This window comes from Malaya genurostris, chromosome 2 (assembly GCF_030247185.1).
Source record: "Malaya genurostris strain Urasoe2022 chromosome 2, Malgen_1.1, whole genome shotgun sequence".
Taxonomy (NCBI): domain Eukaryota; kingdom Metazoa; phylum Arthropoda; class Insecta; order Diptera; family Culicidae; genus Malaya; species Malaya genurostris.
Window position 1 is genome coordinate 58,419,631 of NC_080571.1, and position 144,179 is coordinate 58,563,809.

General features: G+C 38.1%; 2 protein-coding genes and 9 non-coding genes across 11 annotated transcripts; 5 read left to right on the forward strand and 6 right to left on the reverse strand.

Moving 5' to 3' along the window:
• Positions 1-21,381: 21,381 nt before the first annotated feature.
• LOC131428513 (N-glycosylase/DNA lyase) lies at positions 21,382-22,796 on the reverse strand. Its single transcript, XM_058592505.1, has 3 exons — positions 22,617-22,796; positions 22,086-22,547; positions 21,382-22,031 (listed from the first exon to the last, which is right to left on the reverse strand). The coding sequence occupies exons 1-3, from the start codon at positions 22,700-22,702 to the stop codon at positions 21,434-21,436; spliced, it is 1,146 nt and encodes a 381-aa protein (XP_058448488.1). The 5' UTR covers positions 22,703-22,796; the 3' UTR covers positions 21,382-21,433.
• A 19,050-nt stretch (positions 22,797-41,846) lies between these two features.
• On the forward strand, positions 41,847-41,926 carry Trnal-uag (transfer RNA leucine (anticodon UAG)). Its single transcript has one exon. It is a non-coding gene; the product is annotated as a tRNA-Leu (tRNA).
• Positions 41,927-45,520: 3,594 nt separating this feature from the next.
• LOC131428635 (uncharacterized) lies at positions 45,521-46,900 on the reverse strand. The gene has a single exon (XM_058592681.1). It carries the CDS (start codon positions 46,898-46,900, stop codon positions 45,521-45,523), a length of 1,380 nt encoding a protein of 459 aa, XP_058448664.1.
• Positions 46,901-53,136: 6,236 nt separating this feature from the next.
• Trnaa-ugc (transfer RNA alanine (anticodon UGC)) lies at positions 53,137-53,208 on the reverse strand. The gene has a single exon. It is a non-coding gene; the product is annotated as a tRNA-Ala (tRNA).
• Positions 53,209-55,078: 1,870 nt separating this feature from the next.
• On the forward strand, positions 55,079-55,150 carry Trnaa-ugc (transfer RNA alanine (anticodon UGC)). Its single transcript has one exon. It is a non-coding gene; the product is annotated as a tRNA-Ala (tRNA).
• Positions 55,151-55,594: 444 nt separating this feature from the next.
• Trnae-uuc (transfer RNA glutamic acid (anticodon UUC)) lies at positions 55,595-55,666 on the forward strand. The gene has a single exon. It is a non-coding gene; the product is annotated as a tRNA-Glu (tRNA).
• A 531-nt stretch (positions 55,667-56,197) lies between these two features.
• Positions 56,198-56,270, forward strand: Trnar-acg (transfer RNA arginine (anticodon ACG)). The gene has a single exon. It is a non-coding gene; the product is annotated as a tRNA-Arg (tRNA).
• Positions 56,271-60,436: 4,166 nt separating this feature from the next.
• On the reverse strand, positions 60,437-60,510 carry Trnat-agu (transfer RNA threonine (anticodon AGU)). The gene has a single exon. It is a non-coding gene; the product is annotated as a tRNA-Thr (tRNA).
• Positions 60,511-61,768: 1,258 nt separating this feature from the next.
• On the forward strand, positions 61,769-61,842 carry Trnat-agu (transfer RNA threonine (anticodon AGU)). The gene has a single exon. It is a non-coding gene; the product is annotated as a tRNA-Thr (tRNA).
• Positions 61,843-68,807: 6,965 nt separating this feature from the next.
• On the reverse strand, positions 68,808-68,881 carry Trnat-agu (transfer RNA threonine (anticodon AGU)). Its single transcript has one exon. It is a non-coding gene; the product is annotated as a tRNA-Thr (tRNA).
• Positions 68,882-69,660: 779 nt separating this feature from the next.
• Positions 69,661-69,742, reverse strand: Trnas-uga (transfer RNA serine (anticodon UGA)). Its single transcript has one exon. It is a non-coding gene; the product is annotated as a tRNA-Ser (tRNA).
• Between the last annotated feature and the right edge of the window lie 74,437 nt (positions 69,743-144,179).

Below are 144,179 nucleotides of genomic sequence, written 5' to 3' on the forward strand. Positions count from 1 at the left end.
TGGTTAAACAAGACAGTTCTATGTTTCGCATATAACCTCAAATAATAATTCACAGATAGTGTTCATGATCGCATGCTACGTGCTACATCGTTTTACCCCAATTTTCCCACTAATATAATTTTATGTTGAATTCAGATTTAAAATTCCGAAGCAGATCTAATATGACCTACCAATATTGGTTCATATTACGTGCAAAACATCTGTAATACAATTAACCACAATGGGAATGACTGTACTAGCCTGTTTAACCCGTTTTACCCCAATTTATTTCATAAGTCGTATTTCTGGTTAAACTATCTTTCGCATACCGAAAGCAGGCTGATTGCGGTTGATGTAAATCGATTGATATTACGAAGAAAGACCTGAAAATAGGATTACAAATGAATTCAATGACCGCACGAATCTTGTTGTACCGTTTTACCCCAATTTATCCTCTAACTGACTCTTAAGATTTTGCTCCACATTTGAAAAATAATTCGAATGTGACTCATAATAAAACTAAACTGCTATGCTGTCTATTTGATCGGTAGCAGGATATGGTTTCTATGGTTCTTATTTTTATTAAACCCATAGCCTCCTTTATATTTGGAGATTTGTTTTTAATACAATTTTTTTAATTAATTGTCAAACGCGTTGAAGGTGAATTGATTTGCAATGTTGTTAAATCGAGAAATCTCTGAAATTTTTTTTAAAGAAACGGGAAAAACAAAATGTTTTTGAGTTATTCAGTCAAAACTCAAAAATGTTCAAAGAGTTCGTTGAAAGAAATGTGAAATGGTGGATAGTTTCATTCCATTCTCGTTGGAGAAAACACGGGAGCATGAAACGATTTTTTGAGAGAGAGTTTGAGTGGCTCGATAAGGAATTCAAGGTAATATAAAAACGTATGAATATGGACATATTGTAGAGTCGTCGTGCTATTTTGCTGAATATTCGATTTTCAATTAACGAATTGTGATAAAATCGAAAACAACATATTTGCTTCTGCTCTAAGAATCAATACCATTGAAAAATAGATAGAAAATTGTGTAATGCTGCTGTTAATAGCAATGCGAAAACTCGAAATGCTTATACTTTCATCCTACTCTTAAAATCCATTTATGCAACAGGGTCAGTTTTCATATATGAGATGACAACTGGAGCTGAGATTAAAGAGGGTATCGTTACCCTAACTAATTTAAATTTGACTCTGAATCCCCGTTTTATAAATTGTTCTTGCCTATAAATTGAAAAATTGAAAGCGAATTAATATTATAACAATTCACAAAGCTATGCAAAATTGATTAATATATCTCTACTCGAAAATTTGTTTTGATATTTCTAATTATTTTTTTGCATATAGCTGTTGACTCCAGTGGACTGCTTAAGAAACCAAAAATCTATTTCTAAATCTATATCTAAACCTACCAACTATGAAACACTTAGTGAGCAGACGAAGGAGAAACGTGGACAATCATTAGCCAGGATGCACTGCCTAAATGAGCTACTGAGAGCAGCTCAAACATCTGCACTCAAGGCTGCTCGTCCTTGGACGAAACGGCTTCTAAGAATGCTAAGATTGGGTGGATAAGATTGGTCTAAAGCTACGGTTGGTGCTGTATCAAGTTCAAAGTTCAGATATGAGCCATCAGCTGAATTTTCTCTGATGATGAAAACAAGACTTGGTAAAAAAAACCTTATATCAAAACAACTATTCCATTTAAATCAATTAGTTCTGATTCTTATTCAAGGTTTGTCTAAATATAAATATAACGCCATAGCTTCGTTTATGCGAAAAGAAATAGGGCAGAAAATATTTGTCCCTTATAAAGATATGATAACATACCGCAATACTATAATTCCTCAGTTTGAATCACCAAATTATGAGATGGGCTATCTCCGTTGTATAGTAACAGTCCGTGAATTAGTAAAAAATGATATCAGTCGCCTCATGGATTTACCTGAAATTAGAAATAAGCTACCGTCGAGTGGTTCAGTGGATTGCATCATGTACGTAGCAGCTGGTCTGGACTCGGCAACAGGCTTTAGCCATTATAACACTGCAAAGTTTCTCGGGAAAGACGACTCATTGTTGACCGAACACTACATGTGCTTGAAAGTTACCAACAATGATCAAGATATATATATATATATATATATATATATATATATATATATATATATATATATATATATATATATATATATATATATATATATATATATATATATATATATATATATATATATATATATATATATATATATATATATATATATATATATATATATATATATATATATATATATTAACCCAAATCCTCAATCTGATACATTTTGTCGAGTTCGCAGTATGTCGTGGGTCAATGAAACAGATAGTATCACACTGCAGTTTTACCGAAATTTCTTCAATGAAATTGAAGAAATTAATAATTCTCCAGTTGTTTTTAAAAGTGTGAATTTGGAAATAAGATTAAAGGTTGAGGCATCATACACTTTAATCGATGGTAAAGCAGCAAATGCTATTGTCGGTAATAGAAATACCAAGGCATGTCCGTTATGTTTCGACAAATCGAATCTCAAAATTGGACCATCGTTCTTCCACTCTCGTTTGAACGCGGTAGAATGGTTAATAAAGCATGGTGCTTAAAAGGCTGTACCAGGCAATTTACCATTCAGTCACCCTTTGGTAAAAAAAGAAGCACGTAAAATGGCTGATGAACTGGAGAATTTTTTCGGAATTAACATTAATCGGCCCAAAATTGGTGGAATTGGTAGTACGAATAATGGTAACATGGCAAGACGTCTGCTAGCGAATCCCATGAAGTTCGCAGAGATTATAGGCGTTGACGTCACATTAGTGACTAGCCTTCGATTAATTAGTAGTTTGGCATTGTCGTTGAAAATTTTGAATGCTGACAAAGTTCAGCAATTGTATTCAACAATGAAAAAGCAAATTCTAGACGAATTTCCGACAGTGAAGGATCTTCCTCCTTGCTTGCATAAATACGAGCACCTTCCAGATCTAATCAAACGATTGGTAAGCAATGTGTAAGTTTTTAATAAGAAATTATATTATTGAGATTTAAGCCGTATACATTGAATTTTGTTGATGAACAACCTGGAGAAAGTTCCCATAAACGCCACAAATTTTCACGGCTTGGTTTGGCACGGAAAACTTCGGCAGAGGACAATTTAACGGACATGATGAAAGCTGCTCTAGTATGGTCGGATCCAAAACTGTCATATTTGGCATTCAAAGCAAACGGCAGGAAGAAAACAAGAAAAATAGATACCGAGTTTGAAGAACAGTTAAAATTTTTTTATCAATCACTGTCAGCAGAAGACACTGACGATACTGATCAGTGCTGATGAGAAAATAGAGATGGTGATGAGCAAATTTATTGCGAAAATGTTCAAAGAGTTGCTTAAGCCACTGTGTATTTCCAACAAGATGTTAGTATAATATAACCAATATGTTTTACCAATAATCGATTCGACCAGACTCCTTTTAGATTTCAGAAAAATTTTACCACAAAACTGTTATAAAACCTTCAATTACAGTTATAAACCATAAAATGTATTCGGATCGCTGAAATTTTTTACGTAATATAAACCAATATTGATAATTTGTATTGGATCTGCTTCCGAATTGTAGATCAAAAGGCTCAATCAAAAAAATTTGAGGCCCACTTAAAAAAAATTGAGGTAAAACGGTACAACAAGATTCGTGCGGTCATTGAATTCATTTGTAATCCTATTTTCAGGTCTTTCTTCGTAATATCAATCGATTTTCATCAACCGCAATCAGCCTGCTTTCGGTATGCGAAAGAAAGTTTAACCAGAAATACGACTTATGAAATAAATTGGGGTAAAACGGGTTAAACAGGCTAGTACTGTCATTCCCATTGTGTTTAATTGGATCACAGATGTTTTGCACGTGATATGAATCAATATTGATAGATCATATTGGATCTGCTTTTGGATTGTAGATCATATATCACTTGAATATTATAGCTAGAAAAGGAATGGGGTAAAACGGTGCAACGAGTTTTCTGCTGTCAATAAAACTATATGCAATCGATTTGTTAGACTTTTTTACATCAAAAACACTCTATTCACTCTTCTGCAAGTTCTTCGGTTCCATGTTATATAGTTAAGCTTGAATACAATGCAGTATCAAAAGGGAACTTGGGGTAAAATGAACATGATAGCGTTTCGTGCGGTCCTTCTAAATACATGGAATCGATTTTACTGACCATTTTACACTAAAAAAGTGCTTTGTGGTCATGCCTCCAAAAAAATCGTCGCGTTTTTAGTCCATTTTTCCCCACTGTGCATTGGTCCGATGAATGTCTAAAAAATCGTCCAAGCCGATTCGGGCCTTTCGTTTGCCGATTTTGAAACAGATCATTGAACCGGGTGCCTTCTTTTTTGGGTTCAACAAACCCGACAGACAGAGGTTCATTTTTGAGCCACCTTCTATTGTTCTATTGTAGCAGTTTGAATGTTTCTAACCTATTCTAATTTATTGTTTCAACTGAACACTGATTACCTGTAGAATACTTCTGCTTCGCGTAGAATAACAACACAATTTCTTTTGTCGTGAAAACGACTTACTTTACTATGGGGCGCCTTTTCAAGAGAGTGATAAGTTTTTGATCGTGAATATCCTTCGTTGTATCTAACGAATCAACATAATTCTTACTACATGCCATCGGAAATATGATCACAATTTTATAATAAAATTTTCAGTTGTGTGACATAATCTCAAATAGTTCAAAATTAAACTTTTCTGAAATGTTTGGTATAAACGAGTATCAAAGAGGATAATTCATAAGGCGCGTTTGCCTTTCTCGTCCTTTTAAAGCTCATAGCTCAGTGATCTGTGGAAGGATTTATATAATCTAACTACCAATATAATCGAAAATTTTCCACTTGAACGTGTATTGCAACAACATTGAAGTATTTCAATAGTACACTATTAAAAAACCTGTTTGTTTTAACCCATGACAGCACCAGCCAATCAGAACGCGAGACGTCTGCTTCTGTACAAGAGCATCCATATAAAAGTTGAGTGGTTCATTTTTCCTACCATTTGCTGAGCAACTGTTCCCGAAACAAGAAACACAAGAGCAACATCGAGGACCTGTCGTCTCACCGTTTCCAGTTCTGCGAACAGGAAAAGGAATTTTGGAAAAGGGGCTGTCCGTACACCGTTGCCAGTAGCAGGTATAAAATGAAATGTGATGTGAGAAATAGCGTCATTTAAGTTAAAGCAGCTACTTTGAACGAACGAGACACCGTCAGCACGATGGCACCGAAAACCGGTAGAAAGGCAGCCAAAAAGTCCAGCAAGGCCCATTCAAAGCACTTTTCAGACAATTCAAAGCACTTTTCAGTGCTCAAGATCATCATAAAGAACTAGTTGGATTTTGTCGCTTTCCTACCATTTTCTGAGCAACTGTTGCCGAAACAAGACACACACGAGAATCATCTCAGAATTAAATGCAGATCTCGTTGATTGTGACAATTCAAGGCACTTTTTAGTGCCACAGAAAATCATTAAGAGTGAATTAAACTTTCAATATTTCCTACTAAAAGATTCTTCAAGATGAAAATTAAAATAATTTGTACCGTCACTAACACATTCAATTACGAACGGCAATGCGAAAGCGAAAGTGATGATGGTTGTGTGAAAATATGCCATGCGAAACAGGGTTGCCATGTTTAATCTGAAACACAAAATCAAAACTGGTGCAATGAACGCAAGTAAACATGTTGTTTTGGACGTCGTCGGTGGTAATATTATTACATAATATTTTAATTGTTAATGATTTAGATTAAAAGAAATTCATCGTACTTTTCGCTGTTTTGCTATTCAAATGTACATCATTTGATATTTGATGTTGATACTTCATATTTGAAATCTTCTTATATTTTATCTGAAGTTATACCACAGACTAACAGTCAGGACAGTATGAGTAAATTCTTATAAAAATAAATTTTCGTGATTCACTAGTTCCACCTTAATTGTACTGCGCGAACTATTTACTATTGATACACCCCTTGTGTTACGTAAAAGTTTTTTCACTAGCTGGTTCCCCCTCGTTTGTCAACATCGATCAGATGCTTGCAGGGATGCCTGATTTCATCATAATATTTGAAAATGTTTCGTCACAATAAATTATTGGATTACGTTGATAATATATTTAACTTTTTTGGCGATGTTGTTTATTTTTCTCAACATTGTTCATCTAGACTATTTTAGATTTTGTTGGCAATTTTCACTCGAAATTAAGTGGCAGCAGGCCATAAGCAAGTAAATATTGTAACAAAACAGGTTCGATTTTGTATTGCGTTGGAGGATGAGAAGTAAGCACAATTCTGTATATAATTTTGGCAATATGTATTACATCTGTATCCTGCATGAAATTCGCAAGGATATATACAAATCAATACATTACAGGTAATTCTGTATGAATGGCAACTATGTTGGTAAATGGAAAAAAATACAGTCTAGATGACAGACAGGATGTTTTTTATAGGGTAACGTGGCGCCATCATGACATATGCGAGTACTGTCCCAACTAAAGGAATATTCGAAATGACCGCTAGAATGATTGAAGTATCCAATTTGAGTGTCTTGTCTGTTAGTCTGTGGTTATACCCAACAACGTCAAGTGCGTTACGCTAAAATTTCAGCGAAATCAATTCAAATGGATCATGATCAGAGAACCTTTTACCATGGTGTATTATCATGACATGAAAATATACTGTTTTCTCCAAATCATGACTAGTTTTGCTCATTTCTAGAATCGGAATTCTGCCCGTGCTTAGTTGAGTTATCCGGAATTTTAATCGGAATTTTCACTTCTATCTAAATGTAGATCCTGTTTGTCGTGACAATTCTAGGCACTTTTTATTCTCACAGATCCTCATTAGGAATTAATTGAATTTTTTCCATTTGCTACCAAGAGCATTATTATTTAAAAGATATTTTTACTCAGGCCTATTTGCGTACAAGTCACTCTTTTTCTAGGAGGAGAGGAGTTTCCATTTTCCACCTGCGAGGATTGAGGGGCAGTTTGTTCGTGGTGTGGTTCGTGTGTTGATTTCCGTCTTGAGTTCGTTTCTAATTGCTGTAGATGCGCCTTGTTGTACATTGGTTGCAGTTGCTGGTTGGTTGGAGGGTAAGTTGTTAACTGCAGCTGGTGTACTTTGTTCTAAAGGGGATGATGATGGATTCTCGTCATTTGGGGGTTTGGTACCTCGTGGGTAGCCAGTTTGTGCAGAGTGCACATGACTTACTTCTAGTTTTTACGTTTCGTCTTCGACTCATCAGTGCATCAGCAGATTATGTTGAACTTGTTTCGTTCTTTCGGCACGTCAGGTTAGACATAGCGCTTCGGCGCAAACAAGTATTTTGCAAAATGCATTAACTTTACGTCTGCTCAGCGGATTATGTTGGTCCGGGGGTTTTGCATCAGCAGTTCAACATAATCTGCTGATGCACTGATGAGTCGAAGACGAAACGTAAAAACTAGATGATGGATTCGTTGAAGGAGATGCTTCATTGTTGTTGGTGGCTGTCACAGGTGTACAGGGGTTGCTTGGGGTTGGTGTGAGGGAAGCACCGTTGTCCTTTGGTGTAGTTGTCTCCTTGTCCAGTTTATCACATGGCTTACCGTAGTGAACAGCTTTTTGGCAATATTGACATGTGGCCATCTGATTGTCATAAGTAACAAGTGATTTACGAGGGATTCTTGTATCCTGACCGAAAGTCACATAAGAAGGTATAGGCCCCTTCAAGCGCATGCGTAACAAACGTACGCCATTTAGAATACCGGGAAAAAAGTTCTTCCACTTTTCTTCATGATAGAGAGATTCTCTCCGTATTGGACCATAGTTTTGTGAATGTTAGGATCGATGACGCTTGAGGGAAGGTCATGCACACGCACTTCTATAGCACTATCTTCCATATAACATATACTGGAATGTTGTACTTAATGTTTTCGTGCTCCACATAGTGCACATTGTTATTGTCTTTTGCGAATTGAATGGCATCCAACTATTTTCAAAACTAAATGTAAATAACATTATTTGTCTTATTGCATTGAAGTAAATGCACACGTTTAATGTCAAGATTCATTTGCTCCTTAAGCAAACCTTCAAGTTCTCGTATCAAAGGTCGAATTTTGCACTGCCTGAAGTCAACAATAATTGTATTCTTTCGTGTCGGCGGTAGCTTTTGTTGGTTTGGTCACTCATTTCGAGATCATTCTATTGTTCACTACACAATGCTGTACTTAGTTTCTTCCGTCCCGAACGTAAGCGGTTTTGTTTTATCGACTGACTTGGATGAGATGTGAAAGTTTCGTTTCGAAATATGTCGTGCGAAACAGAGTTTCCACATTTACAGATTGATCTGTATTTTAGTTCTCTTGAAAAATAGGAAGGAAAGAAATTCCTAACACCGCTACAAATCCAATTTTTTTTATAAATATATTCCATATTTCTCTGCGGATTAGGAAATCAAGTAAGCCCCATTTAAATATTCTCGTAAAATTGCTAGAAATATCAATGTAGAAATCTGTACATATTTTTCATACTTTTCATGTCATAGGCCTTTTGTATCATTGATCAACCCAGCGGTTTAATGTTTTTTTCATTAGAAAATTATAATCGGATGTGAACGCTATACCTACGTCAACCATATCAGCATCTCATCCACGGACAACAGCTCAGCTTGGAAATAGATGACGGAGTTCAGTGGCATCCATCGAAATTCGAATTCAACGCTCCACTCAAAAAATCTCCAACACGAACGCCTTCATAAAAGGTTCTTTTCAGAACCACCATTATTTTATTATAAAGAACTAAAAAATTACTTCGTAATATTTAATTATGGATTGTGATGATTTATATAACTTATCCGTACTTTGGTGTAGGTGCATTGTTTCTAATTATAGTAGTGAGAAAGGGGAATGTTTGCACAATTTACACAATCGATCAACTAACTGGTATTCGGAAGTATGAAGGAAGCGTGCCAGTTTTATTATTTCTCTGCCATGACCCACCTATCTTTTTTCTCCTTTAAAGCCTCTTGCTCTCATGTATGTTGTGCTCAATGAATTTATGTCCAGTCCGGTTCGGCCTTCAGTCCAATGTATATTTTCCTCACGATCTCAAAGTTACGTGTACCGACTTTCGCTTTTCGAATCATACCTTTCAAAGCGATATTAAACAAGAGACAAGAAAGTCCATCACCTTGCCGTGGCACTCTCCAAAAATCGAAGGGATTCAAGAGCCTTTCTTTAATCGTCTACAAGTTGATGCGCGTATTCTTTGGCAGTTTGTACGTTACCTAGCTGTTCGAGCCTTAATCTCGGCGTTCGTGTACCGTCGATAGTTTTGAGGTGTACTAACCGCAGGAATCAGGAATCAGAACAAATTAGCTCAAATGGCACGTTCCCCTTGATATTTGGAGATTTGTGCCTTGCCATCAATTTGTTTTTAGCATAATTTTCCCGATATATAAGATGGAAGGATTGAAAGGAAATGGTAAGGGTTGGACTAGGAGGATGGGAAAAAATGACGACACAAAAACACATAAAAGGAGAAGTAAATTCTGCACCCCTAAGGGATGCCGAACAATCTGCTGGGGATCACATCTGGTGGAAGCAGAAGTAAATTCTGAACCTCTAAGAGGTCCCGAACAGTCTGCTATTAATAAAACCTCCAACCCCCGAGAGGATTTAGAGATCTTACAAAAGCGACACCATTTTGCACTCCCGGAAGAATGCAGAACGATTCGCAGTATGTACGAGCAGAAGTAAATTCGGTACCCCCTAAAGGATGCCAAACAATCTGCTAAACCCTATTTAAGGTGAATACAGAAAGGATTCATTCACTCCATGAAGAACGATGAACCCTTCTGACTATAGCTAACGAGAGAATATCCTTCAATTTTAGCTCCGCATACACAGACTCAACCATGTATGGAGAACCAAAAACCCGGATACGAAGCTGCGTCAATGCGGGGCAGTTACATATCAGATGATATGAAGTACCGTAATCGCATTTACACAAATCACACGAATAATACTCAGCACGTTGAATAGTAGCCATGTGATAATTGAGTTTGCAATGTCCAGTCAGAGCTCTGACCAGAATACTGCAATGATGCTTGGAGAAATGCAGTAGACACTGACATTTTCAGATTTAAATCTGGTAGAAATGCTTTTGTCTGAGCGCAAGTTTGCAAGCTGCGCCAGTAGCTGGCATGTTTGGATGCAGCCCAAGAACGAATCTTGTGCTTTATCCAACTAGTTGAAAGTGGTAAAGCTGGTTCAGGACCAACGAAATCATTCGTTGCACCAGCTCTAGCCAACTCATCAGCCCATTCATTTTCAGTAATACCAGAATGGCCGGGTACCCATAAGAAGTAAACAGCATTTGAAATACTGAGGTCCTCGATTTAAGTTCGACATGCGATCACTAGATTAGACCGTGAGTCATTCGAACTGAGTGCTTTTAAGGCTACCTGACTGTCGGAACAAAAATAAATTCGTTTACCACAGATCCTCTGCTGAAGTGCCGATTGTACTCCACACAGAATCGCGTAGATTTCTGCTTGGAACACAGTACAGTATCTATCAAGTGAATGAGACTGCTCCAGCCTCATTTCACGACAGTAGACACCAGCACCAGCACGACCATTCAACAGAGAACCGTCCGTATAACAAACTATGTGTTCATCAAGTTGTCGTTCCAGACAACCAGACAACCATTCCTCACGAAGAGGATAGCTCACATTGAATGTTTTGAAAGGAAAACTGCATGTGAGAGTTAGGTCACTAGGAGCGAGTAAATACTCATCCCACGTAACCATTTGAGACCACAAGCGAGTGTGGCTGGTAGCATAATCTAATGGGTTACTGTTCCAAAGCCCTGTAACCCTAAGACGATATGCACAAGATAATGCTTCTTGTTTTAGGAACACATGTAGTGGTTTAATACAAAGTAGCGCTTCTAGAGCAGCAGTAGGAGTTGTCGTGAATGCTCCTGTCATCGCCATTAGGACCATCCTTTGGAGATGAGCTTTGACTGAACTGTCGCGACTTCTCCTTTCTGCCACCATGCAAGACATCCATATGCTAAAATTGGTCTAACAATAGTTGTGTAGATCCAATGAATATATCTGGGTTTGAGTCCCCATGATTTTCCAAAAGCTCGTCTGCATTGGCCGAAAGCCATGCAAGCTCTTTTAATCCTGAAGTCAATGTGAGCAGACCAATTCAGTTTTGAGTCAAGAATAACCCCGACGTATTTAACTTGATCGACCACAGTGACCTCTGAACCAAAGAACTGCAACGGACGAGCTCCTGTAATTATCCTACGATGAGTGAAAAGCACCATTGATGTTTTGCCCGGATTTACAGATAATCCAACCTGACAACACCATTGTTCAACAGATCGCAGGGCTTGTTGCATTAAATCAAAGAGAGTGTTAATGCTTATACCGGTCATCAATATATGATAATCGTCGGCAAAACCATAAGTCGGAAATCCAAGGTTATTAAGTTTCCTTAACAAACCATCAGCGACTAGGTTCCATAAAAGTGGGGATAGTACACCACCTTGAGGACACCCACAGACACTCAGCTTTCTAATCTCTGCTTGCCGAAGCGATGAACAAAGAAGTCGATTGCTAAGCATTGCGTGTATCCAATTTGTGATACTTGAAGGTATGCCATGACCACGGGCTGCTTCCAGAATTGAATTGAAAGACACGTTATCAAAGGCACCTTCAATATCTAGGAAAACTCCCAAGCAAGATTGCTTTTGTGAGAAAGTTTATTCAATGTTGTACACAACATCATGTAACAGGGTTGTAGTGGACTTTCCACGCTGGTAAGCATGTTGCATTCCATGTAAAGGTTGCACGCCCAGACTAACATTCCTGATATAGTGATCGACTATGCGTTCCACTGTTTTAAGAAGAAATGAGCTAAGACTGATAGGCCTGAAACTCTTCGCTTCCTCATAAGTGTCGCGACCGCCTTTGGGAATAAATTTGACAATTATTTCCTGCCAGGCTCTTGGAATATATCCTGTCGCAAGACTAAAAGTAAGTATTTTCTTCAAAACATGTTTGAAATGTTCATACCCTTTCTGCAGTAACACTGGGAAAACTCCATCCTTTCCAGGAGATTTGTACGGAGCAAAACTCTCAACTGCCCATTTGACCGATTCAATCGTCACAACGCTTCGAGCAAGGGCCCAAGAATCGTAACTACCTGAAAAAGTCTCGGGAAGAGCTGTCGGTGATGGATCCATACATCCTGGAAAGTGAGTGTTAAAAAGGCAGTGAAGTACATCACTTTCATCAGACAAGTGTTCACCATCTGAAGTTCTTAAGAAACTGACATTAAAGTCCTTAGACTTCGAAAGTAACTTATTTAATCTGCTAGCCTCGTTGAGACTAGAGACATTTGTGCAGAGGCTTTTCCAACCGCTTTGCTCAGACGATCGAAGAGCATTTTTGTAAGCCCTTCGAGCCAACACGAATGCCTCCGACCCATTTCTGCGTCGGTGGTTCCAAGCTCTTCTGCATAGTTTCCTTAGTCTAGCAAGTTCAGCATTCCACCAAGGAGTTCCTCTAGTAGCTCGCACAATCCGAAGTGGACAAGCCTCTTCATATGCTGCAACTATGAGTGAGTTTGTCTCGTCGACAACATTTTCCAAATCAATTGGGGTTTCAATTGTTGGTTGGTACCCGTAAAATCTAGTCGCCAAGCCCTCTTCATAGAGGTCCCAGTTTGTAGATTTGGGATTACGATATGTGATAATATCAAATTTAACGTTTGAATGATCAAAGAATATGTACTTATGATCAGACAACGAAGGTTCGAGCTCATCGGAGACGAGCCAATTCACCAACTCATGCGCAATTCTATCAGAGCAGAGAGTTACGTCCAAAACCTCCTCTCTTCCAGATCTCGCAAAAGTTGGACGGTTTCCTGCATTGACTATGTGCAGGTTTGTACTGCTCACAAATTCCATCATATCAGAGCCCCTCGAATTTATATCTGTGCTGCCCCAAATGATATGGTGAGCATTTATGTCACTGCCGATTACAAGCGGTAAATCACTCTTGCAGCAGTATGATACAACCTTTTTGAAGTCATCGCTTGGCGAAGGTTGGTTATGCGGTAAATATGCCGAACAATAGACATATTTCCTGTCTATGCCATCAACAGTCATACCAACTGTGACAGCACAAATATCCCGAGTTGTGAGCTCCGATATGAGAGAAACATCGAGAGCACTATTTGCAAGTATGCATGCTCGAGGCATTTCACGTGGATTAGTCATACCGCTCTTGTTGAAGGCAACAAAGACTGGGTTTAACAATTTTCCAACGTAGAAGTTCCCCTTTTGGAAATATGGTTCTTGAACCAAAGCTATAGAAGCTTTACCTTCTTGCAGAAGTCTGGATAGATTCATAGTTGCTGTACGTTTATGCTGAAGATTGATTTGTGCCACTCTAACCATTATAAATTAGAGTAACGAACATTCCACCTCCAGCACTTATCGTACAACAACTACAAGAAACCAAATATATTGGCTTATAATCGCCTATAGCGAACCATGTAAGGATTTTTTTAAATGTTTTAATCATTTAAATCCCACGAGTTGCGAAGAAAGAAGTCGTCCACTGTGCCAGAGCTTCGCTTAACACAGTAAGGGAAAATCCCAAGATATTCCGTTCACGACTGCATTGTTTAACCTCCTGCAGCCATTCAGCCATCGGCACGGAAATACACCTTGACTTAGGAGTTCCTATTTTTGTGGCCTTTTACGACATGGAACAGGAAACCAGTGGATCAATTCTTGGTAAAAAATAATTCCGCCGGATGCCACACGGCTTACCTGTTTGGTGGACTTATACCACCGGTACAGGTGGACCGTAGCGTTATTCTTAGCCAGTTTGGGAAACCGCTACCGACACTACACGGCTATCTAGGCTGCTCAGAGAGGGAAGTTGACATTGATGGTCAACTTCCATGGATGGCCGAGCAGCCGTAGCTGTTCGAGCCTTAATCTCGGCGTTCGTGTACCGTCGATAGTTTTGAGGCGTACAAACCGCAACAAGGTAGTGGTCCGAATCAATGTTGTCGTTTGATGCCACAGGCATTCTCTCAGGCTTGTACATTGCTTCCCGACCTATTTGAGTGTTCATGCAACAGATGACGAGTTTTACATCTTGCCTGAGGCATTTGTCGTAAGATCGTTCTAGCTTCACGTACAATGCTTCGTTCCCTTCATCAGGTCTCGGTTCTTATGAGCAGTGCACGTTGATACATCGGTTTTCACACAATCACACGCTGTTGCATATTGCCATCTACCTTTAAACCTCGTTCACAACACGCATCTCACAACTCTGATTGAAGATAGTCGCTCGATGCCCGCTTCTCCACATCTTCAGTCCCGCCCAACACAGTTCCTGCTGTACTACGGTATTGAAGCTGCTAGTTTGAAGATCGTTCGATCTTATCCTGGGAAGCCAAGCGAATTGCAGTTCTGTCCCCAGTTTTCAATCGTAATCCGATTACATTGTTTTCCGTACGGCTTGTTAGTATTGGTTTTTTTTTTGGTTTTATACTATAAAAATAAAATACTTCGTGAGTAACATTTATTCGACCGCGTTTTATAAAGTACAGTTACGTAATGACTAACATAAGAGAGTAACAAAAGAACGTGTGTCCTCACAGTGGTGCCAGTAAGTTTGGAAAGCTAAACTTTCACACTCCTCCTCTTTCCAAACCCAACAGTCCTCGTAGTCTCTCATATCCTGGTCGAGCTAAAGGTTTGATTAAGATATCTTTGGTCCTTTTTTGATACGTAACGGAGTTCTACACTTTGGTCGCACACCTTTTCCCGAACATAGTGGAACATAATGTCGATGTGTTTTGTTCTTTTCGATTCTGGATTCCTGGACATAAAGATGCAACCCTGGTTGTCTTCGAATATCGGAATAGGAGTGGTTAACGGATAGCCGATATCTTTGAAAAGCTTTTTAAACCATACTGCCTCAGAAACCGCTTGCGCTGCCGCAACATACTCTGCCTCAGCTGTAGACAAAGCAACAACCTGTTGTTTCTTGGTTTACCATGAGACCAAATTTCCGAAAACCTGGTACAAAAAACCAGATGTGGAATGACGATCACTTGTGTCGTTAGCCCAGTCCGAATCAACGTAGCCCACTAGTTCATTAGCTTCATCATTCTTCTTGTATACAAGCTGCATCGACACAGTGCCTTTCAAATACCTCAGCACTCTTTTTAATAACATCCAATGGTTCTATGATGACCAGACTTGATAACGACTAAACAGATTTACTGGTACATAAGACTACCAATTAACTGACGGTAGTCCGATTGCTTGTCTCCAGGCTTTCCTTCGGCTAGAAGTGTTTGCAGAGCGCATTTTATCACGTTTTAAAATGAAATCATGTAATTCAGTCACGACGCCAGTTGAGCAAGGTATAAAAACCTTGCTCAACTGGCGTCGTGACTGAATTACATGATTTCATTTTAAAACGTGATAAAATGCGCTCTGCAAACACTTCTTGATCAATTGTAATCTTTCCATTTTTCTGATCAATACCGATACGCATTCCCATAAAATGTTCTACTTGACCAAGATCTTTCATTCTAAACTCAGCAGATAATTGTAGTTTCAAGCTATCGATTTGATTCCAATCGGTACCACAAATTAGAAGATCGTCTACGCATAATAGAATGTAGAGCATTGAGCCGTTTCCTATTGTCACTTAAAGACAATAGTCCGAAGAAGAACGCTGAAATCCCAAATCGACAAGGAAATCATGGAACCTGTTGTTCCAGCATTTCGGAGATTGTTTTAGTCCATATAATGATCTATTAAACAGATCGGCTGAAAAGTTCGTATCGTTTCTATGAGAGGGCGCCACTAGAATTAAATCCATACCATTTTCAGTTAGTACCAACCTTCAAAAGATACGTGTATAAATTTGACAGCTGTCTGATTATTAGTTTGTGAGATATTGCATTTTGAGTGAAGCTACTTTTGTTATTGTGAAAAAACCTGTCTTAATCCACCTAGTGGTGTAATGATGCCTTTCTCATATCAATCATACTATCATACCAATATAATACTGTGGTATTCTTCAAAATTATTTTTCTTCGATTCTTAAAAGAATAATCGAAATAGATTTGTTTGACCGTCTACTGATAAAAACTATCAATTGGAAGAGATTTGAGGTCGATTTAGAAAACTTTTTACGGTTTTTCGCTCTTTTCAGTGATGGTATAAAAATTTTAACACACTTTACCCTATATTTCCGGATCCGGAAGGTCGGATCCGAATAAAATCCAGGAATTACGTATGGGAACACAGGAACTTTCATTTGTTCCTAAGTTTGTGAAAATCGGTCGCGCCATCTATGAGAAAAGTTAGAACACATATTTTCATTTTTTTGCACATTTTACCCCATAAAGTTAGTGCAAAAAACGTTACATACACACATACGCACATACACACACACAAACACACACATACACACACAGACATTTTGCGTACTCAACGAACTGAGTCGAATGGTATATGACACTCGGCCCTCCGGGCCCCGGTTCAAAAGTCGGTTTTCACAGTGATTGCATAACCTTTCTATATGAGAAAGGCAAAAAGGCGAAAAAAAATTTTCTTCGATTCTTAAAAGAATAACCGAAATCGGTTTGTTTGACCGTCTACTGATAAAAACCATCAAATTGGAAAAGATTTGAGGTCGATTTAGAAAATTTTTTAAGGTTTTTCCCCATTTTCAGTTATGGTGTACAATTTTTAACACACTTTACCCTATATTTCCGGATCCGGAAGTCGGATCCGCATGAAATTCAGGAATAACGCATCGGACCACAGGACCTTTCATTTGAACCTAAGTTTGTGAAAATCGGTCGCGCCATCTATGAGAAAAGTTAAAACACATATATTCTTTTTTTTGCACATTTTACCCCATAACTCTCGAACCGGAAGTCGGATCCAAATAATATTCAGGAACTTTGTATAGGACCTCAAGACCTTTCATTTGAATCTGAGTTTGTGAAAATCGATTCAGCCATCTCTGAGAAAAGTTAGTGCAAAAAAACGTTACATACACACACACACACATACACACACACAGACATTTTGCGTACTCGACGAACTGAGTCGAATGGTATATGACACTCGGCCCTCCGGGCTTCGGTTCAAAAGTCGGTTTTCACAGTGATTGCATAACCTTTCTATATGAGAAAGGCAAAAAGGAATTTCGTGTGTTGATGAAACACTACTTTTTGATGAAAAAAAGTGCCGCCGATACCAAAAAATGGTTTGATGAGTGTTATCCAGACTCTGCACCGGGCGAAACAACAATTTGTAAGTGGTTTGCAAAATTTGCAAATGGTCATATGAGCACCGAAGACGATGAACGCAGTGGACGTCCAAAAAAGGCTGTTACCGATGAAAACGTAAAAGAAATCCACAAAATGATTTTCAATGACCGTAAAGTGAAGTTGATCGAGATAGCTGACACCCTAAAGATATCAAAGGAACGTGTTGGACATATTATTCACGAACATTTGGATATGAGAAAGCTTTGTGCAAAATGGGGGCCGCGTGAGCTCACAATCGATCAAAAACAACAACGAATTGATGATTCTGAGCAGTGTCTGGAGCTGTTATATCGAAATAAAACCGATTTTTTTCGTCGATATATAACAATGGACGAAACATGGCTCCATCACTTCACTCCGGAGTCCAATCGACAGTCAGCTGAGTGGACTGCACGCGATGAACCGAACCCAAAGCGTGCAAAGACTCAATAACCGGCCGGTAAGGTTATGGCGTCTGTATTTTGGGATTCGCATGGTATAATTTTCATCGAACACCTTGAAAAGGGAAAAACCATCAACAGTGACTATTATATAGCGTTATTAGAGCGTTTGAAGGACGAAATTTCAAAAAAATGGCCTCATTTGAAGAAGAAAAAAGTTTTGTTTCATCAAGACAATGCACCGTGTCACAAGTCGATGAAAATCATGCTGAAATTGAACGAATTGGACTTCGAATTGCTCCCTCATCCACCGTATTCTCCAGATTTGGCCCCCAGTGACTTTTTCCTGTTCTCAGACCTCAAGAGAATGCTCGCTGGTAAAAAATTTAGAAGCAATAAAGAGGTAATCGCTGAAACTGAGGCCTAATTTGAGGCAAAGGACAAATCGTACTAAAAAAATGGTATCGAAAAGTTGGAAGATCGCTATAATTGCTGTATCGCCTCTGATGGCAATTATGTTGAATAATAAAAACGAATTTTGGCAAAAAAATGTGTGTTTCTATTAAACGATACGAACTTTTCAGCCGAACTGTTAACTTACAAACCTTCCCGTTTTCAACAGAGAGTCCACGCGGTGGCTTCATAAAGATGGTTTCGTCTAAATGTCCATATAAAAACGCTGTTGTAACGTCCATATGACAAAAGTTGAAGTTTTTCTGTACACCAACAGCCAGGAGGAATCGAACCGTCGAAAGTTTAGCAACAGAGGCGTATGTATCATGATACTCCACTCCTTCAGTTTGCATGAAACCTCGAGCAACCAATCGTGCTTTAAAGCGATCCAAATTTCCATTTTTATCTGTCTTCCTTTTGAACACCCATTTCGATGTTATTATTTTAGCTTCTCTTGGTGGATCTACAATACTCCAAGTTTGATTCAACTGCAGCGAATCAAGCTCTTCACTAATCGCCCGATGCCAGTCTGCTGAATCGGAACGCTCATCAATTGCTTCGTATGAGTTCGGAACGTCATCAGTGAGATATTGTTCATCTCCACTCGTTTGATCATCTTCTGTATACGATTCACTCTCAATTTCGTTGGGATCATCACTAGGCGCAGCTGTTTCGTATTCCACAACAGGAATTACATCTACACCAACCAACGATTCTGAATTTCTGTTTTGTTGTTCATAGACACTCCAGGAAATGATTCTTCGTCAAATATAACATCGCGTGACAAAATTATCTTTCGTTTTTCAGCATCCCATAGACGATAGCCGTTACCAGAGTATCCAACCATAATGTAGGGATCACTTTTGGGATCCATTTTTCCTCGTTTACATTTAGGCACATGAGCATATCCGCGACAACCAAATACTCTCAAATTTGAAACATTTGGTTTTTCGCCGTACCAAAGCTCAGCTGGAGTTTGATTTTTCAGTACAGAAGTGAAACTGCGATTTGTGAGATACGTGGTAGCCATTTCGCCTCACCCCACATCTCCGTGGAAAGTTTACTCTCATAGACCATTGAACGTGCTTTTTCCACTAATGTTCTATTCATTCTTTCCGCAGTTCCATTCTATTGTGGAGTGTATGGCAGAGTGTATTCAATACTAATCCCTTTATCTCTACAATATTTCTTGAATTTTGTCGAGATATATTCGCCTCCATTATCGCATCGTAGACGGGAAAGTGGCATATCGAAACCAGCTATCACCATCGCATGGTACTCATTTAGCCGGTCGTAAACTTCGTCCTTTGAACTAATCAAAAAAGTGATGGTAAAATGAGTGTAATCATCGATGAAGGTTATAAAATACCTCTTTCCGTCCCAAGCTCCGGGAGACTCTGGACCACATACATCTGTATTGCCCTATTTTCTCGTCGATTGAAAGGAATACGACTTGGCTTCCCCATTACACATGATTCGCAAATTCCGAGAGTATCAGTAATTGTAGGGTTCAATCCTGTTACAATTTTTTTTGTCCCATGCCGCATATGCTCTTCATACCTATATGCCCAAAGAGACGATGCCAAAGACCATTAACAACCAGGCGATCCACTACATTGGCATGACTCCGCTTTAACTCAAATTACAGTTCATATAAATCGTGTTTCCGTTCTCCCTTTGCGAAGATTATATTGTTTGCCCACAATTCAACGCGCTTATCACGAAACATTGTTACAAATCCTGCTTTTTCCAAGCGGCTAACTGAAAGCAAATTATGCCGCAGTCCGGGTGCATACAGAACGTCCGAAATATGGCATTCATATTCATAACTATCTACCTTACTCGTCACTGCTAAGAATCCTATATTAGTGGCTACAACAGCTTGACCCTCCTTGGCAAGAGAAACTGGATATGGCACAGATAATTCGCTTTGAGCTGATAAAAGTGAATCATCACTGATCATATGATCCGTACAACCAGAATCAATCAACCAGCGAATAGATCTTGAATTGTTCACAACTTTTCCACTTTCTCGTTGTCTCGTCGCAGAGAATGCAAAGGCTCCACTAAATGACTCCTCCTCCATAGCATCTCGAGACCGACTGAGATTGAAAACTTTTTTCTTAGGAGCCGGTCGGTCCTTTTCAACATCCCGTGGCACAGTATCAATCTTTTCAGCGGTACAATCATTAATCTTGTGTCCTTGTTGCTTGCAACGCCAACACCTTCCGGCAAACTCTCGTTTCTTTGAACTGAAAAAAGCAGTACTGGTGACTCCGTGATCACCAGTTTCTCGAGTTTCCTCATCCAGTTCGAAACGTTTTACCTCTTCCATCAAAAGCCGCCCTTTTGCCTTCCGAAGTGTCAAATCATCGAAAGATTCGAGTACAGTTACAAAATTTTCGTAAGATCTCGGAAAAGATAACAACAAGTGTGTTACGACCTCCGTTTCCGTCAACGCGGCTCCAGCTGCCCGCAAATCGGTCACAATACAATCAAATTTAGCGAAATGACCCTCCAACGATTGCCCTTCCGCACATTAGAGCTTATTTAATTTCATCCTGAGGTGCCGCTCCTGCACTACTCCTGTCTTGAGGAACACATCACATAGCGCTTTCATCATTCCGTAAGCTGATGTTTCTGATCGAACGACATGCAAATGATTCTGGCCAAGAGTTTTCACGATGACATTTTTCGCCTTCACATCGACTTTCTTCCAATCTGTGTCAAGAAGATTTGCTCTAGTCGACTCCTTTCCGACATGATCCAAAAACTCTTTCTTTGCAAGAATCAAGTCAACACGAAACTTCCAGTCACCGAAGCCACTCTCAACATGGAGAACAGACGCTGTTTTGAGCCGCTCTTGACATAGGGGAAAGATACCCGGATAGGCTCATTTTGGACAATTTAGCTTATCCCCAGTTTATTTGTGCGAGGTTTATGCTGAGAGGTCAAATGGAGTACGTTAATCAATTTATCTCATTTTTTCAGAAAAAAACCTGGCGTAATAATATAGTCATTTTTTCATTCAAAACATTGTTTGATAAATAAAACTGATTATTTATGGAAAAAAAAAAAAATAAAACTGATTGAAATATAAAAATAAATTTAATACTGATAGAAATAAAAAAATGCTCCCCTCTAACATTTCATTTTCTTGTTCGGCTTCTGATTCTTCGTATTGTCCACCGTCGATGGTGGGCTCTTGTCACCTTCCGATTTAACGTTTTCTTTGAACTGCCTCAGATCGGCACAAAAAAGCACCGTCTGAGCCCATCCAGCCAGCGGCCCATAGATATCCCGAAACTTATCACCGATTTCAACGTACATTTTTCCCGTGATGTTCTTTCCCCTGCCCAGGTGCGGTAAATAATTCCTAGCAATCTGAAAAACGTGTGTATCGACCGGAATTGCCTGCAGGTGGTTCAGTGACATCAGACAAATGCAATCAGCGACCTTCGGTCCGATTCCCGTCAGTGTGAGCAACTCTTTGTGGGCATCCTTATAGGGAAGCTTTTGTAGCTGTTGAAACCAGGAAAGGTTGCCCTTGGCTAGAATTTCCTCTGCCGATTTCTGAATGTATTTTGCTCGATAGCCAAAACTCATTTCACGTAGATCAGACTCAACCTGGGCCAGAGCCAACGATTGAGCACCGGGAAAATTGTAGTATGTTATCCCTTGGTAAACGCATATTTTCTCTCCATAGTTCGAGCATAGTTTCTCTACCAGACCAGATATCCTAGGAAAATTACAGATTAATTACGATAAAAATGGAACATTACCATTAGCAAACCTTGAAATGTTATTGTTTTGACTGCAAATAAATGAAAACAAGTTCTCAACAGGATCTTGATTCAATTGACGAACCGCATAAAATTGGCCAGCGCTGTTCTCAAAGTGAGTGTGACTTTGATTCCACTGGCGATAGTATTGAGCCAGATCTACGTCCAATCGGAAATAGATACGAAGCAGCTGTTCGTAGTATGTTAGAGGGTACAGCAAGTGACTATTCGATGAGTACCGCTCTGGTTCAACAATTTTCAATCGAATGTGGGCTAAATTGTGGTTAATTGACGAGGACTTCGATTCCTTGATTCCATCAACTGATTTCGTCACGTCGCGATTATTAGCGTTCGGATACGGAAGTTCCCCGACTATCTGATACATCAAATCGGTCTTGGTTTGCTTCAGAATCCAAACTATGTTTGCAAAAACTCCGATAAATTCATCCTCAGCTCTATCGTGTTGTTTCCAGCTGCAATAGAAGCAATTTTATCAATAGCCGGTTTCAGATGGCTGTGCGAAACCTAAACAGATGAATTACCGAAAACTTTGACCACCGGTAAGTGTCGTCTTTAGCTGAAGGTTTCTGGCTAAACACGGAACTTTATACCACTGTGTACCAGCCATCGAACAGAATGGTTTAACAATAATCGAAGAAATAAAAAAACATGCTTCCCGCAATTTGGTTCATGTTACTGCCGAGGTCGATAAAGAAGACCAACATCAGCTGGAATTTAAAAATAAACGAGAGCGTCAACGTTGCCAGGTTTACCGATTTATCGGTATTTATACAGATATTTGACCTCTATACAGCAATACAGATATGTACTCCCAAAACACCGAAAATTCACAGATCGTACAGATAAATACCGGTTTTCGGTGATAGCATAGATAGACAGGAGAAAAGGTTGCTACGAGACCTTTGGTGACATTTCCGTGAACTTATGTTGACGAGATTCGGATACCGATAAGGTACTGATTTTTGGAAAAAAAAACGACCTGGCAACGCTGGATAGCGTATCAATCTTATGAAACGTCTTACGTCTTATTGATTCAAACGACTGATTATTCGCACGATGTAAAATTTACACTGGTAGCAAGATAGGGCGGTTTTGGCTGTGTTTGTAACTTTCTCTTGAAATTATGGCGCCGGGATCGACGCAAGTAAACATCGAAACAACGAGAAAAAAACGCGAATCTAACATTGACAGAAAAAGGTGAAAAACACCAACCCACTTGTACGCGGCGGGCAGATTTCCCCCCAGACGGCTGGTGATGTCTGCCAGCCATTTTTGCCGGAATTCTGACAGAATTCCGGCAAAAGTCTGGCTACAATGCAATAACCGTTTCCGGCAGAGATTTTTGTCTAGCGGTTCAGTTTCTGTCAGATTCTTGCCGTACAAGATTGGCAGAACCATTTTTAATCGACTCTACATGTATAGCGTCTTGGTTTTATTTTTTCAATAAAAAGTACATATGAAAGGCAATTACCCTTCTTATACACTAAATATGGAAAATGTTATTGCCAAAAACATTGCTTTCTCACTACCAAACATACCCATATTTCAATCTCATTTACCTCGTCTAAAGATTTGTTTTTATGTATGTACATGCGGGAGTGACGAATATCAAATGAAGTCTAATAAAAAAAAGTAAAAAGAGGCGAGATAATGACGCAATTTCGCCTGGATAATTTTGAATTTTTGATAAATCGTTGAACTGTTGGTTCATCTTTAAAAAGTATGCAACTTTTTCCACTTTTCCTCAATATCTACTGAATAAATCAACGTAAAAAAGTTTTGTTCTTTTCGATTTGTTTACTTCTTTGCTCCCTGTGTGAATAATGAATTTACGCGCTTTGCGTATTTTTCATGAAATTGACTGGTTTCCACCACTAAAACTAAATGCGGGTTATTTTATCATCCTATTTACTATTTTCATAACATTGGAAACCATGTAAAATAATTAGTATCGCCCTTCCTTTTTAGCAATTGAAGTATCGCTCTGTTTGTTGACATGGAACACGGAGGGCGAAACTTACGTAAACAAGTGGAATGACAGTTCTCCCTTTATAGTTATTTGCATTACAAAGATTTAGATTTTATGCAGAATCCGAATTTTTAAGCAAAATTGTAGCCACATTCTTCAAAGTAGGACTGACATCATGATTAGAGAATGTGATCAAATGAAATCAAAATAACCGTTTTTTACATTTATCGTAGAACCCTTGTCAGGTTAGTTAGGAACTCATACAATCTTCTAAATGTTAATGATTCATTACAGGACAAAATAGGACAAAATGTTCGTTAATACGACGGGTACAGTTTTTTGAATTGCGCAATGGAACAAATCATGAATTAGTTAAAGAAAGTTACTGCACTCAGTGATGCCACTTTTCTGTGAGACCAAATCCGTAGATTTGTTTTCAAGTGTACTCATATATTTACAGAAAATTAACAGCTTGGAGCTCTAATCCATAAGAACAGACTTCCAGCAATGAGTGATCGGTGGTCCAATATTCTTTCCAAACTTTTCTAACTGGGCATGTTAAAAACTTTATGAAAATGATGTAAAAATAATGCTAATTCCGTCGAAAATAAAGAGATCCGTTGATCCGTAAGAATCCAATTTGAATGTCCTGTCTGTTAGTCTGTGTTTTGACAGCTTCCGGAATCCAGCCAGGTTTCTGTCGGATACATACCAACATTCATTACAATTACTACTCTAGATTCTGTGATATACTACATATGCCACCCAGTGCCAAGCTGTCGAAGTTAAATAACTTGGCTACGACAAGTCATCGAACATCAAGATCCAAGTCAGCCTTGAGACGAGAATACTCGTGACCATCGATTGAGTCATTCTCAGATAAGCAGTCGTCAAGAACGGACGTGAAGACACTTGTACCCCGACACGAAGCGATCCAGCCAGAAGAAATCCAAAGTTCCACAGATTCCCTCATTGTTCCCAAACTTAAATGTTACACACACTACAATCGTTGAATTCTACTATATGAAATTGTGGAATTGTACTACTAAACGACAAATTAGTTAATATTTACAATTTTTGCACCATTTCATCCTATACTTTCAATATCAATTACATTATGTTATCGGTTAGGGAACAAAATTTTTTTGACTTTCTGGGAAGATTGCTCGAAAAAATTTTTTTTTCAAGATGACACTAAATCTCGAAGTTTCATGCTATTTTAAGACTTTTGGCATTAATTTTTTTTTCGATTTCGGAAATTTCATGTACTCCCCCTATGGTGATTTTTCAAGATCTATGAAAACTCCATTAGTGGACTAAGAAGGGATTTTTAGATTAGCATCACTCTTGTCCTATAAATAGACAACGAAAATGTCAAGCGCTTGATTGGAAAAATGCCGAATATGTGGCCAGAAACACTGAAGCATGCTTTTGTGAACTACTCGAATCAATCTGAATTAATTGGTGTCAAAAATGAACCAAAATTAGTGTCAGAAATTATTTTATAAGATGATAAAAAAATCATTAGACTGTTTTGAAGAAAGAGATAGGCATTATCATTTCACTAAGTGGATTAAGAAGGGTTTTTTCTTATCTGGTAAATTTTCTCGGAGGTGTCAAAATCGATCTCAACAATCTTCGACTTAAATTGTTTTAATACCAGTTCTAAGTTTGTTCTAATGCACTGATGAAGGTTGCAAATAGAACACCGAAATATCAGAATCAGTGTCCGTTACTATCTCGTGACTTTAATGTCAAAATAGCAAAGATTTTATAGTGGAACTAAAAAGAATTAATTTTATTTTAAAGTGATTTAGCGATTTTCATAAACCGCTCAAAAAAGCAATTTTTGAACCATGGACTTGAAAGCTACTACGAAGTCATTGATCAAGTTCGACGATCGAATACTGCACTCGGTTTCATCTATCCGCGTTATATTTTCTCTGATGTGAGTCAATGATCAAGACCAAGTGTATTATCACTAATGCTTGCGAATCAATGTAGACGAATCCTGAACTTATGTCGAAAATCGGCTCGACGGAAAACATATTTTTATGATACTTTTTGAATGACAAGAGAAAAGCATTATCACACCATTAGGTGGATTAAGAAAATTATGAATGTAATAACTGAAAACAGATGTACAGATTCGCATATGAATTTGGCTCAAATTTTTATTCAATTATCAGGCTAGGAAACCGACGGGAAAAGACAGCCAATATACGATATTATTTTAATTTCTGTTTTTGTAACTCCAACTAAGAATATTACAGAATTAAGCCACATTCTTTTCGTTTGCTTCTTCGTATTTCATTCATATTTCCATATTTTCTACAATATTTTGGGTGTGAGTTGATTGCAAACGAACAGATGTCGTGTAATAAACTTTGTGTTACAAAATTGATACCATCAACCAGCGAATATTAACCTCCGACTCAGATTTAGGTTAACCTGAACTCTATACATCCATTTCTATACCAGAATTAATGCATTGAAAACATTAGTGCACAACATTTCGTGATGAATACAAAATAAACGATATAAATTGAAAATGTTTTTCAATGTTAAGTTTTTTTGTGGCAATTTTTGCATGCAATTTTTTGGTTGTGATTAAACCGATAGAAACTCTAAGCACTCGATAAAGTGCATTTTTGTCAAAGCATAATAATTAAATGAACCTGTCCATATGAAGCTCATACTCATTCTCATTATATTGAACTCCTTGACTAATTTTTAAATCCTTGATAAAAGTACTTCTCATAAAATTATCAAAGTAATGTTTGTTTACTTTGCCCGATTGGTACCTTTTTGATGTTTCGATTGATTTTTTCTGACTTCACACTGTACGCAACACTTAGCAAAACAAGTACTCTGATAGTTACCAGTTAATTTTTGCCTTTCTCTATAGAAAGGTATTAGAATTGCTGGAAAAACCGACTTTCGAACGGAGCCTCGGAGACCCATAGTGTTATATACCATTCGACTCAGTTCGTCGAGATCGGAAAATGTCTGTGTGTGTGTGTGTGTGTGTGTGTGTGTGTGTGTGTGTGTGTGTGTGTGTGTGTGTGTGTGTGTGTGTGTGTGTGTGTGTGTGTGTGTGTGTGTGTGTGTAAGTATGTGTGTGTGTATGTATGTGCACTTTTCGAAGATATTTGAACGCGCTCAAATTTCTCAGAGATGGCTGAACCGATTTTAACAAACTCGGGCTCGTTTGAAAGCTACTGTCGGACCATTGATCAAGTTCGAAGATCAAATGGCTGTGAGTTTTGGTTCCGGAGATATGATTGTATAAGTGACGTAACCGACAAAAAGCGTTGTATTTGAACGCGCTCAATTTTCTCAGAGATGGCTAAACCGATTTGAACAAACTTGAACTCGTTTGAAAGCTACTATCGGGCCATTGATCAAGTTCGAAGATCAAATGGCTGTGACTTTTGGTTCCGGAGATATGATTGTATAAGTGACGTAACCGACAAAAAGCGTTGTATTTGAACGCGCTCAATTTTCTCAGAGATGGCTGATCCGATTTTAACAAACTTGGGCTCGTTTGAAAGCTACTGTCGGGCCGTTGATCAGGTTCGAAGATTAAATGGTTGTGACTTTGGGTTCCAGATATATGATGGTATAAGTGACGTAACCGACAAAACACGTTGATTTTTGCCGCTCTTATATATATGAGGGTGCCAAAATTTTGGGATCAACTCTATTTTCGTAAAGTTCTAGTGCTCAAAAGTTTAAGCACCTCGAAAAAAGCCTTCATGCAAAATTTGACCTAAATCGGACATGCTTAAGGGGTGCTGCCCGGTGGTAAAGGTTTGACAATTTTCGATCTTGAAAAAGCACCATAGGGGGGAGTACATGAAATTTCTAAAATCGAAAAATTTTTTTGATGCCAAAACACTTAAAACTGCACAAAACATCGAAATTTAGTGTCATCTAAAAAAAAATTTTTTTTGAAAAAATCAACTTTCTGGGACTTAGAAAAATTTTCATATTTTTTCTAAGTCCCAAAAAGTCGATTTTTTCAAAAAAAAATTTTTTAGAGATGACACTAAATCTCGACGTTTCATGCAATTCTAAGTCTTTTTTATTAGATTAGCATCACTCTTCTCATACACAACGCAAATGTCAAGTACTAGTTTGGAAAAATGATGCTGACTGTGTGACATAAACACTGAAGCATGCTTTTGTGAACTACTCGAACAATCTGAATCAATTGGTGTCAAAAATAGTATCCAAAGTTATTTAATAAAAGTATGAAATATATTTTCATGAGACTGTTATGAAAGAAGAGAAAGGCATTATCACACCACTAGGTGGATTAAGAAGGGTTTTTGCTGAAAATTTCGGTGAAAATTAATTGACAGACCAAATTCAGGATTACCGAGATTTTCAATTCCCCGTAGAAAATCCTCCCAACTACCCCACCGACTTAGTAGGGTTTCGTCGGTACAATCGGCAGACGGATCAATCGATTAGTTGACCGATGGTTGTACAGGTTGTAAAAATCGGTCAAGATGGTTCGCTTCATAGGTGTACTAGTAGGGAGTTTAACCGATTAATAGTCTACGGAATACATTCGAATATGTTACTCCATTTAGTCGCATAATTAATCGGTCGATTTTCAAGAACCCGATTTCGTCGGCCAACTGGTCTTTTTAAGAACTGTCAAATTTTCTACGGGGTTACTACACTTTTGACCGTGACGATTACCGAGCATTCGAGGGTGGAAATTTCAAATTTTGTCGTGAATACGACTTACTTTACTATGGGGCGCCTTTTCAAAATTAGCCATATGGAAGAATGGGCAGAACTTAATCGTGAATATCTCGACTTGTATTAATGGTAGCAACATAATTCTTTCACCATTTCATCAAAAATATGATCAGGAATTCAGGATAATATATTGAACAGTGTGCGATAACCACAAACAACTCAAAAATTAAGTTTTCTTAAAATTTGAAAACAACGCGGAAAACACCTTACTTTCGCTTGGGTTTTTCGCGCAAGGACGACGATTTTGAGGTAGTCAGGCACATATCTTCAACTGAATGCGTATAAAAGGGGAACCGTGGTCGAAAATCGATCAAATTCGTCATCTAACACTCGATGTGGATAGACGAATAACCTACTACGACTAATTTCGATTTTGTTTTATTTTTTATTCGCAGTTGTCTACCTACCCAAGCTATGGGTAAAAACCGCCATAGATCCGAGAAGGATCCAAAGGATGCTAAGCGTCTGAAGCCAAGTGATGTACAGGTAAACGACCGTTTGCTGAGTAAAAACCAATATGCTGATCTGCCAGTTGATGTCGAAGAGGAACTGCAGAAGAAGGAAAAAATGCCGCCTTTCTACCTGAAGGGCTTCCGCTCGGATTTCAACACACTGATCAGCAAAGGACTACAGGCAACAATCCGTTTATGTACTGAAGGCTACAAAATAACTGTTCCGGCTTTGAACCACTACAAAGGAGTGGAATGTTATCTGAAGCAGACAAAAGCGGAATACTTCACACACGATATTGCCGCCAACAAACCTATGAAGGTTGTACTTCGAGGACTACCCGACATGATGGAAGCCGAACTAAAGCAGGCACTGTCGGAGGCTGGACTAAAGCCTTTGATGGTGTTCAAAATGAAGCGACATAATACGGACAAAAAGTTTAGTTGTACCTGATTCATCTGGAGAAGGGCTCCATCACCATGAGTCAACTGAAAACGATTAAATCGTTATTTCACATAATCATCGAATGGCAAAAGTATAAACCGGTACATCGGGATGTCACACAGTGCACGAACTGTTTGAACTACGGCCATGGAGCGAGGAATTGCCACATGAAAAGTCGGTGCGGGAAATGTGCCGAACCACACAATACCAATGATTGCCTACTAGATGACATCGCTGTAAAATGTGTGAACTGTGATGGCGACCATCCATCTACTAGCAAATCGTGTCCCAAACGTGCTGAGTTCACAAAAATTCGACAACAGGCGTCCCGCAAACAATCAACGCGCAAGAATGTTCCACAGAAGGATGAAGTTAATTTCCCACGGCTCCCACCGAAGAGGGATATTCCGAATTTGCCGCCACTTCCTCGCAGCAATCCAAAGACTTCAGCCGCTAGATCTCAAAAAGAATCTTCCTCAAGAATCCCTCCTGGATGGGGCAATAATCAACCACAAGCAATCTGCGCATGCAATCTTTGTGAAAAAAAGCTCCATCGGTTTAATTTCACCTATCTGCCAAATTTTTCGTTTATCGCTAACATCTGGGATCTTCCCTGATTCCTGGAAGTTTTCATACATGTTTCCAGTTCATAAAAAAGGAGACAAAAAAGACATCGACAACTACCGTGGAATTACGTCGCTCAGTGCTATTCCAAAGCTTTTCAAAATGGTGGTACTTGATTCTATATTCAACCATTGTAAATGGTTTATTGCAGAAACACAACATGGGTTTACGCCGAAACGGTCCACGGCTACCAATCTCTTGACTTTCACGACGTTTGTGACGAATGCTATATCCTGCGGTTTACAAACTGATGTTATCTACACGGACCTTTCCGCTGCCTTTGACAAAATTAACCACGCCATTACTGTTGCTAAGTTAGACAGATTGGGATTTGGTTCTAACATGCTGCGTTGGTTTTCCTCATACCTTAATAATCGCCGATTAGCAATCAAGATAAATGACGCTGTATCCAAAGAGTTCATCGCTTCTTCTGGGATTCCACAAGGCAGCCATCTCGGACCTCTGATCTTCCTCCTGTATTTTAACGATGTGAATCTTTCTCTAAATTGTCCACGTTTATCTTTCGCTGATGATCTCAAGCTATTCCAAATAGTTCGAAGTAACGAGGATGCTGTTTTCCTCCAACACCAACTTGAAATTTTTTCAAAGTGGTGTGAGGTAAATCGAATGGCTTTGAACATTGATAAATGCTCAATCATCACGTTCACACGCAAAAAAAATCCTATAAGATACAACTACTGCCTTGATGAAGTAGTGATCAACAGAACCACGTGTGTTAAGGATCTTGGTGTAATTCTAGACGAGCAATTGTCTTTCAAGCAGCATATCAACTTTATTGTAGCAAAGGCATCTCGTAGTTTAGGATTTGTAATGAGAATAGCAAAACATTTCACAGACATTTACTGTTTAAAGTCTCTATATTGCTCACTCATTCGTACAACGCTCGAGTACTGCTCTACGATATGGAACCCATATTACCTTAACGGCTCCTACCGAATAGAATCAATACAGCGCAGATTCGTCCGTTTTGCTCTTCGACAGCTACCTTGGAATAACCCCAACGAGTTGCCTAGCTACGAAAGCCGTGGATTATTGATTGGACTCGACACCCTTGGCATTCGACGTAATTTGTCCCGTGCTATGTTGATCGCCGACATGTTGAACAACAAAATAGACTGCCCTGCACTCCTCAGCGAAATTTCTTTAAATGTACGCAGTAGAGCTCTTCGGAATAACGTCTTTCTTCGATTGCCTCTTAGCCGTACGAATTATGGATATAACGGTGCTATTATTGGTCTACAGCGAACTTTCAATGGAGTATCTGCCGGATTCGATTTTCACATTACGCGTAGCAGAATTCAAACAAATTTTTTAAACATACTTAGAAATAGGAATAGTTTTTAATCATTGGGACTACACATTGTCTGTTGATTACATGTAAATAAATAAATTGCAAAATAAAAAAAAAATAAAAATTACAAGCAAAGGATGACTCTGGTGATTTATTCTCTGCTGAACAACTGATCGTCATTTTTGAAACAATGACAACAAAACTACGAAACTGCAGAACGCGGTTAGATCAAATCAACGCCTTAGGCAAATTCATCATCGAATATGCAATATAATGAGTTGGTTATAGTAAATTGGAATGCTTGCTCACTCAGGAGCAAAACTGCTGAATTGTCCGACTTTCTTCAAGAGAAGAATGCCGATATTGCTATTTTAACTGAAACTCATCTTAAACCTGAAATTTCTATTTTTATTTCCAATTACAGAATTCACAGGCTCGACAGGACAACTACCAGAGGAGGGGGAGTCGCCATTGCCATTAAACGATCCATTCAGCATAGGCTTATGTCAGCCTTTAAATTGCAACTAATAGAAGCCATCGGAATCGAGATTACAACGACGATGGGACCCATCATCATCATTGCAACGTACTGCCCCAAACAAACCAATCTTCGAAATGGCACGTGTGCATCATTGAAGCGAGATCTGGCTATGCTCACTCGACGACAGAACAATTTCATCATTGCTGGGGACCTGAACGCACGGCATGAGCTGTGGGGAAACAGAAGACAGAATCGAAACGGATTCGTACTTGCCGAAGATTACGAAGCTGGACAATACAACATCTTCGCTCCGGATCAACCAACGCGACTTTCCAGATCGGGAGTTCATTCCATTTTGGATATATTCATCAGCAACATCGCCATAGACAGCTCTCCGGTTGTCTTCAACGAGCTCTCTTCTGACCACTTTCCAGTAATATTGACGTTGGGATCTTCACCAGAAACAGTGCCTATTCAACCTCGGAGGAACTATTATCGCACCGACTGGGTCCAATTTCAACAAATCGCCGACCAACTTATTAATATCGATTTGCCACTTCATTCCCCGATGGAAATCGATGCAGCGCTATCTTCCTTCCAGCATTCAATCACAGTCGCTCGTGATAGGACGGTTCCAGTACAACATATGCCGAGTTCCTCTCTTCAAATCGACAGTGTCACCAAGAAACTCATCCGACTTCGAAATATCTACCGGAGGCAGTATCAATGAACTGGCATCCTAGATAAGAAGACTTCTTATAACAACTTAGCTAGGATAATCCAGGAAAGGATATCTGAGCTTCGCAACAGGAACTTCCAGCAAAAGCTTCGAGAAATTCTCCCACATTCAAAGCCCTTCTGGTCCTTAACGAAGGTGCTTAAGAAAAAACCGAAGCCTATTCCTCCTCTGATGTCACCCCAGGACGCAGCTGAAGGAATACCTTTAATCACACCAGTAGAGAAGGCAAATGTGCTAGGCCAGCAGTTTGTGTGTTCTCACAATTTAGGACTCAACATTGTTAGTCCACATGAAAGAGCCGTTGCTGATAGCGTAGCTGAGGTTGACCAATCAGACAGCTTGGTTCCGGAGGAAAGTAGAGTCACTGCGAATGAGCTGATGGCTTTTGTGAAAAAATTCAAAAACATGAAGGCCCCCGGTTTCGACAACACATTCAACATTGAGCTGAAACATTTTTTTTTTTTCAAATAAAATTTTTATTAGGCTCATTTGCTTTAGCTTAACGTGGCCGATTGTCTTGTTGTTAGGGAGAGAGAAAGGGATGCCGTATTACGGGGCGGCATACTCCCCAGTTAGTAAGGGGACATAGGGAGGGTGGGACCTACACAGTATTGAATTGAAATTTGAATACATCATTGGTTTGTGGCATACATCTTTTAGACACATTTTGCGTTCGATGAATCTTCATGTTTTTCAGCTTGTAGCAATGAAGAGATTATTCTGGATTGGGATGCTTCGTTGGTGTGTTCTGACGTTGATGTGACGTTTTTGGGTAGCTTCCAGCAACTCAGTCAGTTCAAGGCAGGTGCATGCTCCGAAGCATCGTTTACACAGGCCATACTTCCAGCAACGTAAAGAAGAGTGCTGTAGAGCTGTAAACGAGAAAGAGATAGGGAGAGCACTAAATTTGAGCATTGATAGTTTTCAAGAAGTTATAGATGAGAGTCATATAAGGAAGATTTCGAGTTGCCAAGACGTCGCGGACTGGTACGAAGGGTGGTATACCTCGGGCCCGAAGGGAACCTATGAGTTGGGACCTGGCATCACAATACTCGACACATGTCCAAACAACATGTTCGATGTCATGATAACCCTCACCGCAAACGCAGACACCACTCTCAGCGAGCCCCACACGACGGAGATGCGCGCTGAACATATAATGATTAGACATGAGCCTTGACATTACACGAATAAAGTCTCGGCTCACGTCTAACCCCCGGAACCAAGCTTTCGTCGATACCTGTGGGACTATTGAGTGTAACCATCGTCCCAGAGTTCCACTATTCCATGTATTCTGCCAGCTGGCTAGAGTTTTCTGACGACAGCAACTGAAAAATTCATTGAAGCAGATTGGTCTTTCATAGATATCACCTTCTAGTGCGCCCACCTTGGCTAACGAGTCCGCCCTCTCATTGCCCCGTATGGAACAATGTGAGGGGACCCAAACCAAGGTAATCTGGTATGATTTTGCAGATAAAGCACTCAATTGTTCCCGTATTTTCTCCAGGAAATACGGTGAGTGCTTTCCAGGCTTCACTGAACGGAGAGCCTCAATGGAACTGAGACTGTCCGATACAATGAAGTAGTGATCTGTGGGCAGAGTGTCAATGATCTCAAGGGTATACTGAATTGCAGCTAGTTCTGCGACGTAAACTGAAGCTGGATCACTGAGTTTATAGGAAGCGGTGAAATTTACATTGAATATACCGAAGCCAGTGGACCCGTCTAGATATGATCCGTCAGTGTAAAACATTTTATTACAGTCGACTTCTTTAAATTTATTATTAAAAATTTTTGGGATCTCTTGAGGGCGTACAGGATCCGGGATTCCACGAATTTCTTCTTTCATGGATGTGTCGAAAAGCACAGTAGAATTAGAAGTATCCACAAAATGAACACGATTGGGAACAAACGAAGAAGGATTTATATTCTGAGCCATGTAGTCAAAATACAAGGACATAAAACGGGTTTGTGAATTAAGCTCGACGAGCTTTTCAAAGTTTTCTATCACCAACGGATTCAAAATGTCGCATCGGATTAGCAGTCGATATGAGAGATCCCAGAACCTGTTTTTCAACGGTAAGACGCCCGCCAGCACTTCAAGACTCATCGTATGGGTTGATTGCATGCAACCCAAGGCAATACGTAAACAACGATACTGAATTCTTTTCAGTTTAATGAAATGAATATTCGTAGCGGAGCGGAAACAGAAACATCCATATTCCATTACTGACAATATCGTCGTTTTGTACAACCTGATCAGGTCTCCTGGGTGAGAGCCCCACCAAGTTCCGGTTATTGTACGAAGGAAATTGATTCTCTGTAGGCATTTTCGTTTCAAATACCTAATGTGACATCCCCAGGTACCTTTGGAATCGAACCAGACCCCGAGATATTTAAATGTGAAGACCTGAGCTATGGTTTCACCCCCTAGTTGAAGCTGTAGTTGCGCAGGTTCTCGCTTCCTTGAAAATACAACCAGCTCAGTTTTCTCCGTAGAGAACTCGATACCCATTTGAAAAGCCCATGTCGACAAGTTGTCGAGGGTATCTTGCAATGGTCCTTGGCGATCGGCAGCTTTGGGTCCTATAATAGACACAACACTGTCGTCGGCAAGTTGTCTTAGCGTGCAAGATGTGTTGATACATTCATCAATGTTATTTACGTAAAAGTTGTATAAAAGGGGGCTTAAGCATGAGCCCTGAGGAAGACCCATGTAACTGAATCGCTTTGTCGTCAAATCACCATGCTCAAAATGCATGTGTTTCTCGGACAATAGATTATATAAAAAGTTGTTCAAAACTGGTGAAAGACCATGCTGATGCAACTTCTCAGATAGAACGTTAATGGAAACTGAATCGAATGCCCCCTTGATGTCGAGGAAAACTGATGCCATTTGTTCTTTACGAGCAAATGCCATTTGAATTTCTGTTGAGAGCAACGCTAGACAATCGTTCGTTCCTTTGCCCCTGCGGAACCCAAATTGTGTACCTGAAAGCAATCCATTTGTTTCGACCCAATTGTCTAGACGGAAGAGAATCATTTTCTCCAACAATTTCCGAATACAGGAAAGCATAGCAATCGGCCGATACGAATTGTGATCGGAGGCTGGTTTTCCAGGTTTTTGAATAGTAATAACTCTCACTTCTCTCCATTCGTGTGGGACAATATTACCCTCGAGGAACTTGTTGAATAAATTCAACAAGCGCCTTTTGGCAGAGTCGGGCAGATTTTTCAACAAGTTGAATTTAATTCTGTCTAACCCCGGGGCTCTATTGTTACACGACAAGAGCGCAAGTGAGAACTCTACCATCGAAAACGGTGTTTCGTTTGTATTCAATGTCGCGACGCGGGATATCTTCTGTTCCGGAACAGAATCAGGACATACTTTCTTAGCGAAATCAAATATCCAGCGGTTAGAATATTTCTCGCTTTCGTTCGCGTGATTTCGATTGCGCATGCGACGGGCCGTATTCCAAAGAGTGCTCATTGCTGTTTCTCTCGTTAATCCGTCAACAAACCTTCGCCAGTAACCGCGTTTCTTAGCTTTAATCAGACTTTTCATTTGAAATTCTAACGCCGCGTATTTCCGATAATTATCTGGAGTTCCGTTCCTTCTAAACGAGATGAAGGCTGAAGCTTTTTTCGTTTTCAGCTCTGAGCACTCTTTGTCCCACCATGGGTTGGGATAACGCATACTAGTTTGCGTGCTAGGTACTCGTTTCGTCTGAGCTTGAATTGCGGTGTCAAGAATCAAGCCAGCCAAAAATGTATACTCTTCCTCCGGAGGAAGCTCCTGTGATGTTTCTAGTTTCTCAGACATCGAGCTCGCGTAACGTTTCCAATCAATGTTTCGTGTGAAATCGTACGAAACATTGATTGTTTCCGATGGTCTTCCACGGTTGGTGATAGAAACTATGATCGGCAAGTGATCGCTACCGTGAGGATCACAGATTACCTTCCACTTGCAATCTAACTGTAGCGAAGTCGAGCAAAGGGATAAATCCAGCGCACTTGGTTGTGCTGGCGGTCTAGGGTTCCGTGTCATTTCTCCCGTGTTTAGAATTGTCAAATTGAAGTTGTCACACAGATCTTGGATTAACGAAGAACGATTATCATCATATAAGCAGTCCCATCCTGTACCATGCGAGTTAAAGTCCCCTAAAACCAGCCACGGTGAAGGAAGAAGTTCTATGATGTCTGCAAGCCGACGATGCCCTATCGAGACTCTGGGAGGAATGTAGATAGAAGCTATACATAGATCTTTGCCTTTAATATTAATTTGGCAAGCAACAACTTCAATTCCCGGTGTCGAGGGAAGGTTAATACGATAAAATGAATAGCACTTTTTAATCCCTAAAAGTACCCCTCCATAAGAGTCTTCTCGGTCCAGGCGGATTATGTTAAAATTATGGAAGTCGAGGTTGATGTTAGAAGTAAGCCAAGTTTCACTCAAGGAGAATACATCGCAATTATGAGTATGTATTAAGTGTTTGAAAGAATCAAGTTTTGGGATGATACTTCTGCAATTCCACTGAAGCACAATGATCATATCTTCGATTCTCAGTGGTAAATTATCCATCAAAAGATACGATCGCTGCAAGGAGGGGCCATTGTTCGGTCAACTGTTTTAAAAATGTCCTTACTGTTGGCAGTAGAGCAGTTAGGAAGCTTTTCAGAGGATCAGTAATATTGAAGGCTGTTAATATCCAGTCCACGATATCAGAAAATTTCAATAATCCAGCGTTTGTTGGATTTTCTGGTTGTGCTTTGGGGTCATTCGGGTTTTTTGATGCCCCAGGAAGTGCTGGGTACTCCTTATCATCCCTAAGTTTTTTGAACCCAGGAGGTGTTTGCTTCGGTTTTGAGTCAGCACTTTTTGTTTCCGTTTGGTTCTTTTGTGACGAAGAGGACAGTCTGAGGCCTTTACGAGGAAGCTTGGGAGAAGCCAGATTTTGTCTTTTCCTGCTTCCTTCAACCTGTGTGTAGGAAGGTCCTTCGCCTGGGTCGTCAGAGGTATCCTCTTCAACTGGCAAGATTGCAAACGGGTTCTCAGGGGTCGATGGAGTGGTTCTTTTTAAGATTTCCGCATAAGAACGTTTGGAACGTTCTTTCACGGATCGCTTCAATTTCTCCGCACGCTGTATGTACGTAGGGCACACCGAAAGATCATGAGGATTCTCCCCGCAGTAGCAACACTTTTCCACTGCTCTTCTGCAGAGATCGTCCTCATGGGCCTCTCCGCATTTGCCGCATCGCAGTTTGTTGCAACAATAGGCTGCCGTATGACCTAGCTGTTTGCAGCTTGTACAATGCATTACCCGCGGTACATACAGCCGAACAGGTAGACGAACTCCACTCACTACCAAATAATTTGGAAGTGCAGATCCGGCAAAAGTCACGCGAAATGAGTCCGATTGGTAAAATTTACCATCTATCGATTTGGAGTGCAATTGCTTGCACTCCAAAATTTTCACTGGTTGAAGGTCGGGGTTTTTGAAACGGCCTACCCCGTCCTTCATCAGATCTTCGATTGTCAGACTTTCGTCACGGACCACACCGTCGATCTCCACCACATGAGACGGGACGTACACGCGGTACTCCTTCGTGAACAACTCGCTGGTAGCAATCTCGTTTGCTTGCTTCAGGTCGGACACAACAACGCGTAACTTATTTGGCGAAACCTTATCTATTGTTTTTATTGCCGAGAAATGTTTTTCCAGGTCCCGAGCAATATTTAAAACTCTGAGAGACTTTAATTTGGGCCGGAAGTATACCACCCACGGACCCCCCGAGCCATCGTCTTGGTAAACTTTTTGGCGAGCAGGCAATATCTTAGAGGGAGATGGAGGCATCGGAGAGGGAGATGGCATTGGAGAGGGAGATGGTATCGGAGGGGGAGATGGTATAGGAGGGGTAGATGGCATCTCGGAAGCAAACTCAGCCTCTAAATGTTCTTCGTTCATTCGTTCAGCTTCGCCCTCCTCCGAGACACCCCCACTGTCATCAATATTCATATTTAAAGTGCGGGAGTAAAGAAGTCTCCCGCACTTGAAATGAGAAAGAAAGAAATAAAATGAAAAGAAAATATATGAATAGTAAAAGTTGAAAGAAAAAGTTTGAGAAAATACTTAACAGTATATCACGGTAAGCTGTTAGGTGAGTTGCTCCTTCACTCCTTCGTTGTGCTTCAGCGTGACCTTGACTCAGGATTTGGCTGCTGCGATGCGGGTAGCAAACAATAGAAATAACTGCTGCCCGAGGATAGCACAATAGCGTCTACTGTTGATACCGATACAAAACCGGTGCACAGACAGAACTCACTTGCGGGGATGCTACTTTTTATCACTTTTATTTAATGCCTATACTACAGCCTCTGCTGTGATAGGCACCTTCGTCTTACCGATGTCGATTGTTAAAAAAAACGCGTGTGCTCACTTCGAACATTCGGTTACGAATGAGCTGAAACATTTGAGTATTCGCTCATTTGTCTTCTTAGCTAAAATTTTTAACAGATGCTGGGAGCTTGGTTACTTCCCTTCAATGTGGAAGTTAGCTAAAGTTATCCCAGTTTTGAAACCGGGGAAAGATCCTTCCTTTTCCAAGAGCTATCGGCCCATCAGCTTACTCTCTGCCCTATCCAAGCTGTTTGAAAAGTCAATACAAAGGCGAATTCTTGCTTTCGCAGATGAACAGGATATATTTCTGGAAGAATAGTTTGGGTTCCGGAAAGGAAGATCCACCATCCACCAACTCACAAGGGTTAACAACGTCATCCAGCAAAACAAATCAGTGTCCAAAACGACTGCCATGGCAATATTGGATATTGAAAAGGCATTCGATAATGTGTGGCACGATGGACTGGTGTTCAAACTGCATCGGTATAATTTTCCCATGTATCTTATTAAAATTATCAAAAATTATCTTGCAGATAGAGCATTCCAGATCTCTCTGAATAATGCACTTTCAGAAAGATTTACTATTCCTGCTGGTGTACCCCAGGAAAGTATCCTAGGTCCCATTCTATACAACATTTTCACATCAGACATCCCACCTCTTCCAGGTGGTGGTGTTCTGTCACAATTTGCTGATGATACTGCCATTCTTTACAAAGGTCGTGTCATTAATGCTCTGAAAAATAAACTACAGACAGGTCTGGACGCTTTAACGGAATATTTTACAAGCTGGAAAATTGTGATCAATGCAGCAAAAACTCAGGTCATCTTGTTTCCACATTCAAGATCTCCAAAACTTGTTCCATCAGACGAATGCCGAATACGATTCGGTGATGAGGTCATCCAATGGTCCGATGAAGTTATCTATCTAGGACTCATCTTTGACAGACATCTGATATTCAGGTCACATGTTGACAAAATCGTTCAAAAATGCAGCATACTCATTAGGTCTCTGTATCCGCTGATTTGTAGAACATCTAAACTATGCCTGAAGAATCAGATGGCTGTCTATAAACAAATCATCTACCCCGCAATTGAATACGCAGTCCCTGTTTGGCGGGGTTGTGCACGAACACACAAACTTAGGCTTCAACGCATTCAAAGTAAGATCTTAAAGATGATTCTAAATCTACCCCCTTGGACAAGGACTAGTGAAGTACATGAGATGGCCTCACTGGATATACTAGAACAAAAATTCGAACAATACTGCACGAAATTTGAAGAGAGGTGCTCAATCTCTGAAATACAAATAATTCAAAATTTGTACGTATTAGGTTAGGGATAGTTATAAGTAGGTAGACATTTTATAAATAATTAAAATAAATATTATGATTAAACATTAGTATGTAAAACAAGAGTAACTAAAACACCTAATATTAATAACGAATCGTATGAACAACAAAGATGAAAGGCCAAAGGGTCAAAACACTTGTACTGTAAAATGTTGATGTAATACACAAAAATAAGATTAATAAACAGATATTTATGCAAAAAAAAAAAAAATTATGCAAAAATTCAATCAGTTTGGATTCAATCGCCACTGCGAGCAGATGTGTTTTGTGTCGTCTGCACGCTTTCGACAAGAGCGATTACGTCACAGCTGCCAGTCATTAGCAGTGGGAAAAAAACAACGGTGGAGAGTATTGCACAATATCAGCCGTTCTAATGGCTCTAAAAGTTTTCTAAAGAACTATTAGGATTTGTTGTTTGCAAATCGTAGGGAAATATCCTCAGTTTACTGAAAATCAAGAATAGTTTGCTTAGATTTGTGCACTTTTCGCTGTGTGAAATTCACAGTAATCGAGATCAAGTGAAGCATTCTTTGTTTTTGCGAAAAATGTGAAAAAGGGGAATGCGTGCATAATTCATACAATTGATATTCGGAAGTGTTAAGGGACATGTCAGTTGTTTTCGTATTCACGACATCCAGTTATGTCTCTGACATTACCCACCCGCCTTTTTCACACCCAGATGCAGTAAAACCATTTTTAAGGTGTATATTTGAAATCTTCTTCACTGTTTGGTTCTAACGAGACAGCATAATACGTAAACATCAAGCTTTCTCTAAACGCAAGTTTCGTGCACGATGTAGCTCAACACAATTCACTCAACGTTTAAGTTATATGGGGTAACGGTACCCATTCATCTCAGAGTGAGATCGGCTGTCTCTGTTCGGTAGATTTACTGTCAGAGTAAGATGAAAAAATGAGCATTCGCTTAGAGCTTTCGCGTCACTATAACACAATTGCACAATAATCGAACTATTTTCCCTACGGTATTGCTTTTAACATCCAAAGCAATGATTTTGTATTCAATTTTATCTCAATTCGTTAACTGAAAGTTGAGTAATCGGTAAAATAACATGGCGGCTTTACTAATGAGATGACTATTGGTACAATAGCCCTAGTATATATTTGAGCTTACGTGTTTTGTTTCGTAATTTATAGAGCCTCCCTATTCAACCACTTTCATATTTCTTTTCTCTCTTCTCTAACTATTAAGGCAGCGTGGCCGAGTGGTCTAAGGCGCTGGTTTTAGGCACCAGTCAGAAATGGCGTGGGTTCGAATCCCACCGCTGTCAATTGTTTTTTGGTGCTCTAACGGTTCATATTCAGTGATGTCAGTTTGACATTTTTAGCTAACGCAATAATGTCGAGTTGAATTTTTTTCATTTTTCTTATTTGCAAATAGACACTTCGTAACTCAAACGAAGGTGACGATTTCTGTTTGAACCCTCTTAGAAAAAAAACGTTCAACGATGGTCCTTCATTGGTCCAATGAAAGTCCAATCAATCGTTCAACGGGAGGCCAACACGGGACCTTCGTTTGACGAAATTTGAAACAGAACGTTGAATCGAATGCCATTTTTTTTTTTCGTTCAACAACGTTCGTCGTCACCGATATTTTTTTATTTTCACTGAAGTCGGTATGTCACTGCATTTGCTGTGTCGGAACGGAAGCGGCCCGGAAACGGAACGGAAGGGTATATATAGAGTAAAGTGCGTTAAAAATTTTATACCATCACTGAAAAGGGCGAAAAATCGTAAAAAAAAAATTTAAATCTTCTCCAATTGATATTTTTTATCAGTAGACGGTCAAACAAATCGATTTCGGTTATTCTTTTAGGAATCGAAGAAAATTATTTTGAAGAATACCACAATATTATATATGATAGTCGCCCTTATTCTGAATAACGACGTATTGATTGTTCGATCGAATCATAGCTACCTTTGATTTTGCTAGCGTTATGGGGAATACAAATGAAATACGAAGTAAAAAACGATACGACGTTATTCAGAATAAGGGTGAGTATGATTGATATGAGAAATGCATCGTTAGACCACTATGTGGATTAAAACAGGTTTTTTATCGTGATGTCAAAAATGAACAAGCGTTCATCCTTGACGTTCCAGTAGTAGTAGTAGCATCTGTGGACTTAGTCTCATCACTGTAGTTTGTTTAAATTAAATCAAATTGCCTTGCGAGCTGATATACAGTACTGTTGAATTGTCAAATAAAGGGTGTTTCTTAAGAGCTCGCTGTTTTGAAATTTAAATAAAACTTTTGCCAAATAATGAAATGGCTAAGTTTTTTTATTTGGGTAATAATATAATAGCTGCAACGACTATCTTTCACAAAGGTCATTCTGGAGGTCCAATTTTCGACGACTTTTTCAAGCAGTTGAGGCGTATATTACGTTGAATATTGATTTCATGTCACCAGCATGATTCGTTGCTGGTTTATTCACATAAACCAGTGATTTCGCGTATTCCCACCTCAAATAATCGAGTGGCACTCCATCACTCGAACGCGGAGGCCAATTCACCGTCCATTTCTCGAAAAAATGTTGTCGTTGAAATGTTCTTTCAATAAGTCGATTGTTTCGCCCGCAGTATGACAAGTGGCACCATCCTGTTGAAACAACATTACGTCCACATCCATATCTTAACAACGTTTTGCAACAAATCTCATTGATCGTGGTTCTATATCGATTTCCATTCACGGTTACACATCGACCTTCCTCATTTTTAAAGAAATAAGGACCGATGATTCCACCAGCCCATAGACCGCACCAAACAGTACATTTATCGGGATGCATCGGTAATTTTTGAACGGCCTACTCCAAATACGGCAATTTTGCTTGTTGACATATCCATTCAACCTAAAACTGCGCTATGAACAGTACTAACTGAACACTAATTTTGAAAATAAACTTGAAAGTGTTGTTCTGGAGTTAACATATTCATGATGATTTACCAAGCAATACTGAGTAGAAACGTCACTTTACACTGTCAAAACAACTTTCAGACAATAGATTAAACTCTATTAAAAAAACTAATCTATAAAAGCACCAGTTAAACTGAGGTTAGCAGTGACGGTAAAAACACTAATTTTGCGAATTTTTTCTTAGAGTGTAAATTTTAAAGCTATACCCAGCGTTGCCACGTTGCCAGATTTGTCTGGCAAATGCCAGATTTTTTTCCTTTCATCAGACACTCAAACTAACCAGATCTTTTGCCAGATTTTCCAAATGTTCCCAGATTTTCCAAATTTTCCTAGATTTTTTTCAGATCTCCTACATCTTTATGGTTTTGGCCTCTATACGATAGGTGGGGAGACCTTTTATATTTTTTTGTTGTTCACTGAAAATGAAGCCCGGCAAAAATTTCCTTGTATATAGTAGACTCAGACAAATCCAGATAAATTTTTGAGTTTTGACAGATTTTTGAAAAAATAACCTGGCAACTCTGGCTATACCCCGCATTGGCTTTGCTGATAGACGGCTGGCTATTATAATAGTTGCCAGCGGACAAAATATAGCTGGTACTCATTCTGGTGCCCAGCTGCCTCATCGTTGCCAGACATATAACTCAAATGATTTAACCGTATCCACAAGGATTTCGCCTCATCCGTTCTGAGGCAGACAACAACCAACTCACCTGTTTTCATAAAAAAAATTCTGCGCTGCTCTCGCAAACATGTACAGCTAAAACAGTCAGTGAAAACGCGCGGTTTACTAGATGGCGGGCGACTATGTTATGTCATTTTTACACTGATAGCCGTCATTGAATCTGACTGCAGTCTGGTGCCTATTAGGCTCTCTGACAGCTCACTTACAACCACAAATGCAAATGAGATTGGTTTGTTTTCATCAGGAAACGCACGATTCAGACGATCAATCAACTTCCGTCGACGTCCAGATTATTTTTATTAATTTTTTAGCCGAATATTGCTCACGTATCCGACGTTAAAATTTTCCGTGAACTTGACGTAGTGTCCTTTCATATGAATTGCTAACAATTAATGTTGTTGTTCTGTAATTGTTCCATGCAGGCGATAGTCGCTTGATGCTGCGTGTGAATCGCTTTTACATATTGTTTTGTTTTCATCAGGAAACGTGTAGGCCACCCATTTTTCAGTAGGGTCGCCGTTCATTTTTCACCGGGCATAGAAACCTCAATTTAGATGCTTAGAGCAAATTCAGCAGATGCAAGATTCATATGGGTGGTCTATAATGTAAATGAAACTGAAACAAACGTATCCCCAGCAATCCGTTTTAGTTTTTATTTTTTCGACCAGTTCTACTGTCAAATTTAAAACTGGTGTTAATTCCGAGACTTGAATTTACATGCGGACACTCGCAACCCGCGATTCCGCCGACACGACAATATTGCGGACTCTGGGAAACCAAACGGAATTTTCTTTTTACTAGAGCTGGAACACTTGTACACCGTTTAAATTTAATTTATTATAACCGATAGCGACACCGTCCTGATCGGTGACCGGGTGTGAAAGGAACTGACTTTGATACTGTACTGAGTGATCGGTTTTATCTTCGATCACGCTATCACTCGCTACCTGCTATCATTGTTTCTTCCAAAGCATGTATATATATAACTGATAGGGCAATTCTGTATATAATAACAAGATTCTTAGGGTGTATCTCACGGGTTTAAAAGTTTCAGAAACATCGCTTGTAGTGCAAAGACTTGAGGTGAACTATAAATATTTCACTAAACATTTTCTACTACTTCTAATTTTAATATATGAGAATGGAATTTTAAGGTAATTATTAAACACTCCGGCCACCTTGAATTATAATTCAATAATTAATTTATCAATATTCACTTCCCTAGGTTCACTGAGGTTCTATGGGGATGATGTGACCAGAGTCTCAGGTCGACTCTGTGGAATTATGTGATGAGTTCTTTGCTGTGTCTGGCAGTTGCGCTGGATCAACTTCAATGGGTAGCAAACAAAGTCTCGAAATTGACCTCCTGGTAACAATTCCAGAAGGCAACCGAACCGATGCAACACGAACTATTCCGCTTTCGTCTGGATGTACGTCTAAAACTCTTCCGATCGACCATTTCAACACCGGGAGAGACTCTTCCTGTAGTAGTACGATTGAGCCAATAGCAAGATTACGAGTGAATTTGGACCACTTGTATCGCTTTTGAAGGGATGTTAGGTACTCATGATGCCATCTCTGCCAGAAATGTTGTGTGCAACGTTGGATGCGTTCCCACATTCGCAACCGGTTTTCTGGTATCAGCGTGTAATCGGGTTCTGGCAATGCGTTGAGTGCTCGCCCAATTAAAAAATGACCTGGTGTCAACACTTGCATGTCATTTGGGTCCGTCGAGATTGGCGTAACAGGCCTTGAGTTCAAACAACTCTCAACTTGTGTTAAAACGGTAACGAATGCTTCTTGGGTTAGGCATGCAGTTCCGATAACACGACGAAGATGCTGTTTCATCGATTTGACACAGGCCTCCCAAAGTCCGCCAAAGTTTGGTGAGCGAGCAGGGATGAAATGAAACTGAATTAGTTGAGCAGAAGCTTCACTACTGATGGCGTGTCGATGCTGCTGCGAGAGAAATAAACGTCGTATTTCACGGTCGGCACCAACAAAGTTTTTTGCATTGTCACAGTACACATTTTTTGGTCGACCACGTCTAGCAATAAATCGACGAAAACATCCGATGAACGCTGCTGTAGTTAACTCGCTGACAAGTTCCAAATGCGCCGCTTTCGTTGCCATGCAGACGAAAACTGCCACGTACGATTTCGACGGAGCGGCACGAGGGCTTGAGCGTCGAAGATAGAACGGTCCTGCAAAATCAATCTCAACATTTTCGAATGCGTGAGATTGTGTAACTCGAACGGCAGGCAAAGATCCCATAAGTTGCGAAAGCTGACGTGGTCGAGCCTTAACACATGTTACACAGGAATGAACCACGCTACGTACAAGGTCTCGACCGCGCAGTGGCCAGAAACGTTGATGCATCGTCACTAACAGCTGTTGAGGACCACAGTGTAATTGCTGTCGATGAATTGTTTCCGCGATCAAGCGAGTTAGCGGATGTCTTGATGGCAAGACGAGGGGGTTCCTAGCATTAACGTGGATATCTGCATTTTGAAGCCGGCCACCAACACGAATTAGTCCATCGTGCAACTCGGGATGGAGGAATCGCAATTTGGATTGGTTGGACACATGTTTATTAGCCTTCAATGCAGAGATTTCGGAAGTAAAACATTCGTGCTGGACCATGCGGACGACAGAGAGCAGAATTTCGTTTAGTTCGTTTACAGTAATTGCACCATACCGACAGAGATTCATTAGTTGCTGCTCAGGATGCCTACGACGAGATGCAAGAGCCCGGCAATTATCAGCGAATCGCTTGCAAAGAGCGCTGATACGATTTAAGGTGGTGAGTGAGGAAAACTGCGATAATAAGTCCGTCTCGTGCGCAGCGACAGGAAGAGCAATGCTTTTTCGAATTTCTAAGTCTCTATCCTTGGAACGTCCGAATTGCTCCGGGGCTTCCGGCCATGGCATATCTAAGGAAGCAAGCCAGGGCGTGGCGTTCCACCATAACGAGCAATCTAGTAATGGACCAATGTCCATCCCCCTGGATATGAGGTCAGCAGGGTTTTCCTCACCAGGAACATGATTCCAGGTACAGTTGGCCGTAATCTCCTGAATCTCGGCGACTCGATTAGCTACAAAAGTTTGCCATGTTGACGGACTGGAAGACAGCCAGTGCAAAACAATTGTAGAATCCGTCCACATGAATACGCTACCATTAAATTCGATACTAGCGCGGACTGTAAGGTACAATTTCGCTAGCAATAGAGCTGCACACAATTCTAATCGAGCGATGGATTTGTTGTTTACAGGGGCGACACGAGATTTAGCTGCTAAGATCCTGACAGTTACGTACCCATCTGGAGCAATCGAACGTAAATACATGCACGCACCGTACGCATGCTCGGATGCGTCGCTGAACCCGTGAATTTCGTTACGAGCAGAACGGCGAAGTGATCGCACATGCCGTGGTAGACGGAAGTTTTTTAGTTGACTAAACTGACGTTGATATTCACTCCACTCCGAAACGAATGCCTCTGGTAGCGGAAAATCCCATTCATAGTCTAATTTCCACAGGGTTTGAATTAGTATTTTTGCCTTTACGATGGCTGGACCTAGGAGTCCTAGCGGATCAAAAAAGCTGGACATTCTCGATAGGATGATGCGTTTAGTGAACTGCTCGCATTGTGAAAATCTAGGTAACTTATAAAGAATTGAATCGGTTGACGGTTCCCAAAGTAACCCGAGGGCTTTAATGGGTGCTTCGGAATCAAACTCGATGAGAGTTTTAGTTTCTCGACAATCATCAGGTATCATGTTCAAAATTTCTTGATTATTCGACGACATCTTGCGCAGTTGCATTCCGGCACTTTCGAATATCCGCTGTAACTGAGTGCATAGTATTTTCAGCTCTTCTAGATCATCGCAACCGGTGAGCAAATCATCCATATACATATCCTTCCGGACTACAGAAGCTGCCAGAGGATAACGCTCATGTTCATCTTCCGAGAGTTGCTGCAAAACTCGAGTAGCGAGGAATGGCGCTGAACTTGTACCATATGTTACGGTTAATAGTTGATACGTTTTTAGTGATTCCGATTTATTTTTACGCCAAAAAATTCGTTGAAGAGGTTGGTCAATAGTATGTACGAGAATCTGGCGGTACATCTTGGCTATGTCCCCAGTAATCACAAATGCGTGTAAACGGAAGCGCAGTTCTATTGATAGTAACGTATCTTGTATTGTGGGTCCCGCTAGTAGAACATCGTTTAAAGAAATTCCAGAACTGCTTTTACAAGAGGCATCGAATACAGTTCGAAGTTTGGTGGTTGTACTTTCAGGTCGGATAATTGCGTGATGTGGAAGGTAGTATTGTGGGAGCGTAAGATCTTCAGCTGCCAATTCATTTGAGGTGATTTCCCGCATGTGTCCCAGGCTCAGATACTCGTGGATGAATTCTTCATACTGCGTTCGAAGAGTAGAATCTGAGTCTAATTTTCTCTCAAGTGCTAAAAAGCGACGCTGAGCATTAAAGCGGTTGTCTCGCAAGCGTGGTAAAAGCTCGGGTTTCACTGGAAGACGGACGACGTATCTGCCCCGCTCATTTCGAGTCACATGAGTAACAAAGTGACGTTCACACTGCCTTTCGCTAGGAGACCAACAAGAATTCGAGTAACATTGATCTAAGTCCCAAAAGCGAACCAGCAATTAATCCAGCCGTGAGTTACTAGTCAGGTGGAAACTATGCCTATCAAGAGGTTTTGTGTCATTCTCCGAGCATTTGCCAGATACAATCCAGCCAAATATAGTGTTTTGAAGTAGTGGCAGACGATGACCAAGAGCCACTTTTCCGTATCGTAACAACTCAAAAAATATTTCTGCACCAAGAAGAGCGTCGATAGGCCCAGGTGTGCAAAATGTTGGATCCGCCAACGTAGTCCAACTGGGGATTTCCCAATTCACCGTGTTCATGGCTTGTACCGGCTGATTGGAAGAGATCATCGGAAGAACGAGAAACTTCAGTTTTCGAGAAAATTGTGATACACGAGATGTAATGGAAGTTTCGGCTGCCCTTGTAATCGAAGTAACCTTGCTGCCTACGCCGCCAAGATTGACATTTTCGGGAACGACGGGTAATTTCAACCTTTGAAGTAATGACTCTGTCATGAGATTAAACTGCGAGCAGCTATCCAATAGAACTCGAGCAACGACATTTGCACCGTGAAGATCTTCTACGTAAACCAACGCGGTGGAGAGCAGCACAGTTTCGTTGGGAAGCTTCGTCGAGTGGGCCGTAAAACCGTTGGGTGGGTTCGTAGGTAGCTGAGAGGAAGGACTCGAGAATGTGTCTGATTCTAAGGCGGGATGCTCGGTGGCTACCAGTGTAAGATTAGAGCTTTCTTTAGAGTTGTGAGATAGTGCGATAGCAAATTGCGAGGGATCAGTTTGGATGGTAGGAGTGGAGGTTGTAGAACTGTTGGCTTGAGCATTTGATTCTAGTGGTGGCAAATGAATAAGAGTATGATGGCGTTTTGTGCATTTGCGACACCCATCCGACGAACAATCCTTGCAGCCATGTCCAGAGGTTTTCATACAATTTAAACATAAGTGATGTCGTTTTACAAAGTCGAATCGCTGCCTTGGTGAGAGCTTACGGAACTTAAAGCACTGATGCAAATAGTGATCATTTCCGCACTGCAAGCATTTACGATCCATATTCGATTCGTTACTTACATTTGACGTTTGGGCAACGTGTAAAGTCGAAAATTTGGGCTGAAATTTGATTTTACTTCCGCTCCGTGTTAACTGTGAAGGAGCTATAGCCTGCAGGACTCTTGCATGGCCTTGTAGAAAATTAATCATATCAGTATATTTTGGCATACGTGATTCTCGTCCTTCAACCTTGACGATAGTTTGACGAGCAACATAATTCTCCCATTCGCGAAGCGTATCGTTATCTAAGCGCTGACTCAGCTGATATACCAGGACTGAGCTCCAGCTATCTGTCGGCTCTCCAAGTTTTTTAAGAATTGCGATATTTCGATCAAATCTGTCAACAAGATTCAACACTCCTTCCGTGGATTCTTGTTTCATTGATGGAGTGTTGAAAAGCTCTGCTAGATGACATTTCACTAACATTCGTTTATCGTCGTATCTATTGACTAATCGTTTCCAAGCCTCTAAATAGTTTTCATCACTTATCGGTATTTCAGATATCAAGCCAGCGGCTTCGCCTCGCAGAATGCCTTTTAAATATTGAAACTTCTCCAAATTACTTAGCTCCGCGGACGAATGCACGGCCGCGTTGAACCGATCATGGAAAGACTGCCACTCAAGCGGATTTCCAATAAACTCCGGTAGTTTCAGTTCTGGAAACTTAATATGAGAACTGTTTGATTGGGATCTTTTGGATGAACTAGCAGATTCCGGCTCCTTCCTAGATAGCAAATGATTTAGTCTTGCCTTTAGTTGGTAATATTTTGCCTCGAATCTACTCAACACTTTATCATATTCAATAGCGGGTATACCAACGGGAAGAAGCTGTAATTGAACGATTTGTTCAACATACTGATTGTAAAAATCTTCCAATTTCTCCAATCTGATTTCTAGCTGATCAGCATGATGAGCAGGATTGTACGAGTCAAGGAAAGTTTCGATAGCGTTCACAGATCTTTTTATATTATCTGCTCGAACCTGATGTTCGCGCCTCGCCTCAGCAGTGGCTTCATCAGCCTCAGCCATTTTGATTACTTCGTCAATATAGTATTCAAGAACAAAAGGAACGAACCCACCTTTGATTTGAGTACGAGGAATTCGATTCTAAGAGCCGTTGGACCCACTCAAGCTTCTTGGCTTCCTTCACAGCGGAATGTACCGTATTACGATCACTTGAGCACACTTATAATCCCATCAAACGATGTTGCCAATGGATATTTAGTCACTCACTGCATGTTTTAATCATTTTAAAACTTCCACGTATAGATAACGATATTTAGTTTTTTATCGTTCAATCAAATAGTATTCACGATCATTCGTGAATTTGTTCATAAACGTTCACAGTTTAGCCGCGCCATGGCGGTAAAATCTGCTTGGCTTCCCTTTGCCAACCATTGTCGAAGCAACTATTGTTCCACACAATGGCCGAACGCCAGCCGCAAAATGATTAACTTTTAGTTCACTTTGGCACTGGCACTGGTCGCAATGATCCGGTTCGAAGGACCATGTTAATTCCGAGACTTGAATTTACATGCGGACACTCGCAACCCGCGATTCCGCCGACACGACAATATTGCGGACTCTGGGAAACCAAACGGAATTTTCTTTTTACTAGAGCTGGAACACTTGTACACCGTTTAAATTTAATTTATTATAACCGATAGCGACACCGTCCTGATCGGTGACCGGGTGTGAAAGGAACTGACTTTGATACTGTACTGAGTGATCGGTTTTATCTTCGATCACGCTATCACTCGCTACCTGCTATCATTGTTTCTTCCAAAGCATGTATATATATATATATAACTGATAGGGCAATTCTGTATATAATAACAAGATTCTTAGGGTGTATCTCACGGGTTTAAAAGTTTCAGAAACATCGCTTGTAGTGCAAAGACTTGAGGTGAACTATAAATATTTCACTAAACATTTTCTACTACTTCTAATTTTAATATATGAGAATGGAATTTTAAGGTAATTATTAAACAACTGGTATACATTGCCGTTCTATTTTTTCTATATTTGAAACACAGATAAAACGCTGCTGGGGCTGCCAGTTTATTTTGTTATAATTTCTAGATTTAAATTTTAAAACTGACATAAATTATGCATTTAGAACTAGAACACTCCTGAATATGCCCTTAGGTATTGGCACATTGTCGCAAAATTGAAATGTAGAGGCGCTGCTTGTTTAGAGATGATACTTTCAGCAAGAGCTGTCAAATCGGTAAGAAATTTTCTAATTGCTCCACCTTTTCAACGATTTCTTATAAAAACGGGCAAATTCATTTGAAAAATCATAGTAGAAGTTGAAGAAAAAGTTTTTACTCTGAGGCGGTAATGTTGATCTAAGTTCAATATACGAAATCTACCGTTTATTCAGAATGGAGCATTAAACTTGGTTTGATACCATTTTTCAAATGCCTGGAAATAACATATAAAGTATCCAAAAAAAAAGTACTCGATCGCCATACATTCTAGTACTCGAGAAATCAACATTACACTGGTTTCTGATTAAAAAAATGTTGATTCGAAAAAACCTAACCTTACCCAACTTCACACATTTCTGAAGATTTTCCATGTTTAATCGTAGTTTACACTAAAAGAAGTAGTAGTAATCACTTTGAAATCGGTTTTCTTCTACTCCGAGTGTACTTTTATTGCTGATATCTATTTGTACTATTGAATAAACGATAAAAATGTTGCAAATCACTACTGCCGATATGAAAATTTCCGAAAGAATCCTCCTTTTCTTGGTTCCATTTTTCATTGGCAGGTGTCACTACCGGTAAATCAGCTTTGCGACAATGTGCCAAAAGCAGGCGCGGCAAATATGGGGGGGGCAAAGCACCTCCTAAAATTAGAACGGCTTGCTGGGGATACGTTTGTTCCAGTTTCTGCTCTATTATAGAACTTCCATATAGAACTTCTAGCTGCTGAATTTGCTCTAAGAATTCGAACATGTTTTATTAAAAGGAAATCCTTGTTTATGGTGAGTATTGTGGAACAATTTTTGAATTCCTAATAAACAACAACCTCATCAGTTTTTTATTTACTACAAATCATGCATTAATATTGGAATGATTCAGTGAGTTATATCTCTATAAACACCCGCACAAACGAATTGGGAACAGCTGTATAAATTAAATTGGTTATTTTGTTGAAAGTCAGATTGTTATTCACTGCTACTACCACAAAAAAATTGGAGATACCGGGGATCGAACCCGGGGCCTTTCACATGCAAAGCGAACGCTCTACCACTGAGCTATATCCCCTTGATGCAAACAGTTGACGAAGAGCGGAAGCGCCCAGCCTTAATTTACCTATTATAATTTTGTGGCATTCCGTTACCATACAATAATTACTCTGGAACTGTTATCTTAAGAGCAAATTCAGCAGCTGCAAGATTCATATGGGTGGTTTATAATGTAAATGAAACTGAAACAAACGTATCCCCAGCAATCCGTTATAGTTTTATTTATTCGACCAGTTCTACTGTCAAATTTAAAACTGGTATACATTGCCGTTCTATTTTTTCTATATTTGAAACACAGATAAAACGCTGCAGGGGCTGCCAGTTTATTTTGTTATAATTTCTAGATTTAAATTTTAAAACTGACATAATTTATGCATCTAGAACTAGAACACTCCTGAATATGCCCTAAGTATTTTTTCCGACTGTCATAAAATATTAAATTGAAAATAAAGTTTAAATGTGCCATTTTTATAACAAGTTGGTACATGTAAAACAAATTCTAAGGTATCAATTAACGTTTAAAATAAGAATTTTGTTTTGGAAATTTGCCGGTTCTGAAAATCAGGGAAATGCGACTTAGGCTGTGAACCATTTCGCGGTTAATTTAAACTTTTGGTGTAAATCTAACAATCGAGCGGTTAATTTGATGTTGTCAAAAATAACCCTGCTCGAAAGCATGGTTATTTTTGACAGATCGATGGTTACTTTCCGACGCTGAACAAAATCTTGCAATGCAAATTCTAACACGGCCGCAGTTTCAGTTAAATTTAACTACTCGACACCAAATAACTATTCAAGTGTCAGATTTGAACCAAAAGTTAAAATTAACCGCGAAATGGTTCACAGCCTTAGACACTGGAACACTTTGTGAATCCCTTATGAAAGCTGTTAAATTTGACAGCCTAATTAAAATAGAGGTGTGCAAAACAGCTCATTTTGGTGAACAGCTCCGAACCGATCAGCTCTCCAAAGTGAATCGATTCGATGTATCAGCTCATCAGCTCTTTTAGTTTAAACTTAAGGTTCATTTTGGGCGCCGTTTTTCTTATGCACCGGTTTTCTTTCATATGCATGATCGAAATTGAATCATTGATTTGCAATGATGCAATGAATGCAATGCGAATTAACTTATCTTTAATTGATGTCGACTAAATTGAATATCTTAAAGAGCCGAAGATCCGATCAGCTCGTAGCGTGTTCCCTTCGTCATAATGCAGTGAACTGGGTAGCAAATGAGTGAGCTGGTGAGCTGCGGTTCTTTTGAAAAGAGCTGTGAGCTGTCAGCTCACTTCAATGATTCGATTCACTGGAACAGCTCAGGAGCGAATTGCCCATCTCTAAATTAAAATGGGGCCCCTCAATTTAATAGAAAATTTGTACTTGTAGAAATTCATTGTACATGGCTTATTTCCGAGGATTAATCCAAAGTTTAAGTTATTTATTAATTACTTTTAATACCTCTATTGATGGGTTTAGGTATGCTGAACGAAAATTTAGAACTAAACTTGAATTGCGCTTGTAAAATTTTGTACTTTGCACCAAATTGTGTTTTATAATGTCCTCTTCTTTTATTTTTTTATAGGAAAGTATTTTTGATTCTTATATTTTCAACACTATTGCCATTGACTGAAATTGTACAAACTTACTGAAGAAAGGTCCACCGTTTGTTGCATGGCATTGCAATGACAAAGGGACTAATTTTCAATTGATTTTTATATTAGATCTTTTGCTAGTCACTATTCAAATGAATACTAACCGAACGATACCGTTTCAAAATTTGTTTCTTGAGATGGCTCTGTTTTGTGATACGAAAAATTGTTAATACATTTTGTGAACATTTTATCCTCAAACAACTAAAAATGAACATTTTGCAGAAGATCTCCTGTGAAGGGGATATAGCTCAGTGGTAGAGCGTTCGCTTTGCATGTGAAAGGCCCCGGGTTCGATCCCCGGTATCTCCAATTTTTTTGCATACGACACGTTTTGAGGAGGCAATTAAATGGCGACATCATTTTTTGCCACAACAGTACAGTGCTTCTTAGCATAGAAATATTGAAACAAAACGAAACCTTTGTGTCTGGTTGGATGATGGATAGATAGATGATCCTACACATATAGTGTAGGGCAATTAAACTAATAACATTTTACTAATCAAGTCATCATATTATTTGGCCGATTGCTTGACTTTTTGTAATCGGAATTCGAATAGTCATCAACTTGTTTTTGAACCCAAAATTGGTTTACGTGTACCAAAATAATGGTGGAACTGTGATGTTTAAGGTTAGTGGAGTACCTACATAAGATTTAATCCTCCGAATGAAACAATGCAAAACGTATGGTAATCTTCGAATATCACTGGTATTGATTTATGTAAGATCTGCTGCTGGTACTTCATATTGCACATATCCCATATGGTCTAGTGGCTAGGATATCTGGCTTTCACCCAGAAGGCCCGGGTTCGATTCCCGGTATGGGAATATTTTTTTGAAAATGTTCCATTTATCAACTCAATGAGAATAGTTATTGATCAATATCTGCTTGCGATTTGTTTGCAAAGCGATGTATTAATTGAAGCTACCACTTTACAAAATTGAAGTATATTTTGAGATGTTCACCGATTGTGAAAACGGAAATATATTTCATACTGGAGTATATTACATGAAGCGTACAAAATCAAGAACAATTAATCTTATTCTTTATATTCTTTTCAATTCGAAACAACCACATTGAAGCAGTTTACATTTATCTGGCATCATACAGTACAAGAACTGCTCACTTCAATTAGCAATACTGAGAAGCTAATGAAATCATGTTAGACCTTTATACAGTGTACTGATGCCCAATTAGCATGTTTATAATGTTCACATTCATAATGTAACAATAGCGGGTGTCCTACATTGTTATGAAATACCTAGGTTTAAAACGATCACAAATACGTAAATGTTCTGTTTCTAATTACGACATATGTTTGGTCAATTGAACGCATACTGTCACACTGCCTTCATATCGGTCCTGTGGCGCAATGGATAACGCGTCTGACTACGGATCAGAAGATTCCAGGTTCGACTCCTGGCAGGATCGGAAGAGTATATCTTTTTGGTGTATGTGTATCTACAACAATTTTTTTGGAAGCATTTTCTTTCCTGTGACTCTTGACAATTAAATTATCGATAAAAATGCCGGAGTATTAATAACGATATTTTTGATTTCAGATATTGTTTGTTTTCAACAACATTGAAACTCATTTCCACATGCAAATGCTCCCACTTTTAACTTGACACTTCATCCATCACACATTAGGAAAAACTTGTTTTGACAATCACAACTACTTTTTCTTCAAATTACTACTACTATAATTACTCTGAATTACTAAACACAAAAAAAGGTACTGTATTTCCGCACGAATTTTTAACAGCCGCGGACCGCTATAGAACCGTTTCAGTGACGGCTGTCAATGCCAAATTGACACAAAATATTCATCCGTCTTCTAGCAATCTGTGCATTTTTCATTCATTTCTATTCTCTGCACATGTTGGTGAGGGCAGAGCAACAAATTATTAACTTATATTACAGGTGAATTTTTTAAATAATATAAATATTAAAATACTTGGCGGATTTTGATTACTACACAAGTAAAGTATTTCGACGAAAAATAAATTGTGTTACCATAGACCATAGAATAGACGTATATATCGCCTGACAAACAACATATTATTGCAGGAAAGATTATTAATAAGAATAATTTAAATTGTAGTAGACTCCTACATGTAAACATGAATACAATATATTTTTGTTTATTATATCCATTCACTTAATGTTCCAATTAAGCATTTTGTTGTGTCGAATGAAAAAACGATCGTAGTAGGCTCGTTCGTCGTCAATGTTTTCCGAAAGCTAACTTTTCCTCAGTTTTATACAAAATATAATAAATGAAGTCTCTATGATTAATATTATGTGGTGAACCTATGCTAAGTAGAAGTAATTTTTCATCTGCTTCTCATGCATGAATCGAAGGAAAAATTACAAATCCTATGTTGTTTTCTATTATAGTCACTCATGAAGTCCCTTCAGCATTACCAATCTTCTGTCAAGTGATGTTATTACAGAGAACTTATGATCATGGATATTGTATTCCCGATTTGACGGGCATGGTCCATTCGGTGAGATTGTTCGTGGTAGAAAGATTTACGATTTTTAATCGTTTACTCCATAGTATCATTCTACTTTAAGGCTTCATTCTGACAAAAAGGCGGATGGGTAGTAATGTCAGAGACATAACCGGATTGACGTGAATACCAATAAAAAAGGCTCGCTAAAAATCAAACTGTGTCTACTCATAAAGCACGCAGGGCCTCCGAGAGGCGAGGGGAAGGATGGATTCCGCCTGGACTCGGAAATTCGAAGATTTAAAAATGCTTTTAATTGCTCATAATCAAATCATTCATTGGGACCTTTTTTGTTTTTGTAATCTCAAATAATTTAAAATTAAACTTTTCTGAAATGTTTGGTATAAACGAGTATCAAATAGGATAATTCATAAGGCGCGTTTGCCTTTCTTGTATTTTTAAAGCTCATAGCTCAGTGATCTGTGAAAGGATTTATATAATCTAACTACCAATAGAATCGAAATTTTTCAACTTAAGCGTGTATAGAAAAGGCATTGAAGTATTTCAATAGTACACTATCGAAAAACCTGTTTGATATGACCCATGTCAGCACCAGCCAATCGGAACGTGTTCGGAGAAAGAGAACAAAATATCTGCTGCTGCACAACTGTATCGGTATTAAAGGTGAACGTTCCCAATATTGTCTGTGCAACGGTTGTCGAAGTAAGACATAAAGGAGAGCAAGACCGAATACCACACGCTATTGTTATGAAGTTAGCAGCAGGATTCTGCCGAAAAACTGTCGCAGTTGGACACACAGTAAAACCACACCAAAGGCCTGCTAACCTTGTTGAAATGAAACGAGCAGCAGAATGGTGTAAAGGAACTTAATTGGGAGAACACTATTTAACAGCGATTTGCGTTTCCAGCGATTTGCTGCACAATGAAAGTCGTCAATTGTCTGATTCCACCTGATTCCACCTGGAATCGAGTTTACTGAGTTCTCACGCCAGGAGCCATCTCAATTCTGCCTAAATGCAGATCCCATATGTTATGGCAGCACTGGCGGACCACGACCACGACGAGATTGACAGCAAATGACTTAACCCTCTCAGCAGGCCGTTCAATTTTGTTGGTTTTTGAGCGCTTGTTGAACGATATATTGCACGAAATATTCGTACAATTTGCTGGAATGGTTTGTTGTTGTTTTTTCTCTTGCAAAAATAGTGTGAAAATTAAGTGTTACCTTTACATAGAAAGAAAATTTGTTGTTATTCTACGTGAAGTAGAAGTATTGTGCAGGTATGTATTGTTAGTTTAAACAAATAAGTGGAAAAAACTTCAGAAATTCTGCAGTAAAACTAGTCCAACGGGGCTCCAACTCCTCATGTTAAAAATGGCTCAACAATGGACCTCTGTCTGCCGGGTTTGTTGAACGAAAAAAAATGGCATTCGGTTCAACGGTCTGTTTCAAAATCGGCAAACGACGGTCCCGTGTTGGCCTCCCGTTGAATGATTGATTGGACTTTCATTGGACCAATGATCCAACGTATTGGACCAATGAACGTTTTTTTCTAAGTGGGTTCACGCGGAGTGAGTTCGTAGAGTCTGCGGAGAATAAAACACGTTATTTTGACGCTCTGAATTCAATGTAGTTTTATCAAATTTAATAAATTTTGTTCCGTTAACCGAGTTTGTATTTCGTAAGACACAACATAATTGGCGACGAGGATAGTCGGTTTTAAGTATTTTGGTCGGTGTGTGAGTGAGTGAGACTTTTACTGCAAAAGATGAGTTCCATAAATCACGATATATACGTAAATCTCATTTTGCCAAAAACATGGAGAGAAGTTCGTTTTGCAGAAACAGTTGCCACACTGAAGCAAATGTTCGGGCATCAAACATCCTTTTTTTTTCGACACTATCAGTGTTTGCAGACAGCCAAACGATTTGCAGAAGATTTTGTCTCGTATGCAAGTTCTGTTAATCGAGCTTGTGAAGATTTTAACATCCGGGAAATGACAGCGGACCAGTTTAAAAGTCTTGTGTTTGTGGCTGGACTTCATTCCGAAAAGCATAAGGACATCCGGACACGATTGCTTGCGAAAATGGAAAACGAATCGGAGACGGATCCAATCACACTCAAAAAGCTGTTACTGGAACGCCGACACTTAGATAATCTCAAACACGACACAGCTGTTATTGAGAATCTAAAGGTAAACGTAAACGCAGTTTTCCGAGGTGAACTTAACCGCTGAGTGTCAGATTTTAACCAAAAGTTAAAATTAACCGCGAAATGGTTCACAGCCTAAGAATGTAACCAACAATGATAACTTAATAACAAAATATTTGGGACCAAAATCGATCGATAACAGAAGGAATTACATGCCGATCCAACATCACACGCCTGCTTCCTATCAGAAGTACGTCCTAGTTGGCGTTTGATGAGCCGACGAAACGAACCCTCGTCAAAGGGAAGATAATAGATTATCATCTATAGGACTACGAAGGGAAGAACTATAATATTATATACCTGTCCACCAGGGAAGGCAAAAGAGACAAGACAAGGGGCCAAAATGTACGGCACAAGAGGGACTAAGCTTCCGTCAGCAGCCATCCGCATAAACATATGGATTCAGTGTTTCCGTTTTCTTGAGGCGCTACATCCGGTCTCCTGGGAATTACAGAAGTTTTTCCACTCTGTTTTTCTAAATTAATTTTTAATGAACGATTTATTTTTTTCCCGTTATCAGTTACGAAGTCGATTTACTAGAGGCCAAGGAAACGAATGTCAGCGATTTCGCTAACATCTGAAAAATCGGTAGATATAAAATTAAAAGGTGTTTTACAAGATTGCCGTTTTGCGATCGGTTGAAATTTGGTAATTATCTATTAGCAGTATCTAATTTATAAGGTTTCATGGTTTAAACATGCAAAGAAACAAAGACTTATCGTTGATATGTCACAAAATGGCCTAACATTGGACCTATGTCTGCTGAGTTCGTTGATCTAAAAAACGGTGAGCGATTTCATGGTCTACTTAAAAAAAATTGGCAAACGAAAATCCCGAATCAGTGAAACATCTCTCCAAAAAGAAAAAGGCTCCCCTCCAAAAAGAAAAAGGACTCCTCAATGGTCCCTAGGCTCCGGCGAGATTCGAACTCACGATCTCCTGTTTACTAGACAGGCGCTTTAACCAACTAAGCCACGGCGCCGTTGTGCTCCAGTTTGAAACGCAACTGTGTCAAATTTTGCACCAGATTGTGTAGATTGTTGTTTTTATTCGATTTGGGTAACCTAAATACCCTTTGGCGTTGCTAAGACAAAACGACCAAATTCTTGGCCTAAATATTCGATAAAACAAAAATTCTGGCAATGTCTTTCAAATGCTTAAAACGTTTACCTAAGACAATGTGCAATGAATGAGAATTAAAGTTGTATGTGAAATGATCGTTGATTTTTATACTTTCTCTCAATTCAATCATTCCAAAATCGATACGATTCGATTCATGATGTCTGAAAGGGATTCTGAGACGCATGTTCTACTTCTAGAATAGATTCAAGATCTTGCTTGAAGTGTTTGGATGCACTTTAACTTAACGCATCAACTCGTAAATTTGCGGAATTTCAACGATTCCCGATCAGTAGAAAATTGTTAAAGCATACCTTATTATGTCCAGGTCTCCAACTAGCAGACAAGCTTGAAGTGTTATTCGTAAGGGTTGAATTAAAAGCTAAAATAGCTAAACAGAATACTTAAAATTGTCACCCGCATGAACCGAGTATTATCTAACTGAGGTATTTCCAATACCAAAACAAGAGCACAGGTACATTTAAATGTAGAATATACTCATTGAACTAAAAATGTATTTGAATTGAATTAATAATATTGAATTAGTCAATAAAATTTTTTTAAACTTCTCTAGAAGTTATCAAAATTTACCAACAATTTATTAAATACGTTGGTCTTTTACTTACATAAACTATGTTATCTCTAAATTGTGAAATAATAACAAAACAAACTATTCTACCGAAATGAAGCATTATTTTACCATTTCAATAATTGAATCATACCTAAATAAGTAATGATAGTAAAATGAACTATTACTTTGATATACTTATCGCTTTTTTTCGAGTTGCTAAATTTTTTTCCCTGTCTACATTCAAAACAATTCGTTCCCTTAAATCCCGGATTCACATCCGACTTTCTAATTGGAACCTTTAAACAGTTTAAAACAGTTAAAGGTTGTGAACCAGTTTACAAATTATTTGAACTTTCGTTAGAAAATTGATTATCCGTCGTTACCACATTTCATAGAATTTTAAGCTTATCGTAAAATTGAAGTAAAATGAAAATTGAGCACCCCTAAAATATTTTTCTACTTGTTCTGCGCATGCGTGTTCAAATTGATGTAGCAGCAAACCAGTGGGTTGGATAGAACTGTATGGTGTTTGGCACTAACGTGGATGCATGGCGCCGTGGCTTAGTTGGTTAAAGCGCCTGTCTAGTAAACAGGAGATCGTGAGTTCGAATCTCGCCGGAGCCTAAGGATTTTAATGATCCTTCACTTTTTTGGAGGAGAGTCATGCCATGTTATGACCCGATTATTATTGGTTTTGCCTTTCTCATATATATTTTGGTGTGTCACTAACGGCCCAATTTGGTTTGTTTTGCAAATTATAAATAAAGATAGAGATAGTATTTCACAAATCCATTGGAACCATAACAACCATTATAATTTTACAAGAATAAAGTTTTTTTTCACCACTTTGAGAACATCATTGTTTTGAATTTAGATTAGACAGTAGGCCTTGCAACTGGACGTAAAACGTTGTTGTGTCAAAGTTTTTCTTCAAACCTCATTTTACAATCAATTGATGCTCGGAAGAATATCCGAAATGGTGTCCTAGTAATGTAATAAAGGTTAATATTCGTGTGAGCAAAATAAGTTTATACCTCTGTTAGTTTTTCAGCACCCAGTATTCTGTTTTAAACAGCCCGGTGACAAGGAAAGGCGCTCTAACAAGTGCTATCGTAGCTAAAATCTTGGGCATTCGGTGGGCAATCAGTGCACTCAAAATGTGGTAAACAAACATTCGAGCATTATAGATCGATTAAAATCTTAATTTCTCTATCGTAGTGATGATATGCTGATCGATTTTTTATGGGGAAGTATGGTAAAAGGCACTGAATAAATGTGTAGTTAGTAATATCCAGTTTTTTGTTGGTTATCCTTCTTCATTGTTTTGTTCTTTTTAGAGACATGTTCATCACAGTAACATGACTTCTCTTAACTTAACTTTGATCTCGGCGAAAAAGATGCGGGAAACGAACGGCGAAGCGATATTTTACTGAAATTTCGGCAAAGATAGCTTCTTCCAAAATACTCAGTTTATTATTTCCGAATTCTTGGAAATTCAAAATGTTATACTGCAGAGATCAAAATATTTTGTGAATTTCATGCATATATTTGGAGCTGGTAATTGAATGAAAAGTTACTTCACATTTCTTCATTTTTCAATGTACTTAAGAAGCAAAACTCAGCAATTTTTGAAACATACAGTATTGTTTATTGATCAATTAATGCATTCCTATTCAATTTTACATCAATCATGATTTTAAATCAGATTCTGTCTTACTTTCGTTGTAGCCGGAATGTGAATTTCTGCGGGACACAATTCAAATTGTGTTTCTTATTATAATTGGTATGAAAGTTCATCCGACGACACGACCTGCCATTCGTCTATCAAAACTGTATCGCAAATTTAAGTATCCCTCAGTAACTCGTTGTGTCAAAACGAAATCATTTACAAAAATGTTGAAACTGACAACACATGCTGATAAATTGTTGATATTTTATAACAGCTTCCATGGTTACTATTCATTGAAGACATGTAGAATGTAAATAAATGTAGGAAAGATGTGGTTAACGTTACAACAGGATTAATCCGAATTATTTCCGTTCAAATGAATTTGGCAATGAAGTGCAATATTCTATCTAAACATGGATGTTAATCTTGGAATAAAATCAACTTTGTTACTAACATCATTATTATCATGTAAATGTGAATTTCCAAAAATTTTGAATTTTTTTGGTATGATGATATCAACTTATGACATGTTTTAGTAAGTAGTAATTTTGACACACATCTGGGGTGGACCAAAATGTTTATTTCGTTCCGTCATGCTTGCGACTACGGTGTCATCTTCTTGATAGCTTTTAAAGCGTGGAAAGTAAAACGGCGGTACTTGGTTGGACCTAGTTCAAAAACTGTGTGCCGATCCGGAAGAAATTCAGGAATTCCATATGGGAAAAAGTCCTTTGATTTGAATTTAACTTTTAACTCAATTTAACATCAACACTGTTCATACTATAGCAGTTACAACGAGAGAATAATTGCAAAAAGATTCGTGAGCGAAATTTAATGAAAACTTGAAAGCCATTTTAAAATTTATTGCGTATATTATAACACACTATTTTGTAACAATGAAACCTAAATAAAAGTATAATAAGCAGCTATTATTTTTCAATAAAATAATTTTTTTTTCATCGATGAAACAAGAAATGACTCCAATATTTTCTGCGTAAAACATTGTGAAGGGGGTACAAAAAACTGTGCCCCTATGGGAGGACTGACAAAAAAGCCCTGCTTTTAAGTATTTCATTCTGGGCGAATGATCGAGCTTTCAGGTTTGTAACAATATTTTTCGGTTTTTCCGGACCAGTCTTCCATTGGCGAAAAATCTGAAGTAGCGATAATATTCTACCAATGGTACGAAACGATTGAATTGAAATCCTGAAAACAATTCTCTCCGAAATGCAAGTTACTGGTGCGACTGATGTAGCGGTTGATATACATATAACGCCAAGATGCAAATAGAGAACCTTCCAGCTTTGCTACGTTATCTCCATACACTCTACCGATAAACAAAGTTGTACTTCTTATTCAATCTTAGTCCAATCAGACTTAACGTACCTGAGTCCTTTTCTATATTCCGGAATATCTTTGTCGCACTGTTTGTTTATTTTTTCTGGGGTGCCTTAGTAACTAGCTCGTAGCAACTTAAACAGTGTTGCTCGATATAATTATTTTTATTGTTCTCTAGGGGTCGCTAAATTTATGGTAACTGGCGGTAAATCGTCAACGGACATTTTTAAAGCAATTTTTTCTTCGGAGTGTCTGGTCGTGTCGTCGGTTCATCTATTCTACTGTGTAAATGCTTTTCAGTATTTTCTTCATCTATTGAGCAATTCCAGGAATGAGTAGACGAAAAATCAGAATCGACCTTTTCCGATTTGGATGAAGCTTTGCACATGGCTTCGGTATGGCAAACCATAAGTTTTAATCCGATGGAGATGTCAATCCGACTCACGACTAATTTTTAAAAAGGGCGTATGTATTTTTGCATTTCACAAAAATTGCCTTTTTCAAATCGTTGTAACTCGGAAACCGTTAATTGTACAAAAATGGCGTTCAGGAAGAAGTTGTAGGGAATCGATTGGGCACTCTAAAATAATATAGACTGAAAAATTTTTTATATATAAAATATTTTAAAGTTGTTATTAAAACCTACAGATTGATGGCTATCCCATCCGTATCTTTTGAAAAATGAAGAAGTTACAGCTAAAACAATTTACAGATATATTCGAAATTTCAAGTTCTCGTTGAAAGATAATCATTTGAAGAAAACAGTAGAATATTGTTCTACAGGTTAAAGGCAATGAATTGGTTCATGATATCCTTTCTTCTAAAAGTAGCTGTTCTTGAGATACATGGATATTTAATTATGATACCATTTTTTATATTTCCATGAATTGTTTATTTGCTTGCTATATCTACAATTATTACATTACGATCGCCCACGACAGCGATCACAAATGCTTAACGTGGTATTCAATTTAACCTTGCACTTTTGAGCTTCTAATTTTCCAATTATGGGGTCTGTTAATTGGAAAAATTATAGATTGTCTAAGAAAACGATGCCGAAAAATTGACGCAGATCCATAACTTTGAACCAAGAATCAGGCCCGTCTGCAAGGGGGAAGGAGGGGGGTCTTGGTTTTTGCTTTCAAATCCCCCTCCCAGTGAAACAAAATTCTACATTTTTCACAGACTTTTCCTTATCTTATTTATCTATTGGAAAAAATTTCCAATAATAGAGCAAATATGTAACTTCAAATTACCATTTTACCATTTTTTACTAAATGAATAAGTTTTTCTTAACTTATATCCAAGCGATAATGGTTTTTTGAAATACAGACATATTTTGTGTAACTTTGCTTGCTTGTTTCTCAAAGAAGTTCAAATTTTTGATAGACTTTCTTGTGCCGAATTGTTCAAAACATACGAATCTGTTTTGCATGATAAATTTCCAGACACATGGATAAATTAGGTTGATATCTTGACATTTTCCAGATGTTAACAAAATACTGCGAATTATGGCCGTTTTGCATGTTACCACGTCAGGAAACGAACGGTCGTTTTCTACTCTGCGACGCTCGAAAACGTACTTGAGGTCAACAATGAAAGAATATCGCCTGAATGGACTTGCTGCCTTAAATATCCATCGCAATATTAATGTTAATGTAGATGTCCATATAAAAATTTTTTTTTTCGGTACCTCGAAGAATCGCATTGTTGACAGAAAAATGGCAAATAGAGACATGTCACTCTGGATCACGTATTAGTGTTATTGATTTTCTCCAACGACAACGTAATTCACATCAAAACTCAAAAAGAAACAAATTGGTCAAATTTCGAAAACCAATGGAACAGAATTATCTATAAAAAAAAATCCCACTAGTAAAGCAAGTAATTCTGAATTTTATTTAATTTGAAAACCTTTTTGTCGTGAATACGACTTACTTTACTATGGGGTGCCTTTTCAAAATTTACCCTCTGAGAGAGTGATAAGTTTTTGATCGTGAATATCTCTTGTTGTATCCAACGAATCAACATAATTCTTGCGACATGTCATCGGAAATATGATCACAATTTTATGATAAAATTATCAGTTGTGTGACATAATCTCAAATAATTCAAAAACAAACTTTTCTGAAATGTTTGGTATAAACGAGTATCACAGGGGATAATCCAAAAGGCGCGTTTGCCTTGCTCGTATTTTTAAAGCTCATAGCTCAGTGATCTGTGAAAGGATTCATATAATTTAACTACCAATAGAATCGAAATTTTTCAACTTAAACGTGTATAGCAAAAGCATTGAAATATTTCAATAGTACACTATTGAAAAATCTGTCTCATTTGACCCATGTCAACACCAGCCAATCAGAACGCGTTCTGAGGAAGAGAACAAAATATCTGCTGCTGTACAACAAATCGTTCGAGAAAAATGTTCCGAAAAGTGTTGAATATCGTAGTGAGTTCCTCAATTTGGTCCTTCTGAACGCTAGAAACGAATCCCTACAGCATATTGAAAGTTTCTTTTAATAAATTATGCAAATCCGAAATGAAATAATTGACATTAAAATTCTGTATGCGGCTATTTTTATAGCCGTTAGGACCGCCCATTAGTGAAAAAGCTACAAACGAAATCACGTAAAATGAAAGCTCCTAACAAAAATTGGATCAGTTTGGATTCTATCGCCACTGCCAGCAGATGTATTTTGTGTCGTTCGCAAAGCTAGTTTCGCTTCAGACAAGAGCGATTACGTTACAGCTGCCAGTCATTTGCATTGATGAAAAAACAACGGCGGAGAGCATTACACAAAATCAGTCGTTCTAATGGCTCAAAAGTTTTCTAAAGAACTATTAGGATTTGTTGTTCGCAAATCGAAGGTAAATATCCTCAGTTTAGTGAGAATAGCTTGGATAGATTTGTGCACTTTTCGCTGTGTGAAATTCACAGTAATCGAGATCAAGTGAAGCCTTCTTTGTTTTTGCGAAAAATGTTTCAGAGTTTAATGTCGTAGAGAATTACGCAATTTGACCCTTTCTGAATGCTAGAAATGAATCTCTATAGCATATTGATAGCTTCGTTCAATTAATTAGGCCTATTGTATCATTGATCAACCCAGCGAATTAATGTTTTCTTTATTGGAAGATTATAATCGGTTGTAAACGCTACACCTACACCAACCATATCAGTATCGCACCCACGTACCAACAGTTCAGCCTGGAATTAGATGACGGAAGTCAGCGGCATCCATCGGAATTCGAATTCAACTCATCACTCTTAATCACAAACGCTTTCATAAAAGGTTCTTTTCAGAGCCTAATCTGTACTTTAGTTTAGGTGCATCGTTTCAAATTCTACATACAATTTCATACAATTGATCAACTAATTGATATTCGGAAGTGCTAAGGAACATGTCAGTTGTTTTCGTATTCACGACATCCAGTTATGTTTCTGACATTACCCACCCGCCTTTTTTAGACATCAAATTTCAAATTTGACATCAAATAAACATTTGATGACCCCTTTTTTTAATTCAAATTTCCTTGAAACTCCTGCTACTGAAAAAATGGAGCCCAGAAAAAGACGATTCTTCCGGAAAAATTTCATATCGACAGTAGTGATTTGCAACGATTTTTTCGTTTATTCAGTAGTACCAACAGATTTCAGCAATGAAAGTGGAGTGAAAGAAAATCGATTTCAAAGTGATTATTACTACTTTTTCTAGTGTAAATTACGATTAAACATGTAAATCTTCAGAAATGTTTGAAATTGAGTTAGGTTAGTTTTTTTTCGGACTAACCTTTTATGTAATTTTGTAATGTTGATTTCTCGAGTACTACAATGTTTAGCAATCGAGTTCCAGTTATGTTGGATACTTTTTTTTGTTATTTTCTGAGCATTTGAAAAATGGTATTGAGTCAAGTATAATGCCCCATTCCAAATAAACGTTAGTTTTTGTACAATAAATTAAGTTCTACTATGAATTTACCCGTTTTTATGAAAAATCGTTAAAAAGGTGAAGTAATTAAAAATTTTCCTGCCGATTTTACAGCTCTTGCTGAAAGTATCAGCGCCTCTACATTTCGTTTTAGCGTCACTGTGCCAATCAAAACCATCGTCTAAGGACGGGATAGACAAACAAGCGTTTTTCTCTTTGATACTCATTGATAGCAAATATTTTGAAAAAAAAATGATTTTGAGTTATTTGGTATTATTTTATTACAATTGAAAATTTCATCAAAAATTGCTGATCATGTTTTCGATAGCATGGAGAAAATATTATGTTGCTGGATTTAGTACAACTATAGATATTTATGATTAAGTTCTACCCATTCTTGTTTAGTGTAAATTTTGAAAAGGTGCCCCATAAATAAAGTAACTCGTATCCACGATAAAATAATCTGTACATAAACACAACACGTATCAGAACAGAATGTCTGTCTGTAAGACCTACTCACATCAGTATATAATCTGTCATGGCCCATAGGGCAACGTATAAATGCTCAATGGGATGTTAAAGAATTATATTTAAAAAAGAGATTGTCCTCTTTCAGCAAGAAAAAATTTACGCACTCCCAAATTTCAGAGAAGCGTAGGCTCCGGCGAGATTCGAACTCACGATCTCCTGTTTACTAGACAGGCGCTTTAACCAACTAAGCCACGGCGCCGCTTGTCCTCAATGATGAATAAAGACATTAATGTTCTCCCTACCGTACCTAAAGCCTATGCTTTAAATATTTGTTATACCCTGAGCATCATGAAAAAAATAAAAGCAAAGGAAATGACATTGCTTTATCCTTTGTCCTTGAAACCCTTTGCCACTTTGTGTTGATAATTGCGTTTGTTTTTGGGTAACTTATGTATGGATGATTCATTATGTGACCTTGTGGATCCTGCTTTGTGAGGAATATTATGTATTATTAACATTATTCAAGAAGAATGACACTTCAAATCGCAAATCGCGTCGGGTGCTAAATGATTGCCGTATGGTAAAATGACTTCCAATTGAACTAGTAGAGTTTGTGTTTTTCCTTATCAAAGACGTTAGGCAATTTATTTTACGGGTTGCGCGCCTACTTCGTAAAGGTTATCGTCAACGAATGATTTTCAAATTAACAGGTTTGATGTGAATTAAAACACCACTTTAATAAATGCAAATCTAGAATGAGAGAGGCGACTGATTTGACAAATGATTATCACGAATATTAAGTCCATTGGTTCGGTTTCGATTATTCATGTCAATACGTTCAATAGGAAAATAAACAAAGCAATTTTATAATAGGCTAAAATTGAAAGGGTTTCAGATATTCTTCTGGGTGGATTATTGTAGGTAGGTAATAGAGCGGAATGGTTATCTCTCCCTTTTCTTCTCCTTCTCAATCAAAACAATAGCAGGATAATATTTACTCCAATTTGCAATTTTATACCACTCAAAAAAAAAATATTTCGCTGTAGACAGGATTCGAACCTGTGCGGGTAGAACCCAATGGATTTCAAGTCCATCTCCTTAACCGCTCGGACACCACAGCCACATGAATGAATGGCTTTCAACGCTGTAGCAGTAATTTATGGCCTCAACCAAGTCACTCTATACTAGTATATGTAAGTGAGAGCTTCACCGGGAAAACACCATTAGAGCGGGGAATGTTTGTGAAAAGTGTGCAGCAATCGAAATGAGAAGAAACAGGTAGGTGTTTCGGTTCGGGGTCCAACATAATTTTGATGAACTTAACACCACTGGCTTATCCCGCTTATATCCAGCTGATGTCAGCCCCGTAGCCGTCTGTGTCTGTGTGGGATGGTGGGATTTTGAGGTAGAGAGATGTGGGTGGGAGGTGATGGTGTACCCATTTAAGTCGGCAGGTCGTTTGTTCGTTCTGTGTTCTTCGACATACATAATGCGGTTAGTTGATGTGGCGTTGTTCGTTAGCAGGTCGGGTAGAGATTTGTGGCGGTGTAAAGTTACTGAGAATGTGTTGATCTGCTGGTTGTTGAAAACGATGAAAATAGGGTTTATTGCAGCCAAATAGTCAATTCGTTGGACAAACCACTGTATTATTTTGGGGATTGCTTGGATTACAATTAACGGAACGCAATGTTCTGAAATGTTAAACCCCCCGATGTACGGTAAAGTGAATTGCCGTGTTTAACAGCAACCCATCATTTTATCGATAACTATTTACCTTTTAGTCAATCAAAGATATCAATTAGCGGAGATCTCGGCAAACAGCTGCCGGACAATCGCAGTTCGTTGAATCATCCTAGTAGCCATTGTGCTTCTGTACAAAACTGTGACTTGCGTTTCGCCGAAGTCGACGCAAACATTCGTGATTTCTAAAAACAAAAATCGGCATAAGCGACAGTAAGTGCACACTAGGGTGGGACAAAATATTGATTTCAGCTCCACCAAACTTTTCCTGTTGCTTTTGGGTCCCCTAAGCACCATGCAAAATTTTAACTCGATCGGAGAATCTATATTTTCGCGCCCGAGGTTTAAAGTTTGTATGGGATTTAGTATGGAGAAATTCACTTTGTACAAAAAAATCGGCTGGAGATCAACCTATGAACTCTAAAATCAGTACATTCGAAATTCTATTTTCGTAGAAAATTTAACGAGGAAGAAGACCGCAAAACAATCCGTCGTTTGTAGAAAAAGTTATTAAAGGAAAACCGGCACAAGGTCCGAACAATGTCTCATTCCTTAATATATCTAGCACCACTGCTGCTAGTGAAAGTAATATGATGTGACATCCTTTAAAGTGTTATAACGGTTGATCTGCACGATACTTACTCAGTGGAGAATGAAGATTATTTTTAAGTGACAAACCATGCTTTGAACTTTACTGTAAAGACACATAAAAGTCATGTAAATTATGTTTTTGATTGTATAAAATAGTACCGTTTATATCTTTTAAACTTTAAGAGATAGAGAGTTATTATCTTCGCAAAGTTATTGGATTTGAGTTTATCTAAAATATTGTAGAAGATTCCAAAAACCTATTTCATCAAATTAAAAAGTTAGACATTTTTGTGTGTTTACAGTGAGTTTTAGAACATGGCTTGTCACTTTAAAAAATTCTCATAATAAGCTGAGACACTTTTGTGAAGACATCAAACAACTCAAATCAATCGTTATAGCATAATAAAAGAAAGAACAATAATATTACCACCTCTAGCAGCAGTGGTGCTAGATGTATTAAGGAATGAGACTTTGTTCGGACCTTGTGCCGGTTTTCCTTTAATAACTTTTTCTACAAACGTCGGATTGTTTTGCAGTCTTCTAAAGTTTTCTTCCTCATTGAATTTCCTACGAAAATAACACATGCACTGATTTTTAGAGTTCATAGGTAGATCTCCAGCCAATTTTTGTGTAAAAAGTGAATTTCGACATACAAAATCCCATACAAACATTAAACTTCGGGCGCGAAAATATAGTTTCTCCGATCGAGCTAAAATTTTGCATGGTGCTTATGGGACCCAAAAGGAACAGTTTTGTGGAGCTGAAATCAATATTTTGTTCCACCCTAGCGCACACTTTGGTATGAAAAATTTTAGAAATTAGCAGGCATGGTGGCAAAATGCGCATCGGCTTGCTTCGATTTGAATGACACATTGGACTGAAACACGACTTGCGTGTGGCGAACCATGTATTTTTAAACAGATGGGATAACTAATTCGACTGTAAATTACACACTTAGAAAATATCGCAGAATTGGGAAAGTTTTTACCGAGTTTTGTGCTTAATCCACCTAGTGGTGTAATGATGCCTTTCTCATATTACACATATTTTTAGAAACATCATTAACAAACAGCACGCCGCCCCCCAAAACCTCCAATACAGTTTTCAGAAGACTTCCTAATCAATCGGTCATCTCAGAATTTTACCAACGAACAAACAAAACTTCTCAATCTTGGGTTAAATTATGCAATTTCTTCTAAAGTAAATCTCGAACAAGTTATTATAGACGTAGAAACAGGCCTAAATAACTGTAATCTTTCTTTTTCTCAAATTAATGATGCCAGAACTATTGTAGCTGATATCATTAAAAATACCTCACTGAAAAATCAACAAAATATGGGTGATAAAGAAATAGTGAAACAATTGCGGGAAAAGCCTGTATTTTATGTTAAGGCTGATAAGGGAAACAAAGTGGTAATTATGGACAAAGAAGATTATGATAATCTGATAATTAAAAAAATCAATGACGGCCCTTATAGGAAACAAAGAGCCGACCCCCTTCCAGATATTGTAATTGTAATTTATCAGCCCACAACCTGGCAGACCGTGTCCGCCCATCTGCTTGAGTGAGGTTCACTTCAAGCTGGCTGTGAGCCTACTAAAGCCTGACCGTTGATATGCACTAGACCGTATAGCACACCGGCTTCCTCCACCAGCAGGCGCTGCTCTGAGTCCCACTGGTTTCAGATACATTAGGTTAGGGATAGTGGAGATAAATAGGGAAATATAGCATTTAGAAGTTTACTAACTACTACTAACTACTGTCTTTGTGGCTGAAAATAAAGCGTACGGAACAATAATAATAATTACAATAATAACAATAATAATAATAATGGTAATAATAATAAAGTGACATTAAAAACAATAGTGCACTTACCCCTCTCTCCCCACCTTACCTCAGCTTAACAAAGGTCAAGTTATCACTCAGTTACCACCTTTTCGTCGTTCTCTGGAGACGCCCCAGGGTTCTTCTTCCTAAAATTTCCTTGCTCTTAGGCCTTCGATGACAGTTCCTTATTTCAACATTCTCGTTTCATTGCGCTCCCACCATGAAATGAAATAAGATAAAATAAAGTCAGGTGTTAGTAAGTCTGTTGGATCATATGATGCAAGGTAAGGATGCGCATTCAACACCAGATTGTCCAGGGAAGCCACAGTATGTACACAATGGCACGATTGCTTAAAATGTCTTCACACCTGCCCTGATCAGTTTCGCCGTCAATGCAACCTGTATAACATCAGTACCGATATCGAACCGGATCGGAAGGTTTGAAACTTCCCCAACGGTTCATAAGATGTCAATCCGCTCCTATTCCTGATCAGAGATGCCAGAACCGCAGATATGTCTGTAAATCTGCAAATTTTACAGACTTTTGAAATTGTCGCGACCTTTTTTCCAAGTTCGTTTAGTAATACATCATAGAGAAATTTCTGCAATATTTGCTAACAGCAGATTTGTTTTCAGATATACAGACTTTTGCAACGCTGTCTGAAGATATTTGAAATTTTTTTCTGGCATCTCTGATAATAATAAGTCCACTTTTTGAATTTAATTCACCTGTTCCGGACGAATGTGATATATTAATCACCCCCATTCTGCATCCCGATCGAGTCGGACCCCGTCAAACGAATGTAAAAACCTGAACTCGATCGAGCTACAGAACGCAAAACTTCACACCCGATCGAAACAATCCGACTCGAACAGAACACAGAGCCGGGGTGAATAAGCATCCCAATTGCATCAGTAATGCCTGAAACAACCCAATGGCCCATTGTCAATTTCAAGCAGTATCAGTCATGTCAACTCTGTGATAAATACAGATGATATAATAAATTCGTTTTACCGTTTTAAGCGAACGATCGATCTCGGTATGATCCGACTTGGTCAACACGAAGTGTAAATTGACTCCCACCCTCATCCGCCAAGCAGGGTACGCGCCCTGTAGTTTATCATCCTAAGCTCAGGGCAATAGGATAGTTACTATTAATAATATAAAATTTATAATTTTGTTAATAAAAGTTTACATGTTGCACACTTCCCACGTTAAGAATATTAGCAACAGTCACAAAGTGGGTTGATAATCGAGACATCTATAGTAAGATGTTAGTTCCTTATCAACAGTTGCACTCTGTCCCACCGCTTGCTAATACTCCGCACCTCCTCATTCTGCTAAAAACAGGAGTCACCAGTCATCATTTGACACCGTGTAGGCATGAGGTCGGGGCTTGTGACGACCAGAGCTAAGTCAATCAAACTGCCGATACAAACAGTAAGATATGATATTTGTCGCTCCTTCCAGGATGTCGTGCACCTTTGACCCCCCTGAAAGAGCCGACCCCCTTCCAGATATTATTAAAAAAGTAGATAAAACTCTTCATGAATGCAACCCAAACTTCGATATCAATCTCAGTAGTCTCAAAGTTTCTAACCCTTCTTTATCCAAAATAAAAGGACTACCAAAGGTCCATAAACCTGGTAACGAAATAAGGGAAATCATTTCTTCAGTAGGGGCCCCAACTCAAAAAATATCCAAACGGCTAGTAAAAGAATTCCAATCTATGCCAAAAAAATTCTTCAGTAAATCAGTTCCTAACACACAGACATTCGTTACTCAACTTCAGAATTCAGGCGATATCAAAGATGACGAAATGATGGTATCTTTCGATGTAACCGCCTTATTCCCAAGTGTCCCAGTGAAGGACTCAATCAATCTGTTGGAAGATTGGTTACTTCAACAAAATAGTAGTAGTTTATGGAAATGCAAAGTACGGTCTTATCTTACTCTAACCCGGCTTTGTATGGATGTAAATTATTTCAAATTCAGGGGGGAATTTTATAAACAATTACAAGGGGCACCAATGGGCAATCCACTCTCCCCGTTTTTATGTGAATTATTCATGGCAAACCTTGAAGAACTTCTAAATAAGCAGGGATTATTACCTAATCGCTGGTGGAGATACGTAGATGATATATTTTGCATCATCAAACGGAACGATTTATCGAACTTTTTAGAAATAATTAATAATTTACATAAAAATATTACATTCACCTATGAGGAAGAGAAAGACAACAGTTTACCTTTCTTGGATATTCTTATTGTCCGGGAGGCAAAATCCTTAACTTTCGAAATATATAGGAAGCCAACCAATACGGACCGTGTCATACCAAATACTTCTAATCATCCCCATCAACACAAAATGGCAGCATTCCACCATATGATTCACAGAATGCTATCCTTGCCCCTTAGAAAAGATGCTGCGATAAAAGAGAAAAACTTTATTTTCGAAATTGGAAAGTTCAATGGATATCCAGAGCATACAATTCAAACCATCTTCGATAAAAAATTAAGACTGTTGAAAAAACAATCACTTACAACTTTGACCCCCCCTTCTGAAAATTTTAAAAGAATATCAGTCGACTTCAATCAAAACATTTTACACCCACTAAAATCAAAACTAAGAAAATTTGGTTTAGATTTAGTGTTCAGCAGTATGAACTACCAATTGAAAACTCTACTAGGTTCTACAAAAGATCCTACAGAGAATTTGAAAAAGTCTGGGGTATACAAAATCTCGTGTCCTCATTGCGATAAAATATACATCGGACAAACAAAGAGAACACTGGACATTCGTTTCAAGGAACATATCTCAGAAATAGCGAAAGCATCCAAAGAATTGGAAAAGGGACTACCACATCACTTCAAGTCAAAAGTAGCAGAACATGCCTTTTTTGAAGATCATGAACTCTCTACTAATGACATAAAAATCTTAAGACAAATTTCCAATCCATGGAAACTAGATTCAGCAGAAAGTTTAGAAATTTTCAAAAATAACTCCATCTCTTTATTAAACCGAGACCAAGGGAATAGATCTTCTTGGCTTTTCCAGTTACTACCCATATCCAAGATAAAAACAAACATAGAAAACACTTAACTCTTCCAGTTTTCTGTTACCTGTTTTTACCTTTCATTTTGTGGTTTACCTACTTACGTTTCTACCTACTTAAGTTTGTATAAAAGGAACTTCATTGCAGCATTCTTTCAATAAACTTATAAAACCGATACACTGAAGAAGGATGCAAATAGCATTCCGAAATACGTATCTGTATTATAACGTTTGATACACTTTCGGAAAAATAGTGACTGTGAAAATAGTGACTTTGTGAGAGTGTAATGACGTGATATAACATAGTGGAATTCAACGGTACAACAACAGTACTATTAGTGATCATTAAAAGATTATGAAAAAAAAATTTCTTTCAAACTTGAACATAATCAAAAACTTTCTTTTGGTATAAATTACCAGAACCTTTTCAATTTATAAACATTTATGGCAAGTTAATATAGATATAAATGTGGCAACCCTACACGCTATACAAAATTGAACAAAGCACGCTGTGTGCTAGGTGGTGGTGTTTTCGTCTTCCGTACCAGTACGTACCGATGCGGACCGGTTTTGCATCATTTTGTATGACAGTACGAAAGTTTTTACACTCATCGCCATCTAATTTCGGAACCGGAAGTCGGATCCGAATGAAATTGCACAGTAGCTTTTGAGACAATGAAAGCTTTTATTTGAATCATAATTTAAGAAAATCGGTTTAACCGTTGCTGAGAAATCGAAGTGAGTTCCGTTTTGTAGCTTTTCGTCACTATTACCGGTGCTTTTCGAAACGGAAACCAGGGACTAGTAGTTTCAAAGTAGTTTTATATATCGACTAACTAACAAGGTTTACCAACGAGATGAAATTACCAGTAAAAGTTATAAAAATTTGCAACTCGTTTCGTCATCATTTGTAATTTGTAGAAATTTTCGAGAAAACTGAAGCTCGGTAATTGGAAGATAATTTTATAATATTTATTACACGGACGCCATGATTTTTACGTTCTCGGCGACTAATCAGATTTACCGCATGAATTGTACAACTATCTACAGGATTCTATATAAAAAAAGTTACGTACAACTTATTGTCTGGTAAAAATTTGCATTACTTTTTATAAAATAAAATTCACGTACCGAAACAATTGAATTGAAGAAGCGACAGGGCTTGGTATGTTCAACAATAATGTTTCGGCCTCATTCAGGCTTCAAGAACCTGCATCTGTTTATATAGCAGAGTTAGCAGCAGTTCATTATAGTTTGAGTGTAATCGTCACATTATCTCCAAACCATTATTTCCTCTTCACAGATAGTCTGAGTGCAATTGAAGCCATTCGCTCAAACATGACAGGCAAGAATGAACCGTTTTTCTTGGGCAAAATAAAATAGTGCCTGAACGACATATTGAACAATAATTATCTAATCACTATAGTCTGGGTCCCGGCTCATTGCTCCATTCCTGGCAATGAAAGAGCCGATATTTTAGCCAAATGTGGTGCTATTGAGGGTGAAATTTATAGGAGACCGATTGCTTTCAACGAATTCTATAGCTGGTCTCGCCAAAGAACACTTGCCAGCTGGCAAGCTTCTTGGGATAAAGATGATCTGGGTCGGTGGATGCACTCAACTATTCCGAAAATATCGACAAAGGCATGGTTCAGGGGACTGGATGTGAGTAGGGATTTCATTCGTGTGATGTCCAGACTCATGTCCAATCACTACACGTTAGATGCACATCTCCTTCGAATTGGACTTTCCGAGACTAATCATTGTGCTTGTGGCGAAGCTTATCGCGATATTGACCATGTTGTTTGGACATGCGTGGAGTATCGTGATGTCAGATCTCAACTAATAAATTCTTTGCGTACCCAAGGTAGACTATCCAATGTCCCAGTTCGAGACATTCTTGCTTGTCGTGACCTTCCATACATGAAACTTATTTATCATTTCTTAAAGAAAATTGGAGTTTCAATTTAATAAAGGCCCCTTTTAAGACTTAGTTCTGATTCCAGCTGCGTCCATGAGTTCAACCAATAGCTAAATTAGAATAGAAATTATGTAATGATACAAACAAACTTGAAACAGTTTATGAAATTATCAACAAAATGTCTGAAAAAACAGCTTATTTTATAATTTATAGAAGTTAATATTTCCGAGTAGATTTCATAATTAATGACGAGTTACCTAAGATGATATTTAATTAATAAGAGGAATATGTTTTAACAAATTCAAATCATTGTGACTATGTTAGAATTAAACTAGGATAAGAATTTTATGTAAAAGTGATGCTACGGCGACGAAAAACTTATGTAAACTGCCTTGAGAAATAAACGTATTTATGAAAAAAAACAATTGTGCAGCAAATCACCAACTTGCACATCCCCGTTGCACTAGTAGTTATAGAAGCTCTGCCAAAATTTTCACATCGTCATATAAAAACGAAGTAACTAAAACAATTGTTCAACTTATCAAAAAAATTTCCAAATGGATGTCGTAATTGTATCGGACTCAATATATGCCGAAATGGCTGTTTATCACTTGTGAAGAAAAAAATTGTGAAGAATAAAAGCTCTCCGCAAGGCGAAAACTGATAAGCCGAATTGGAAAACTCGCGATAAAAACTATTTTGCTGCCGAGTCCGTATTGTCTTGACTGCCTTATGAAATTTTAGGTCAGTGTGTGCAGTTTTCTTCATTTAAAAAAAAAACAATTCTAAAACTTGCTAATAAGTTATACCAGATTTATCTGCTTGAAATGAACCCAAAACTTGCCTACATGAGAATATCGTCTGAAAAGGTGTATGAATGTTTGATAACTTTCTTATACATATTTTAAACACTTTTCCGATCATATTCATTGAAAAGAATAGATTGTTATTTTCATAGAAATTGATGTGCAATCATCAAAACACGTACACTCAAAGGCGTTTGAAAATTTCAGGCGTACGAAGACATGTTTCACCATAAAAATGCAGTTCGTTGTCGATTTTCTATTTGCTAAAACATAATAGATCAATTATAAAATATGTAGTATTACCATTGATTTATGTGCAGTATATTTTTATAGTTCCATGTTTGTGTTACGAGCAGTATAGAAAATCAAATGTGAAACTTATTCATTAGAAATTATATTCGCTTTTTTTTTGTAAATATCAATTCAATTCTTGTTTACATTACGTAGTAGTTTCCATGAGTTTCACAATTGTTTTTTCGCTGATTTAATTGCAGCATTTGTAATGGGATCGATGCATGAGTTTTTGTATCAGTTGCACAATAATTGTGAATAAATGTTCGTGACAACGGAAGAACTTAAAGATATGTTGCACAACACCGAAAACTTGCGCTTTTTCCATAACACAACAGTTACTACAATAGTAATATGAACTAATTTGATAAAATGCACAATCTGTAGAAAAATACAGGACAGCAACTTAACGTGCTACTTGGGTGATTTTAATGGGCAACTTTCAAAACAACACGAACGAAAAGTTTGTTTCAGTGGCGCTAGAATGTAAACGAATTAAATCTGAAGACCAATGCCTACTGGGAGTAGGGTACATTCTTAGCGCAATTCAGCAAAAAATTTAAAAAATTCTTCTGATGAAGGGAATCGAATTTATAAATATACTATCAGAAAGAACTAAATTTCTGTATGTTTGACTAAATTCCAATTGATACACAGGTTTTAACCTTAAGGTCATTAATAATTCGATTAACAAAACAATTTTTATTTATCGTGTCAGTTTGGGATACAGAACCTATCAAATCGAATTCATCATTTGGAATTCTACTTGAATTGACAAGTTCATCTGCTTACCTTGATTGAAAGTTATAATGCGGGCACTTGAAACGTTAACAAATTGTCTAAGACATACAAAATGGAAGCTGAACATTTGTCTCGAGAACCACCCAAAATTATCCGATTTCATGATCCACACCAGAAGAAAACCCGCCTCATTAGACATTCTGTGACGGGTTAAACTGTGTGACTTCCCATAAATTTTCCGTTGGCTCCCGGAAATCATCTCCCCCCTCCCCCTCGCCCTTCCTCCTTCACCTTTTCGCCGGAGAAGGTTTCCCATACTCCGAACGAGATTTCATTCAATCCAATCTTTGCTACCCGACCCGACCGATGCTCTATGCTCTTACCAACGAACCACTTACTTATTCTACCGAAATTCCGTTGTTGGAGTTAGCCAACTTCCTTTTCGTGTACGTCGACAGGCGCACATGCACAATAACGCCGCCAACTGGTGGCCTGTGGGAAGAGCAAGCAAAATAATAACGGCAGGCCGAGGAAGCCAGAAAGCGAAGCAAAAAGGAATAATTTTGCTGTCCCTTTTCGTTCTGCCCGTAAAGTTAGGATAAGGCAACCCTTGCCAATTCTCGGTTGTATGCTACTTTTACCGAGGAGGAAAAAAACAAATACAACAAAAAACTTCCAAACAGATGATGAAGACTGTAAATGAATATATTTACCTACAATTTGACTACTGATCCTTCTACGGCTGCATTTCGTTCGATGCACTTACACTGCAAATAGAGAGTAAATATACATGGCTTACGGGACAGGTCCTTCTTCCCCGCACGAACCCGCCCGAATCTGGAGAGGACCTTTTTAATGACTAAAAAGTGCTACGTGACTTCAGCTGCGTTCAAACCCAGGCTCTACCATCCCTCCCTCTCTCACTCTCTCTCTCTCTCTCTCTCTCACTTTATCCCTACTTACTAGCTTTGTGCTGTAGAATGACAAAAGATGCAATCGAAAGCGGTAAATATAAACGATTATATTTTATGACCGTGCACTAGTTAGGTTGAAGTTTATTGTGGCGAAAGTATAGAGCGAGGGAAAAATAAACAAATAATACTATGTGGAATGTGCTTCACCCAATAAACACTAATACTGTTTTAAAGACGATGCAATATGGGAGATGATTTATTCAATGAATGTTTTACTTGATGAGGCTTGGTTTTGAGGAGCATCGTTGAACCTTAAGACTTTGATATGTAATTACTCGAAACTAACGAATAAGCAAATTATTTTGATTCACTGACATCTGACCAATGTAATTTTACATCACAGTATCATTAACTGGATACGTCGTCAGTGGTTAAGCCATCGATTTTAAATCTGCTTAACGGTTACTGCTGAATTAGCTCAATATGAACTGCCAATGCAACCTCTTGAAAGTATCGACATCAGTTGTTACTGTTCAATATTCATAACAGCCAAAACGGATCGAACTAATTTGTACTCCCAATATCACAAAATTAAATTTCTGCTACACATTCACTGAACACTACAACAAAATGTCAGAAGAAATCGAAGAACTGTATAAAGACTGTCCCAGAAAGAATGGACGCACTTTGATTTCGCTGTAAATAATTCACAAGTGTTAGATATTCAAATTTTATTCGATATACTGATAATATTAGACTACAATAACAGAATATTATTCTCAACATTTGCTACTTAGTCATTGTAGACTAGCTGGCGCACCTTCTTGCGAACGTTCCGCATTAAATTCCGTACAGACTTCTTGGCGACAAGTTTTGACACTTTTTTCCAATTTATGTCTTTTGGGACGAAAGTGACATTTTTGGTAGTATACCATTCTACCGTTGATTTCGAGTAGTGGCAAGAAGCAAGATCTGGCCAGAAGACAACAGAATCCTAGTGGCTTCGAATCATGGGTAGAAGTCGTTTTTGTAAACTTTCCTTGATGTATATTTCGCTGTTCATTGAAGCAGTGGTGATGAAGGGTTTCGAAATCTTACCGCAGCTACAAATTGCTTGCCAGACCATAGCTTTCTTACCAAATTTTTCGACTTCAATCGATGTCTCGGACTGGTTTAGGTAGTATATACGGCCTCTAGTAACAACAAGTGTTGGACTAACATCCCTTCCCATTCCTTAAACGATCTACGTTCAGGCCTGGTCGGCGCCGGTACTGATCAATGAATTCTGGGATTACCAGAAGATGTACATTGAAGGATGATTTACCAGTCCCAGGTCGGATCATCTAGAAACTCCCTGTACAATTTCAGCTGATTCCGATCAGTAACGGAGTAGCAACCAGGGGTGGTCGCTCAAGCTCAAGCTCAAATTTACTCGTGTTCGAATTATTGCAATGATGCCACAATGGTTCTTTTCTTGACTTAGAGTTATTTAAAGTTCATGATCAGTGATCTCATCATTAGCAGTGATGGGAAGTGTTGGCTTCACTGGAAGTGCGATGCAGTGTCCTGGTGCTGCTCTGTTGTTTGATACGTATAGTTAAAAATTAAGTTGAAATAGTTATTTCGAGTATTAGTGCAGGTGTAGTAAGTGTATGATTAGTAGTAAGAGTGCTATTTATTGAATAATATTGATCCACGAAACTAAAGATGCTTAAGCGGCGGATACTGTGAATTTGCCGCCCCAAAATTCAACGATGTTAATCTGTTAACCGTTCGAAGGGCCGTCTGCATGTCATTGTCGGATTTCTATGGAATGTGTGAACGTTTACAAGTCGATCGTGTCATTCAGACTGAAGGTCTAGGGTTGGTCTGCAGCGGACCCATTCGCGAGTGTTTTTATTTTATTCTTTCAGTGGTCGTGTTTCATCTCGCGTTGTTGACAGCAGATCGAGCAGGAGAAAAGGGATGCTGGTGAGATCGTTCCTTTGAAATGTTTTATATTTTTCTTACTTATTATATTTCTCCTGACTATCGAAAATCAGGTTTTGTTGGGATCATATTGTTTACCAAAACATATCCGGATCTCTTTCCTTCCCTACTAACAAATCTCCTATCACGTAATGCTCGTGGAGATACAGTGGTACCCGCGGTCTCTAGAAACAACGAGTATCGGACTAACATTCCTTCCTTTCCCTCAGTAGCACAGCCTTTGGTTGTAGCCTGCGTCGTTATTGATCATTTAATAAAAAGTGAGTGAGTGGGTATGGACAGTGAAAATGATTTGCTTCTCCCAAGCTTCATTTTCTTGGTTCATTGTACGTTTTCACTCATTCGGTCAATCGCGAAGTGCAACTGCGGGCGATCTACTTCAGCTCAGCTCAGCTCAGCTCAGCTTCAATCGATGTCTCGGACTGGTTTAACACTTGCCCTTCCCGCATCGTATAATATTTTGGTCCCGGCAAGGATTTGTAATCGAGTTTCACGTAGGTTTCGTCGTCCATGATTATGCAGTTTAAATTTCCAGCAAGAATCGTATTGTACAGCTTTCGAACCCTCGGCCTGATCGATGCTTCTTGTTTCGGACTACGTTTTGGTTGTTTCTGCTTCTTATAGGTTCGAAGATTCAAACGTTCTTTAGCACGAAGAACGTTTGACTTCGAAGTGCCCACTTTTTTGGCTACTGAAACCTCCTTTTTTTTGCTCGAACGCCTTCAGTATACGTTTATCCAACTGAGGGTAAGCAGGACCTTTTTTTCGACCCGGTTTCCTCAATTGCATTTCACATTTCGCAAGGCTTTTTCACTTACTCCTTCCATTTTTGCTATCTTTCTCAATGACAGTCCGCGTTCTGTGCACCATTTGTAAACAATTTTTCGACGTTGTTCTGCTGAAAGTCCACGCATTTCGAAACAAACTAATGAAAGCGAATAAACAACTGCACAAGTGGTTAGAGAAGAGTGTAAACAACAGGACGCAGCCATAAAAATTGACAAATTCTGAACCATCGCGAAATGGCAGCGGTTTTTGGTTGCGTCCATATTTTCTGGGACAGTCTTTATTTTCAAATCAATCTTTGAAAACATTTTTTCAGGTTCAGTTTATTCAGAATACCTGTAATTTCTATCTTACAAAATACACAAAGGTTTTTCTTCTGAATGGCAAGCTGCCTCGTACAATATCAAGATTTTAAACAACAACATCGGTTGGGAAGAGTATCGAAATTTTCACGTTCAGTCGCCTTACATGTAGTGGCAAGTGTAGTAAATGCAAATGCGTAAGTTCCCTCAAATGAATGCCTTCCTGATTTTGCTGATGCTTTCGTGAATAATACTTCAGGCAACCGGAAAATGTAGTAACGAAATCAGTTACTGTGCGAAACTGATACTGAAAAATAAGTTGATAACCTTTCAGAACATTCAACTTATCTTTATTTATCTTAATAGCGATGTTTTTAGATGTTTTTTTTTCCAAAGTGCTCGGCTATTCATAACAATACACTTTAACTTCATGAGTTCACGAACCCGATCAGTTATAATCACTCTCATTATCGTCTAAATATAAAACGAAGTTGCGAGATATCAATTATTAATGGCTGCACGGATTTACACAATTTTTTTTATATCCTCTTCGACTTTTCCTATGATATATCATATAAATAATTAGGAAAATCAATCGGGAAAGTGAAGAAAATCTAGAAAATTGTTTTGCATGGAATTTGAAATTGTCTACTCAATGCTAGATTTTCAATTATTGTTTCGCTCGAATCGAGTTGTGCAATTCGTTCTCGCTGGAGAGAAAAACATGAATAGATTATTAATAAAATCGTTTAGCGCGCAATGAACTGTTTTGTGTGGAAATTTTGCTCACCGTACTTGATCCATGTGCTCCACTATTTCGAATCACTTACTTAGTTGAGACTGGAAACCAAATAAAAAAAAAATTCGCTAAAGAAGTCGAACAAATTAAACCATATTCTGAACCTTTCTGGAAACTTTCTAAGGTTCTTAAGAAACCTTAGAAACCAATTTCTACTCTCAAGGAAGGAAATCAAATACTTCTTACAAATGGCGAAAAAGCTCAAAAACTTGCTCAGCAGTTCGAGAGTGTACACAATTTTAATTTGAACGTTGTGAGTCCTATTGAAAATGAAGTCTCACTGCAATATGAGCATATTTCAACCCAAGTGTTATCACACGATGACATGATTGAGACGAATTTTGATGAAATTAAATCAATTATTAGGAAACTTAAAAACATGAAGGCTCCTGGTAATGATGGAATTTTTAATATTCTTATTAAAAATCTTCCCGATGTTGCGTTGAGACTCCCGGTTAAAATTTTCAACAAGTGTTTTTCATTAGCTTACTTCCCAACAAGATGGAAAAGCGCTAAAGTAATTCCTATCCTCAAACCTGATAAAAATTCAGCAGAAACATCAAGTTATCGACCAATTAGCTTACTTTCTTCTATCAGTAAACTTTTTGAAAAAATTATCTTGTTGAGAATGATGTCTCATATAGATGAGAATTCAATTTTTTTACCAGAGCAGTTTGGATTTCGTCATGAACATTCAACTACTCATCAACTTGTCAGAGTAACGAACATGATAAAAGCAAATAAATCTTCTGGGTTATCCACTGGAGTTGCTCTTCTAGACATGGAAAAAAGCATTCGACAGTGTTCGGCACAAAGATTTAGTAGCAAAAATGTCTGATTTCCTGTTTCCTATTTATTTGATCAAAATGATTCGAAATTATTGAACTGATCGTACTCTTCAGGTTAGCTATCAGAATTGTAAATCTGAATTGCTACCCGTACGAGCCGGTGTTCCGCAGGGTTCGAGCGTGGCTCCAATCTTGTATAATATTTTCACTTCTGATCTTCCAAATCTACCCGTTGGTCGTCAGAAATCGCTATTCTGTGATGACACAAGTCTGTTAGCCACAGGTAGAAATCTAAGAGTGATCTGCAGTCGCCAACAAAGAAATTTACATATTTTGAGTGATTATCTGTCAAAATGGAAAATTAAACCAAATGCAGCAAAAACGCAATTAATTATCTTTCCTCACAAGCCATGAGCTTCTTTTTTTAAACCAAACAATAATCACATTCTCAAATTGAATGGCTTGGAATTGACATGGTCAGATCAAGCTAAATACTTAGGTTTGACGTATGACAAAAAACTCACTTTCAAGGATCACATTGAAGGAATCCAGGCAAAGTGTAATAAATATATTAAATGTTTATATCCTCTTATAAAAAGAAATTCTATGCTCTGTCTAAAAAACAAATTGTTAATTTATAAACAAATTTTCAGACCAGCCATGCTTTATGCAGTACTAATTTGGTCAAGTTGTTGTTCCACCAGGAAGAAAACGCTTCAAAGGATTCAGAATAAAATTCTGAAAATGATTTTGAAGCGTCCTCCCTGGTTTAGTACAAATGAGTTACACAGACTCACAAATGTAGAACCATTAGATGTAATGTCACATAATATTATAAGCAAATTTCGACAAAAATCGATGCGATCTTCAATTGAATCGATTCGCTTTCTGCATTAGTTAGTAAGTTAGTAAATAAGTTCCTTTTCCCCATTACACAATACAAGTAGGTTTACAATTTTCCCTACACAAAAATCACAGAAGTGCGGAAGCAAATAATGTCTTCATGGTAATAACCAAATCATGTATATAATAGGGCTGAAAAGTCACCACTTGTGACTGAACAGCCAATTTTAATCTTAATAATTTAATTTTAACTCATATTCCAATAAATAGTTTAAAAAAAAATATTAATATAGCAATCATACGAATACACTCTCAGAGTAGTGAGTAAAATAATTTTAATACACTTGAATTTATTTGTGAAATACTAATGAATGCTTTATCTGCGGATTTCTACAATGATTATGAATTATTTATAAACAAGACAGATACATTAGTTGAAGAAAAAACAACCTTTTAAACCTAGGACCACCCACCCCATCCCCTTGCGAAATCATACATACACGGAAAAGTCAGCGATCGCAAAACAACTAAAATATTAGTTGTTTTTCTGATTTCGATTGGTTAAAATTTGGTACAACTAATCGACTGTTGTATTAACTAATCTGTCATTTTTGATTTATCGTGCTGGCAGCTTAGCAACGACACCCAACAAGTAATGAAACGTTTCAGTTGAGCAATGCCAAACACCCTGAGTGAACAATGAAACGTTTCAATGAGATGTCACTCGTGTAATTGAGCAAAGACACAATCCCAGCAAAGTTACTTGTATGCATGAAAGCAAAAAAATGTCTCAGTTGTTTCAACCAATTATTCAGTTATTTGAACTTAAGACGCCAATTGCAATAAATGTTTTTTACTGTTAGCCTCTTCGGGGGCAGCTATTCGTTCACTGCTTGAACAACGAAATTTTACCTAATTAACTGCTTATATCTTTATCACTAAACTCACAAAGGGTATGGAAATGAACCTAAAGATTACAATTCTCAAAAGGAAACTCACCAGAAAAATGGTCACAGGGAATTAGGAATTTTTTCCTTCACTTGCAGAATGGCTCGCTGGTAAACCTAATGCTACAGATACACTTTCGAGAAAATAGAAATAGTACCACTTCACTTTAGCAGCAAATTTTTAAGCGTTAAGCGTTTTTAATAACATTGACATGAACTGTCCTAGAATACATTACTCTCAGATGAAATTAAATCATTTATACTGTAGGAATATCTATTTAACACATGGAAAACTTATTTTACAATTAACTGTTATATTCTTCTGCATACTTTCACTTATATAAAACGACCACTACGTAACTAACAAAAATGACGTTTATTTACCATTGAAAATTTTCAATATGAAACGCTTCTGGTGAAATGAAGAGGTTTTTTGTTCTGCCTTTTGCTGTCTTCGTTCTCCGCCAAGTGACAGCATTTGAATACAACAATTTCGGTTACCTGAATGGTTATGTCAAAATCAACAGATAACAGTTCGGCTGAAAAGTTCGTATCGTTTAATAGAAACACACATTTTTTTGCCAAAATTCGTTTTTCTTATTCAACATAATTGCCATCAGAGGCGATACAGCGATTATAGCGATCTTCCAACTTTTCGATACCATTTTTGTAGTACGATTTGTCCTTTGCCTCAAAATAGGCCTCAGTTTCAGCGATTACCTATTCATTGCTTCTAAATTTTTTACCAGCGAGCATTCTCTTGAGGTCTGAGAACAGGAAAAAGTCACTGGGGGCCAAATCTGGACAATACGGTGGATGAGGGAGCAATTCGAAGCCCAATTCGTTCAATTTCAGCATGGTTTTCATCGACTTGTGACACGGTGCATTGTCTTGATGAAACAAAACTTTTTTCTTCTTCAAATGAGGCCGTTTTTTTTTAAATTTCGTCCTTCAAACGCTCTAATAACGCTATATAATAGTCACTGTTGATGGTTTTTCCCTTTTCAAGGTAGTCGATGAAAATTATACCATGCGAATCCCAAAATACAGACGCCATAACCTTACCGGCCGATTGTTGAGTCTTTCCACGCTTTGGGTTCGGTTCATCGCATGCAGTCCACTCAGCTGACTGTCGATTGGACTCCGGAGTGAAGTGATGGAGCCATGTTTCGTCCATTGTTATATATCGACGAAAAAAATCGGTTTTATTTCAATATAGCAGCTCCAAACGCTGCTGAGAATCATCAATTCGTTGTTGTTTTTGATCGATTGTGAGCTCACGCGGCACCCATTTTGCACAAAGCTTTCTCATATCCAAATATTCGTGAATAATATGTCCAACACGTTCCTTTGATATCTTTAGGGTGTCAGCTATCTCGATCAACTTCACTTTACGGTAATTGAAAATCATTTTGTGGATTTTTTTCACGTTTTCATCGGTAACAGCCTCTTTTGGACGTCCACTGCGTTCATCGTCTTCGGTGCTCATATGACCAGTACGAAATTTTGCAAACCACTTACGAATTGTTGCTTCGCCCGGTGCAGAGTCTGGATAACACTCATCAAGCCATTTTTTGGTATCGGTAGCACTTATTTTCATCAAAAAGTAGTGTTTCATCAACACACGAAATTCCTTTTTTTCCATTTTTCACAATAACAAAAGTAGCTTCACTCAAAATGAAATATCTCACAAACTAATAATCAGACAGCTGTCAAATTTATACACGTATCTTTTGAAGGTTGGTACTAACTGAAAATGGTATGTATTTAATTCTAGTGGCGCCCTCTCATACAAACGATACGAACTTTTCAGCCGATCTGTTATGTTAGTTAAATCAACAACATTTTAGTTGAAACAACCAGGGCGTGAAACAACAATTGCAATATTGTAATTTTGTGATCTGCGGGTTCTCCGTGTAGTTAGGGCCTGTTTTACTAGCGAACAAAGCGCACTCATTCACTGAGAATATTCCGTATTTCTATGTGTCGGTTTTGCAGGATTCGCTTTGTGCGATGGTTCGTTCAATTCTTGAGGTTGAAGTTTTGCGCGACCCTTTTTGGTATTGAATTTTACCTCAATGCTTGTTAATACCAAACAGTTTAGAAAACTTGATTTTGAGTTATTTGTTATTGAACATTTTATTATAAATTGCTGAACACATTTCCGACTCTCCCCTTGGGTTCTACCCATTCTTGCACAGAGTGAATTTTGAAAAGGAACCTCATAGTAAAGTAAGACGTGTTCACTTCATAAATTGTTGGTAGTTGTTGATAAATTCAACATATTTGTGACAAACGAAATAGAACCTGATGTAATCGCCATTTAGTGTTCAACATCAGTTCCCGAAGGCTTTCCCAAGACAGCAGGGGCTGTTTACCTTTCCACACTAGCATCGAATTCTCCACCCGATACTCACATACACATTCTTTGGACGCATAACGTGCGCAGCTCGCTAGTGAATGAATAAGATGCGATGACGAATTATTCAATTCTTTAGAATTCCAATAATAAAAAAAAGAAACCAAAACAATTTCTCTATCGAGATTGCTTCCACCGTTGTGCGAAGAGAAGAATCATTCCTCCATGATGGCCGTATCTCGGATTCGAATCGGGACCCCGTTTCATCTCGAACCGCACCGCACCCGCATTGAAGCGAAGTGAAGTGAAGTGAGTGTGTGGTGAAGTTTTGTAGACCATGGCCGAAAACCGAACGGGGGAATGTAGATGATGATTTGGGAAAATTGAGTGTGTGCCACCATCGCGCACAAACATTTGATATTCTGAAACGAGATTTCGCTTTATGGGGTAACGCATATATTTATGTTTTATGTCGAGAGCGAAGAAATATTTCATTTATCCCGGTTTCCCTCTTACTTGCCGTGTACTTTTCCGTTGTTTTGATGTTGCCTTCACCAACTGATGATAGAGGATCGGTTCCAAGTAAAAAAAAGAGAATGATGGTGACGTGGTTTAACCGACCGAGAAACGTTTTTGCATGATTGTAGAAGTTGTTTTGAAGAGAATGTGTTTCGTTCGGATCACACTTGAAGTGATTTTCGGATGGTCATTTTTTTCCAGGGAAAGATCGAAAATTAGCATTCAATGGCGATGACCTACTAACTCGTGACGTGCTCCGATTGGTCCTCGGAGACTCCTGTGTGACGAGATGCCATGCAATTCCGCCTTGCACCGAAATTTTGTTGCCAAGTTTTCCATCGACCCGATCCATGTTGTTAACCCCGCTCGGTATAAAATATTCAACATTCAATTTCCAATCACACCAACGAAATCACCAACCAATGGGCCCGTTTTTCATTTGCCCGGAGGTGCACCACAGAGTTCCTAACACGGTGTTTCGGGGGTGCCAAGGATGTCACCACCCTCAATCAAATGATAATCAACCTTAATGGAATGGAGGGGGAAAGTGGTTGGTCGGAAGCTTTTCTGCCGACACGGCAACCCAAACTCCCTGTCCAAGTGACTTCATGTACATACTGCACCCGTTGGAATTCGAGTGCATAGCAATATGAAAGGCTTTCCGCGTCCCCGTTCCGGACGTGTTTCCACCGACCGACCGAACGACGGACGACGCGGCGGTGTCTTCATAATAGCGTTATGGCGATGGCGATGGGAGTTCATTTGATTCGCAATTGATATTCTACTTGGATGCGGAACTTGGCCCGTTGTCGCGCGGCCGTCGTCGCCGTCGCCGTCGTCGTCCACCGACAGAGCGTGTTGATGGTCATGGAATGAGCAGTTCTCAGCCGTTCTCCCACCGTACTGCGACCGACCCTGCCAGAAAGCTCCGTTGCTCTCGATTTGTCGGATTCGTTCGGAACTGTGAGCGTCAGGCATCGTGAGAGGAAGACGAAGGGGGGGGGGGGGGGGGGGGATCAAATCCGAATGTTTTCGCTTTTGTGGTGCCGCCGATTGCCGCCACCGTTACCCGCAACACTAACTCTGCCGGGCGATGATGCGATGGGCGATCGAGAGGGCAAAACACGCGGCGGAGGCAAAGGCAAAAATCGACAGACATGGCGCTTTTGCGCGCTCGATTTCAAAATGTTCCGTGCGCTGCTTTGCCCGAGTTTTGTTGGCCCTGTCTATTTTATGCTGTGTGCGTCGGTTCTTTGTTGGACGACGACGACGGGCTGGAAGCTTTCTAGCGCCGAAGCAAAGGTCAGCCGGAATGTGAAATACTGAACTGCGAGGGCTCATGCACTGGGATGGTTGTTGTACCGATTGATCGTTTTGAAATTGGCATCTGGTAATCCATAATAATTAGTGTGTTTGGATTTTTTTTGGGCCGGATTCGGCAGGCGTGAATCGGATATTGGCAACTTGATTGATATGATTTGAGCTACTTGCTACACATGCTAAGTGGTTGATTTTTGGTGGACGGGCGATTGGCATTGGCCCGAGAATGATGGCTTGTCGGAACTATTTCAATTTAACGTTTGATATTTTTATGGCACACAATCGATATTAAATGTACAGAGACAAAGAGAACCAAAAACCAATTATTTTTGGCTTTCTAATTAAGAAAGGTTACTCTATCATTGAAAAGTCCTATTTTTAAGGCCCGAAGGGCCGAGTGTTATATATCATTCACCTCTGTTCGTCGAGGTCAGTAAATGTCTTTGTGTATGTGTGACAAATAACGTCACTCAAATTTTCATCCATTATAAAAATCGCCACACGAAAATTTTTCAACTTCTTTGTATGGACGCTAAACAAAAACTAATCGTACGATATGCGTCAAAATTTGACAGAATGTGTACAAAAGTGTTGCCAACGTTGAAAGAATAAAAGTTTACCGATTGGAAAAGCGCGGGAATTTTAAAATGAAAATTCCGGTTCTTTTTTGATCATAAGGTATGTTGATATGTTAAGGCGTTTAAGAGTTTTGCAATGTTTTTGAGTTTTTTGAAGGTATTTTTAAGACTAATTTAAATAAGTTAAAAAATAACACCCTTCCAATTTTCTCCTAAATTTTTACATATATTATTACCTCTCAGAAACCGAATAGGATACATTTTTATCGATCTGACATCTTATGATACATTTTTATCGATCTGGCATCATTGATATTTGAAGCTTGACTAGTTTTTGATGAAAAAACAATCCTAACTTTTTACTGATAGCTCATATGAAAAAGCTTGGTTAAGCAAAATTGTGCACAATGATTAGTTCAACAACTCTACTGAAGCAAACTTTTCCGTAGAACGTTTCACAAAAAAGTGAGAACAAAAAAAGTGATTTTTCAGGAGCCACCCTACTTTTACTCGGGAAAATTGATGTAACTCGTTCAAATGAAAAGCTAGAGAGGTGCCTTTTTCAGCAAAATTAAAAAAAAATAAAATTTCCTACAACTTCATTGTACAACAAAATCATTTTTGAGTTCAATTAAGAAAGTAAGATTTCAGATTTCAATCTAAATGTGGACCACCCTAGTAACTTTTTCATCAAAAGGAGCGCCATTTGATTACAAACAACTTTTGTGGAGACACGAACTACAAAAAACTAACATTTAATTGTGAAAATATTTTTGTCACGTTAATTTCCCGTTACGGACCATAGTGCAATGTTAGGAGAGATTATTGATTCATTTTTAGGCGACATAATACACCGTACTTTTTGGCAACCTTCTTGATGATGTTGTTAACGTGAGATTTGAATGTTAGCTTCTCATAAATTATGACTCCAAGATACTTCAACTCTCGATCAATTTCAATATTGGCCTCATGTCCAGTGCTTGAAGAAGAAATAACCATATATTTAGTTTTTGCGACATTCAGTTATAACCAGAGAATGTAGGTCTTTGTTCAAATATTCATCCGCTTCATCCAAATCCTTAGCTGTAATGAACAGAACAGTATCGTCAGCAAACAAATTTATTTCACAAAACCGTAAAACTCGCTTCATAACATTTATGTACATAATAAACAAAATCGGTCCTAACACACTACCCTGTGGCACACCAAGTGATTTACCCTGGAAACTAGACACAACATCGTTGAAAACAGTTCTCTGGGTTCTATCAAACAAATAGCTTTCAAACCACTTATATGCCACTCCTTCGATCCCAAAGCATTGTAGTGTTTGTAACAGTATAGGTCTAGTCTCTTTAATCTCGATTTTCTCCTTCCATTTTGCTAAAACTAGAGTGACTTTTCCGATATCCTGATTGTTCCGGTATTAGCAAACTGTTAGAGTTTAAATAGTTAATCAACTGGTCCTTAACAACAAGTTCCATTTTTTTTTCCAACGTGTGCAACATGATAATGGGACGGTACTCCTCGGCTTTATCCGTTCCAGTAACCTTGGGGATAGGAACCACCAGCGATTCTTTCCAAGCAATTTGGTGCATGCCCCGTGTATAACAATTCATTTACCAAGTCCAGCAGATCGTGACCGATAACATGGAAGCAATCTTGTATAACTTTTGAGTCAACATTGTCGATACCAGCCGATGTTCCAAAATTAAAACAAATATCTTTCAATTGTTCAAAAGTGGTTTGGTGAAATTCAAGAAATCTACAATAATTACTAATTGGCTGTGTTATTTCAACAGGTTCACCAACCAAATCAATACTTTGATTGATCTGTTGTACACTATTTATGAAATAACTGTTTAATTTATCTGGTATCGCTTGCTCAGAGTTCTCTTCTACACCATTAAATGTTAATGTTTTTGCTGAGCTATATGTAGGTTTTAGATATGGTTTAAGAATTTTCCATAACTCCTTGCTGTTTTTCTGATTTTGATCGATCTTCCTCTGAACATATTCATATCTAGTCTTCTTCAGGGCCCGTGAATGAATGTTTCGTGCATTGTTACTACGATACTAATTAATTAGTACACTTTTTTAATACGTCCAAACCATTGTCAGGGCATGTGGCTGGTCCACATGGAATGACCTTAGCAATAGCGATCACCTGCCAATCATTATCTCCAACGATATGCGTTCTCCCCAGACCACGCGCCACCGTAACTGGGTTTACTCTAGAGCCGACTGGAAAGGCTACGAGACTGCTATCGAAAACCTGTTCATCCCTAGCGCTGACCTCTCCCCGGATATGTTAGAAAACATCATTTTTCTAGCGGCTCGTAGCCACATTCCGCGCACCAGTGAGATCTCACCCAAGAGGGCGGTACAGTGGTGGTCGTCAGAGGTGGCTGTGGCTGTACGGGTTCGCAGAAAGGCCCTTAGGGGTCTACGTGGAACTCCGCCAGACAGCCCCGCAAGAAAGGCCAGAGCCAAGGAATTTCGGCGGATCAGGAACATCGCCAGGAAAACCATAGCAAATGCTAAGGTCCAAAGTTGGGAAAGTTTTTTAGGAGGCATTTCTTCAGACTCCTCAACAGCTGAGCTGTGGAGAAGAGACAACGCATTGAATGGCGAGTGACACCGAAAGGGATTCTCTTTAGAGATGAATGGGTCATTTACCGATCCACTACAAATTGCAAACCATCTCGGTAAATTTTTCGAGTCCTTGTCGGCCGATTCAGCAATACCCACTGTGTTCACCAATCGTTTTCGGAACGCAACACTGACCCCAATATCACCACCACCAGACTCTGGTGAAGCCTACAATAAACCATTTACTGCCGAAAAAATTAATTTCGCTCTGGGCACGGCGAAAGGAAAGTCGACCGGTCCGGACAACATCAGCTACGGTCTGCTCCGTCACCTCCCGCTCATAGGTCGACGTGCCCTTCTGAACTGTCTCAATGGCATTTGGAACCCGGGTTTGATTCCAGCGAACTGGAAAACTGCTCACGTTATCCCAATCCCGAAAGGTCACTCATCTTCGCACCGAGCCGACCAATTTCGTCCGATCACCCTTCTCTCTTGTATAGGAAAAACATTAGCGAGACTAAGGAGTGTATCGAAAATAAGCTATCCACAAATTTTTCTTTCAAATTATGATAAAAAACGATATTTTATTCAACCTAAGAATTGATCCTTTATTGAACGAGGTTAAACTCGAGCATAATGAAAACCGGAAGAAATTTAAGATATCCCTTCACAAATTTTCGAACTTTTGATCGAACGCTCTTCATCATGTTCCGGACAAGTGTTGCATCGCATTTTTTGGACGCTTGAGTCCAAATTTTTTTGAAGTCCTGCATGCTACCTTACCAATCTTCTTGAAGACCCTCTTCACAATAGCCCAGTAACTTTCGATGGGTCGAAGCTGAGAGCAATTTGGTGGATTGATATTTTTCGCAACGAAAGTTATACCCTTTTCCGCAAGCCAATGGAGATTGGTTTTGGCCTAGTGAGCCGAATTTCCCTACTTGAATCGACCTGTCCGCATCGCTCACATCCTCCCGAACGACGACAGTGAAGTATTGTGGACCTGGAAGGGTTTTTTAGCCCTCCTTTACATAAGTCTCATCGTCCATCAAAACGCATGCATCCGGACACTGCAAAAGACGCGAATACATTTTCCGGGTCCTTGTTGCTGCTCGCTTCTCGCTTCTCGCTCGCTGGATTTTTGGCCAAATCACGTATTGACATTGATTTGTTCTTCATGATTAGAGATACCACTTTCTCGTTCAGTTTCGGGTTGGGAGAACCGGGTTTTCTACCTATTACAGGTAGCTCATCCAAAGAATAGTGTACCCCAAACTTATTTATGATGGTTTTAACACTGGCATGATGAATACCAAACCGCTTCGCCAATTTTCGCATAGTAATACCCTTCTCACTTAGCCATGTGTCCAGAAGCTTAATTTTCACTTCCTTTTCAATACGCGACATTTTGAAAACGCAGAATTTCAACCGCACAAACAAGTAAACAAACGAAAGCTGTTAGCCAAACGCACAGCATGCTGTGATCTGAGCATAAAAAAACCATTACAAACACATGCGTACAACACAAATATATGTGGATAGCTTATTTTCGACACATTCCTTATGTAGCATTTTTTTTGCATTCACTTTTCGCAGAGACGGCTGAACCATCTTTCACAAACTTAGATTCAAATGAAAGTTACAATTGTCCTATACAAAATTCCCGAATAGTATTTTGATCCGACTTCCGGTTCCGGAGTTACACGGTGATTAGTGAAAAAATTCAAATTATTTCCTTACTTTTCTCAGAGATTTCAACAAACTTCCGGTTCCGGAATTATATGGTGAAGTGTGTTAAAAATTGGATACCGTCACTTGAATCGGCAAAACAAAACACGTAAAAACATTTTCAACTTGCCTCGAAACTATTTCAATCGGTAGCCATTGTCAATAGACAACCAAACAACCTGATTCTGGCTATGCTGGTTCTCGTTTTCTGATTCCGGAAGCACCGGAAATAAAAAGTAGAATAATTTCTAAATATGCCTCAAAACTATTTCAATTTATAAAAAAATTTATTTAAAAAAATTGCACGCACATGCGGACAAGCAATTTAATTTAATCTCTAAATTGTACTGTAGAATTTACTTCCTGCATTCAGATTTAGAAATCAGAACGTATGCTGGAACTAAATTCGGAACTTGAATTCTGGAACTAGATTTTGGAATCGAATTCAGTTCTTTACTTCCGGTTCGGAATTCAAGTTTTAGAACTAAATTCGGAGCTTGGATTCTGAAAATGAGCTAAGTTTCACGATGTTATAACTAAATTCTTGAACTGAATTGTTGTTCTGGATTCCGAACTGGAATTTTGCAACTGATGTCTGAGCTGATGTTTCGTATTTCTGCTTTAATTGTTGAATTCAGTTCCAGGTCCTCAATCCTGGTCCAGAGTTTATGCACTGGTGTAGAGTTGTATAAATGATGACAAAAAGTGCTCCACAGTTGTAAACGTCGGATAAATGCCACAAATTCGTTCGATGCGAAGTTTTCTTTTAAGTCTACAAAAAAAAAAACATTGTATTTTGGTAGAATATGTTGATCGTCGTTAAGTTAAACTTTGGTATAGAAGATACTACTTCTTTATAATTCTGGAAGCGAAGAAAACAACTAATACGAACGATTATCGATTTTCGGAAGTGAGAAAGAATCTTGTAAATTTTATTCGTATTCACGCCCTCCAGATATGTCTGTGACATTAACTAACCGAACAAACAGTAGCTAGGTTGGACACTACATGAACAAAAATGTTTCGGCGAAACCGCTTTATATATTTTTTCATATTTTTTTATATAATTCATATTTTTTTATATAATAGAAAAATACCAAAAAAATCTTAGAGGCTTAGTAGTTAATAAAGCCAGCTGGTTTTCCTGGATATTCTATTCTGAGGATCATACATCAAACTGAAAAAATCTATCAAAAGAGTATTCCACCAGAATTAAACATGGATAAATGAATTTGTCCGTGGTTTTAAATGGGGAATATGCGATTTTAGGTCAAGAAAACGGATGTGAAAATTATCGTCTTTCATTTTGCTTTATTCTAAATCAATTCAAATACGATATTGTGGTAATTGTACGATTCGACAAAATACCCTTTAGGAAAAATGGCTCTGGACGAAATGGCCTTCGGCGACCTCTCCTTGTTGTTCAGACCAAGTGAAGCCTCCGAATGTCCGAATTCATACAAATACTTCCTGAAACATGACCGATGTGATCATGTTGCTGGTGTTTCTTTGCTACAGTTAATCGCAATATTTATTTTCAAAAACTAATATTCTGGTTCTTTATCAAAATTTGGACCAAACGGGATCGATGTGAACCACACCGCCGTGCACAGTCAGATCGAATAACAAGTTCTTTTCTACCGGGAAGTCTTCTGAGTTGTGTATCATCACATCCACAGTAGTTCAGTTGGCAGAACGATTACCAAGAAAGATTCGATTTGTAACTGTTTCTGAGAGCTTGTGTCGACAATTTTTGGATTTCGTTTTTTTTCATTTTTCAGTCATAATTTCAGTCGGTCTTTTCGACAAAAATGAAAACATTTGAAATCAAACAGTTCATTTGCGACTCACAAGGTTCACAGAGAAAATAAAGACAAGAATTAAGTTTTGGGGAGAAAGATGTGAATGATTGTGTGTATTACTATTGTTAGTATTTGGTTCTATGATTGTTAGGAAAACTCTCACGTCGTCTCACTCGATGATAATTAAGCGACATCTAGATCAGTATTTTGGTCCTGAACACTGGATCTGGTCATCGAACAAGGTTTCTGGATCAAAATACTGAATCTGAAACCTGGATTCTGGACTGAGATTCTCTATCCGGATATGGAAGAACTTTAAGTAGAATTCAGTATTCATGGAACATGGTTCTGGATCCTAGACCTGGACCGAGATTGCAAACCTGAACTCCTGACAGAGACCTTAACCTAGATTCTGAACCTGAACCTGAGTTCGAATCATGGGCTTGGTCTTGGATTCTGGACCAGAATTCGGTTTTCCGAACATTTGACAGAGATTCTGAAACTAAACTTTGAACCTAGACTGTGGAGGTGAGTTCTGTGCCTGGATTCATGACCAGTATTTTGCCCTTGGACTGTGAATTTGGGCTGGACTCTGGACCTAAGTTTTCTAGGATTCCTCAATTCTAGACTTGAACCTAACTTATTGACAGAGAGCCCAAGCTTAGACCAGGAGACCTTGGTTCTGTATTCTGACCCTGAACCAGTATTCTCTGCTTGGATTCAGAACCTGGACCTGAATGGAGTAACTTGACCTAACCTCTGAAAATGGATTTGAGATCTGAGTGCAGAATCTGAATTCTGAGCCTAAATTCGGGACTTCGATTCTGGACCACAATGGTTAGTCTGGACTAGGATTCTGGAACGAGATGCTGGATCTCAACTCTTGATCTATGGATATCAATTCTGAGCTTGGACTCAGATTCTGGACCAAAATTCTTGACAGAGTTTTTACCTGAACCTGAATTCTGGATCTGGATTTTGGAAAATAATTCTTAACCTAGACTTGGACTTTGGTTTTGGGCCAGAATCCTGATTCCGGATTTGGTTTCCGGACCGGGGTTCCTGACAGAGTTTTGTAACCTGAAACTAGATCCGGAACCCTGACTCTTCTCCTGAATTCTGGACCTAGTTTCAGAACGTGAACCTACACGGAACCACCCGCGATCCCATTTCAACCAAAATATTAGTTGATTTTCTGAATTCGATTGGTTAAAATTTGGTACAACTAATCGATTGTAGTTTTAACTAAACTGTCATTTTTGTTTTTCGATTAGCAAAAACGATGGTTGAAATAACTAATTTAACTGCTTGAAAAAAATGCTGTCAACTAGTGAGGACACATACCTTTCAATTTCAACAAATATCTTAGTTGAAATAACTGGTGTTGTTATTGAAACAAAATTCTGTTAGTTGATAAATAAATCGGTTTTATTTGTTTTAGACATTTCAAATAGTTGAATAAACTCGAACAATGTTATTGATTTGCGAAAATAATCAAAATATACTTACTGGTACACGTCATGATGTATTTGAAATAAGTTCGGTATGTTGAGATACTTGAAATACATATCGTTGTTAAAATATAAACAGTATTTTATATTGATATGTAATATCATTAGGGCTGGGAAAACCACCGATCACTGCTGATTTCAAGTGATCTTAACCAAGGATCTGATCTCTAAGTGATTTCGATTTTTGTATGATCATGATCATGTCAAGTCAAGATCAGTAAAGATCTAAATTCTAAAAAAATACTTCTGATTCTATCGGAAATGATTGATGTAGAAACACGTTTTCAATCAGCATAAGTGCCCAAAGGGGCGAGTAAATTAGCGAAATTATTAAATTTACCTAAAATGAGTATTGAAAGATGATGCGTTCAAACGATTGAACTAAAGTTATGCACTTTTAGTCAATTTATATGAGCTTGGGTTCATCAACTGCTGGGAATTAGAATTTTGCGACGGCAATTCAAACGCGCCATTCAATCGCAGCGCGTTCTGTGTGTTTGAAACCCTTCGCTCCTGTTACCTTCATAAATTAAATTCATGTCAAAAAGCGTTTTATTGCTAATGCATGAACATCATCGTCGGTAACAAACAGCTGGAAGTAAAACAGTCTGCTGGAAGTAAATCAAAGACGTGTTTTTTTGAGCTCGGCGATTTTTTTCTTGGTGACGTTGGGTGCTTCCTCGTGGACGACTGTGCTTTTGTTTCGACATCATAACCATACACCCATGTTTCATCACCAGTTATGACCCTTTCAAGTAAATTTGGATCGTCGTTGACGTCGTTTAACAGCTCCTGAGCGATGGTAATGCGTTTGTTTTTTTGATCAAAATTCAGCAGTTTTGGAACGAATTTTGCTGCCACTCGTTTCATGCCCAAAACATTTGAAAAAATATGATGGCATGAGCCAACTGATATGCCAACTTCATCAGCAACTTCTCTAATAGTGAATTCTTCCATTGTTTAAACTAACAAAAATCGCCGAGCTCAAAAAAACACGTCTACACCAGCCGCTACAAGACAGAATGTAAACAATGAATACAGCTGAAAATTTCACCATACATTAGGGACATATGTACCAACACAATAAAAAAAATTTTGACCACCGGACTCTCCAGACGCGCGCAATTAAAAAATTCCGGGAACTTTTTGAACAGACCTCGTATTTGAATCATGAAAGTGGACCTGAATTCTAATACTGAATTCTGAACCTATACCTGAATTTCCTTTCTGTATTTTGTATGGATTGAATTTGGAAACATTCAAACTTTTTTACTCATTCTTATTTGAACAATTTTTGGCCATAACATCACTTAAGCATTCATCTTCTCCCTTTCATTTTCTCACTTTCAAAGCTCACAAGCATTTAATGATTTACTATTCACATCATTCTTGCAACTAATAGATTATCGAAAAATAATGAAATAATGAGATATTTTGCAATAATTATGGTTTCGGCTTTAGCGTGCTGTTGAATAAAAACGGCTGTTATATACTGCCTGACGTTTCGACCACCGGTTATGGTCTTTTTCAAGGGAAATATCTTATCGTTCCTCGTCTAGCAATCGTATGCCCACGAACGGTTGTTTACCATAACTACAACAGATTGGCTTGATTCTGGATTGTATTTCGCAATGGTACATTGAAAAGTTTTCCACATTTACTCAGGGCCCAATTCAGAAAGAAGCGAAGCCCACTTTTTGCGACTCATTGCCCACCTCTTGTCAATTTTGAGTTTACTACCCCTCTTTAAATGAGCTAGAGCCCACCAGTGGGCTGTAGGGACCACTTTGGAAAACACTGATCTAGAGAGTACAATCAAGAAAGTTCTATTTCTGAAAAATCGCGGAAATATGATTTTTATGATCGTTTTTAGAATAGACATCTTTTCAGATATACGAAGTTGGGCTAGCATTTCAAGCGAAACTTGTATGATTCGGTGAAATAACCCTTTCGGCGAAGTGGCATTGACATTGACATTTGTAACAATGGTAACTTTTTCAATGAATCGATCATTTTTTTTCAAAAATTGAATTTAGTTTTGGATCGTGAGGTCATTAGATTACATTTCGATTTTTTTGTAATAATTTATTATACAGAAAAGTGGTTGATCCAATTACTCCAGAAGAAATATTTACACAGTTCTGTAAACGATCTCCGGCAGAACCGTTCGGCGGAATCCAACGCTTCACGCTCGATGTAACCAGTTATCTTTCAGCGCGATTTGCCCGAGCTCATTAAAAAAAAGTAGACAATGCTCCCGGTCCCGAGCGCTCCAGACGGGGAAGCCGAGCTAATATTCGTTTATGAAATCGCTTCAAGCTGTTGAAAAACTCATATACCAAACAAGTCAAGTCCGGGAACTGGCAGCGCCTATCCATAGCGGACAGAAGCGTCGAAAAGCATACGCGCGCTGCGGCAGATATACGGCGGACTGTAAATAAAACCATCAGGCAGGAAACATTAATCTTTGTCGTTTCTCGCTTCTCCATCGACAATTCAACTTCGCCTACTGCGTGCACTGCCCTTGCTCCACCCTGTCCTACCCGGTTGACCTCCGTCTATCCCTGCTGCTGCAGCAATCCAACGGGGGTTCTTCGACAAGCGCATTGGATATTGTTCTCTCGCACGTAGTTAGAAGTTGGAAACTTCGCTTCTTCGCTCATGGCCACCTTCGGTGGTTTCGGTACGGAAACGTTTGTGGCCCACAAAGCTGACACCCATGACCCGGCTGCTGAGACGACGACGGACACGGTAAGACACAATAACGACATGCATGTATGCATTCGGTTCAAAACTGATCGCCAGCATTTGAGAACATGTGACTAATTGTATCAGGAAAGACATGTCACACGTTCAAAGGGGAGCCCCCCGGTGCAGCCGAGGTAAATAAACTATTAAAATTTTACTTTTATATTTCACCTCTCAGCTGTGTACCCTGAAACCGACCCGATGGTGGTGATGCTGGTGGATGGGCGGGGACTTGGGGGAAAGTTCAACCAGATTCACTGGAATAGTTCAAGAATGTGCGGCAACTGCGCTGAGCCGAGGATGATGACACACGCGGGTGAAAATCTGTCAACATTGACAAACAGGCATACTAATCGTGGCACATGAAGAGGGTCGGACCGGCCGCAGCACCGTTTGTGCTTGTTGTGCTCAGGGAAAACGATAAAGATCTCGTATCTCATCTTGTTACCGTCAAGCGTTTATCTCTTTCTCGCTCTCTCTGTCTCTCTCTCTAGCAGTGAGAAGCAGCAAATGAACGTGACACCACCACGGCCGGTTGTTTTTATGGCTGTCAGAATGCCAGTCACTCGGGAGAGACTCTAACTGTGATGCTGCCAGCCCAAGCCGGAGCTTCATCTTAACGAATTTTTCATTGACTTCCAAGTGCGATGATGCTTGGAGAATGATTTCATTTACTTACATATTTTGGCTAGGGGTGTTCTGGCTTTCGAAATGGAAAATGTCGCCACGTAGGCTTCGGGCTTGACGGATTAACACTTTAATGAAGATGTGACGTCAATCTCATCGACTACTACTTATTTCTGCAACGCAAACATTTCGTTTTATCACACAATTTATGAGTAGCTTTGAGTACATAGTCTCAAATCTTTAAAACCAGGTTTATTACCAAAAGCACAAATTGATTACTTCTTCGATCAACTGCTCTCGTAATCACCCCTAAACGAACACCATGCTCATCCAATAGAATCACAATCTTCTGCCTTGAACGTAAACCCGACAGGAGTAGGTACCGAGCAATTTTATGATTATTACTCCCTTTTCCCAAATTCTTAACAGCGAAGCGCTGCGGTCCTCCGGTCCTCAGCCGAACACGAGGTCGCGTGTTGTAAACATGCACAACTTACGTATGATGAACCAATATGTGAAGCAGAACAACGAAAGCGTGCATTTTTTTCTCTCTCTGCTGGCAAACCGGGCCGAAGGCAAAGGCCTATCATACATACATACATACATACATGCATACAAGTGACCGTTTCAACCAGCATTCCTAGGCGAAATGGATGCTGATGCTATTACGGTTTAGTGGCATACAAAAAAATTAAATCGAGAGAAGGGGGTCCTGTGAATATTTTTCGAACCGTGGAATGGAGTCACAATGGTATGGTTTCAACTGGGAACAAGCTCAGGAATAGATTAGTTGATCTTACTTTTTTTGTTGTTAATAATGTAAAAATTGGACTTGTATTTCCTTTGAAAAGATCATCATAATTTCATAACTCATTTTATAAGTTTTTCTTAACAGACCAAAGAGTAAGAAACTAGAAACTAGAAACTAGAAACTAGAAACTAGAAACTAGAAACTAGAAACTAGAAACTAGAAACTAGAAACTAGAAACTAGAAACTAGAAACTAGAAACTAGAAACTAGAAACTAGAAACTAGAAACTAGAAACTAGAAACTAGAAACTAGAAACTAGAAACTAGAAACTAGAAACTAGAAACTAGAAACTAGAAACTAGAAACTAGAAACTAGAAACTAGAAACTAGAAACTAGAAACTAGAAACTAGAAACTAGAAACTAGAAACTAGAAACTAGAAACTAGAAACTAGAAACTAGAAACTAGAAACTAGAAACTAGAAACTAGAAACTAGAAACTAGAAACTAGAAACTAGAAACTAGAAACTAGAAACTAGAAACTAGAAACTAGAAACTAGAAACTAGAAACTAGAAACTAGAAACTAGAAACTAGAAACTAGAAACTAGAAACTAGAAACTAGAAACTAGAAACTAGAAACTAGAAACTAGAAACTGGAAACTAGAAACTAGAAACTAGAAACTAGAAACTAGAAATAGGGAGCTAAAAACTAGAATACGAAGTTAATAACTAGAAGCTAGGTTACAAAAATTAGCAGCCAGAAGCTAGATGTTAGAAGCTAGAGACTAGAATCTGCTAAATAAAAACTAAAATCCAGAAGCTAGAAATTAGAATATAGAAACTATAAGCATCAGTCGGTGTTGAACAGTAGTTCGCACCGCACGCGTATAGCTCTTGGCTCCGGGATATTTTTTCTGGCTACCTAGAGTTTCATTGATTCAAGGCTTCAGTCTTTTTCAATGCTACTTGAATCACTAACAGTCTTTTTAAAGACTAACAATTAGTCAGCCTTTCTCAAGGCTATACAAAGAGTGATATTAGAGTGACTAAGTGATACAAAGAGTGATATTAGAGTGACTAAGAAATTAATCAGCCTTTTTTAAGGCTAGCTATTCAAAGAACTATTATTCAAACTTCAAAATTTCATTCATTTCAAAAATGCCTGCGTCCAACCGGAAAGGCTAAGGCTAAAAATAATTCACTACGGAATAAATCACAATCCGTTATTCAACATTTTTCTAATAACATTCACGATCTTATAGAATCTGAATGTAAAAATAAAAGACAACGGACGGACTTTCCTTCCGTTGATCCTATGCCGTCTAACAATATTTACGAGATTCTTCCTGAATCCGATTGTAGCGACATGGAAGAAAATTCTTCAAAAATTCCCAAAATGGACGCTTGTCGTTCTGGGAAGAAACAACAATCTTTGCCTCCAATGACGGTGATGATTTCCGACTTCAAAGCATTCCGTACTGAGCTTTCTACTTTTCTCCCGAAAGTAAAAGTCTCATTTCAAATCGGACGAAGAGGAGAATGTCGAGTCTTGGTTGATGGATTGGAAGATTACGAACGTCTTATTCGATATTTGTCCGAGAAACTTCATAAATTTTAATCATATGATATAAAATCAGACAGACCCTTCAAGGCTGTCTTGAAAGGCTTATCAAATGATCAAAGTATTGACGAAATTAAAAATGAACTAAAAGAATTGCTTGGTTTTGCCCCTTCCCAAGTAATACTTATGAAAAAAAGAGCGAATGGTACTTCTAAACCACGCTCTAGAATTTCCCATGAACATTACCTAATACACTTTAATCGAAGTGAAGTGAACAATTTGAAAACTTTAGAAAAAGTGCTTTTCATTTCCCACATTAAAATTCATTGTGAACATTATAAACGGCATAATCGTATTGCAAACTTAAAGCAATGTCGTCGTTGCCAAGGCTTCGGCCATGGAACCAAAAATTGTCATATGGACATACGGTGTTTGAATTGTGGTAAATCGCATTCGAAAGACGTTTGTCCAATGAATGAAACCACTGATAAATTTTCATGTTCAAATTGCGATGGAAACCATAAATCCAATTTATTTATTAATTATGTCCTGTCAGGGAAAAAATTTTAAACGCTCGTTCGCTTAGACAACAAGTCAAATCAACGACCTTAAATTTACAGAACATACCTGAAGATCAAAAAACCGTTACAAATGCCACGCCTAATTCTTCTAAGGCACTTTTTTCTTTGAATTTAAAACAAAAAACAGGTACGCCTTCCAATTCGTCTTCTAACGAAAACAATTTATTGACAGGTAGATCGACCTCGTCATCATCTTCTTCTAATGACAGTTACGCTTTGGTAACAGGTAGACAACAACCTCTTAATTCTTCTAATGTAAGCAATCAAAACACAGGAACGCCTTCCAGTTCATATTCTATCAATAGGTAGATCGGCCAAATCATCTTTTTCTAATGCCAGTTACACTAGTGTAACAGGTAGAAATCCAACTACCAATATTCCTTCAATGCCATTCGCTTCTTTAAACGATGTCGATATAGGCGATATAACTGAAAATAAAATGATTTACCTACAAGGTAAACTTTTTCAAATGATCATCGGAATGAATTCGACTTAATCACTTTTTGAAGCATTTCAAATCGGATGGCAATTTGCAAATAATATTATAATGAATTTATAATTTAACAGTGATGTTAAATAATTATTTGAATATTTTAAATTGGAATGCTCGATCTTTAAAATCGAGTGAAGATGAATTTTATAATTTTCTCAAAGTTCACAAAATTCATGTTGTCATTGTGACAGAAACATTTCTGAAATCAGATGTAAAATTGCAAAACAATTTACATTATGTGGTTCATCGATTTGACAGGTTTACTGGAATGGGTGGTGGAGTTGCTATTTTTGTCCAACGGCAAATTAAACATCGAATTTTACCTTCTTTCAATACTAAAGTTATTGAAAGCTTGGGAATCGAAGTTGAAACCATTCATGGAATTTATTTCATCGCTGGAGCATATTTGCCATTCCAATGCACCGGCGAACAATTAAATTTCTTTAAAGGCGATTTGCAAAATCTCACAAGATATCGACCGAAATTTTTCGTAATAGGGGACTTAAATGCTAAGCATGTCCAGTGGAATTGTAGGCAAAATAACAGTAATTGTAAAATACTTCATAATCATATCTCTGCTGGTTACTTTTCAGTTCTTCATCCCAGTAATCCGACTTGTTTCTCTTCCGTGAGAAACCCCTCTACAATTGATCTGGTTTTAACAGATCAAAGTCTTATTTGTAGTGGACCGATTACATATGCTGACTTTGACTCAGATCATCTTCCTGTAACATTCAGATTTTCCAACGAAGCTTTAATTAATCCAATTAGTTCTATATTCAACTATCGTAGAGCTAATTGGTTGGATTACAGATCTCACATTGAAAATCATGTGGATCATGAAACTATCTTAGAAAATTCTGCGGACATCGACACAGCAATTGATAATTTGAATCATTACATTATCGAAGCTAGAAATCTTTCAGTTCCCAAAGCTCAAACTAAATTAAATTCTCCTATCATCAATGACAATCTTCAACTGCTCATTCGGTTGAAGAATGTTCGTCGACGACAATTTCAACGTTCTCGTGATCCTGCTATGAAAAACATAGTTAAGGATTTACAAAAAGAAATTAAACAAAGATTTACTCTTTTGCGAAATAAAATTTCGCTAAAGAAGTTGAACAAATTAAACCATATTCTCAACCTTTCTGGAGACTTTCTAAGGTTCTTAAGAAACCTCAGAAACCAATTCCTGCTCTCAAGGAAGGAAATCAAATACTTCTTACAAATGGTGAAAAAGCTCAAAAACTTGCTCAGCAGTTCTAGAGTGTCCACAATTTTAATTTGAACGTTGTGAGTCCTATTGAAAATGAAGTCTCACTGCAATAGGAGCATATTTCAACTCAAGTGTTATCACACGATGACATTATTGAGACGAATTTTGACGAAATTAATTCAATTATTAGGAAACTTAAAAACATGATGGCTCCTGGTAATGATGGAATTTTTAATATACTTATTGAAAATTTTCCCGATGTTGCCTTGAGACTCCTGGTTAAAATTTTCAAAAAGTGTTTTTCATTAGCTTACTTCCCAAAAAGATGGAAATATGCTAAAGAAATTCCTATCCTCAAACCTGATAAAAACCCAGCAGAAACATCAAGTTATCGACCAGTTAGCTTACTTTCTTCTATCAGTAAACTTTTTGAAAAAATTATCTTGTTGAGAATGATGTCTCATATAGATGAGAATTCAATTTTTTTACCAGAGCAGTTTGGATTTCGTCATGAACATTCAACTACTCATCAACTTGTCAGAGTAACGAACATGATAAAAGCAAATAAATCTTCTGGGTTATCCACTGGAGTTGCTCTTCTAGACATAGAAAAAGCATTCGACAGTGTTTGGCACAAAGATTTAGTAGCAAAAATGTCTGATTTCCTGTTTCCTATTTATTTGATCAAAATGATTCAAAATTATTTAATTGATCGTACTCTTCAGGTTAGCTATCAGAATTGTAAATCTGAATTGCTACCCGTACGAGCAGGTGTTCCGCAGGGTTCGAGCGTAGCTCCAATCTCGTACAATATTTTCACTTCTGATCTTCCAAATCTACCCGTTGGTTTTTAGAAATCACTATTCTGTGACGACACAAGTCTGTTAGCCACAGGTAGAAATCTAAGAGTGATCTGCAGTCGCCAACAAAGAAATTTACATATTTTGAGTGATTATCTGTCAAAATGGAAAATTAAACCAAATACAGAAAAAACGTAATTAATTATCTTTTCTCATAAGCCAAGAGCTTCTCTTCTTAAACCAAACAATAATCACATTCTCAAATTAATGGCTTGGAATTGACATGGTCTGATTAAGCTAAATACTTAGGTTTAACGTATGACAAAAAATCACTTTCAAGGATCACATTGAAGGAATCCAGGCAAAGTGTAATAAATATATTAAATGTTTATATCCTCTTATAAACAGAAATTCTAAGCTCTGTCTAAAAATCAAATTGTTAATTAATAAACAATTTTTCAGACCAGCCATGCTTTATGCAGTACTAATTTGGTCAAGTTGTTGTTGCACCAGGAAGAAAACGCTTCAAAAGATTCAGAATAAAATTCTGAAAATGATTTTGAAGCGTGCTCCCTGGTTTAGTACAAATGAGTTACACACAACTTACTTACAAATATAGAACCATCAGATGTAATGTCACATAATATTATAAGCAAATTCCAACAAAAATCGATGCAATCTTCAATTGAATCGATTCGCTCTCTGTATTAGTTAGTAAGTTACTATATAAGTTCCTTTTCCCCATTACACAATACAAGTAGGTTTAGAATTTTCCATACACAAAAATCTCAGAATTTCGGAAGCAAATGATGTCTTCATGGTAATAACCAAATAATGTATATATTAGGGCTGAAAAGTCACCACTTGTGGCTGAACACCCAATTTAAATCTTAATAATTTCATTGTAACTCATATTCCAATACATAGTTATTAAAAAAAACTATAAGCAAAGAGCTAAACGTCAGACACTAGAAACTAAAGCCAGAAGCTAGGAACCACGAACTGGAAGTTGGAAGTCAGAAGTCACAAGTTAGAAGCTAAAAACAACGACGGGAAAAGACAAAAAAACTGGATATGAATAAGCGTCAACAAAATCCAAAAATGTCAGAAAAGAAACAGGAAGCGAAACCAATAAAAAATGGTTCGGTTTTCCATTAGCTTGCAACCCTTTCGTTTGAGGTGTTCAAAGCACGTGTCCTTCCTGTTTAATCCGAATCATCCCCAATTTCCGGCCATTATTTAATTACCATTCGGTATAATAGCGTATCGAAACATCCTCCTCCCGCGCGCTGGCCTTTGTGACAAAATCACCTTTTTAAGTGGTTCAAAATCGGAAGTCCAGTTCGGATTCGAACAAGGGGCAGCGGCCCTCCATCCACTACCTCCGTCGGTCTTACCAATCGATTGCCGAAGCCGAAGCGTATTCTGCTCGGAGAAGGGACACGGAACCTGATGAAATCCTCTTGTGTATTATAACACAACAAACAGCAACCTTCGTCGGGCTGATCCGACCGTAGCTCTTCTGCCTTTCTGCCCGAACAGCCGTCTTGTTGCCAGCCTGTTGTCGTTGTCGTCGGTCCGACCGGAGGCACAACATAGATTTTATATTTATTGTCGTCACTACATTAGGGATAATGTGCTGCATGCGGGGAGGAAAACCCATATCTTCCCGCTGCTAACTACACACAAGAACAAACACACCAATAACTACTTGTAGAGTGAGTTGTAACCCCGGACGGAGTGAGACTGCCTGCAATGGCTTTCCGAGGAGAAAGACTACAGAATTGGGAGGGAGCGGGAACGGGAACGGGACTTCGGGTGCCAAGAGGCTAGCCAGTGAATGCGAAGCGGATGAAATAAAATAAAATACCCCATAGTGTGATGATTTACTTAAAATATGTTTGTAAAATAAATGAAATCCTTCGTCCTCGACGTCGTCATCGTCGTCGTCGTCGTCGCCTTTTTAGCCCGGGTGTCACCAACTGTCCTTTAACCTTATCGTTTTGCTTTCGGGTGGCGATTGGGGACTAAAGGAGGAAACTGTGACTGTATGCGTTGCCGGTTGGGCCAGGGCAAGAAAGCCACCACCAAGGAAACGATTTCGGTGTGAAAAGGATCATTTTTGCACCGAAAATATTTGCTAGCATCTCACACTGTAACTTACGATGGTTGCTCTTCAATCTGGATCTGGTCCGGTGGAAAGGAGGATGAATTTGATTGATGTTTTCAGCATGATGGTATGTGTTATTGTTAGTTGTTTCGAATAAGAAGGCAGGGACAGCACGAAGCAGAAGGACGATGGCTTCTTGTGGGTCTTGCCGATGGTGGTTTTGCACCCTTTAAAGGCACATTCTCCGAGTGTTGATTTATCTTTTCTGATTCGATAAGCACCCGGCAAGCTTCAGAAATTTCGTTTGTCGGAAACATTGCATAGAGACTAAATAATCTGACAATTGTTTCGACATGTTTTTCATTTAAATTTAGCTATGTATGTTTATGAGAATCATTTGTACCGTTTATAAATAAAACACACGAGGAGTTGAAGTTGAACTACTAAGTTGCCGTAGTAGTGGAATTTGAGTTGTTGGGCGTTGAAAAGTTGATGGCAAAAATAAAATCAATTGTATGTTATTTTGTACAAAAAGGGGGATGTAGGATCATTGAAACAAGCGTTACTCTTCGCTCACTGCCCACGTCAGTTTTCCTTATACACTTCATGCCTTTGGATACAAACTTGTTTCGCGATACTGTAATTTGAAGTTCACTACTTTCCACTAAAATTTTTGTTTGAAAGAAAAATAAAATGCTCGAGTAGTGTTCGAATGTAATGAAAATTAAAAAAAAAACTATTTATACTTATACGAGAACAAAACTTTAATTCGCTTCGATAACAAGTGCAATGTCAATTAAAACATATTATCAACTGTACTTAATAAAAGTGAACCTAATTAAAACTTAGTTAAAGTTCGGCTCAACCAATTCTACCCATTTCTTTTAGACATTTTTTTTTTCAATACTAGCTGACCCGTCGAACTTCGTCTCTTCAGAAGAATTGTCAAAAGACTCTCCATTATTTTTCTGATTACTTAACCTACAATCAACGAAATTCGACACACTCTCGCTTTAGCTTCAAATAAAAAACATCACCAAAGATTAATGTAAAAATATGAAATACTTCTGTTAAGCGAAAATTGAACAAATACACAGATTTCTATTCTGAGCAGTCCGTTTTATGGAATTGCTCATACGTGAATGTTCACCCGACAGAACAAACTTTGAAACAGTTTCTTATACACAAACAATTTCTATTTTTGTGTTCGGTAATAATTTTTGCGGCAAAGATCTGTAAAATATTATTTTTACTGAAAGATACGTAAAATTTATCCAACTTCTATGTAAAAGTTACGGTTCTTTATTATTTACTGACACGGTCTGTGAACTCTGAAATGTCATTTCTCTTGACGAACTAAGTGATAGTTCTACCGATATTCGGAAAATTACTAAAAAATAATGAAGAATTTCAGTAACCATCACTATACATTCAGCAGAAATACAGATCTGTCAGATAACATAATTTTCGGAAGTAAAAATGTGAAAATTTCTAGATTTGTCGAGAAAAAATAGTGATGCGAATTGATTGCTTGCCAAAAATACATAATACTGATTTCTAGCGGTAATTTTTCATTTAGTGAATATATTCGAAAAACCTTTGACAATTTTTTATTTCAGCACTCTAAAAATATGATGGGTGATCCCATATTCTACTGAATTGCATCCGAAAGATATTTGATCATTTTATTTGAATAAATTATTTCTGGAGAGCAAATGTAATTCAATTCATTCATCACACGAAAATCAATTAATTAATCGGATGGAAATATATTCTGAAAACTAAATTGCTCCTTCCTTTCCCAGATCTCTAATACAATTTACCAAAAAACAGTAATACTTTACGGGTCAAGACGTTTACATATTTTATGAATTGTTTTGTAAATTTCGCCGAATGTCGGTATTGAATGATGAAGAAGTCATTAGAATTATGACAGATCGAAGTTCAGTGGAACTATACCGATCATTCAGCAAATAAAACTTTTACTGAACGGATTACCGAATATTCAGCTGTTCGAAAGTCAGTAAAACTGTACCGACATTCGTAAAAATAATTCGGTGTGTACCGCTTTTATGCGTATTTTAGAGCTCTAATAAAGTGGATATTTTCAGGTACTGTGGAACTTTTGATTGCTTGGAACTTCTACAGCACAATCTTTTAATTAATTCATTAAAAAAATTTCTGAGTTGTTAATCTTGCCCCCGTAATGACCAATACTATTCATCTGACTCCATTGAACACAATTCATCAACTGGTAAATGATATCAAAACTTCTTCTCCTGCCACAACGGTTTTCTAGAACCGTCATTGAGTCCTTTATGTCATTTTCGCCTGATGCCAAACCAAACCCAGTTTCCACTCTAACTGCTGTCAAACCGTTTGTTTGAAGTCAGTTTCGAACCTAGTTTGAACGTTGTTGAACTGTTTTTAAATCAGTTTTACTCAAACCCCCGTTGCTAAGTGCGAAATCAACAGAGTTTCGTGAAAAGTGTTTGTTTGATGAAACTACCTTGGGTCAGTTTCAGTTTTCATTCAAGCGAAAACGACATTAGTAAGCAATAATTTTGATACCCATTTAAGGGCTGAGGACAGTACCGTAAAGTGGTAGGTTTTTTGCTATTTTCTCGTTTCAAATTAAATTTTCTTGGAAACGGTGCAGAATATAGAAAAACCCACCTGACAATGTCTTCGAAATTTAGTTGAGAATATTCTGTGAAATTTTCAGAATGATTCATTGAGTTGAGCGGTCGTGTTGTATTTTTTTCTGACTGAAGAACTGCTGAAAATTGGAACGCTCGGAAATGCATACCTCTACTTGTTCATCGAATATCTCGGCTTTGAAGGCTTGTATCATAAATCTACCGTGACAAAGTCTAGATAATTTAGTTTAGATGCGATTAATACATAAAAACGTATATGTTATCGCGATAAAAATAAAGTCTTGTATTTTTCTGTGAAAAAAAAGTCTGTTTCAATGCATCCACAATTTTTTTTCGCTTTGGTTTCCTGATAGCATTTTGAAAAAGGAGAGAGAAATTAAATTGGCTCGACAAGACTGCCAAACACACAGACATTCAATCTTTGTGAAAGTTGAATATTTTTTCATTGTTTATTGGAATCCATGTAATGTCCAACCCATACGATAGATTAATGTGATAAAACTTCTCATCAAAATAATAAAATGTATGCTGGCAACCCGGTACAGTTTGCTCATATACGAGAGAGTACAAGAGAAATACGATGCGCAAAGGAAATTGAGCGAGCCACGTGGTCGATTTAAAACTCAATACGCGACCCTCTGTCCTCAGACCTTAAGCACGTGGTTCGAAATGCCGAATGACATCCATCAAGTATGCATGTGAAATCTGCACACAAAATATCTCATGACGCGCCAAACAATTTTTTCAACGATCTAGTATTCTTTCCTTCGACGATCAAGCACTTAGGCAACTTGTTGCGCGCCAAACATCAATCGTAGATCTAGCAAGCATAGGTGACTTTTTCAACGGAAAATTCCATTGTCCATACAAAATAATTAAATTGATTTTTCCCACTTTTCCGGCAAGTTTTCCTTATTTTTTTGGTGTTCGAACCCGGTGGGGGTAAAAACTGATCAAACAAAAAAAGAATCATGTAAATCCGTCCATCCGTTCTTCCGTGATGCGATTACAAAGAATGATATATATATATATATATATATATATATATATATATATATATATATATATATATATATATATATATATATATATATATATAAAGGGTGATTTTTTAAGAGCTTGAGAACTTTTTTAAACAATAAAACGCATAAAATTTGCAAAATCTCATCGGTTCTTTATTTTAAACGTTAGATTGGTACATGACATTTACTTTTTGAAGATAATTTCATTTAAATGTTGACCGCGGCTGCGTCTTAGGTGGTCCATTCGGAAAATCCGCTTTTTTATCGACAAATTTTGTTCAGCGATGAGGCTCATTTCTGGTTGAATGGCTACGTAAATAAGCAAAATTGCCGCATTTGGAGTGAAGAGCAACCAGAAGCCGTTCAAGAACTGCCCATGCATCCCGAAAAATGCACTGTTTGGTGTGGTTTGTACGCTGGTGGAATCATTGGACCGTATTTTTTCAAAGATGCTGTTGGACGCAACGTTACAGTGAATGGCGATCGCTATCGTTCGATTCTAACAAACTTTTTGTTGCCAAAAATGGAAGAACTGAACTTGGTTGACATGTGGTTTCAACAAGATGGCGCTACATGCCACACAGCTCGCGATTCTATGGCCATTTTGAGGGAAAACTTCGGAGAACAATTCATCTCAAGAAATGGACCGGTAAGTTGGCCACCAAGATCATGCGATTTGACGCCTTTAGACTATTTTTTGTGGGGCTACGTCAAGTCTAAAGTCTACAGAAATAAGCCAGTAACTATTCCAGCTTTGGAAGACAACATTTCCGAAGAAATTCGGGCTATTCCGGCCGAAATGCTCGAAAAAGTTGCCCAAAATTGGACTTTCCGAATGGACCACCTAAGACGCAGCCGCGGTCAACATTTAAATGAAATTATCTTCAAAAAGTAAATGTCATGTACCAATCTAACGTTTAAAATAAAGAACCGATGAGATTTTGCAAATTTTATGCGTTTTATTGTTTAAAAAAGTTCTCAAGCTCTTAAAAAATCACCCTTTATATATATATATATATATATATATATATATATATATATATATATATATATATATATATATATATATATATATATATATATATATATATATATATATATATATATATATATATATATATATATATATATATATATATATATATATATATATATATATATACTAGCTGACCCATCGAACTTCGTCTCGCCGAATTAATTTTGTTTGCGTAAAAACAAATTCCGGCGCTTTTTTTCCTGATTTTATTCAATAAATCTTTCATATGTTTGAAAAATAAACAAATCAGTTCATTCTGCTTAAAATTGCAATTCAAGAAAAGCGAAAATCTTAGTCTAAAACTTATCCGTTTTCCTTAAAACTACTCTAGTAATTTTCATTATTATTTCAGTTTCAGCTTACTTCCACTGACACATTTGATTAGCAACAAACACATTCCTACATGGATTTCCTCTTGCAGAAATTATTGCAATACAAAGATTTACGTACCTTCTATAAGTTAACCCGCAAAATAGGAACCTTTAATTTAACACGCGAAAGGCAATGGATATGGAATGTTGTCGTAAAACCATTTATTTTTCCGGAAAACTGCTTTTGTTACAAAAAATATTTAGTTTTGTTTATTTTGTGTAGCGCAATCTAATACAAATGCATTGAAGCAGTGTTGCTAACTGTTTTGTTAGGGGATTAAAATCTACATTCATAAAATGTAAGTAATTTTAAATCAAACGTTGGTGAAACATTGATCAAAGCTGATGTTTCATCCAAAAAGTCAGGCTGAACATTCATTTGAGAATAAATTATTGTTAAAAAAGATTGTTTGAAACTCAATCGTTCAAGCTACTTTGATAAACTGGTTGCTCTGTATATATGAATACATAGATCTATGACATACGTACCAAATAAAATGTACGTAATATATAAATCACCAACACAAGTTAACCTGGTTTACTCTTGATCCTTAATGTATCTTTCCATTATTTTACTGATTACTTGGATGCGATGAATTCATCAAAAAAATTGTGAATATGTTAAAAGCTTTTGTTACACAAAAATTAAGCGAATGCACCGATCACCATATCATCTTTTGAGTCAGTGCATCGAACAGCGATTGTAGATCTCTTTCAAACTGTAGTATATAAAAAGTGAACTACTTATAGTAATAAAAAGTGAAGCAAAAATAACTATGATGACTACTTTTAATTGATTCAACAAATTTACAAAAGCTGCCCTCGCGATTTGTAGTTCGTCACTTCTCGCTAGTCTGGTGATATTATTTAATCGTGTTTGATGAATGTTCGTAGCGTGACAATCACGGGAAAAAAATTAGATTAACAATTTAGCGATAAAACTTTATTTTTTCTTTTAATTTATAGCTTCTGATCAGTCAGTAATTATCTAGTAAATTACTGGCATAGCAGAGACTCGGATGTTTCGCATTACTAAGTTCGACTCCTCTGCTAGAAGGTAAAAGTTTAGATGCAAGAAACCTTCTCCTTACTTAAATGAACCTTGTTACGTCAAATTGTTTTTGCACTTTATCTTCAAATCCTTACTCTTCCTTGAGTACTATGGCTCTACATTTTCCACATTTTTTTCTTCTTTCACAATCTCTAGTTAGTTTGATATTGTTAAAAAAACGAAAGATAAAATAAGTAATTCTTAGACATTCGAATATTCAAGTTACCATTCTTTTAAACATTGTATCCATTAACTTTTACATGAATACTGCATTCGTTTAATAGTTGTATCAATAGTCGTCTCATTAGTCGTCACATCATTTTGTTTAGTACCCCACCTACAATTAATGGTGGAGTTCGGTACTGAGAATCTATATCAGAAAGTTTTATATAAAATAATGTGCAATTCTTCTGTTATCGCGGAGTTATCATGAGGAGTGATTGTACTAGTATTCAACTTATCGTTCGAGTCAATGCATAAAATCTCACAACTAAAGGTTTTCAATCCACCAGAATTTACCCGACTCAAACGTACTTCAGCATGCTAAATGCAAGGCAAACCTCTTTGTTTTAATTATTATTTTAATTATTATATTATTATATTAAATAATGTCATTATTTAAACAGCAGAATCCTATCATTGATTCGTACAAAAATCGTTCTATAATGTGATTTGTTCTTCTCACGTCTACGATGGCCAACATTAATCATCTAACTGATTACATTGCACACAATGCATCTTCTGGTAAACAGTATCAGAACTTTTGATCATGTTTACGGTATAGCTAGAACACTCATATGCGTTCCATCATTGAATCATTTGGCAATCAATAATGTTGATACCCAATTAAGCACGTGGCTCGAAATGACGAACCACATGAATTCACACGAAACATCACGTTGCGCGCCAAACAATTTTTTCAACGATCTAGTATTCCTTTCTTCGACGGCCAAACACTCATGCAACTCGTTATGCGCCAAACACCTATCGATGATCTAGCAATCATTGGCGACTTTTTCGGTGGAAAATTCCTTTGTCCATACAAAATAACTTTATTGGCTTTTCCCACTTTTCCAGTAAGTTTTCCTAATTTTTTTGATGTACGAACCCGGTGGGGGTAAAAACTGATCAAACAAAAAAAAGCATCTCAATCCGTCCATCCGTTCTTACGTGATGCGATTACAAAGAATGATCTCTGCATTTATATATATATATATATATATATATATATATATATATATATATATATATATATATATATATATATATATATATATATATATATATATATATATATATATATATATATATATATATATATATATATATATATATATATTATACTTATAAAACTTATAAAACACGGCAGACTACAGTGGGCTGGACATGTAGCAAGAATGGGCTACGTGATGTTCAGCAGAGAACCTGGGAGAGGTCGTCGACTACGGAGGAGACCTTGCACTCGCTAGTTGTGACGCGCAGCGGGAGTACAGAGCGACTGGAAAACGGCGGCTAAAGATCGAGTATCCTGGAAATCTACTATTAGTTCGGTCATGTTCCGAAGACGGGATGTGCACCGTTAAAGTAAGTAAGTAAGTAAGTAAGTAAGTCAGTAAGTAAGTGAACAGTGGAATAATGAAACAACAGAGCTGCGACACAAAACAAGATTAACAGCCAATTTGGAGGATAGAACAAAGATCTGGAAAGTAAAGCGAAGAAAATAACGACCATACGACCGTTGGCTGGGATACCGGGAACAGAAGATCTGATCAATTAAACAGCAGAAAAACACTAATATTACAAAACAAAAGAAGCAGAATAAATGAACAGTAAAAGTTTAGTATCCAACCAAGAAAAAACAGAAACACTAGATAACTTAATTGTGTTATTACATTAATAATAATAATAATAATAATAATAATAATAATAATAATAATAATAATAATAATAATAATAATAATAATAATAATAATAATAATAATAATAATAAAAATAATAATAATAATAATAATAATAATAATAATAATTCTCTATATAAAAATGGATGTAAGTTGGTATGTTTGTAACGCCATAACTTCGGAACCACTGAGCGGATTGATACCAAACTTGGCACAGGTACTTCTTGTATTTCCCCACCCCATGAAAAAAATCATATAACTTGACGAGATTCGATTCGTTTTGCATACCTTAAATATGATTATACGGGGGATGGATGTAGCAAGGGGGGTGTAATGTTTGGAAAATCTAGAAGTGCGGGACAGTTTCATATCAGATGCTATTAAGGGCTTAGGCCAATAGGTCGCGTATAACCACGTGGCTCGCTCTGCGTATTACATTTCCCTCCATACCCTCTCGCAAATGTGCGAAATGACTCTCGATGTGGCCGGGTGGCCAATAATGTTTTGATATTTTAGGTTACAAGTTTGACTACATCACATAAAATCCAATAGAGCTACCGCTTGTTTGGTAGCCTTGCTGAGCCGATTTTATTTCTATCTCATGTTTCGTTGCGTTACCAGGATACAAGAGCAGAAAAAAATGGTGCCGCCATAGAACCGTACTTACCATTACAAAAATAACATTCACTAAATTTTTATCGCGACAACATATATGTTTTTATGCACTAATCACATCTAAATTAAATTATCTAGACATTGTCAGGATAGCTTTTTGATGTATGCCTTAATTCCTCTTTATGAGAGGTCTCCTATTCTTGCAATCCAAACCGGGACGCGCAGTGTGCTATCGAACATTCGCAAATTAGATGAAAAAAATCTTCTCATTATCTATCACGCTTTCTCCCCCCTCGCTCTGTCCATTTCCGTTTCAAGCGCTTCACGCTTCAAGTTTTCACGGTGGTGTTGAAATCTATAGGAAAGACACCAGTCAAAACAAAAAAAAATGCGAAAAATTGAGTCCAACTCCAGTGTTCGTCCTAGGAAATGAACCGAGAATGAACGAACAGAAAGTAGAAGAAAAAAAAAATTCTACTACCCAGCTAAACAAGGACCGAATGGATGGGCCGCAATAATGCATAAGTTGAACATCTATAACCTCCATAAACGACACAGACTGGTGTCGGACGAGAGAGCGGGAAAATGCGCCCCCTTCGGAAATTTCGGTCGGTCGCAGTGACACAAAGGCAGTCGATATTTCGATGTTGCTAAGCATGCTTGGATTGTGATTTTATGGTATTCTTTTCTCTTTTTTTCCTATGCTCATTGTGTATGTGTGTGTGTGTGAGCGTGTACGTATGAGTGTCTGTGAAGAGCTCAAATTTGTCAACGATCAGCATCTTTCCCGCATAATAAGCGATTCGGAACGGCGGAGCAACAGATAAATGGCCCTTCTTTTCGGATAGAAAGACGGGATTAAACTCGGGTACAATCGAAGTTAAGTAGAGAGCGTCTGTTGAACTGTTAGCACCGCATTGTACAACAGGGTGAGATAATCTGAAAACAATCACTCTAATTTGACTACCATTTCGGATGCCACCGCGATAGAGTGTTTCACTTTGTGTTTCGAATATTGATTTTCGGTTCGGTACCGGACCCCGCATCCGATCAGCTTCGGATGCAGTTTTCACGCAATTTCCACTATGCAACTAGTCGGCGTCATCGCGGAACACTTTTCCTTCGATAATTGGTGGAAAAACTCCACGACGTGTGCGGGAGGAGGTCTGCTCAATCGGAAAACGTGACCCCAATTCCAACGCAAGTATCCCCGATTCCCCGGGGGCGCACGGGAAGGCAGTGCGGTTCTTCACTGCCAATGCTACCTGCCGAGGTGTGGGGATTTCGGCAATTACCGGTGGCGTGTGAAACAAAAAGAAATTAATCACATTACGAATCCGGCATGTAGCGCCTAACTTTTGCTACCGGTCGGTGCAATAACGAGCGTGGCCGATTATTTGGGATTTTTGAGTCGAAAAACACAGTAAAATAGGGGTTCTTACTTCGCATTTTGCGTGAGAAAAAGAAATACGATTTCACAGAAATTCGTTATGTTTGGTACAATCGTTCTCAATTGATGGATATCAGATCCGTAACAATTTTGACATGAATTTGTCTTACTATGGGGTGCCTTTTCACAATTAAGTCTGTACAATAATGGGTACAGCTCAATCGTGATTATATTTTGCTGTATTTAAAGCAGCAACATATTTTTATTTATCCATACCATCGAAAATATGTTCAGCAATTTATGATAAAATATTTTAGTGTTAGAAGTTGAAGAAAAAGTAACACAAAACTGAAATTTACTGAAATGTTTGGTATGAACGAGCATTATGGTGAAACTCACTGCCAAAATAAGGCGTGCCATATTTTAACCGCATGAATTGAACGAATCATCGCACAAAGCGTATCGTGCAAAACCAACACATAGGAATACGGAAAATTTTCAGTGATTGAGTGCAGTGGGCTTACGACACGTTTTGTTCACTAGTAGAACAAGCACTAACTATGTATGGTTAAAAATGATCCTGTTTCATCCCCCCCGAAAATGAAAAAAATATTTTTGTAAGACCTATTAGGGTTAGACAGAACAGCTCAAATATCTTATGAACCTGCAATTATTTAGGTTTAGCCCCGCGGTTCCTGACATATTGGATTTTGGATTGGCCACTTCTGTGCAACTTGCACGAAAAATGAGGCATTTTTCCAAATTACAAACTGGGAATTGTATCTGATGATTGAAGCTACACAACGGTAGAGATAACTGGGGTGAAAACCTAGTTGTAATGGATGTTTTTTTTTTCAATTTCCAAAAAGTGTCTAGTTTAGCCCCGGTCGTCCTTATATTATGAACCATCGCCTCCCCAAATTTTCTGGATAATTTTAATTGGTTAGTATGAGGGAAACGAAAAATAATTCACGATTCTCATACTACTGAAAGTTTGATCGAAAATAGCTAAACATATTTCCGATGGTATAGAGTTAAAATGATTATGTTAAGAAATTTTGGCTCATTCTGTAAAGGCGAACCAGAGCAAAATAACACGTTTCCCAACAAAAATCGCTCCCGCTGTCGAGATATTAAAGTCGTGCAATCTTTATAAGGAATAAAACATTTCATTGTTTTCTCGACTGTTCATTATAAATTTTACGAATTTTATCTTAGAACGGTTTTTCATGCCAAATGTCTTGGAATTTAATACTTTGGGAACTAAAATTCAAAAACAAAAGTTTTTTTTCCTAAATCGAGATCTAAAATTTCAAAATTTATTTAAAAAAAAAACTCGACTCTAAAACTCAGGAAAATTTTGATGTTGAAGAAATTTTTATGCCAATCTCATGGTGTCATCTCGAAAATAGTTTGAAGAAATTGACAACGAAAATTTTGAGATCTCAGAAATCGAAATATTTTTTATGGCAAATGTCTTAGAGTAGCATGAATTTCCGAAATCGAAAATTCTTTTTTTTATGCCAATATCTTCAAAATATCTTAAACTTCGAATTCTAGTGTTATCTCAAAAAATTTTTTTTGGAAAAAAATCGACTTCCGAAATCGATTTTTTTTGCCAAATGCCTTAGAATTGCATAAAATGTCGAGATCTGATGTTACCTTGACGTTTAAGGCAATTTAAAGATAATTTGCATCAAAAATAAATTTACTATCTCGGAGATCTCCAAATTCCCAGCGCTCAGCATCTCGAATGGAAAAAATCAGCAGAACTCCTACAAAAATCATTGCCTCTCATGAAAGACGAACAGCGCATTGAAACCCACAGAACACTGATGAGCATAGAGTCCTTTTCCACAGCACAACCGAATCGCACAGAATGCAAGTCGATTCAATACTAATTTCGATTGTGTGAAGAGGCTCAGTTTAAATCATCGCGTCCATTCTATGCGAGCTGCAAAGAGATTTAATGCACACGAAATTGTCGTCTTTTTTAGGGGAAGCTATGAGTACGGCTTGGTAAAGATGGAAAATTATACATTGTTCGTTATTTATTAAAGTTTTAACAACCAATTATCTCAAATATATAGTTTTATCTCTTCGAATCGATGCGACTTGACCATTGTTTCGCATTCCTATATAGAATTCAAAGAGTAGTCCTACGTCAAAACGTGCGATATCAGTTCAGTGAACAGTAGTACAGATATCTGCGCACTTGCACATTTGATTCATAGTCAATTTTTGGGAATGGTAAACCCTTCCAGAAAAGCTTTTTTTTCTAATTTTTCCTTTCTAAGAGGTTCGCAGGTTCGCTCTCTGAGAATTAGATCTTTGGTAGGTCCAAGTTCACAACCATTGCTGGAAACGGTCCCTTCACGTGACAGTTTTATGTGAAATTCCTATGTTGGTACCTAAAACTGGAGATGTTTACTTTGAATGTCGTGTGCTGGAAAATTTCATGTTGCCTACTATCCGGGCAGTCACACATGAATGTCGCGCGAACCATACAGTTGAAAGTCGCATGTGACAGTCATGAGCGAGCGCTTCATGAATGTAGTGGCGACAGTCTCACTCGTGTTGGGCGATGAATGTAACGAAAGAATGATAGTCCTGAATAGAATCGCCTGCATTTTGTTTTCGGTGCGAATTTCATTTCTGGTAATAAGCTTTCATGAAGAAATTCAAAACGCCGTCATTAGTGACGGTTTTCGTATCCATACCGTTCCATGAAATGGTTGAATTTCAAATTGCTGCTGTGGAGGAGATGTCAAGATGCGTAGGGTTGTCAACGAATGCAAAAAGGAAATAAATGCAAATAGTTTTCATCTCGATACTTTTCCATGAAATGGTCAAATTTCATACCATTATTGCAAAAGGAGAACGTCAATATCAATGGATAAGCGCGGCTTAGGGTTGTCAATCAACGAAAATTTTCAATTTTTAAAAAAATTTCCAACATTTATTAATCGTAAATCACAACATTGAAACATTTACTAGATGCATAGGGTTGTCAACCAGCGCAAATTTCCAATTTTTGAAAAAAAAAAATGTAAAAATAGTAATTGAATAAAAAAGTAAGTCTTTAGAGTACAAAATTTACTATATTCATGTACTTTAAAAAGGCATAGAGTTGTCAACCAGCAAAAATTCACTACTTTTGAACAGTTTCTAGTTTTATTTCAATGAAAAGTAAAGTCAATAGTTAAATAAATTTACCATGAAAAAATTCAAAATTTTTTAAAAAATTTCTGCATTACTTGAATTAAAAAGCGAATCAATAGAGTTATAAAATTGTTAGAATCATGCCCTTTTTAAAGTGCATAGGGTTTACCAAGAACGTAAATTAACTATATCTGTAAAAACTCAAATATCACACCAAAACCTCCATTTACGTAATAATCGAGGATTCGTCAACCGAATCATGAAGCAAAAAAAAATTATGTAATTTAAAATTCATTACGTAAAATAAGTTGACGATATTTCAGATTTTCCACATAATTTTTATCTTATGTACATTATTGTACATGTACATTTGTAACAAGCCATAGCAATATGAGTATTTTTGAAAGGATTTGATGAGTGGATGTTAGAAAACGGCGTTAGAAGCCGTTTCTAAATACAAGATTTTTTTTAAATACAAGTATTTTTCGAACGGATTCGATGAGTAGAAGTTGAAAACGATACTTACAGTCGTTTCAACATCCAAGATGGCGGGAATGAGAATGAGCTGCATTATCTTTTTGGTTTTTTTTATTTTTGGTTATAAACTGTCATAAAGAAATGCATAACGACGTAATCGTGATTATTTTCATTTCAATACTCGTATAAATCTTATATTGCTGCTGTGGAGGCTATCAAAAATCGCAGTTTTGTGGTCTTTCAAAAAGAAGTATTTTGGCACAAGCACACCAGCATAATGTAATCGCTTGCCTACTGCTGGTTGTCACTAGTATCGAGATTTTCGATCGTTCTGAATTAAATGCTAGCGAGTGATGCTGGTGAAGAAATTCAAGATAGCGACAGAATGAAAATCTTGCACTTTTCAACGAAATTCATGATTTGTTCCGATAAATTGAGACAATATAAAAAAATTAGGAATACAGATAGTAGTATTATACAGCAATATTAGTATATATTAATACAATAATAAATTTCACATCAAAACAAATGTTCATTACGTCTAGATCAAATCAAAACAAATGCACATCCTGTTTATAACGATTCAAGTAGGATTTCTTATTGTTTGTAATATGACAAATGCTGATTCAAAAATATTTTTAAGAAGTAATAAGTTTGGAATGATATGTTATTGCCTGCAACGATTCTGTTTTTGAAATCCAAAGATAAATTTGTAAGCAAAGACGAAGTTTGCTGGGATAGATAGAAGAGTATACATTCAAAAACCAGAAAAAAATAATTTTTTTTATTGGTATGACTGTGTCTTCTTATTAGACATTATCAAAATATGCGACAATTTTCTTATTTCGCCCTTAAATCGAAATCAGATTATAGCAATAAAAAGTCCATTTGAAAATGTATGATGTTTTTCTACCACAAATCAAATTAGAAATAAACTCAATCGTATCGTGCAACATTAACTGGAGCGTTGCGATGTATTCTTCATATTACTAATTGAAATGGATTTACTTTCCGATTAGCGTGTACGTGTTTTTATAACAGCAATAGAAGACATCATATTATCAAGATATTCAGCTTTTATATTTTCCGAACAAATCATTAGCGACATACTTTTTTGATATCATGGCGCTGCCAGTCGTGTCCGCATCGTAACTCGTACATACAAGTAAATGAGAAAATGTCAAATTCGCGCGTGAAAATAACAGCACTGCATACAGGGCTTGTATTGTAAATCCTCAAGCAAACGAAGCAACAAAAAAAAAAAACACCCGCTGAGAACACTTTGCTTGACATAACTGAATGGGAGTTCTATATTAGAAAGAAACTGGATGCGTGAGAGTATATACTACTGAGCAAACCAGTTCCCTTGCTTGGTGAATTGCCTGTGTTCTCAGTCTCAATTAAAACATGAACTAAGCAATCCATGGCAATGCAATGAAATGAAGGGTTCGCTCTCGTTAGTACTGCACGAGAATGAAGAACTTTGCTTCACGGCGTGCTACAAGATGCGAAGCAAGGTAATACAGGCAATATTTACGGTGTTTTTTAGTGTAGGTTTGCAGAAATCACAAAGAAGCAAAAAGCAATGTTTTTTCAATTAATATTCATCGGACCTAAAAGTTGTCAATCTAGTTTTCTCATAGGCATCTTTAATATGCGAACCGTTCATCAAATGCTAACCTCATGAAGCATACTCATCAGCTGGCAGACATGTTCAGGAACTAATGAACGTACGAAGCAGCTCTCCTTGCTTGGGTTGCGCTGTGAATTCTACCTAACATACGAATGTATAACATACACTTGACAGCCAGTAGAAATGCAAACGGGCCATATCGTAACCATCGATCAATATTGGCGTTCTTTTCCATTCAATTCATGTTTAATTTTTTTTTATCCGTTGGTATAAACCCCTATGCGCAAAATCTAATGATTTTCGATCCCTTAATTCCGTTGTAGTCTTAATATTATTACAATGTTATTTCTTCAAAAATTGTTTGCTCTCGAAAAAGTACAAATAAAAGCTAATGCATATTGCCTTAAGAAATAAACGTCTCTATGAAATCAAAAAAACGTCATTATGTGTGACACTGATTTAGACTTTACGTACATTTTGAATGAAGATCTAATAAATCTAAATAAGATTTATAATTCATAGTTGTTTTTCGGAACAAAATATTGCACGTGTTAAAACACATTGGGTGTGATTAGCTGTGGCAGAAAACAAAACTAACAGATTCTACCGAATACCAAACAGACTGGAAAATAGATAAACTAGAAAAACCAAATTCAAACCCCGCTGCAACCGATGGAAGATGGCGATTAATTTACCATGCATAACCACTAATCCCGTCAGTTGATTGGCACTGCACGGCGTACATGTGATTAAAGTAAATCATCGATTACCCATATCTCGTACCGCCTGGGAAAAATGTTCGTTTGAAGCATTGCATTCTTCGCAATATCCCTGTGCACCGAAAACCCAATTTTAACATGCAACCCAATAGCGATAACGAACTCGGTAGCAAACCTAAATGCAGGGGGGGTGAAAGTTGGGTGAGAAGAGTTAAGAGAGAGAGAGAGATAGCAAGAGAGTGAAAAACAAATTTCCTTTTATTCGGTTCACTTGTGTACCGGAGAAGCTCGAATGCAACGGATTTTCACCACAATCAGCGTTCGCGGTCCTCGTCGGGCGCATTCCCGCTCGTATCGCATGGCGGCCAACGGAACAGTAAAGTGGTAACAACAAGTGGAGAAGACGATCCGACGGCGCTGCTGCTGGTTATGCTCGGACCAAAGGACCAGTTGGAAGCCGACGAGACGAAGAGGCGCAAAGCCAGCAGCAGCAGTCAGTGTGACTATAAAGCACATTGAAACGAGCTCTGAAATTCCACAGACACCGGTTAGCCGGTGTGCGCTGTGCGACGACGACGACGACGGATTGTGGACCCATGGAACGATCGGGTGGCTGTGCTGTGGCCTGCCTCGCGGAAGAGTTTATGTGCGATGTCGACGGTAAAGTGGGGAGGCACAGTTTTTCTTTTTTTTTTGCTCTCGCCCTAGCAAAGCTTGATCCAAAAAACAGCACAGCGGTTCGTTCATGGCAAGAATGGCACAAGGCAAAACTGCGCGCTTTGTCAGAGGATACCGACTGGCTGCTTCGTCGGTCGTTCCGTCGTTGTACGGCCCCGGCTTATGCTCGCGCTCAGATTTCCTCTCATGATCGAATGGATTGAAGGAGTGCGAAAGAAGGGAAGGGGGGGGGGGGGGAGGTTCTATAGCGGATGGAAATCCGAACGGAACAGAAGTGAAGTAACTGGAGGGCTATAAAGAAACGACATCGAGCAAAAACATAGTAGGCTGGCAGAGCAACGGATGGATTGAAGACGGGTGGTTTTTCGTTTTGTGATGATTAAAATAAATGAAAAAAAGGAACGCGCAAAGAGTCAGCCGAAGCCCGAGCAGGTCTGACTGACGAGAACTTTGGTTGGTTGGTTGGTTGGTTGGTTGGTTCGGTCGTTCGTTTGAGCATGGCATGGGCTTCGGAAGGCTTCCGCGGAAAAAATGATTTGATGACAGGGCGCTCCGAGTGGATGGGCGTGATTGCGCTCGGGTCGGGGGGGGGGGGGGAGGGTGGCTTTGAAGTGGAGAGCCAGATGGTGCTCGGAGCTGCGGAATGTACTGTCGCACGTAGAACGTTATGATCAATCTCAATTGTAGTACGATTAGTGCGAGGTGGCAAAAAAATCAATGGTTGTTTGAAGAAAAAACTTGCGAAATTTTATGATTGAATGGAGTGTAACTTGAAAGGAGAATTTAAATCATTTTCGTTTATGGAAAAATAGCTTTAATACACTGTTAATTCAATTACTCTTGCAGAATCTCTTACTTCTCCTAAAAGAGAGAAAGAACATTACACTTTGATGTTAAACAATAAAGTGTTGTACAAATAGCAGATACAATACGTTTACTTTTCGGTTTATGTTGAACTGCTAGGAGGCACAATAGTTCAAAACAAACTGTTAAGCGAAGACGAAACGTAACCAGCTCGTAGGATCTCAGACGGCGCGAATAGATATAAGACTTACGATAACTGAATGAAAAAGCTCTCCCAGAATATTTATGTCATTGCACATTTATAGGTCATAAGGCGGGGCTAACGAGAACAAAAAATCTACATAAAGCATTTTTTTCATTGATTGGAAGAGTGAACGAGTCGTTTATTTTAATGGAAGAAAGTTTCAAACAGTTTATGGTGTAAGTTTAAGGGTTTTCAATAAACAAAACTTTATTCTAGTTAGAAAATGTGAATGAATTTTTGTTGAATGTAATGATTCTGCTGGCAAACAAGCGTGATGAGTTTTTCTTCTTGATGCTCGTTGATTTCAGAAATTTTTCAGAGTAAAAGTGTAAAAGAGTAAAAGAGTAAAAGAGTAAAAGAGTAAAAGAGTAAAAGAGTAAAAGAGTAAAAGAGTAAAAGAGTAAAAGAGTAAAAGAGTAAAAGAGTAAAAGAGTAAAAGAGTAAAAGAGTAAAAGAGTAAAAGAGTAAAAGAGTAAAAGAGTAAAAGAGTAAAAGAGTAAAAGAGTAAAAGAGTAAAAGAGTAAAAGAGTAAAAGAGTAAAAGAGTAAAAGAGTAAAAGAGTAAAAGAGTAAAAGAGTAAAAGAGTAAAAGAGTAAAAGAGTAAAAGAGTAAAAGAGTAAAAGAGTAAAAGAGTAAAAGAGTAAAAGAGTAAAAGAGTAAAAGAGTAAAAGAGTAAAAGAGTAAAAGAGTAAAAGAGTAAAAGAGTAAAAGAGTAAAAGAGTAAAAGAGTAAAAGAGTAAAAGAGTAAAAGAGTAAAAGAGTAAAAGAGTAAAAGAGTAAAAGAGTAAAAGAGTAAAAGAGTAAAAGAGTAAAAGAGTAAAAGAGTAAAAGAGTAAAAGAGTAAAAGAGTAAAAGAGTAAAAGAGTAAAAGAGTAAAAGAGTAAAAGAGTAAAAGAGTAAAAGAGTAAAAGAGTAAAAGAGTAAAAGAGTAAAAGAGTAAAAGAGTAAAAGAGTAAAAGAGTAAAAGAGTAAAAGAGTAAAAGAGTAAAAGAGTAAAAGAGTAAAAGAGTAAAAGAGTAAAAGAGTAAAAGAGTAAAAGAGTAAAAGAGTAAAAGAGTAAAAGAGTAAAAGAGTAAAAGAGTAAAAGAGTAAAAGAGTAAAAGAGTAAAAGAGTAAAAGAGTAAAAGAGTAAAAGAGTAAAGTGTTTCTAATCATTATTTCTATGTCATCTTGTAATAACACTTGAGTTGAAATATGATTATATTTCAGTGAGACTTGAGTGAGACACTCTCGAGCTACTGAGCAAGTTTTTGAGCTATTTCGCCATTTGTAAGCAGTATTTGGTTTCCTTCCTTGAGAGCAGGAATTGGTTTCTGAGATTTCCTAAGAACCTTAGAAAGTTTCCAGGTTTAGAAAAAGGTTTAATTTGTTGAACTTCTTTTGCGAAATTTTCATTTCGCAAAAGAGTAAATCTATGTTTAAAATCTTTTAGTGAATCCTTAACTATGTTCTTCATAGCAGGATCACGAGAACGTTGATATTGTCGTCGACGAACATTCTTCAACCGAATGAGCAGTTGAAGATTGTCATCGATGATAGGAGAATTTAATTTAGTTTGAGCTTTGGGAACTGAAAGATTTCAAGCTTCGATAATGTAATGTTTCAAATTATCAATTGCTGTGTCGATGTCCGCAGAATTTTCTAAAATAGTTTCATGATCCACATGATTTTCAATGTGAGATCTGTAATCCAACCAATTAGCTCTATGGTAGTTGAATATAGAACTAATTGGATTAATTATAGCTTTGTTGGAAAGTCTGAATGTTACTGGAAGGTGATCTGAGTCAAAGTCAGCATGTGTAATCGGTTCACTACAAATGTGACTTTGATCTGTTAGAACCAGATCAATTGTAGACGGGTTTTTCACGGAAGAGAAACAAGTCGGATTGCTGGGATAAAGAACTGTAAAGTAACCAGCAGAGAGATGATTATGAAGTATTTTACCATTACTGTTATTTTGCCTACAATTCCACTGGACATGCTTAGCATTTAAGTCCCCTATTACGAAAAATTTCGGTCGATATTTTGTGAGTTTTTGCAAATCGCCTTTGAAGAAATTTAATTGTTCGCCGGTGCATTGGAATGGCAAATATGCTCCAGCGATGAAATAAATTCCATGAATGGTTTCAACTTCGATTTCAAAGCTTTCAATAACTTTAGTATTGGAAGAAGGTAAAATTCGATGTTTAATTTGCCGTAGGATAAAAATGGCAACTCCACCACCTATTCCAGTAAACCTGTCAAATCGATGAACCACATAATGTGGATTGCTTTTCATTTTGACATTTGGTTTAAGAAAAGTTTCTGTCACAATGGCAATATGAATTTTGCGAACTTTGAGAAAATTATAAAATTCATCTTCACTCGATTTCAAAGATCGAGAATTCCAATTTAAAATATTCAAATAATTATTTAACATCACTGATAAATTTCAAATTCATTATAATATTATTTGATAATTGTCATCCGATTTGAAAAGCTTCAAAAAGTGATGAAGTTGAATTCAACTTGAAAAAGTTGACCTGTAGGTAGATCATTTATTTTCAGTTATATCGCCTAAATCGACTAGGTAGCTGACTACCTGTTACGCTAGTGTAACTGCCATTAGAAGAAGATGATTTGGCCGATCTACCTATTAATAAATCGTATTCGTTAAAAGATGAACTGGAATCCGCTCCTGTGTTTTGATTGCTTACATTAGAAGAATAAAGTGGTTGTTGTCTACCTGTTACCAAAGCGTAACTGTCATTAGAAAAGGATGATGACGGGATCGATCTACCTGCCAATAAATTGTTTTCGTTAGAAGATGAACCGGAAGGCGTTCCTGTTTTGTTTTTAATTCCAAGAAATAAGTGCCTTAGAAGAATTAGGCTTGGCATTTGTGATGGTTTTTTGATTTTCAGGTATGTTCTGTAAATTTAAGGTAGTTGATTTGACTTGTTGTCTAAGCGAACGAGCGTTTAAAATTTTTTCCCTGACAGGACATTTCAAATAATTGGATTTATGATTTCCATTGCAATTTGAACATGAAAATTGGACAAACGTCTTTCAAATGCGATTTACCACAACTCAAACGCCGTATATCCATATGACAATTTTTGGTTCTATGGCCGAAGCCTTGGCAACGACGACATTGCTTTAAGTTTGCAATACGATTATGCCGTTTATAACGTTCCCAATGAATTTTAATATGGGAAATGAAACGTACTTTTTCTAAAGTTTTCAAATTGTTTACATCACTTCGATTGAAGTGTATTAGGAAAAGTTCATGGGAAATTCCAGAGCGTGGTTCAGAAGTACCATTCGCTCTCTTTTTCATAAGTATTATTTGGGAAGGGGCAAAACCAAACAATTCTGTTGGTTAATTTTTAATTTCATCAGTACTTTGATCATTTGATAAGCATTTCAAGACAGCCTTGAAGTCGTCTGATTTTATATCATATGAAAAAATTTTATGAAGTTTCTCGGACAAATATCGGATAAGACGTTCGTAATCTTCCAATCCATCAACCAAGACTCGACATTCTCCTCTTCGTCCGATTTGAAATGAGACTTTAACTTCCGGGAGAAAAGTAGAAAGCTCAGTACGGAATGCTTTGAAGTCGGAAATCATCACCGTCACTGGTGGCATAGATTGTTGTTTCTTCCCAGAACGACAAGCGTCCATTTTGGGAATTTTAGAAAAATTTTCTTCTATGTCACTACAATCGAACTCATGAAGAATATCGTAAATATTGTTAGACGGTCTAGGATCAAAGGAAGGGAAATCAGTCCGTTGTCTTTTTTTTTACATTCGGATTCTATAAGATCGTCAATGTTATTAGAAAAATGTTGAATAGCGGATTGTGATTTATTCCGTAGTAAATTATTTTTAGCCTTAGGCTTGTTGCCTTTCCGGTTGGACGCAGGCATTTTTAAATGAATGAAATTTGAAATTAAATTAACTAGGCTAAATTAGTTTTCGATTAGACTCCTAGTTTGGAAAAGTCTTGATAAAGACTGATTTTGTGGTAGTCTTAATAAAGACTGATTAGTTCGAAGAATAGTTCTTTGAATAGCTAGCCTTAAGAAAGGCTGATTAATTTCTTAGTCTTGAAAAAGACTGATTATATTAGAATATCACTCTTTGTATAACCTTCAACACCGTCTTGTATGCGGACTTATTTATTGTGTTTATATAACAAACTTATGCAGGTTTTTAGATTATATTCCAGTGTATTTTCAAGTTCTGCGGAAAGTATCACCTGCATAAAAATTTCAGTGGTGTAATGCTTCGCTCGAATATCGCGCTTTTAAGTTTTTGACTTCAGGCGTTTTCGCGCGTTTGAATTTAGAAATTTTTCGTAATAACCCTGCAATACTCAAATAAATAAAGTTTTGAATTTGGAAAATACGGCATGAACTTGGTTATTCCACTAATAGAATTGCGGTAGCAAATATAAGTTAGCACTGAATACCCTTCTTTAATTTCAGCAATATAAGAAAACGGAATGTTATTCAAACCATCAATATAAATTTTTCAATCTAGAATTAAACAACTTTAAAAATAGACAATAATTATCGTGATTGAATGGAACCCTCCAACGGCAGCGCGAACAAAGCGGTCCCATCGAATGCTGCTCCCGACGGCGAGTTCACTCGTTCATTTGTCAAGTGTCTTGACTCATTTCCCATATAAGCCCACGATCCATCCATCCGTCCGTCGTACCCTAGCAGCACGGGACAACGGGACAAACAATGAAAAACCCCCCGCATTAGACGGGCAAACCAAAATAACAAGAAAAAAAAATAAAGCGACCGATAGCGAAAATGCGAAAATACCAGCGCTCATCGTTCGCTTTCTAAAACTCAACCACAGTAAATTCACTCCGCGCGCGGCATCGGTCGCTCGCTCACTCGCTCGCTAGCTAGCTATGTGAGTTTGCCGAAACCATCCATTCGCTATGCCCCATTTCGACCTAAAGAAGACGGTATTATCAAACATTATTATATCATTTAAAATACACGTATCATGTTCCGAGTGAAGCGCTCTCACCCTAGTGGGAAACTTCACCCCCTCGTCCGACCAACCGCCGCCGCACCAACTCAATTCGCCATAGGGTTGTAAAGCAGCGGAACGAACGAACGAACGGATGGATGGACGAGAGCGCGCTACCGAGAGCGCAGTAGGCAGCCGAAGTAGCAGCAGCAACAACAAAAACAACATCGGCAGTAACAATTTTCCCAAGATCTCGCCGATGAAGGCGAAAAATGTATCAGATAATAAAAAAGCGCGCGCACGCGTGCGCTCACCACGTCTCGGCACTCGAGCTCACACGGAGTTGCGATGCGCGCCTGATTCCGTGGGATGTGTCTGTCGATTTGCCTATCTACGGTGCATATCTCGGTGAGTTTTAATCTAGAAACGACCCACTCACCCAGTGGTATGAACTCGCGAGAGTGAGCTCCGGTTTGGTCGGTCGTGTTGGTGAGTCAATGAAATTCCACACCGGAGTGAATGTGTGTTGGTGTGTGAGTTCATGGGAACTCGTGTTTCACACCGTGACCGACCACTTGTGCGGTTGCCCCTGAGAGGGTTCGATAAAAACTTCTTCCTGTTGTGTGTTGCTGCACGACACTCTTTGTGTGCCGCATCGCGTGTTTTGCCTCTTTAGCAGCAAACTCATACAACCGGAGTGGCGAACACTCACAGACATACACACAGAAGCAGGCACCGTTTAATTCAGTGAAGGCTCGGCAAGTCAAGGCAGAGCATTACTTTGTTGTTGTTGTTGTTGTTGTTGCTATTACTGCATTCATCTGTTTCTGCTCGCACTTCACAGTGTTCCATCTGTTTTTTGTTGTTGGTGTTGTTGTTGCCTTCTCTGCCGGTCCCCTTCCCACATTGGATAGCGCGCGGGGCCATAGATTTTATGTTTCGCCTGCCTGGTGTCGCTCGGTATCACGCGAACCGGAGTTTGCATAGCTCTCTGCCTGTTTACGTCAGGGTGGTTTGTAAGTATTCGTTGTTACGGTGCTTTATGGCCGGGTATTTTCCTTTCCGGATATCTGGACTCCGTTCTGATCGTGCCGATCACTTTGCGGGTTTGCGAAACCGACAAAAAACGTTAGGCCTTTTTAGGCGGCAATAAACGAGTTCGAGTCGTGGTGGTTTTTGCGGTTCGGATGTTTGGGCCTTTTAATTTGTAAAAAAAAACTTTCTTCGGTTGCACTTCGGTCTAGATTTCCCAGATCCTCCGGTTTTATGGATGGTTGTTTGTAGTGCCCGCACATTATCCGGAACCGCAACGCGTTCCGGAAAAGCTAGGAGCTTCGTAAAATTATTGATGACTTTTGGTTTTCATAGGTGAAGAGAGGTGCAGCCGCTCCATCTTGTTAGTGGGAACAGAGAGAGAAAGAGATAGGAAGGTGTCAGTTTATAAGTGTCAATACTAGTTCAAAGACTGTCCCAGAAAGTATGGCCGCACTTGGATTTCGCTGTAAAGAATTCACAAGTGTTAGATACTCAAATTTAATTCGATATACTGATAATATTAGACTACAACAACAGAATATTATTCTCAACATTTGCTACTTAGCTGGCGCACCTTCTTGTGAACGTTCCTTATTAAATTCCGTACAGATTTCTTGGCGACAAGTTTTGACACTTTTTCCAATTTTTTTCGAACTGTTGAATGGTTTCGGCTGCCGAGACATGTTTCCTAAGATGTGCCAAAATTCCTCAATTGGTCGGAATTGTGGCCAATTGGATGGATTCAAGTCTTTTGGGACAAAAGTGACATTTTTGGTAGTATACCACTCTACCGTTGATTTCGAGAAGTGGCAAGAAGCAAGATCTGGCCAGAAGACAACAGGATCCTTGTGGCTTCGGATCATGGGTAGAAGTCGTTTTTGTAAACATTCCTTGATGTATATTTCGCTGTTCATTGAAGCAGTGGTGATGAAGGGTTTCGAAATCTTACCGCAGCTACAAATTGCTTGCCAGACCATAGCTTTCTTACCAAATTTTTCGACTTCAATCGATGTCTCGGACTGGTTTAACACTTGCCCTTCTCGCACCGTATAATATTGTGGTCCCGGCAAGGATTTGTAATCGAGTTTCATGTAGGTTTCATCGTCCATGATTATGCAGTTCAAATTTCCAGCAACAATCGTATTGTACAGCTTTCGAACCCTCGGCCTGATCGATGCTTTTTGTTTCGGACTACGTTTTGGTTGTTTCTGCTTCTTATAGGTTCGAAGATTCAAACGTTCGCAAGGCTTTTTCACTTACTCCTTCCATTTTTGTTATCTTTCTCAGTGACAGTCCGCGTTCTGTGCACCATTTGTACACAATTTTTCGACGTTGTTCTGCTGAAAGTCCACGCATTTCGAAACAAACTAAAAAAACCTGTTTTAATCCACCTAGTGGTGTAATGATGCCTTTCTCATGTATAGTATTGTGGTATTCTATTCAAAAATATTTTCTTCGATTTTTGAAAGAAACCAAGAGATTGTTTGTGCATTAACTAGTATAACATACAGAATAAAACAGTGCTTTGATTGCGTAGGTCATCCTTAAGAAAACGACGTGGGTTCACTATTATATGCACTTCCGGCATCGGAACCCGAAAACCGGTATAATCAAAGTCGGTTCATACGGCCACCAACTAACATGACCCACAAACTCTACTAGTTCGCACTCTTAATTACGAGTTAAATGTTTGTTACATCCGAAAATATGCAGCAATTTTTAGTAGGACCATGAGACCTTGCAATTGACCCTAAGATTGGGAATAACGGTTTAGAGTCCAGTTTATAACATTTTTTACGGTTTTTGTTCCGACGGTTTAAGCGACGGTGTACAATATGTAACACACATTACCCTATAACTCCGGAACCGGAAGTCGGATCCGGATGAAATTCAGGAATTCCGTATGGGACCACAATACCTTTCATTTGAATCTAAGTTTGTGGAAATCGGTCAAACCATCGCTGAGAAAAGTGAGTGAGATCCATTTTGGTATATATGACCACTATTTCCGGTACTTCCGGAACCGGATAACGGGAACCAGGATAGCCGGAATTGTTTTGTTTAGTTGCCTACTGACAATAACTATCGATTTGTGTAGTTTTTATACCAGTTTAGAAAATTTTTTACGTTTTTTGTTTCGCCGGTTTAAGTGACGGTGTACAATATGTAACACACTTCACCCTATAACTCCGGAACCGGAAGTCGGATCCGGATGAAATTCAGGAATTCCGTATGGGACCACGAGACCTTTCATTTGAATCTAAGTTTGTGGAAATCGGTCAAACCATCGCTGAGAAAAGTGAGTGAGATCCATTTTGGTATATATGACCACTATTTCCGGTACTTCCGGAACCGGATAACGGGAACCAGGATAACCGGAATTGGTTTGTTTAGTTGCCTACTGACAATAACTATCGATTTGTGTAGTTTTTATACCAGTTTAGAAATTTTTTTACGTTTTTTGTTTCGCCGGTTTAAGTGACGGTGTACAATATGTAACACACTTCACCCTACAACTCCGGAACCGGAAGTCGGATCCGGATGAAATTCAGGAATTCCGTATGGGACCAAAATACCTTTCATTTGAATCTAAGTTTGTGGAAATCGGTCAAACCATCGCTGAGAAAAGTGAGTGAGATCCATTTTGGTATATATGACCACTATTTCCGGTACTTCCGGAACCGGATAACGGGAACCAGGATAACCGGAATTGGTTTGTTTAGTTGCCTACTGACAATAACTATCGATTTGTGTAGTTTTTATACCAGTTTAGAAAATTTTTTACGTTTTTTGTTTCGCCGGTTTAAGTGACGGTGTACAATATGTAACACACTTCACCCTATAACTCCGGAACCGGAAGTCGGATCCGGATGAAATTCAGGAATTCCGTATGGGACCACGAGACCTTTCATTTGAATCTAAGTTTGTCAAAATCGGTTCAGCTATCTCCGAGAAAACCTAGTGAGATTATTTGACACATACACACACACACACACACACACAAATACACACACACACACACACACACACACACACACACAGACATTGCTCAGCTCGATGAACTGAGTCGAATGGTATATGACACTTGGCCCTCCGGGCCAATTTTCACTAGTCGGTTTTTCAAGTGATTGCATAACCTTTCTATATGAGAAAGGCAAAAAACGAATAAACAACTGCACAAGTGGTTAGAGAAGAGTGCAAACAACAGGACGCAGCCATAAAAATTGACGGATTCTGAACCATTGCGAAATAGCAGCGGAACAGTCTTTAAGAATTTACGGCACAACAATTCGATAAACTGTGTCCAGTCATCCAATTTTCCTGATGTTCTTTAGAAATTGATTGTTTGCGGTACTCAGAAATTAAATGATTACATTCAATATCCTATACCACGGCCGGTGTAAGAGGTGGGTACGGTGGGTTAGACCACCTGAAAATTCCAAAGGTGGGTAATTACCCACCTAAAATTTTCAGCGAAAAACAATGGTAATATTAGTATTATTTATAATAATTTATAACATTTCGGAATAATAAATAAAATCCGGATACACGAACCCAAAAAAGTCCCGAAACCTGAAAAAACTCGAGACCACACAAAATTGTTTAACCCCAATTGTGAAAATTAAAAAAGTACAGGTGTGTAATGTCAGAGACATAACTGGATGTCGCGAATACGAATAAAACAGAGACTCTTTCTTTATACTTCCGAATATCAAGTTTTACCCTTTTTCACTTGTAGTAGAATTTGACACAATACACCTAAACTACAGTACAGATTAGTTACATTAAACATTCTGACACACAAATATTACGAAATAACCAGTATAGTTCTTTATGATGAAATATTGGTGGTTCTGAAAAAAAAACCTTTCGTGATGGAGAGTCACGAGTTGAGTTCAAAATCCGATGGATACCGCTGAATTCCGTCATCTATTTTCAGGCTGACCTGTTGTCCGTGGGTGCGATACGATATACGATATGTGTTCTGTTGGAGTCTCCTGAGAGTCTTCCGCTTACGGTAACAAGCTTTGTATTTCGCTTGGAGATTCCTCGATCGCACCATAATGAACACGATGATAACAACAGCCAAATTCGAAATGAATGGCTTCTGAGTCGGTGCTATGCATTTTAAATAGCAAATCAGCCGGAAGTTAAAATAGGCCGCATAGAGTAAAGTAAAGTAAAATTTCGCATAATTCTTTGGGAGTATTATTATGGTTCTAAAAAGAACCGATTTGAAGAATTCTGGAATTAGGAACTGGACCTGAGCTCAAGAACTAAATTCAGAACTTAGAACAGACTCAGAATTCAGTTGGAAGGTGCACTCTTCGTCGCTGCTGGTTGATTAAAATCATTTCCACGACGTCTGCTTCCATCCAACGCACAAGAAGAAATGATCGATTTTCCATTCCATCCAAGTTTTATTGTTACTTTTTGTTACATTACTGTGTAGTTTACAATTTAAGTGATTCAAATGGTACATTTTTGCATCTTTCTTACAGACATTTTTTGTTTTGTTCACATTTTCGCATTGCCTAATTGGTAGTTTCCAGCTTTCACTGCGTGTTTTGTTTTTATGACCTAATACTAACTTAATCCATTTTAACCTAATTTAATTAATTAAATTAAATTTTGAATTGTTTCCTATTCTGAGTTTTGGCATTTTGTAACGAATTTTTCGCATGTGTTTCTTATTTTCTCTTCGATTGTCTCGATATTAGCTAATCTATGGACATGCACTGTGCTGGTACGCCAGTTTAAGTTTAAAATCATCTTCAAGCATCTGTTTTTTATGGCTATTTGCAATTTTTTTAATGGCTGTTTGCACAAGTGGACCAGATTGGTATAGCATAATATATTACCGGAGCGATAATTTGTTTATAGATAGCTACCTTGTTTTGTTTTCTTCAGTTTAGATTGCCATTTTATTAGCGGGTACAATTTTTTAATTAAAAGTGAACATTTATTAAAGATCTTCTCTGTGTGACTTCTAAATAAATGTTTTGAAGCAGTTGTTAGACCTAAATAGACTGCTTCATTTGACCATTCGATGGATATGACGTGAAGTATGATTTTGCAATTGTCTTGGGGAATAAGTCTAGGGGATGAGCGATATGGGAAAAATATAGTTTGTGTTTTACAAGAATTCACCTTGATTTTCCAGGTGTTCAAGTAGTTACAGTAATTATCTAGACAGTTCTGAAGCTTCTTAGTGACATAACGAGTAATTCTTCCCTGACAAAAGATGGCAGTGTCATCTGCGAAGACTGAGAGGTAGCAGTCGTTGGGCATTTGAGGGATATCTGCAGTGTAGATGTTGTATAACACTGGACCCAGTAAGCTCCGCTGAGGGACGCCTGCTGGAATTCGAAATTTTTCCGAATATGTTTCATTTAGTGAGATTTTGAATGATCGTTCTGAGAGGTAATTTTGTATCATTTTAACTAAGTAAATGGGAAAGTTATAACGGTAGAGCTTGTAGATGAGTCCTTTGTGCCAGACATTGTCAAAAGCTTTCTCGATGTCTAATAAGACCATCGCCGTAGACTTGGACACTGCCTTATTTGAGCGAATAATTTTCATTACTCTATACAGCTGTTGAGCAGTGGAGTGTCCGGCTCTGAATCCAAGCTGGACAGGGGGAATTATATTATTCGAGTTGGTGTGATCGAGAATTCTATCGAGTAGCATCCTTTCGAAGAGCTTGCTTATAGCAGATAATAAACTGATTGACTGGTAGGAAATCGGAATCGAGGGATCTTTGCCTGGTTTAGGTAACGGCACAACTTTTGCTGACTTTCAGCATGTAGGAAAATACAGACAACGGTTGAATAGTTTTGTACTATGGGAGTACGCTTCGGTGCTTAATTTTTTCAAAACGAGGTTGAATATACCATCGAAACCTGGGGCCTTCATGTTTTTACAGCGTTTTATGGCAATTATGACTTGTTCGGTTGTTATTTTCTTGTTGGCTGGGACATAAAAAGCAGTTCTATCTAGTGTATCAATTGTATCTTGGACAATATTTTCCATTGGACTTTTGATCGAGCTTCCTAAGTTGTGAGAGCTTATTATGTTTATTTGTTTGCTTGTTCCATCTGACAATAAAAGTCTTAATGAATATAAGGTCAAGTTTCAAAATAGAGGATTGCGACATTTTCTGAACAAACTTATGCGATGATTCACCAAAATCGAATAAATTTTTCAACTAGGGAGAAAGTTTGAACACACGCTGCAATAGGTTTCCAAACGATGTCCGATGGAATCTTCGTTGTAGCAAACCTGTTGATCGTAGAGTTCGTTGTGAAACCCGGAAGTCGATGAGAGACAGGATCTTTGGAGAGTCGATTTCGCCGTTGATAATCTTCGCCACAAACGCAGCTTGTTGAATCTTCCTTCGTCGTTCCAGGGTGTCAAAACCTAACAGGCGACATCGATCAGGGTACGGTGGCAGATCCAAGGGATTTCGCCAGGGAAGATCTCTTAGCGCAAGCCGAATAAATCTTTACTGAACACGCTCAATCGGCAAGTTCCAAACGAGTTGATCTGGACTCCATACCAAACTGGCATTTCCCAGCAATGGCCGCACTAAGGAACGCCTTCAAACAATGTGGATCCTTGAAATTTCTGCTGATTTTAGCTACGAATCCGAGTTATTTCGTTGCCTTAGATATTATAGCACAACGATGATGATTAAATGTGAGTTTTGCATCCAATACAACACCAAGGTCGTTAGCGCGGTCAACTCTTGTAAGTCCATCAATTTTGTAGTCGAAGATTAATGGACGAAGTATTCGGTGAAATGTAATTACTTGACATTTGGCAATGCTGATCACAAGATGGTTTCGTCGACACCATGCGACAAATTCATCTAGCAGTTCTCTTTTTTTTTTTTATTTAAAAGATATTTTTTGTTCAGGCCTATTTGCGTACAAGCTTTACGTGGCCGATTGAGCCGATTTTTTAAATAATTTTTTCTTTGAATTGGATCCCGTTGTCACCCTTTTTTCTACGGGGAGAGGAGCTTTCATTTCCCTCCTGCGAGAATTGAGGGGCACTTCGTTCGTGGTTCGTCTTGTCATCCATTGCCACATCGATGGTATTGTTGTCGATTTCCGTTTTCTTTTCGTTGCTAGTTGCTGTAGATGCACCTTGTTGTACATTGGTTGCAATTGCTGGTTGGTTGGAGGGTAAGTTGATAACTGCAGCCGGTGTACTTTTTTCTATAGGGGATACGTTGGATGGTTTCGTTGAAGGGGATGCTTCATTGTTGTTGGTGGCTGTCCCAGGTGTACTGGGGTTGCTTGGGGTTTGCGTGAAGGAAGCACCGTTGTCCTTTGGTTTAGTTATCTCCTTGTCCAGTTTATCAAATGGCTTACCGTAGTGAACAGCTTTTTGGCAATATTGACATGTGGCCATCTGATTGTCATAGGTAACAAGTGATTTGCACGGGATTCTTGTATCCTGACCGAAAATCACATAAGAATGTATAGACTTCTTCAAGTGTATGCGTAATAAACGTACGCCATTTAGAATACCGGGGAAAAAATTCTTCCACTTTTCTTTTTCGATAGAGAGAATCTCTCCGTATTGGGACATAGTTTTGCGAATATAATAATCGGTGACGCTCGAGTGAAGATCATGCACACGCACTTCTATAGCACTATCATCCATATATACTGGAATGTTGTACCTAATGTTCTCGTGTTTCACATAGTGCACATTGTTGTTGTCTTTTGCGAATTGAATTGCATCCAACTCTTTATAAAACTGAATGTAAACAACATTATTCGTCTTATTGCATTGAAGTAAATGCACACGTTTAATGTCCAGCTGCATTTGCTCCTTAAGCAAACCTTCAAGTTCTCGTATCGAAGGTCGAATTTTGCACTGCCTGAAGTCAACAACAATTGTATTCTTTCGTGTCGGCGGTAGCTTTTGTTCGTTTGGTTCACTCATTTCGAGGTCGTTCTATTGTTCACTACACAATACTGTACTTGGTTTCTTCTGTCTCGGACGTAAGCGGTTTTGTCTTATCGACTGACTTGGATGAGATGTGAAAGCGAACTGCGTTGATATGTGACAATGGACGAATTCTGGATCCATCACTACATTCAGAAGCAGCGATACCAACCCCGCAGAATGATCCGTAGATTACCGGATTTTTGTCTTTTCTACGGATCGACGAACTTTGAATTGTTCCTCCAGAAATCTCCGGATTTCTCAATAAATCTCTATATATCAATGGAAAATAATTAATTATTGTTACATTATCTCCATAAATTATTGGGACAGCTAATCAGAAAAGCAATCATACATCTATACCCTAGCAAAGCAAAGTCCTGGCATTACATTCCTTTTGTGGAATTTGGCCTTTCTGTTTCAACTGATTTCGCAGCCGATTCTTAGTGTACAGAATCATTGCATGGCTAGTACTATGGATCCTAGTGATACTAAGATTCCTTCCAGGTCGGGGCTCGAACATACGACAAATGGCTTGTAAGACCAGCGCCCTATGCATTGAACCGCCAACCCGGTACCCTATCTATCATTTAATTTTGGTAGTCTGCATTTACGGGTTCGAGCTCCAAACTGTTAATTTTATGTAAATATACGATTGTAAGTACATCGGAAACCAAATTTACGGATTTGATCGCAGTAAAAAAAAGTGGCAGTCGAGTGTACTGCAGTCAGTAAGAACCGCTCAAAGCGGCAAAAATGCAAACGTCAGTTGGTAAAGTTATAGTGTAACAGATCGGCTGAAAAGTTCGTATCGTTTCGATGAGAGGGCACCACTAGAATTAAATCCATACCATTTTCAGTTAGTACCAACCTTCAAAAGATACGTGTATAAATTTGACAGCTGTCTGATTATTAGTTTGTAAGATATTGCATTTTGAGTGAAACTACTTTTGTTATTGTGAAAAAAAGGAATTTCGTGTGTTGATGAAACACTACTTTTTGATGAAAAAAAGGCCGATACCAAAAAATGGCTTGATGAGTGACTCTGCACCGGGCGAAGCAACAATTCGTAAGTGGTTTGCAAAATTTCGTACTGGTCATATGAGCACCGAAGACGATGAACGCAGTGGACGTCCAAAAGAGGCTGTTACCGATGAAAACGTGAAAAAAATCCACAAAATGATTTTCAATGACCGTAAAGTGAAGTTGATCGAGCTAGCTGACACCCTAAAGATATCAAAGGAACGTGTTGGACATATTATTCACGAATATTTGGATATGAGAAAGCTTTGTGCAAAATGGGTGCCGCGTGAGCTCACAATCGATCAAAAACAACAACGAATTGATGATTCTGAGCAGTGTTTGGAGCTGTTATATCGAAATAAAACCGATTTTTTTCATCGATATATAACAATGGACGAAACATGGCTCCATCACTTCACTCCGGAGTCCAATCGACAGTCAGCTGAGTGGACTGCACGCGATGAACCGAACCCAAAGCGTGGAAGACTCAACAATCGGCCGGTAAGGTTATGGCGTTTGTATTTTGGGATTCGCATGGTATAATTTTCATCGACTACCTTGAAAAGGGAAAAACCATCAACAGTGACTATTATATAGCGTTATTAGAGCGTTTGAAGGACGAAATTTCAAAAAAACGGCCTCATTTGAAGAAGAAAAAAGTTTTGTTTCATCAAGACAATGCACCGTGTCACAAGTCGATGAAAATCATGCTGAAATTGAAAGAATTGGGCTTCGAATTGCTCCCTCATCCACCGTATTCTCCAGATTTGGCCCCCAGTGACTTTTTCCTGTTCTCAGAACTCAAGAGAATGCTCGCTGGTAAAAAATTTAGAAGCAATAAAGAGGTAATCGCTGAAACTGAGGCCTAATTTGAGGCAAAGGACAAATCGTACTACAAAAATGGTATCGAAAAGTTGGAAGATCGCTATAATCGCTGTATCGCCTCTGATGGCAATTATGTTGAATAATAAAAACGAATTTTGGCAAAAAAATGTGTGTTTCTATTAAACGATACGAACTTTTCAGCCGAACTGTTAAGTATTTTAGGATGTTCATGTAATTTTGTTCGTCGATTACCAAGAAAAGGGCAAAATCGTTATATTGGTTAGTTGATGCGACTTCAAATGAAGAATAAAAATGAGTTCTTTCGCCAAGACACTGTTC

What these genes read in the sequence shown, in the direction of transcription:
- LOC131428513 (XM_058592505.1), bottom strand. Translation starts at nt 22,702, where the DNA reads ATGGCTGGTACACAGTGGTATAAAGTTCCGTGTTTAGCCAGAAACCTT. An exon ending in ACCGGTGGTCAAAGTTTTCG is followed by an intron (nt 22,548 to 22,616) that starts GTAATTCATCTG and finishes CTTCTATTGCAG; the next exon opens with CTGGAAACAACACGATAGAG. An exon ending in CAAAACAATAACATTTCAAG is followed by an intron (nt 22,032 to 22,085) that starts GTTTGCTAATGG and finishes TAATTTTCCTAG; the next exon opens with GATATCTGGTCTGGTAGAGA.
- LOC131428635 (XM_058592681.1), bottom strand. Translation starts at nt 46,900, where the DNA reads ATGGTCCAGCACGAATGTTTTACTTCCGAAATCTCTGCATTGAAGGCT.